Genomic DNA, 144,179 nt, shown 5'->3' with positions numbered 1-144,179 from the left:
AAAGATTTAAACCTTACAAAAGATTTTCTCCAAACAATAACTTTCAAGAACAAACCGGAGAACTTAAGGTTTTGGTTTCAAATGATTTTGCACAAAACAAAAATACAAACATTTGATATTCAATGTGCAAATCAATGCAAGAATTTATTTCTCCAATGTAATATTTACCATGGAAATATATGGAGAAATAACAAAGCAAACTCCCAAAATGATTTTCAAAGTGAAAAGGAAATGAGAGAGTTAATGTCTTGAATGAAAAACAAAATGCCTATAAAAATTGCTCTCTTGTAAAAATGATTTAGAAATAAATGAAAGAGAGTTTTGGAGAGTAAAAGATTTGCCCCAATAAAAGAATTTTGCAATAAAAACGTGTTTTGGGGGAACTTTGATTAGGACTAAATTAGAGAAAAAAATTGGCTAATCAAAGTTGTTAATCTAAGTTATAAAAGGGGTATTTATAGCTTTTCTCAAAAATATGACCGTTGAGGACCTATTGGGAATTTTAGAAAAGTTTAATTAAAGTTTAATCCCAATTACCCTTAATTACCCGCAGTAAAAATGTGGCAACCCGAGAGTTTCGGTCGCCTGGTCCTTAGGGATGGTTGCCCAAACAGAGACAAAGAGAAAAGGTACTTTTTCAAGTTCGGGCACTGGAGGGAAGGTTTGGGTGGCTGGGCCAAGGTGATTTTCCAAATGCTCGAGGTTTGGTTGCCCGGTGAACGGTTCGATCTACCGAACCTCACACTTCGATCGCTCGAGCCTATTGTGAGCTAATAATTCAGTCGCCTAAGGACAGTTAGTTCATTTTAAGTTCGGTCACTCGAGGCATGGTCAACTATTGACCTCTTGCACATTCGGTCACCCGAACCATTTTTAACACTCTAGGTTCGGTCGCCAGAAGCCCTATTTTTGTCCAGTTTGAGACTAGAAATTTTACCCCTGTTTTCATAGATATGACTTGTAAGATAGAGGGGGTTTTCGAAGTGATATGTAAGGACCTAGGGCCGATCTAAGGTCATTGAGCTAACCCAAAAAATCCGGCATCGGTCGACCTATCCCTAAGGTCAATCTATGGTCTTGAGCATTAAGTCATATCATGCAATATGTATGCATTTATTACAGACCAAAGATATATAAAAATTAATGCAATACAATTAAACTCAAATGTCTTCTTCTTCTCCTCTGCTCTTTGACATCATGGAATATGCCAGTTTTGAGCTTTTAAGTCCCATCTTGGCTTCCATATTCTCTTGATCTTATGTATGACCTGAATTACACCTATTCAACACTTAAACACACACATAAGAGACACTTGTGTTTGTTAGTATCAAAACAAAGATCGGACTCAAAAAAACCAACAATCATACATCCCTAACTCAAAACACTCACCCTGTCTATCAGGGTACGAACTCCTCTCTATCTCAGAGTTCTATCTCCTAGTTTGTCACAGTTCCCTGAAATATTTAGATATTTGGGTGAGATACATCTCAGTAAGACAGAATAAATTATTTACAGTGTGTGGCAGTGAGAGTTTCTTTATATCATAATGTACTCATTTCAGTGATAATACCATCTGAGAAAAGTATACCAATTATACTTATAATCATATAGATATAAACATAAGCTTTTATAAGCTTTAATTCAAATTTTCATACTCATTCACATGCAACCCATACTTATCAACAAAAGTTCCGAAGGATAGGGGACATTACACGCCCATACATGTAGCTCCCCTCTGCTCTGATATCGTTTATAACCTTGCTCGAATAACTCGGATGAGGCTGCAACTGATACTTATTAGGGCACTCACCTTACTTAGTAAGCCCTCAGGTGGAGAGTTTAACTTCACCTTAACTATTTATGTTATTAAACTCATGCTCTTTCATTTCTCATTTCTATTTCACATCTAGCTCATGAGTTTTATCGGAAGCCAATCTATGTGTCATCTGTAACTCATGGCTGCCCTGAGGATATTTTTCCACGCCATGCTTCCCCCTATGGTCAAGGTTGTGCGGCCCAAAGGCTGGATCTAAACTGTGATTAGCCTACCCTGTTAGATCAAAATAAGAACTTTACCTGTCCGTCTATAGTACGATTGGCCTACCATAACCTGGTTCAAACCGAAGGGCAATCAACATCTCTCTGAAGGCCCAATCGACTATCACACCATACTTTCCACGAGACCGTGTGGTTGCACTAACACCTCACTAGCAACGGTACCGTGCTCTTTATCAACAACCATCCATCAGGGTTCTCATTTCCACATTTCATCATTCACATTTCGTATTCACGTTTCAATATTCACATTGCAGTATTCTCATTGCAATATTCACATTTCCATATTCACAATTCCAATATTCACATTTCAACATTCACATTGCATTTTTCACATTGTAATATTCACATTTTCATATTCACAATTCAGTATTCTTATATATATATATATACTATTATGAGAATGGAATGTGTATTGAAAAGATGAGAAAGAAACAGAAAAATGATGAGAATATTGAAATATATATATATATATATATATATATCTCATTTCGCAAATTTTCACATTTCTCAATAAAACATATCATCATTTCATATTTCCCATTTATAATAAAAATCATTTCTATATTTAAATTTCATATTCTGTCACTTCCAGTAAAATACACGTTGGTATAACATCATTCATCATTTCATATACTTCAAATCCCAAAACATCACAATTCAGTATGACTCAAATGCCGCACAATTTTATCTGATATTCATATTATAATAATTTCAGACAAAATATCTTATTCTCATTTTCATGTATTAATTCAATCAAAAATTCTCAAAATGACTATTATAATTTATTCCCCTTACCTGACTTACTAAGAGGCCCGATAAAAACCCAAATCCTACGCCCGTGGCGTCCGAAACTCAAAACCAAAATTCACATTTTTCCCAGATCAATCAACTCATCACCCAGAATAATTCCCATTTAACACTTCCTAGGCCCTATATATTCCACATAAATACCTAAATCCTAAACTACCTTACCCTGATTTTGGAGTGGTTCCCAAGAACTCCAAATCAAAATCTACTCTGGCTAAGTTGTAAAGAACCTCCCCACGAACCCCGTGGTAGCTTTTGATCGTTAAAACAAATTTAGACAGAGCAGAAATTGAAGAAAGAGACAGAGTTAGGGTCGTAGGTTAGAGAGAGAAAATGAGAGGAGAGAAGAGATTTTTCTGGAAAATGATGGAAGAGCTTTTTTTAGGCCAGGCTTTGTTGATGAGTTAAAATGATTCGTCGACGAGCCCATGAAGGCACTTCCTCGATGAGGAGGCTGGCTCATTGACGAACCTTAATTTCTCTGAAATTCCTTGAGTCTCGGTATTTCCTGGTCGACGAGACACGTGTACTTCGTCCACGAGACTTAGAAGGATATTCGTTGAAGAAGACTCTGGATTCGTTGACGAACCCCTGTTGATGCTCCTTTTTAAATTTCTTTTCCTTTCTCTTTCCTTTATTATTTTTCATGAACAAATTTTTTGGGTCTCTACGTCTTTAATATGAAAACACTGTCATGCTAATGCTTTGTATTAAACACATTCTATAACTCTATTAAATTTTATCATATCGTATCTCTGTATAAAATATTATCATATCACAACTAATCACGAGGTTGGGCCGACTATACTAATCACAGGACTGGGTCGACCATTCTGTTACAACATTGGGCTAGGTGTACTGATCACGGCACTGGGCTGACTATATTGTTATAATATACTAAACAATATAGTAAATTCTGTAATATTCATAACTGTGAATTTCAGTGTTAACCCAAGAGGGGGTGAATTAGGTATTTTAAAAATTAAGTCCTTCAAGTTCTAATTTTGAAAATTTTCAATTACAAACTTGCAAGCTGCCTACAACTAGCTCAATGTTCTTCAATTAATCAACCTAATGAGTGATTTCGTCAGTCAATCAATTTTACCAAATTACTTTGTAGACCTACAATATAATCAAAACATTCACAATATTCACATAAATAAATGTTACGCGGAAATTAAAAGGAGTTAAAGGTAAGAGAGATGCAAACACGATTTTACGAGGTTCAACCAACCCGGCCTACGCCCTCACCTTAAGCAACCCACTTAAGGATTCCCTAATCCTTGCTCCTTTAACTGGGACGGAGCTTCCCTTAACAGTCCGCTGCTTACAAGAGGTGTAGCTTCCTCCTTAACCCTAGTTCACAACCCGAACCGTGAATACAATATAATGAATACAATTTCTGCAAAACTCAAAATGCTTCTAACCAAACTAGTGAGTACAATAGAATTCCTAATACATAATCATATGATAAAACATGAAGCTCAATATATATGTAAAGATATGATCTTTATATAAAGAATGAGATACTTCACAAATCTACCCTTTAATCAATATCTCCCAAAAAATAATTTTTATAAATAAATGATTTGGAGAACTTAGGGTTTGATTTTACAGTACTTTACGCAATAATATAAAATAAGATCCCTTGTAAAAATAGTCTTGAATAACACGTAGATCTAAGTTCTTGCTATCAAATAATTTATAAAATTAAATCTTTGAATAAAGAATATGTCCTTGAATATTACATAGATTTAAACAATATTTTTCAAGTACCTTTTGCACCAATAATGTAAATCTTTTTGAATAAAAAATATAACTTTAAGTGTCACAAGGATTCAAACTTTAGAATACTATTCCCAAAAGATTTTTCAAATAAATAACTATAGGAAAATAGGTTTCTTGCTCCCAATAAGATATTTAGATTAATAAATAATGAAGAAGTCGACCATTTAATAAAAGATTGAATACTCTGAAAAGTAAGGTATAGTCCCAAGAGGGGGCTGAATTGGATTCTAAAAATTTCTTTTAATTCCTTTTAAAATTCCTTAAACTTCTTTTATTTCTTTTAACCAATTCTTGACTTGTTTGTTTAATTTTTTGATCACATAAGAACTTAGTTTCCTTTATCCAATCGACAACACAATTAAACAACCAATCAATTAAGCACAATTTCCAAACCAAAACAATCAATTTATTTGCCAAGTATGAGTTAACTACAGGACTATTAAATTAATGGAAGATTCAGCACTCTTTGGAATATAAACATAAACCACTCAATATCAAACTTTAAACCATTCAATCACAATATAGCTTATGCTATCAGCCCTGGATATAAAATTGAATTAAGCCCTGTATAAATGGATTTGTCTCTTTAATATGACGTGTAATATAGAATTCAATCAACACAATATCCACACTCTTCCCAATATTCAGAATTGAACTAAACTTTCAGTTAATTTATCTTTGGGATAATAACCAAGTAACGTACTCCGGTATGGTTTCCGCAAGATATGGTATAACCAACGTACTCCCTTTTGGTTTCAGCAACCCAAATCAAAATTAGACTTCAAGTTTACTTGATTTCTAAATTACGTAGTTTGTATGATTTAGATATTTAAAACATCCACGCAATTGTATATGTACTGAAAATAAAGAGTAGGGAAAGAAAGAGTGAGACGGAGATTTTTACGAGGTTCGGCTTATACCCAGCCTACGTCCTCACCTTTGGCAAACCACCAAAGGATTCAATAAACTTGTTCCTTTAATGGGTGGAACAAACCTTTACAACACTCCTTGGTTAATGCTAAAGCCTGCCTTCTCCAAACGATATCCCCTCGTTTGGTCACTCCTTAACTAGGCTAGAGCCCACCTCACTAAGCAATATCTCCTTACTTAACTAACAATCCAAACAATCATTGGAATCGTCAATATACAAGAAATAAATCATATAGATGCGTACAAATAATTTGCTCCTCAAAGAGCTGATTAGTACAACAATTCAAAACTATATACTTCAAAGTAAATAACAATATGGAAATTAACTTGAAGCTCAAGGAAGTGTATCACGAATTAATTCTTTCAATGATTGAAAGATTTAGAATTTGTAGCACAAGATTGGTGAATAAAATCAGCAAGAACTCAGTAAGCTTTGTGCAAGTTGAGAGCAAGGGAGAGCCTTGAGAATTTGAGAGCAATTTGAAAGAGATTTTGAATTTTTTCACAATTTGAATTCTTGGTGCATTTATTTAATGATACTTGAGGCTTATTTATAGACTTTAAAAGGTATGTAACTTGATCCCCAAGTGACTTGGAGTATTCCCCAAGTTTTCACAAACTTTGAGCCCTAAGCAACCTCATTTAAAAATTTGACCATTATGAAAAAAATTCAAAATAGCCGCGTGACAGATAACTGTCCATTTTTGGTAGTCGTCTATCCAGTTAAACCAAAGGGATAGTAAGGTGGCAGTCGGATTTCCAAACACGGACAGATGCCTCAAAGTGCACTGGCAGTTGACTGTCCAGTTCTTGATAGTTGTCTGTCAGGCTATCAGCTTCGAGCACTCTTCAGTATTTTTATTATAACGTTTTCTTTGTAACTCCAAATTTGACATTCTTCATGTCAAATGAAATCTAAGATAAAAGCCTAAAACTTTCATGTTGAACACATTTTAAAATAAATATTTTTTGATGGAGAAAAATGTACATCAATGCGGATGTATAAAAATTGACAGCAATTGAGAAATCCTCTTTTTTGTGCTTTTCATTCCAAAAATAATTCTATCATTTTTGAAACAAATTTTGACCTTATAAAAATATTTTCCAAGTATGGTCAAAGGTATCTAGGTCCAATAAATTTACCTAAGAGTTTCATGCATCCATATTGAAATTCTTTGAAGTATTTACATGAAATTTCCTAGACTCTTTTGAATTTTTTATTCTTGAATTCCTTGAGGTCTTTATGCTTGCTTCATCTTTCTTTGAGCTTTCATCAAGTTCTATTTAATCCACTTGCTCTCATGATCTTCAATATTTATCTTTAAATCCATTTTTGAATCCATGATTTTAGCTTCATATTGAATTCCTTCTTTGAAGTACAAGCTTTCATGAATTCTTTAACGCTCCATCCTTGAGTCCTGAAAATACATCACTTAACATAGCATGTTAAGTTCTACTTGATTGTTAGCATAAAAATAAGATACTAAGCCTTGTAAGGCTAACAATCTCCCCCTTTTTGATGATGACAACAAGAAGCAAAAATTGGAGTGAGCCTTAAAAAGACTCCCCCTTTCAATAAGCATCATCTCAACAATATTTGCAAGATCAATATCAATTTCAAAACCTCTTTTACAATCATGTTCATCACTATCAAATACTTCTCCTTTTGATATATATTATGTTCATGCTCAATTTTTGCAATTTGTTCATGCTCAGTTTTTGCAATTTGCAATATTATGCTCAATTTTTTCTTTAAAACTTCTCCCCCTTTTGACATCAATCAAAAAGAGAAAAAAAATGATTAAGTTCAAGTAAAATCACATGTTGAGCATATCATCAAACATGCATATCAAACATATGAACACACTCAATTTATTATTTTAAATATAGCATGTGTAGTGTGTTATAACATTCAAGTATATGAGTTGTAACTTTATTACTAACAACTTTTTTCCTTTAGACAATATTCAAAATTTCAATTGTTGATTTTATGATACCGATTTAAAATTGAATTCATGATATCTATTTAAAAATCATGATACCAATTGAGAATTGATACCAATTGAAAATTCTCTGAATTGATTAATAGAGAAACAATCATAATATAAGCAATATGACATAACACTCCCCCTGAATTCAATACATTCAGTTTTGTCATCAATTTTGCTTTCATCATCCTATATTTCAAAACATTGATCCACATTATGTATCAAATATCAATATTATGCTCATATCATCAATGTCATACCATGCTCATAGATATAATTATTCTTGTCATGCTTAAAAACCCAATTGATCTTTTAGATTGTGATACCAAATGAGCTTTTTTTTTTAAAAAAAATTGTGATACCAATTAAAATTTTTAAAATGTGATACCAAAAATATTCATGGATACCAAAGACTTTATAGATACCAAAGTCATTATCACATTATACACAGCTCATGGATATTAATATAACCATTATATCTCTCATATCTCATGGATATCAATATAAAAAGCAGTAAGTCTATCAATGTAATTCATCAATAGCATGCATGATCAAGAATTAATCTCATATCAAAATTCATGCTTATACTCAATAATCTCATGCTCAAATTTTCAACATAGTGAGCCATATTTTTTCAATATAAGTCAAGCATATCATGTAGCATGTCATATAGGCATGTAAGCATATAGCATCTCTTATAGACATTCATTCTCAAACTTATCTCAAACTCATCTTTAAGTTTTTCTATTTTAACTAGTTTGTTTGTTGATCATGAATTAAGTTACTTTCTCAATTTTTAAAGGGAATGACTTAATCCATGGAGTTTTTCATTTATGAACTAGTCTACCATCTCAGTACCCATACTTTCTTAGGTCCAGTTGGTTTCATAAAGGATGTTTCTTTAACTCTCCATATTTGTTTAGTTTTCACACCTTTTCTCTTAAATGGACATTCAAACTTTATATGCCCCTTTTTCTTACATTGATAGCATATGGTGTTAGTGTAAGCATTAAAGGATGTGCTTGCATTATCTTTGGAAGCTTTTGAGAAATAACCCATGTAAAGATTCCTTTCCTTTTTATTTTCAATTTCATTAAATCTAATGCCTTCTTTGTTTAGAGAAATTTTTTGGGAGCCTACCATTTTGTCAAAGTTTGTTTTTCCTTTTGTAAAGTTATAAATGATCCTTTCTTTATCTTCAATTTGATTCTCGAGATCATTTATCTCTTTATCTTTCTAGTCATCAACCTTCTTTTGTGATTTCTCTAATTCTAGAGATAATTTTTTGATTTTATCCTCTAATTCAGAAATATATATATCATTCTCATATACCGTAGAGGATAGGGATCGAAGTTCTTCTATCATTTTTTCATTCTTGCATTCTAATTCTTTGATTTTCAAGTCTTTTTCCTTTTTAGCAAGATTTTTGGATTCTAACTCCTTTGTCATAGCTTCATTCTTACTTTCTATTTTCTTGATTCTTGAATCCTTTTCTCTTTCAACATTTCTAAGAGATTCTAGTTCTTTCATCATTCCTTCATTCTTGTTTTTTAATGATATGTTCTTTTTGGTTACTTTAATCAGCATCTTATGTACTTTGAATAGATCATTTTGTAATTCATCATAAGATGGCATACACTCTTCACTGGATTCATCACTACAATAATTATTTGAAGATTTAGATGAGGGGCTTTCCTCATCATCCCAAGCCATAAAGCACATATAAGCAACCTCTTGGTCACTTGATTCATTTTCTAAACTACTTGTACTCATCATGTCCCAAGTAATGGCTTTCATGACCTTTTTCTTTTTCTTCTTAGACTCTTTCTTAAGTAGAGGACATTCCGATTTTAAATGTCTAGCTTTGTTGCAATTATAGCATGTAGGAGTTTTACTTTTAGATTTCTTTTTGCTGATTTCTTCTCCTTTTTCATCTGATTCGGAGTCTTGGATTCTTCTTTTAAATTTGTTACTCCTTCTTAGTATCCTTGCTAGCTTTTTAGATATGAAGGCTTCTTCATCTTCATCCATTTCACTACTTGAGTTTTCTTTTAAGGCTTTAAAGGCTATTTATTCTTGGGCTTTGGTTTTTCCACTCTTTTCATTTATTTCCATTTCGTTTGTGAGGAGAGAACCTATAAGTTCATCTAAGGAAGTGGTTTTCAGATTTCTTCCTTCTGTTATGGCAATGGCTTTTGGTTCCCATATAGTTCGCAGCCCTCTAAGAATTTTCCTTATCATCTCATAAGTAGTGTAAGTTTTTCATAGTGCATTTAGGAAATTTATTATGTGAGTGAACCTAGTAAACATATTAATTATGGATTCATCCAGGTTCATCCTAAAGGCTTCATATTCACTTGTAAGCATATCGATCATATTATCCCTAACATTTATAGTACCTTCGTAGGTGACTTCTAACTTATCCCATATTTCCTTATCTAATTTGCAAGTCATTACTCTATTATATTCATTGACATCTAAAGCACAATATAGAGCATTCATGGCACTAGAGTTTATTTGCAATATTTTCTCATCGATGATTTTTTTTTATCAGTTACAAGGGACACATATTTTCTCGAAGATAGATCTACGGTCTGGGTACCATCAGGTGAAGGTCAGGGCGGAAGATGTTCTGAAGAAAGCATTTAGGACTCGGTATAGCCATTATGAATTTTTGGTTATGCCGTTTGGGTTAAAAAATGCTCCTGTTGTGTTTATGGATCTGATGAACAGGGTCTTCCACCAGTATTTAGACCAGTTTATGATTGTATTTATTGACGACATGCTGGTGTATTCAAAGAGTCTAGAGGAGCATGAGGAACATTTGAGGATAGTGCTTCAGTTTTGGAGAGAAAGAAAGTTATATGCAAAATTCAAGAAGTGCGAGTTCTGGCTAAGGCAAGTTACCTTCCTTGGACATGTGGTATCCAGGGGTGGTATTTCGGTGGATTCGAACAAGATCGAGGTGGTGGCGGACTGGGTAGGACTAAAGAATGTGCAAAAAAATTAGAAGCTTCTTGGGTTTGGTTGAGTACTACCGTAGATTTTTTTATGGTTTCTCTAAAGTGTCAGGTCCTTTGACGAGATTGGCCAGGAAAGGTGTGAAATTCGAGTGGATTGATGAATGTGAACAGAGCTTTCAAGAGTTAATGCAGTGGTTCATCACTACACCGATGTTGACAATTCCTTCAGGAGAAGAAGGTTTTTTAATTTATGGTAATGCATCACATAAAGGGATCGGATGTGTGCTGATGCAGCAAGGGAGAGTTGTAGTATATGCCTTTCGATAGTTGAAAGAAAATGAGAAAAATTACTCTACCCATGATCTAGAGTTAGTAGTGGTGGTTCATGCGCTGAAAATTTGGAGACATTATCTCTATGGGGGTAGGTGTGAAATTTTTATTGATCATATGAGCCTAAAGTACTTCTTCACACAAAAAGAAGTAAACATGCTGCAGAGGAGATGATTGGAGCTAATTAAATATTACGACTGCACCATCAGTCACCACCTAGGAAAGGCTAATGTGTTGATGCTCTGAGCTCGAAATCAGTGGGAACAGCAGTGTCAGTAAGGATGATTCAGCATCCGATTCAAATGGATTTAGAAAGACTTAGGGTGGAACTTGTAGAGGGCGATCATCAGGAATTTATTGTCAATCTGGAATTACAACTGACCCTACAAAAAATAATTAAAGCGGCTTAGAGAAGTGATGTAGAGTTAATAGAGCTTATAGATAAAGTACATGATGGTCAAGAGGCAAATTTCAGTATCTCAAATGATAGAGCCTTAAGGTTTTGTACTAGGCTGTGTGTACCTATCGACCCTAAGATTAAGAAAGTTATTCTAAAGGAAGCACATCGATCCATGTATACTGTACACCCTGGTAGCACTAAAATGTATAGGGATCTTCGGGAATCTTTTTGGTGGAGCAATATGAAAAGAGAGATTGTTGAGTTTGTGAATCAGTGTTTGACATACCAGCAGGTGAAAGCTGAGTATCAGAGGCTGGCAAGATCATTGCAGCCCCTTCACATCCCTGAATGGAAGTGGGAGTATATATCAATGGATTTTGTCACAGGATTACCGCAGGCACTACATGAATAGGACGTGATTTGGGTAGTCATAGACCGGCTGATGAAGACTACCCATTTCCTTCCTACCAGAGTTAACGACTCCTTAAGCAAATTGGCAGAGTTGTACATTCAAGAGATTGTTAGACTCAATGGCATGCCAGCGTCCATAGTATCGGACTAAGACCCACGGTTTACATCTTAGTTTTGGAGTTTGCATAAGGCCATGGGTTCTCAGTTGAGGTTCAGCATAGCATTTCATCCTTAGATAAATGGGTAGATGGAAAGGATGATACAGATGCTGGGGGATATATTGCAAGCTTGTGTGCTGGACTTCAGGGGTAGTTGGATACAGTTCATACCACTAGTCGAGTTTGCTCAAAATAACCACTATCATGACAGCATTGGGATGACACCATATGAGGTGTTATATGGTAGGAGGTGCTGATCCCCGTTATACTGGGATTAGATTTGGAAAAGGCAAACTTTGGGGCCAGAGCTGATGCAGCAGACACATGATAAAGTCAGGCTCATCAGGAAACAGGATCAAAACAACACAGAGTCGGCAGAAGAATAATGCAGATACTCGTCGGCGAGAGTTGTAATTTGATGTAGGAGATTTTGTATTTCTAAAAGTGGCAGCAATGAAAGGAGTTATGAGATTTGGGAGGAAGGGTAAACTGAGTCCTAAGAATATTAGACCATTCGAGATTCTTGAAGTGGGTCTAACCGCCTACAGGTTGGTGTTACCACTAATTTTGTCAAGAATCCACAACGTATTTCACGTTTCCATGTTAAGGAAATACGTTCTAAATCCCTCCCATGTGATCACTTATGAGGCATTGAAGCCTGATGATGCCTTATTTTATGAAGAGATGTCAGTGCAGATTTTAGACTGGAAGGAACAAGAGCTGCACACAAAGAGGATTCCACTGGTAAAAGTGTTATGGCGCAGTCATGCAGTAGAGGAAGCTTCCTAGGAATTGGAGGAACAAATGCGTCGAAGATATCCACACCTGTTCAGTGGGACCCAGGGTTGAAATAGGAAAAAGAAAGTGAATAACAAGGTATGTATTTTGGTTTGTATAGTATAGGAAAGGTAGTGTTTTGGTTTTAATTATGAATGGTTTTGGGGGAGTTTTCTTTTGTTGTACCTAATTGTAATCTCCCAGAACCCTTTTTCTGTAACCACGGTATTCCTTCGCCATAAGTGAAGGTAATTAATAAAATTGGGGTGTTTTCTTTAAAGATGAAAAGGTGATGAATAGAAATTTCAAGAACAAAATTTTATAAGGAGGGGAGAATGTAAAGACCCGAAAAATTTAATTAATGAAAGTAATAAAAGAAAAGAAATAAAAGAGAAGGAAAAAGGAAAAAAAAAAAGGGGATCAGCAGGGGTTCGTCGACGAACCAATGGTCTTTGTTGACGAATGTCCATCTAGGTCTCGTCGACGAAGTACACATGTCTCGTCGATGAGAAAATATCGAGAGTTAGGGAATTTTAGAGAATTTAAGGTTCGTTGGCGAACTTGCCTTCTCGTCGACGAAGTGCCTTCACAGGCTCATCGATGAATCACTTTAAATCGTCGACGAACGCTGGCCTATAAATAGGAAAATTATCATTTTTCAGCATAATTTTCTCTCCTCTCGTTCTCTCTCTCTCTACCTTATGGCTCTCACTCCCTCTCTTTTCAATTTTCGCTCCGTTTAAACCTGTTTTGACGATCAGAAGTTACCACGAGGTTCGTGGGGAGATTCTCTACAACTTAACCAGAGCGGATTGTTGATTTGGAGTTCTTGGGCATCACTCCAAAATCAGAGTAAACAAAGTATTTTAGGTTTTAAGTATTTATTTGGAGTATATTAGGCCTAGGAAGTGTTAAATAAGAATTATTCTAGGAGATGAGTTGATTGATATAGAAAAAATGTGAATTTTAGGGTTTTGAGTTTCGAACGCCGTAGGCGTAAGATTTGGATTTTAACGGGCCTCTCAGCAAGTCAGGTAAGGGGAATAAATTATAACATTTATTTTGAGAAAATACTGGTTGAATTAATACGTGAAAATAAGAATATGATATTTTGCCTGAAATTATTATGATACGAATATTAGATAAAATTGTGTGGCATATGAGTCATATTGAATTGTGATGTTTTGGGATGTGAAAGATAAGAAATGATGAATTATGTTTTATTAAGAAATGTTGAAATGCGCAAAATGAGATGTATACTATTATTAGAATGGAATGTGTATTGAAAAGATGAGAAAGAAACAGAAAATGATGAGAATATTGAAATGTGATATATACCATTATGAGATGAGATATGAATACTGAAATTTGAATATGAAAATGTGAATATTGCAATGTGAATGTTGAAATGTGAATACTGGAATTGTAAATATGAAAATGTGAATATTGCAATGTGAATACTGCAATGTGAATGTTGAAATGTGAATACTGGAACTGTGAATATAGAAATGTGAATATTGCAATGAGAATACTGCAATGTGAGTACTGAAACGTGAATACGAAATGTGAATAATGAAATGTGGAAATGAGAACCCTGAGGGACAGTTATTGATAAAGAGCACAGTAGCGTTGCTAGTGAGGTGTTAGTGCAACCACACGGTCTCGTGAAGAGTGTGGCGTGATAGTTGATTAAGCCAATGAGAAGGGTAGTTTTGCCCCCTGGGTCCGGACTAAGGATATGCAAGCTAATCATACTACAAATAGACATGTAGAGTTCTTATTTTAATCTAATCGGGTAGGCCAACTGTGGTTTAGATCTAGCCTTTGGGCCGCACAACCTTGACCATGGGGGAAAGCATGGCATGGAAAATATCCTCAAGGCAGCCATAAGTTACAAATGACATATGGATTGGTTATCGAGGACACTCATGAGCTAAATGTGAAATGAAAATGAGAAATGAAAAGAGCGTGAGTTTAATAACATAAATAATTAGGGCAAAGTAAAACTCTCCGCCTGAGGGCTTACTGAGTAAGGTAAGTGTCCTGATAAGTATTAGTTGCAGCCTCATCCGAGTTAATCGGGCAAGGTTACAAACGATATCAGAGCAGAGGGAAGCTACATGTATGGGCGTGTAATCTCCCATATCCTTGGGAACTTTCGCTAATAAATATGGGTTGCATGTGAATGAGTTTGAAAAATGGTATTAAAGCTTATAAAAACTTATGTTTTATAACTATACGATTATGAGTATAATTGGTATATTTTTCTCAAAAGGTATTATCACTGAAATAAGTATATTATGACGTAACGAAACTCATACTGCCACACACTGTAAATAATTTATTCCGTCTTATTGAGATGTGTCTCACCCAAATATCTAAATATTTCAGGGAACTGTGACAGACCAAGAGATAGAGTTCCGAGATAGAGGGGAGCTGGTGCCTTGATAGATAAGGTGAGTGTTTTGAGTTAGGGGTGTATGTTTCCCCTAGAGTTTTTAGTTGATTTTTGGGGATGTGTTAGATATGTGTGTATATATATATATATATATGGGTGGTTAGAACTCTAGTTATTTGTATTCTGAATGGTTTATAAATATTGACTTCCGCTGTTAGGGGTGTTTGTATGACTGTTTACCAGACACCCACTTCAGGTTGGGTTATGTTTAAATGGTATCAGAGTTTGTGACGTGGCAGGTGTTGGATTATTATTTATTATTTATTGGAAATCAGGGAGTCACATCCATATCATGCTTACCAATCGTGCATTCTAAATCATGATCCTGTTCACAAACTCAATTACACAGGTCAAATACCAAGTGATTTGTCATTATCAAAATAGAATTGGACTCATAGTATCAATAATCTCTCTCTTTTTTATGATGACAAATACACTAGCAAAAATGGGTTATGCCTAACAAGGCTCCCCCTAAGATAATGCATAAATTAAAATTTAGCAATATAATTTACACACAATGAAGTCCATACACATTGTAGAATATGCAATATTTTTTCTAGTACAACTTCTCCCCCTTTCATTCAAAACTATTTTTTTCTAGTATATACTTATACACTTCTCCCCCTTTTGATATCAACAAAAAGGTATAAATAAAAAATTGTTCTAACATAAATATATCTCATTTTTTAAAAAATTTATTTATATGTCAAAGTTGTACGGCGAGATATATCTCCCCCTATGTTACTCAACTTACTTCTCCCCCTTTCTAAAGAATATCTATATTGTTGAATCAAATTTCAATGTGAACATACGCAACATTTCAATTTACATAGACATGGATAAGCAAATCAGTCCATTAAAGTCCAAAAATTTATGTGAGCATCAACATGTGTCATGTATCCATAGAAAATTTAACATGCAATAACCATTCATCAAGTTTAATTCCAAATGTGAAAAAAAAAAAAAAAACCAAATGTGAAAATTGTAACCAAATGTTACTTTTAATTGAAGTTGCTCACCCTTAATTATGTAGTCTAATATAACTCTAGGCAACTTCCCTGTTGACCCTACGGATCATACCTTGTTTTGATTATGACAAATACTCAGGTATTTAATGTCTACCGAGTTGATATGTAGGTTTACATTGACTATATCATATGATGGCACTCGGAGACCCGAAGGAAAATGAAGACCCTATATGCTTTTAAATGTTGTAATTTTTATTCATTTGGGTTTGTAATAAGTATTTATTCAACGGTCTGTAATAATCATTGCATAGCATTCATGTAGGGATAAGTAAGCTCAAATAACCTTAAGAAGACCCTAGGTCCCAGCACTTACGTGAAAAATAGTACTCAAGATCACATATAATATCATGCGAATAAATTGAATAAAATCAGGTCTTAAAAGTAAAAATCATAAGGCATTTGGGCGACTGAATCTGGCAGTTCGAATTGCCTCGGTCGACCAAACCATGGACAGATCAAAATATTGACCTGAGTTTGGCAAATCGAACCAAAATGAACATATCTTCCTCGGGCGACCGAACCCGTGTCAGAAACTTTCCCACCAACTCGACAACCTGAACCTCACGTTCATTTTACCCTTGGGTGACTGAACTTATGAGTTCAGTATACCAAACTTTATACCGAGTGACCGAATTGCGGTCATTTTGAGGAATTGCCTATTTCAGCAAACCGAACTTATACTCAGGCGACTGAACTTTGAAAATAGCTTTTTTCATTGAGTATGTTCGCGTGACCGAACCATGGTTCAGCCACCCGAAACTCTCGGGTTGTCTTTTATTTTTACCACGGTTAAGATGGTTAAATAGGGTTATTTTTGCTAAACATAATTAAAATAAATTTTAAAATTACCCTTGAGTCCCCAACAATCATAATTTGTCCCTTCTCTATATATATGCTTTCATTTGTAGGTTGAGGTCAGCCCCATGAATTGACCTGGTTGTATTAGGTACCGCTCACCCGTTAAGTGAGTCGTAGTGGAATCCTTCTGTTGGTGAGCCAAGGTGGGGATATAGGCACAGTTGGCCGAACGCCGATAACATGTCGTGTGTGCACTTTACTTTTCAGTAATTTTATTTTTGCACGTATATGTTATTTTATGAATGTTGCGCATGATTTAATTTTCGCATATTATTTGTGCATTTGGGTTTATGTGTATATAGAAAGACCCTAGGTTATGAAATACTATTGTTGGATTAGCTAAACTTAGGACAAAATTTTAAATACCCAATTCACCCCCCTCTTGGGAATACACCAAAGCTAACAATTGGTATCAGAACCTTATTGCACTAGACTTAAACATTTTTGCAAAAGATCGCAATGACTCACATTGGTGTATCCCCATTTGGCGAGGGACGGTCACCTTCTTGCCCTCTCTTGTTTTGTGGTGTTAATTACACCCATTGGAAAATAAGAATGAGCGTATTTATAAAATCGTTGGATTGGAGGGCCTGGCAGGTGATTGATAAAGGAATTTGCATGCATGTAGTTGAAAATGATAATAATGTAATGCAAAATCCCGAGAGAATGAGACCACCACTCAGGAAGTGGTAAATAATAGGGAAATTGCATTAACCGACAACGAGGTGTATGATTCGTATCCTACCTTATTTACTAATTTGTGCAATAATGCATGTGATGATTCTTATGCTGAAGCCTATGATATATCATTTGTTGAATCAATAGTTGCCTCTAATGATTGCTTTAATGGTAATGCATATACTGATGATTTTTGCACTGAATGTCGTATTGTATCATGTGTTGAATCATTTGTTGAATCTTGTAATGATTGTGTTAAATTTTTTTAATGAATCATGTGTTGAAGTTGATGATGGAAGCATGCCTTTGAATGATAAACAAGAAAATGTTTTATGTAAAATGCATAAGCTTCTAGATAGAGTGTCTAAACAAAAAACGATCTTGAAAAATGAAAGTAGAAGGTTGGCTAAACAATTAGAGAAATTAAATGATTATCATGCCACCTTAAAGGAGAAAAAGATGAAGAAAATATTGAAAATAATCTGCCAGAAGGGAGAAATGAGAGATGATAAACCCTCAGGACTTAAAAAGAAAAATATTTTCAAAAAGGGTTCAAAATCATTTAATAAATCTCATACAAATTTTCATGCCTCATCTCTTAAACACAAGATTAGTAAGCATCGCTCTTCACAAAAATTGAAAACTTGCTTTTGTTATAAAATTAAATGGCACACTCTATCCACTTGTCCATCCAGAAGTTCCAAAAGCTTAGGAAAAGAAATAAAATGGATAGTCAGCAAAGCAAAGCTTGTAGGACCTAAGGAAAAATGGATTTAAATTAAAATTATCAAATTAGTTAATTTTCTCCTTCGACCCTAGGATTAGATTTAGGGGTTGATAGTGTTGATTGTAGGCTTGGGAAGTGGTTGGTGCTTAAAATGAAAATTCTTAGTAGATGTATTCACTATACACTATAATGAATACTAAGAATCCTAGATAATTAAGCCAATATGAAAAGTCAAGTAAAATATCCAATCTAATCACTTAATGAAGAAATATCATAATGATTGGATAAAATATGAAAACACTAGCTATAACATAATTGAATGAAATCCACTTCCAAATGGGAAAAGCATTATTTGCTTGATAAATAAGTCAAATTTCTTAACTCACGCTTAAATATGATCATCTAAAGTTAAGCATACTCTTTCCATTGCACAAGTTTGAGTTTTAGGAAATGAAGTTAAAAATCTTGTCCTAAACTCATCTTGAAAGCCTAAAATTCCTAATAAAATGTTTAGTCATTACTTTAGGCTTGAAGCACTATTGGTCATAAATGACTAGTATATATTGAGTGCTCATCATAAGACATCCCTTCTACTCACCAGTTGTATCCTTACTTCATATTTTAATCATACCTAAAGGATACATTCCATTGTCCAAAGAGCTATATTCAAAAATTCATACTCTCCTAGATGCTCTTTGCCCAAGCCTGGACATGATTACTAAGCATGAAAAATTTTGAAAAATGTCCACTCATATTGAATACTCGTCGAACTTAACAGAAATTTTAATCCTTAAAAGTATTTAATCTTCTGCCTCTCACACATATTGAGATTCATAAGAAAAGAGGCAAGGCGAGCTTATGACCTTGAAAAATATTGTTTGTAACTTTTTGGTCTTATAAGTCTAAAGCAATCATAGCCAAGATTAAATCACGAAAAATCTAAAACACTTGGCTAAGTAATTAGATAATGAAAAAGGCATAAAATGGTTTAGCACATAACTTAGAGGGAGCATTTATCTTCTATGGCTATAAATTGAAATGTTCTCTTGATCCAATATCATACTTGTTGGCCTAACCGAGGCTTACGACTCTTGTTTTTTATGATAACTGTTGGCCTTACAAGGCTTAATATCCCTTAATATCCTGTTTTGATGCTAAAAAACAAGTAGAACTTAACATGCTTTGTTTAAGTGATGTATTTTTAGGACTCAATGATGAATGCAAGATTAAAGAATTCATGAAAGCTTATATTTCAAAGAAGGATGATTACATCAAGCTTAAGGCATGGATTAAAGCTTGAAGATCATGATAGCATTGATATTAAAGAAAAAGCTTCAAGAATAAAAGCTTAAGTGATCAACATGGAAAGCGCAAAGATCAATGAAGCTCAAAGTCTGAACTAGTGATGAAAGATCAAGAGAGATAAAGAATTGAAAGCTCACATCAAATTCAGGATCATTGAAAACTCAGCAATAAAGAGAACTCAAAGCAAAGAAGAGTCAAATGAGTCTTTAGGACAAGTTTTGTAAGTACTTCAAATAATTTCAATATGGATGCATGAAGCTCTTAGTTAATTTATTGGACATAGATACCTTTTAACATACTTGTAAAATATTTTTATAAGGTCAAACATTATTTCAAAAAGGTTAGAATCATTTTTGGAATGAAAAGCACCAAAAAGAGGATTTTCCAAATGCTGTTAATTTTTCTACATCCGTATTCAGGTGAATTTTTTCTAATAAAACCTCCTTATTTTAAAAGTGTTCAATATGAAAGTTATAGGATTTTCTCATAGCTTTCTTTTGACACCAAGCACGTCAAATTTGGAGTTACACAGAAAATGTTATGATCAAAATACTGAAGGGTGCTCGAAACTGACAGCAGCCTTGTGTTCCACCAGGCTGGGTGGTCAAGCTAGGCGACTACCTGTGTCCTGGTAGGTGATTGCTACCTTACTGTCTCTTTAATTTAACTAGATAGCCGACTGCCAAAAATGAACAGTCAACTGTCACGGGGCTGTTTTGAAATTTTCATAACGGTCAAATTTTTTAAATAAGGTTGCTTGAGGCTCAAACTTTGGGAAAACTTGGGTAATATTCCAAGTCACTTGGGGAACAAGTTAAATACTTGTCTACATCTATAAATAAGCCTCAAAGATCATTGAATTAATTAACTAAGAACTAAGAATCAAATTCAGCACTCAATACTCACTCAATTGTTCTCATCATTCAAAGGCTCTCAAGCTCACATATTGTGCACGAATTCAACAGAGTTTTTGCTGATCTTCTTCCACCGGAATTGTGCTACAAATTCTAAATCTTTCAATCATTGAAAGAACTAATCGGTGATATACTTCATTGAGCTTCAAGTTAAATTTCATATTATTATTTACTTTGAAGTATATAGTTCTGAATTGTTGTACTAATCAGCTCTTGTAGGAGCAAATTCTTTGTACGCAAAGATTTGATTTTTATCTTGTAGATTGACGAATCCAAGGATTGTTTGGCTTGTTGGCTAAACAAGGGGATATTGCTTAGAGAGGCGGGCTCTAACCTCTTTGAAGGAGTGACGAACAAGGGTACATCGTTTGGAGAGGCGGGCTCTAGCCTACTGAAGGAGTGTGTAAAGGTATTGTTTCGTCCGGTAAAGGAACAGGTTTAGTGAATCCTTTGGTGGTTTGCCAAATGCGAGGACGTAGGCTGTGTATAAGCCAAACCTCGTAAAAATCCTGGTCTCACTCTTGTTTTCCCTTACTCTTTATTTTTCAGCATATATAAATTGCGTGGATGTTTTAAATATCTAAATCATACAAACTACGTAATTTAGAAGTTAAATAAACTTAAGGTTCAATTTTTATTTGGAAATGTCAAAACCGAAAGGGAGTACGTTGGTTGATCAAACTTTTGCAACCTCAAAAGGAAGTACGTTGGTTGGTTAATACCCAAAGAAAAATTAACTAAGAGTTTATTTAAATTCTGAGTTGTTTGAGATTTGAGTTGTTGAAGAAACAATTTCAAATAAACAAGGCTTGATTCAAATTTATATACCCAGGGCTGACAACAAAAGCTGAAAGTTGAAGCTAATATATTGATTAAATTGTGGTTGCATGGTTTAAATTTTGATATTGATTGAAATGTGTTTTTATTCCAAAGAGTGTTGAATCTTGCAAGCTTTCATCAATCTAAATAGTGTTGCAGTTAACTTATACTTGGAAAATCAATTGGTTGTTTGATTGAAACTTGTTTTGGTCATTTGTGTTGTAGTTGTGGATTGAATTTTGTTTTTAAATATTTATTGTGTATTTGATAAAACAACAAGAAAACAAGAATTTATTAAAAAGACTTAAAAGAGGTTAAGGATTCTTGAAGAGAATTAAAAGAAATTTTAAAACCCAATTCACCCCCTCCCCTCTTGGGACTACACCTTGCTTTTCAATTGGTATCAGAGCAGGGTTATAAAAAATCCTAACAAGTAGTTATAGAAAGATCTAAAGGCACATATAGGAGTAGCTCCCTTCGAAGAGGGTCAATCCTCAACCAGGCCGCCAATCTTTTGTGGACACAACTATACCTTTTGGAAAAAGAGAATGCAAATATATCTCCAACACATGGATTGGAAAGCTTGGGAAGTAGTTATGAATGGAGACCTAACTCCCACTAAGATAGTAGATGGAAAACAAATTCCTAAAGAGAAAAAGGATATGACTGATATAGACTATAAGATGCTGCAAGTAAATTCTGGTGCCATGAATGCCTTATATTGTGCTTTAAATGCCAATAAATTTAATAGAGTAATGGCTTGCAAATCAGCTAAGGAAATATGGGACAAGCTAAAAGTCACTTACGAAGGCACTATAGATGTTAGGGATAATAGGATTGATATGAGTACAAGTAGTTCGGAAAATGAATCAAGTGACCAAGAGGTTGCCTATACGTGCTTTATGGTTTGGGACGATAAGGAAAGCTCCTTATCTAAATCTTTAAATAACTCTTGTAGTGATGAATCCAATGATGAGTGTATGTCATCTTATGATGAATTACAAAATGATTTATTCAAAGTTCATAAAATGCTAATTAAAGTAACTAAACAAAACACATCATTGAAAAATAAGAATGAAGGTATAATGAAAGAGTTAGAATCCCTTAGAACTGTTGAAAGAAAAAAGGATTCAAGAATCAAGAAAATAAAAAGTAAGAATGAAAATATGACAAAGGAGTTAGAATATAAAAATCTTACTGAAAAAGAAAAAGACTTGAAAATTTAAGAATTAGAAAGCAAGAATGAAAAATGATAGAAGACCTTTGATCTCTATCCTCTATAGAATATAAGAAAGATATATATATTTTTAAATTAGAGGATAAAGTAAGAAAATTATCTCAAGAATTAGAGATAGAGATATCACTAAAGAAGGTTGACAACAAGAAAGAGATAGAGATAAAAGATCTCAAAAATCAGATTGAAAATCAAGAAAAGATCATTTATAACTTCACAAAAGGAAAGGAAAACTTTGACAAAATGATAGGTTCACAAAAGGTGACCTTAAATAAAGAATGTATTGGATTTAATGGGATTGAAAAAAAAAAAATAGAATCTTTACATGGGTTATTTTTCAAAAGAATCCAAAAATTATGCTAGCACATCTTCTAATGCCTACACCAATACCATATGCTATCAATGTAAGAAAAAGGGGCACATAAAGTTTGAATGTCCATTTAAGAGAAAGGGTGTGAAGACTAAAGATGTTTGAAAAATTAAGGAAGCATACTTTATTAAACCAACCGGATCCAAGAAAGTATAGGTACCAAGATGAAAGACTAGTTCATAAATGAAAAACTTCATGGATTAAGTCATTCCCTTTTCAAAATTGAGAAAGTAATTTAATTCATGATCAATAAACAAACTAGTTGAAATAGAAAAACTTAAAGATAAGTTAAGAGCTTATTATAACAAATTCAAAATGGCATTGTTGGCTAAAATCATAGGATGATTTTTAAAAGGCTTAACTTAAGAAAATATCAAATTGAGCTTATTACATAAGTACCTTGATTAAGAAAAAAATATTTGAAATGAAAGCCTATATGCTACATGCTTACATGCCTATATGATATGCTATATGCTACATGTGTATAATTTATGACTCACTATGTTGAATATTTGAGCATGAGATTATTGAGCATAAGCATAAATTCTGATATAAGTTTAATTCTTGACTATGCATGCTATTGATGAATCACATGGATAAACTTATTGCTCTTTATATTGATATCTATGAGTTATGAGAGATATAATAGTTATATGGGTATCCATGAGCTATGTGATAATGACTTTGGTATCTATAAAGTACTTTGGTATCTATGAATATTTTAATTGATATCAAAATTTTAAAAGCTCACTTGGTATCACAATCTAGAAGTTCAATTTGTTTTTGAGCATGACAAGTACGATTATATCTATAAGCATGGTATGACATTAATGATATTGTCATGATATTGATATTTGATACATGATGTAAATCAATCTTTTGAAACATGGGATGATAAAAGTATAATTGGTAACAAAACTGAATGTATTGAAATCAGGGGGAGTGTTATGACTTATTGCTTATATTATGATTTTCTCCCTATTAATCAATTGGTATCATTAATTAATAAAACTTTAAATTGATATCATGAGATAAATTTTAAATTGGTATCATAAAACCAACAATTGGTATCTTGAATAATGTAAAAAAAAAAAAAGGAAAAAGTTGTTAAAACTCATATACATGACTATTAAAACACACTACACATGATATATTGAAAAATAATAAATTGAGTGTGTACATATGTTTGATATGCATGTTTGATGATATGCTCAAAATGTGATTTCATTTGAACTTAATCAATTTTTTTCTCTTTTTGATTGATGTCAAAAGGGGGAGAAGTTTTAAGCAAAAATTGAGCATGAACATAATATATATCAAAAGGAGCAGAAGTATTTGATATTGTTTCATAAACTTGAACTTGAATGAAGTGATGAGCATGATTGTAAAAGAGTTTTTGAAATTGATATTGATCTTGCAAATATTTTTAATATGATGCTTATTGAAAGGGGGAATCTTTTTAAGGCTCACTCCAATTTTTACTTCTTGTTTATCATCATAAAAAAGGGGGTGATTGTTCGCCTTACGAGGCTTAATATCCCTTAATATCCTATTTTGATAGTAACAAACAAGTAGAACTTAACATGCTTTGTTTAAGTGATGTATTTTCAAGACTCAATGATGAATGCAAGGTTAAAGAATTCATGAAAGCTTATATCTCAAATAAGGATGATTATATCAAAAAGATCATGAGAGCATTGATATTAAAGAAAAAGCTTCAAGAATAAAAGCTCAAGTGATCAACATGGAAAGCTCAAAGATCAATGAAGCTCAAAGTTTGAATTAGTGATGAAAGATCAAGAGTGATAAAGAATTGAAACCTCACATCAAATTCAGGATCATTGAAATCTCAGCAATAAAGAGAACTCAAAGCAAAGAAGAGTCAAATAGGTCTTTAGGACAAGCTTTGTAAGTACTTCAAATAACTTCAATATGGATGCATGAAACTCTTAGGTTAATTTATTGGACATAGATACCTTTTAACATACTTGGAAAATATTTTTATATGGTCAAAAATCATTTCAAAAAGGTTAGAATCATTTTTGGAATGAAAAACACCAAAAAGAGGATTTTCCAAATGCTGTTAATTTTTCTACATCCGCATTGAGGTGTATTTTTCTTTATCAAAACCTCCTTATTTTAAAAGTGTTCGACATGAAAGTTGTAGGATTTTCTCTTACCTTTCTTTTGACACCAAGCACGTCAAATTTGAAGTCACACAGAAAATGTTATGATCAAAATATTGAAGGGTGCTTGAAGCTGACAGTAGCCTTGTGTTCCACCAGTAGACTACCTGAACCATGACAAGCGGTTGGGTGGTCAAGCCAGGTGACTTCCTATGTCCTCGCAGGTGACTGCCACCTTGTTGTCCCTTTAATTTAACTAGACAGCCGACTGCCAAAAATGGATAGTCAACTATCATGCGGCTATTTTGAAACTTTCATAACGGTTAAATTTTTTAAATAAGGTTGCTTAGGGCTCAAACTTTGTCAAAACTTGGGGAATACTCCAAGTCACTTGGGGAACAAGTTAAATACTTGTCTACATCTATAAATAAGTCTCAAAGATCATTGAATTAATTATCTAAGAACCAAGAATCAAATTCAACACTCAATACTCACTCAATTGTTCTCATCATTCAAAGGCTCTCAAGCTTACATATTGTGCACGAATTCAACTGAGTTTTTACTGATCTTCTTCCATCAGAATTATGCTACAAATTCTAATTATTTCAATCATTGAAAGAATTAATCGGTGATATACTTCATTGAGCTTCAAGTTAAATTCCATATTGTTATTTACTTTGAAGTATATAATTCTAAATAGTTGTACTAATCAGCTCTTGTAGGAGAAATTTCTTTGTACACAAATATTTGATTTATATCTTATAGATTGAAGAATCCAAGGATTGTTTGGATCGTTGGCTAAGCAAGGGGATATTGCTTAGAGAGGCGGGCTCTAGCCTATTTGAAGGAGTGACCGAACGAGGGTACATCGTTTGGAGAGGCGGGCTCTAGCCTACTGAAGGAGTGTGTAAAGGTATTGTTACACCCGGTAAAGGAATAGGTTTAGTGAATCCTTTGGTGGTTTTCCAAAGGTGAGGACGTAGGCTGGGTATAAGCCGAACCTCGTAAAAATTCCGGTCTCACTTTCTCTTTCCCTTACTCTTTATTTTTCAGCATATATAAATTGTGTGGATGTTTTAAATATCTAAATCATACAAACTCCGTAATTTAGAAGTTAAATCAACTTAAGGTTCAATTTTTATTTAGGATTGCGGAAACCGAAAGGGAGTACATTGGTTGATCAAACTTTTGCGGAAACCTCAAAAGGAAGTATGTTGGTTGGTTAATATCCAAAGAAAAATTAACTAAGAGTTTATTTAAATTCTGTGTTGTTTGGGATTTGAGTTATGGTTTGCATTGAAGAAACAATTTCGTATAAATAGGGCTTGATTCAAATTTATATACCCAGGGCTGACAACAAAAGTTGATAGTTGAAACTAATATATTGATTAAATTGTGGTTGAATGGTTTAAAGTTTGAAATTGATTGGAATGTATTTATATTCCAAAGAGTGCTGAATCTTGCAAGCTTTCATCAATCTAAATAGTGTTGCAGTTAACTTATACTTGGAAAATCAATTGGTTGTTTGATTGAACCTTGTTTTGGTCATTTGTGTTGTAGTTGTGGATTGAATTTTGTTTTTAAATATTTATTGTGTATTTGATAAAACAACAAGAAAACAAGAATTTATTAAAAAAAACTTAAAAGAGGTTAAGGATTCTTGAAGAGAATTAAAAGAAATTTTAAAACCCAATTCACCCCCCCCCCCTCCGTGGGACTACACATTGCTTTTCAATAACAAAGTAAGGTTATCTAGTGTTCTTCAAAGTTGTGATACTTTAGATATTGAAACAAAGCATACTTCATGAACACAAGTGATCAAATCTGAAAGCTCAAGCGACCAACATGGAAAGACTCGAAGATCACAAGAACATTGAAAGCTCATATCAACTCAAGTGATCAATATTGAAAAATTCAAGAACTCAAAGCCACAACTTGATGAAGTTTTTGAAAAAGAGTTCAAGAAAGGAAGAGAATCTAATAGGACATGTTTGTAAGTACTTCAAGTATTTTCAATTTATGAAATTTCATTTTGAAGCTCATTAGGAATGAAGAGACCTATAGACATTAATTTTAAAATTGGGAACATATTTTTCAAAGACAACAAATTAACATTCCAAGAATAGATAAGAAGAGAGAGAGAGAGAGAGAGAGAGAGAGAGAGAGAGAGAGAGAGAGAGAGAGAATAACAACATTTTAAAAATTAGATTTTTTACTAGATTTTTTACTTAACAGGCGCCTGATTACACATGGTCAGTAGGCTACCGCTTTAAAGGCTTTTAAAATAAACATACAAAAGGTCATCAGGCTACTGCCTGGACCTTGATAGGCGCCTAACGAGGTTTGTTTAAGAAGCCTGTTCAGGTTTCATTAAGTTGTTGTCACCCTTCTACTCGTTTATTAAAACTGAGAAATTTAGTGACAGGCGCCTAACCACTAGGTGACAGGCGACTGCCGCCCTACTGCCTGTGTTATTTTATCAGTGTAATACATTGACAGGCGACTGACTAGAAGTTCTTAGGCTACTACCACGCGGCAAATTTTAAAATTCTTAACGGACATATTTTTGAAAAATCAATTACTTAGGGCTCAAACTTGTTCAAAATTTGGACACTACTCCAAGTAAACCTGGGGATCAAGTTAAATACTTTTCTAACTCTATAAATACACTCAAGATCAATTAATTCAATTACCAAGAATCAATTATAACATTCAATCTCTCTCAATTGCTTTCAAACTCTCGAAGGCTCTCTCACTCTCAACTTGCATGAAAACCACTGAGGCATTACTAATTCTTAATCTCTAGTATTGTCTTACAATTCTAAATTCTTTCATCTATTGAAAAGATCATACGGTGATATACTCTTAGGGCTTCAATCTGAATTTCCTAGTTGATTTGCTTTGAAGTACATAACTCTGAATTTGTACTAATCTGCTCTTTTGAGAGCATCTCTTGTACATATTGTTTCAAATATTGTTTTGTCGATTTATTAACGGTTCAAGTGCTTGGATTGTTGGACCAAACGAGGGAATATCGTTTGGAGAGGCAGGCTCTAGCCTAATTAAGGAGTGGTTGTAACGGTGTTGTTCCGCCCGGCAAAGGAACTAATATAGTGGAATCCTTTAACAGTTTGCCAAAGGTGAGGACATAGGCTGGGGATAAGTCAAACCTCGTAAAAACTTGGTGTTCTTCTGTCTACTTTACACTTTACTTTCTACACAATATTTTTATTTGTTGAATGCATATTGCTGATTGTAGGGCTTAAGTAAAAATTCAGAGAAGACTCTTAATTTTAGAAAGCACGTTTTTAATTAACCTTTTGCGGAAACCCACAAGGGAGTACGTTGGTTAATTTGTAAAAATCTAGGTTAAGAGAGAGCATTACAAATCAAAATCAAAACAAGGCTTGCATATAAACATAAGGCTGCTACCAAAAGCTGAAAGCATCAAGTTCTTGAATGATTGATTGATTTTAATATTGTGGTTGATTGGATTGTTTAAATTTCAATACTTTGTGGTGTGTTTTGGTTGTGAGTGTAAATTGATTGATTTACTTACATTCTTGTTGTTGCACTAAAACAAGGAAGTTAAAAAAGAATTTAAATTTTTTAATTAACCCAATTCACCCCCCTCTTGGGAACACTATTCTAATTTTAATACTATATGCTTATATGCCTTTATGGGAACTGAATTGCACATTGCTATCAATATCATACTGATCAGTTAAATATTTTTTATGGATAGCATATTTTTCTTGAACTATTGATTATACTACCGGATTACATGCTTGTTATTGAAAGCCTCTTGCATGGCGGATGCAGTGATGTGTATTGCATGCTGGTAGTGGATATAGGTTCTCATGTGCCTTATATTAAATTATAAATTTCTTGTTTGAACCTATCAGGTACAAGTTTTATGGGAAAATTTCCAATTTACAGACGGCATTCTGCCGAAATTTCGCCAAGAATTTTCTCAACTTAAAACCATGTACAAAGATGATTATGTTAAAATTAATGTTAAAATCTTTTTGAAAGGATGAGTGAAAATCAATTGAATAATCAAATTTCATCCTAACATAATCATCAAACATTTAGTCCTAGCCTTGCTCCATCCCTATAGAAATAACTTAAAGGATTCATATGCATCAATTCACATTCTTGAATATTGAAGCTCTTCAGAAAACCCCAAACATCATATCCAGTGCTTAAAGGTCTATGAATAGATATGAATTGTTCTAGGTTATGAGTATTAGTTCATACTTTAATATATTCTCTCTGATGCATCCATGGTCTATAGGTGTGATACCCCATGGATGAAAGGCTTAAAAGATTAGATGTTACTATCCATATCAATAAGGTGCACCTTTCTTTTTGGGAGTTTTCCCATAAGAATTCCATGATTAAGCGTGCTTGCCTTGGAGCAATATTGGGATGGGTGACCTCCTGAGAAGTTTTCTTAGGAAGTGTGTGAGTGAGGACAAAACACACTAAAAATGACACATGTTGATCTGTGGGGCCAGTCATTAGTTCGATAAGGCCTGCCCCCCTGCTGTCTGGTCCAGGTGGAGGAGGAGAGATGCAGTGCTCCCTGGCAGACCTAGGTTGGGGCGTTACAAATGGTATCAGAGCCAACACCCAGCCGGAAGTGTGATGAGATTCACATCGCCTGGGTTTAGAAATGTGGGTTCGCAACGAGGACGTTGCATTCTATAAGTGGAGGAGAATGTGATACCCCATGGATGAAAGGGTTAAAATATTAGATGTTACTATCCATATCAATAAGGTGCACCTTTCTTTTCGGAAGTCTTCCCATAAGAACTTCATAGTTAAGCGTGCTTGGCATGGAGCAATCTTGGGATGGGTGACCACCTAGGAAGTTTTCTCAGGAAGTGTGTGAGTGAGGACAAAAATACACTGAAAATTACATGTGTTGGTTTGTGGGGCCAGTCATTAGTCCGATAAGGCCCCCCCTTATTTTCTGGTCTAGGTGGAGGAGGAGAGACGCAGTGCTCCCTAGCAGACCCAGGTTGGGGCGTTACAATAGGGATAACTATACTAATCAAGTGAAAAATGTAATTGACAAATACTCAATATAGTTGATTTTAAAGATTTGGACTAATGGCTTTACTACTAGGCATGATGAAATAATTCTCTATCTAGTATAAGCAGCTTATTGTATCTAAGCATGAATTTAAATCGATAGGGGGAGCATCCAAAATTAAATCCCATTATGTTATGTTCTCCAATATGTTTAGCTTAGATTTTGAATGAATTCATTGTGGCATGTGCTAAAATGTATTGACTTCATTAAAAATATCAAGTTGAAATATGTTATTTTGCCACTTTCATTTGTAGTGCCATATGATCTTGCATGTGATTGATAAATTTTCAGGATCATTATGGTTGTGGTTCGCTGGTTATATTTTAGTATGTGCTTAATTGACAAACTAGAAAATTTGTGCTTGCTTGATCTTTAAAGCTTCTTTTTCAGCAAGCAACCCCCAGTACTTTCTAAAAACAACAAAGGGGGATATATATTTATATATACATATATATTTTTAAATTGCACAACTGGTTCGATAACTTCACATATAAATGCATGTGAACCTATTGGACTGGTTTTATGGTCAAACCTTATATTTTCTTTCATATGTCATGCGCTTTGAACTAAAATCTTTCACGGATCTTATGAAATATTTGAACTGAAATGGTTTGTGGATAATTCTGCCTAACCTTGTTTTCATGTCACTTAAATTAGTTTAATAACCAGTTATATAGTTTTTATGCTTAATTGCTAAACCCGTCATTACTTTATACTCTATGAATTTGTTTGTCCTATGAAATACATGATATTTGCCTATATATACTTAAATGATTTATCTAGACCCTTTTTGTTGTTGCCAAAAAAGGGAGAAGTAGGCAAGTATTTGTCATCATAAAAAAGGGAGAGATTATTGACCCTACTCGTTATACCCTGTTTTGATTATGACAAATATTCAGGTATTTAATGTCTGTCAAGTTTATGTGTAGGTTTACATTGACTATATCATATGCTGGCACTTGGAGGCCCGAAGGAAAATGAAGATCCTATATGCTTTTTAAGTGTTGTAATTTTTATTCATTTGGGTCTGTAATAAGGATTTATTCAATGGTCTATAATAATCATTACATAACATACATGTAGGGATAAGTAAGCTCAAATAACCCTAGAAAGACCCTAGGTCCCAGCACTTACACGTAAAATAGTGCCCAAGATCACATATAATATCAGGGGAATAAATTGAATAAAATCAGGACTTAAAGGTGAAAATTAAAAGTCATTCGGGTGACCGGATCTAGTAGTTTAAATTGCCTCGGTCGACGGAACCATGGACGGGTCAAAATTTTGACCTAAGTTTGGCAAACCAAACCAAACCAAAATGAACGTATCTTCCACAGGCCACCGAACCTGTGTCAGAAACTTTCCCACCAACTCGGCAACCCGAACCTCACGTTCATTTTACCCTCGGGTGACCGAACTTATGAGTTCGGCATACCGAACTTTAGACCGGGCGACCGAATCACTATTTTTTGGGGAATCGCCTGTTTCAGAAAACCGAACTCATACTTAAACGACCAAACTTCGAAAATAGCTTTTTTCTTTGAGTCTTTTCGGGTGACCAAACCATGGTTCAGCCACCCAAAACTCTCGAGTTGTCTTTTATTTTTACCACGGTTAAGATGGTTAAACAGGGTTATTTTTACTAAACATAATTAAAATAAATTTTAAAATTACCCTTGAGTCTCCAACGGTCATAATTTGCCTCTTCTCTATATATATGCTTTCATTTGTCAAAATTAGTGGGGATTAACATTGTGATTAAGGAAAATTCTCTCTCAAATCTCCCAAGCCTATTTTTCACATACTACTTCCATACACTCTCTTACTCCAAATTTCTTCAACAACCAAGCTTTGTGAGAGTGCCTAGAGTGTTTATACTTAATCCAATATTACTCAAACACTCATATTGTATTTCTTGTTGATTGAGTGTTTGGACTAAAGTTCTCCACCGATTTAATTTAATAAATCTAGTGTGTGGAGAACTTTGTGGCTTGTGGGTTTTTGCATCAATATTGCAAGATACCCTAGCCTATAATTTGTGTGTGTGCAAAATTATTATTTTTACAAGTGTACATTCAAACATCTCTTGTGCTAAGTATATTGAGAAAACATTTTTGAGATTGTTTAATTATTCTTGCTTGCATCTTTGAAACCCTAACTTGATATTGAGATTTTCTTTAAAGTTTCAAAGATAGGATTGTTGAACACTCTTGTGCATATTTGAGAATATACATTATACTGAGTGTTGATATCACATATTCACATCACTGAGCTTACTATTCTTATGTTGTTGATTGCATTGATTATACAGGGTTGTATTGTAGTACATACCTGCTTGTGTAAGAAGAATTTCCATGTACGCAAATTTTAATTGATTGTTGTATTCCAGGGGCGGGTGTGAAGAGGGAGACTAGCCTTGTTGAATAGTCCCAAATTGGCTTAGATCCGATTAGGAAAGTTAGGTGCACCATCCTGGTAAGGTGCGGTTGTAGGTTGTGGTCAGCCCCGTGAATTGACCAGGTTGTATTAGGTGCCGCTCCACCCGTTAAGTGAGCCGTAGTGGAATCCTTGTGCTAGTGAGCCAAGGTGGGGATGTGGGGACAGTTGGCCAAACCCCGATAACATATCGTGTGTGCACTTTACTTTTCTATAATTTTATTTCTGCACGTGTATGTTATTTTATGAATGTTGCGCATGATTTAATTTCCACATATTGTCTGCGCATTTGAGTTTATGTGTATATAGAAAGACCCTAGGTTGTGAATACTGTTGTTGGATTAGCTAAACCTAGGACAAAATTTTAATTACCCAATTCACCCCTTATTGGGAATACACCAAAGCTAACATTCTCGACTATGCATAAGACCTAATTCACGTCTAATTTGGATAAACCTCTCCTTTGAAAGTGGTTTCGTGAATATGTTTGCCCATTGTTCATCTGTGCATGCAAACTCAAGTGTTACATCTCCTTTTGCACATGGTCACGAAGGAAATGATGTCTAATTTCTATGTGTTTAATTTTTAAATATGATATAGGATTCTTTAAAATGTTTATTAAATTTGTATTGTCACATCTTATAGGAACCGTGTCATAGTGTAATCGAAAATCCATAAGTTGTTGCTTCATGTATAGCGTTTGAGCACAACAACTTCCAACCGCTATATATTCTGCCTCGGCTATGGAAAGAGCAACTGAATTTTGCTTTTTCAAAAACCAAGATACTAAAGAATGTCCTAAGAAATGACATGTGCTGCTTGTACTTTTTCTATACACTTTACTACCAGCAAAATCTGCATCTAAATAACTAACAATCTCAAAGGAGGTATACTTAGGATACCATAATCCAAGTTCAATGGTTCCAATCAGGTATCTAAGTATTCTTTTGACAGCTAATAAGTGGTACTCTTTAGGTGCAACCTAAATTCTCACGCACAAATATACACTAAACATTATGTCAGGCCTGCTGGCAGTCAAATATAGTAAGCTACCAATCATCCCATGGTAAAGCTTAACATCTACTAGTATGCCTTGCTCGTCTTTGTCTAATTTTACTATAGAGCTCATAGGTGTTCCTAGAATTTTACCATCTTCCATATTAAACCTTTTGAGCAAGTCTCTTATATACTTCGATTAATTTATAAAAATTCCATGTTTTGCTTGTTCGATTTGAAGTCCTAGGAAGAAATTTAGTTCTCCAATCATGCTCATCTCAAATTCGTTTTTGCATACAACTTGCAAACTCATTGCACAACTCTTCATTTGTTGCTCCAAATATAACATCATCTACATATATTTGTACTAAGAGCATGTTATCATTCTTAGATTTTATGAAAAGTGTAGTGTCTATCTTCCCTCTAATTAATCCATTATCTGGTAGAAACCGCTTAACCTTTCATACCAAGCTCTAGGAGCTTGCTTTAAACCATACAAGGCTTTAGTTAGTCTATAAATGTGATTTGGATACTTATGATTTTCAAAGACTGGGGGTTGTTCTACATATACTTCTTCACTTATGTAGCCATTTAAAAATGCATTTTTGACATCCATTTGATACAATTTAAAATTTTTAAAAGCAGCATAAGCTAACAACATTCGAATGGCTTCCATTCTAGCTACAGGTGCGAAGGTTTCCTCAAAGTCTACCCCTTCCTCTTGGTTATATCCTTGAGCTGCAAGTCTTGCCTTATTTCTAAAAACTATTCCATGTTCATCTTTTTTGTTGTTATATATCCATTTTGTTCCAATAACTGTCTTATCCTCAAGTCTAGGAACTAATGTCCAGACTTTATTTCTCTCAAACTGGTTTAATTCTTCTTACATAGACATCACCCAAGATTCATCCTTGATTGTTTCACTCATATTCTTAAGTTCTTCTTAAGATAAGAATGCAAAATGACTAATCATATTTCTAAGTGAGAATCGTGTAGCTACTCCACGTGATGGTTCTCTTATAATTTGATATATAGGATTATTCTTTATGTACTTCCATTCTCTAGGTAGTTGACTGACTTCTTTTTCTCCTTGATTATCTTCAGAAAGTGTTTCCTTAACTTCAGTGTTCTTATCTGAATTATTTTCAACAGAAAATTTTTCAAATTCTTTATTTATCTCAATTTCATCTTCATTAGTATTTTGAGCAAATGGATTGGACTCATCAAATACTATGTGAAGGGATTTAACAATGGTTAATGTTCTTTTATTATATACCTTGTAGGCTTTACTATTTAAGGTAGAAAAATACCTTCATCAGATTTCACATCAAACTTTCCTAAATGTTCATTGTCTCTAAGCACAAAGCATTTGCAGCCAAAAATATGGAAATATGATATTTTTGGTCTATGGCCACTCCATAATTCATAAGGAGTCTTATTTAGAGATGGTCTAATTAGAACTCTATTTAGAACATAATAGATGGTGTTCACTGCCTCAACCTAGAAGTACTTAGGTAGTTTATGTTCGTTAAGCATAGTTCTGGTCATTTCTTGTATAGACCTATTTTTTCTGTTATGAGATAAAATGGTGATGAACTGTGACGTTGCTCTCCGACTTCTGAAGACCTGAAAAGGATGAAAACAAAGTAAGCTTGGAGGACCCAGGGTGTACTCCAAGGGGTCACTCTGATGCCTAAGTAAGGGAATGCTTCCAAGAGGTCAAATGCAACAGTAAGATTGGATTAAGAGTGAGTTACTTTGGCTTGTTTGCATCACCCTTCTTTATAGTGGCGAGGTTTGACCCTTGGGGTGATCCGTCATTATGAAGCAAGGGTGTGGATCGCTCTGGAGGTTTAAAGCATCAGCGTGGATCACCCTAGCCGTTTAAGGGGCCATCATGGATCTCTCCCTTCATTATTGGACTAGAGCTAATTGCTCCTGCAAGAGGATTTGACTTGGGTAGTGATTGCCAGGTTTTGACTTCCTTTTATAAGCTGATATATATAGGGCATATCAGTTCTCCCCCCCTTAGTTTCGAAGTTTTGAACCATGTTCCCAAAGTTCGAAAGTTGTTTCTGTTAGGCTTTTGTGGAGCCTAGTTGTGTTTGATCTGGGTGATGACCCGATCCAAATTAATGATGTGTGGTTTCTTAACGAGAGATTTCTTACTCAAGCTTAGTCCATGGAGCGAAGGTTTGGGCTGATAGGCCTAAGTCGCGGAACTTATGGACTAAGCTGTAATGCTTAAGGACGAGTCTCCTGGGGGTCCGGGGGCAATACCCCTAGGAAAAGTTTTTTTAACACCCTCTTCAGCTGCTTCTTTATCTACGACTTAACGAGCCAAATTTAGGGCGTGCTCGACTTACTTGAGCTGATCTTGCAGTGCTTCTGGCTTTGCCGAGCCAAACTCGAGGGGGAGTCAGCTAGTCTGAGTCAAGGTGGAGGTGTACACGGCTTTGCCGAGCTGATTTTTTGAGCCGAATTTTGTTGTGGCTTGTCGAGCCAATGCTTCTATGTGCAAGTCATGCCAAGCCAGTTTTTTCGGCTCACTTAAGCTGATGATGCTGAGCAGGTCTTCATTGAGCATTTTGTGCTGAGCAGGTCTCTATAAGGCATTTGTGTTTAGCTGCTGAGTTGCTATTGTTGAGTTTCCAAGCTGCTCTTCATGGACTTTCTTGCCGAGTTGCTGAGCTACTCCTCATAGGAATTATGTTGGGCTGCTGATCTGCTCCTCATGGGCCCATTCTTGCTGAGCTGCCGAGCCACTCCTCATGGGAATTCTGTCGAGCTGCCGAGCTGCTCCTCATTGTCATTTTTGCCAAGCTATCAAGCTACTCTTCGTGGGCGTTCTTGCCGAGCTACTCCTTATGGGAATTCTGTCGAGTTGCTTTTCAAGGCAATTCTTGTCAAACTATTTTTACTGAACTGCTCTTCAAGGCAATTCTTGTCAAGTCGTTCTTACTGAACAGATTTTGCCAAACTAATTATGACGAGCTGCTCTTCAGGGCAATTCTTCCCGAACCATTTTTGTCGAGCTGCTCTTCATGGGCATTCTTGGCGAGCTACGGAGTTGTTCTTTCGTGGCATTTCTTGCCGAGCAAATCTTGCTAAACTGATTCTATCGTGCCGCTCTTCAAGGCAATTCTTCTCGAGTCATTCTTGCCAAGCTTATCTTGCCAAACTAATTCTACTAAGCTACCCTTCAGGGCAATTCTTGTCGAGCCATTTTTGCCAAGCTGTCGAGCTGCTCTTCATGGTATTTCTCGCCGAACTGTTTCTGCCGAGCTATTTTTGACGAGCAGCTCTTCGTGGGCTTTTTCTGCCAAGCAATTTTTGCCGAGCAGCTCTTCATGGGCATTTTTTACCGAGCTTATCTTTGTGGCAGTTCTAATGCGTTGTGCTCACTTGTTGGGAAGTCTTCTAGCCTCATGAGTTTTTCTCGTCCATTAGGCTAATTTCACCTAATGAGCTATACTCATTTGTTGGGCAGTTTTCTGGCCTCACAAGGTTTGCTCATCTGTTGGGCCGATTTTGCCTAATAAGCTGTGCTCATTTGTTGGGCAGTCTTCTAGTCTCACTACCATTGCTCATAAGTTGTGTTGATTTTTCCTAATGCGTTGTGCCCATTTTTTGGTAAGTCTTTTGGCCTCATGAGCATTACTCGTCAGTTGGGCCAATTTTGCCTAATGAGTTGTGCTCATTTGTTGGGCAGTCTTCTGGCCTCACATGCGTTGCTCATCAGTTGCACGAATTTTTCCTAATGAGTTGTGCTCATTTGTTGGGTAGTTTTCTAGCCTCACGAGTGTTGCTCGTCAGTTGGGCCGATTTTGCCCAATGAGTTGTGCTCATTTGTTAGGCAGTCTTCTGGCCTCACGAGCGTTGCTTGTAAATTGGGTTGATTTTATTTCACCTAATGAGTTGTGCTTGTATTTTATGCTGATATCGAGTAGCGTGATAGAGAATGCACTTATAGATATGTACGCAAAGTTTGATAATTTAATAGAGGCACACAAAATGTTTGAAGATATGACTAACAAAGGTGCAATTTTATGAAACAATCTCCTTTCTGGGCATGCTAGATTAGGTCAAAGCCCCTTAGGGCATTGGTTCGCGAGACGTTTAGGGGAGTGTAGGACTAGAACTTACTTGTATGTCCTAACCCCCTAAGGCTACTCTACCGCTTGCTACTCTTTTGCTTCTTCCCTATTTTGGAGGCCTCCCCCATATCCCTCGAACTCTTTCTCTTCATATAAGTTCGCTCTCTTCTTGTGTCCATTACCTCTTCTAGATTAATATACCACTGTGCTTTTGCCATCAGCTCCTCCATGTCAGTTGGGGGTCTCTTTCCTAGAGAAGACGGGAAGTTTCTTGGCTGAAAGGTCGTGGTCAGGGCTGCCAACGCCACTCCAATAGGTTGCAGATCTCCACGGTCACGGTGATGAAGTGGTGCATGAACTTTTTCGGCGTCTCCCATTCTCCTTGAACTAAGTTCATCATATGAGCCAAAGTTTTGACGATTCTTCGACTGCTGATGAAATGGCTAGTAAACTGTTGTTCGATCTCAGAGAAGGAGTCGATTGATCCAGGCCGTAGGGTTCGTTTCCAATCCCTAGCACTACCTTTAAGGGTGGCTGCAAAAGTCCGACACATGATGGCCTCAGGTGCACCCTACAATTACATCAACACCTTAAAAGTGTCTAGATGATCGATCGGGTCAGTCAAACCCTCGTACATTTCAAAAGCGGGCATTTTGAACTTGCTGGGTAGTGGGACTTCCATTACTTCTTTATTGAACGGCGGCTCCAAGGATTTTAAGGAGATTTCCTCGAAAGAGGGGTTGGTTCGACCCTCTTTCATCATCTTCTCCATTTGATCTATCTTTTTTATCTTCTCCTCTAATTCATTTGATCTTTGGGGTTGGTTCGACCCTCTTTCATCATCTTCTCCATTTGATCTATCTTTCTTCTCTAATTCATTTGATCTTTGGGGTTGGTTCGACCCTCTTTCATCATCTTCTCCATTTGATCTATCTTTTTTATCTTATCCTCTAACTCATTCGATATTTGCTCATTGACTCCTACGCTTCGCGTCTTCCACCTTCTTAGTGAGGTTTGTTTTTCCTTCACTCTCCTTCAGATTCTTTGCTTTTTTAGGTGAGTCAGGGCTAACTTGTTGTTGTCGTGGAACATGTTCTTCCTTATCCTTTTTCTGCAAAAGTAGGTTGAACATATCCTCCATCTTCATCTGGGAGGCTTCCATTCTCCTTTGGAAGGCGAGAAATTCCTCCCTAGTTACCCCTGAATGATCCCCGAGCGCGGGGTGAAAGGACTGGGGTGATTCTTTACCAACGACAGGACTGGAGCTTGAGTCATGGGTTATCGTCATTATTCGAGAATCAAAGGTCGGAAACAAGATGAGCACCTCTCATAAGCGGTTCCCACAGACGAAGCCAACTGTTGCGGGATAAAATTGTGATAACTTGCGACGTTGCTCTCTGACTTCCGAAGACCTGAAAAGGATGAAAACAAAGCAGGCTTAGAGGACTCGGGGTGTACTCTAGGGGGTCACTCTGATGCCTAAGTAAGGGAATGCTTCCAAGAGATCGAATGCAACAATAAGATTGGGTTAAGAGTGAGTTACCTTGGCTTGTTTGCATTACCCTTCTTTATAGTTGCGAGGTTTAAACCTTGGGGTGATCTGTCATTATAAAGCAAGGGCTTGGATTGCTCTGGAGGTTTAAAGCGCCAGTGTGGATCACTCTAGGCGTTTAAGGTGCTAGCGTGGATCTCTCCCTTCATTATTGGATTAGAGCTAATTGTTCCTACCAGAGGGTTTGACTTGGATAGTGATTTCTGGGTTTTGACTTCCTTTTAAAAGCTGAGATATTTAGGGAATATCACTTTCTTTCAACTACACCATTCTATTGTGGTGTTCTAGGGGCTGAAAAGTTATGAGATATTTCTAATGATTCACAGTATTCTTCCATACCTTGATTTTTAAATTCTCTACCCCTATCACTTCAGATTTTTTTTTTATTATTGTATATCCTTTTTTATTTTGAATTTTCTTGCACAGTTTCATAAATTGTTCACATGCTTCATCTTTGTGACCTAAAAATAGTACCCATGTAAATCTAAAATAATCATCAACAATAACAAATGCGTATGATTTTCCTCCTAAACTATAAATTGGGTTTGAACCAAATAAATCTAAATGTTGCATTTGAAGTGGCCTAGTAGTAAAGATTGCTTTCTTCTTCTTAAAACTAGATCCTACTTGTTTTCCTAGTTGACATGCATCACAGATTTTTTCTTTCACAAATTTTGTATTAGGCAACCCCTTAACTAATTCTCCCTTAACTAGTTTAGATATTAAGTCCATGTTTGCGTGTCTTAATCTCCTATGCCAAATCCAACTAAACTCATTCATAGTAGACAAACATGTCACACGTTGAGAAGTCAAGTTATCAAAGCCAGTGGTGTATACATTTTCATGACGATCAGCAGTAAATAGAATTCTGATATCAGTTTTGTACTCAACAATGCATTTGTCATGTTCAAAGGATACTCTATAACCTTTATCACACAGTTGACTTATACTTAATAAGTTATGTTTTAAACCATCAACCAGTAAAACATCATCTGTAATAAGTGATGGATCATTACCCACTTTACCTACTCCTATGATCCTACCTTTCTTATTGTCCCCAAAAGTGACAAATCCTCCGTCCTTCGATGTGATGGACGCGAATTTAGCTTTATCCCTAGTCATATGTCATGAACATCCTCTGTCCATATACCATCTATCCTTTGAGGAGGATGATCTCAAGCATACCTGCAATAGACATTTAAGTAACTAGTTGTGGTACCCATTTTTTCTTGGGTCCATGGGGGTTAGTGCATGAATCTCCTTTAACTCTCCATACCTTCTTAATTTTAACATCTTTGTTCTTAAAAGGACAATCAAATTTTATGTGACCTATCCTTTACATTTAAAGCATGTAGTGTATTTATAAGAGTCTTTTGATGGAGCATAAGCTTTTGATTCTCTTACAAAATAACCCATGTAGAGATGTCTTTGTTTCAAATTTTATTTTCCATTAAAACCAAGTCCTTCTTTATCTAGGGAATTTCTTTGTGCTCCAAGGAGCCTTTCAAAACTACTCTGGCCCTCTATGAATTTATGAATAATTTTAGAATTGTCTTTTCAATTTTCTTTCCAATTCCTCAATTTTTAAATCCTTTTCTTTTATCACAAATGCATAGGATTCATTATGTTTTTCAATTAGCATTGAGAGTTCCCTTAATTTACATTTCAAAGCAGAAATTTTATTAATTTTCTTCTCAAGCGTATTAAGAGTGTACAAATATTCCTGTTGCAGTTCATTATAAGAAAGCATGCTATTTTCATTTTCATAATCACTGGAATAATAAGAAGATGCTGAGAAATATTATTGTACCTCAAGGTCATCATGTGCCATTAGACACAGAATGGCTACCTAATCATCACTGGACTCAGTGTCTGAACTGGTTGTGTTGTGCATGTCCTAGCCTACTTTTAGAGCCTTATTCTTTTTCTTGGAGGCTTTCTTTTGTTTAGGAAATTCAGGCTTGATGTGTCCAACCTCCCTGCAGTTGTAGCAAGTTGGTGGATCATCCTTCTATTTCTTCTTGCTTGACTCTCTCCTTTCTGATTTCGAGTTCCAGAATTTTCTGTCAAACTTCTTATTCTTCTTCAAGAACTTTCCGAACTTCTTTGTTAACAAGGTCATCTCATCTTTGGTTTCTGAGTCACTTCCTCCACTAGAGCTACTAGACGATGCCTTAAAAGCTGTAACTCTCTTTGTTTTATTCTACTCATGTTTCTTCTCATTTATTTCTAGCTCATACGTGATGAGTGAACCGATCAGTTCATCAACCGGCATTTCTTTCAAATTCCTTCCTTCGGTTATGGTTGTAGCTTTAGCTTCCCAAACAGGTGGTAGTCCTCTAAAGATTTTCTTGATTAACTCATAAGTAGGGTAAGATTTACTAAGTGCATTTAATGAATTTGTGATGTGTGTGAATCTAGTGTACATGGATTGAATAGATTCATCATTAGTCATTTTAAATACCTCGTATTCACTAGTAAGCATATCTATCCTACTGCCTTTTACTTTCTTAGTGCCTTCATATGTACTTCTAATTTTTCCCATATCTCTTTAGTAGTTTTACATGTCATCACCCTATTAAACTCATTTAGATTTAGTGCACAGTATAGAAGGTTTATTGCAATAACATTTATTTGAACAGATTTCCAATCATCATCAGTATACTCATCTTCAATCTTAGATACATTTACTTTATCAACTACTTTCATAGGAACATGACTTCCTTTATAAAATATTCTCCACGCTTTCCAATCAACATTTAAAAGATATATACTCATCCTTCATTTCCAATAGGCGTAATTTACACCGCAAAAAATTGGTGATCTAGTGAACGAGTGTCCCTCACCGAATGGGGTTACACTGATGTGTGCCATTGTGATCTTTTACAAAAATAATGGTTAAGTCTATGTAACCTCACTCTGATACCAAATGTGAATTTCGGTGTTAGCCCAAGAGGGGGGTGAATTGGGTATTTTAAAAATTAATTTCTTTAAGTTCTAATTTTGAAAACTTTCAATTACAAACTTGCAAGCTACCTACAACTAGCTCAATGTTCTTCAATTAATCAACCTAATGAGTGATTTTATCAGTCAATCAATTTTACCAAATTACTTTGTAGACATACTATATAATCAAAACATTCACAATATTCACATAAATAAATGTTACGCGAAAATTAAAAGGAGTTAAGGGTAAGAGAGATGCAAACACGATTTTATGAGGTTCAACCAACCCGGCCTACGTCCTCACCTTGAGCAACCCACTCAAGGATTTCACTAATCCCTGCTCCTTTAACTGGGATGGAGCTTCCCTTAATAATCTGCTGCTTATAAGAGGCGTAGCTTCCTTCTCAACCCCAGTTCACAACACAAACCATGAATACAATATAATGAATACAATTTCTGAAAAACTCAAAATGTTTCTAACCAAACTAGTTAGTACAATAGAATTCCTAGTACATAATCATATGATAAAACATGAAACTCAATATATATGTAAAGATATGATCTTTATATAAAGAATGAGATGCTTCAAAAATCTACCCTTTAATCAATATCTCCCAAAAATAATTTTTATAAATAAATGCTTTGGAGAACTTAGAGTTTGATTTTAGAGTAGTTTACGTAAGAATATAACATAAGATCCCTCGTAAAAATAGTCTTGAATAACATGTAAATCTAAGTTCTTGCTATCAAATAATTTATAAAATTAAATCTTTGAATAAAGAATATGTCCTTGAATATTACAAATATTAAACAATATTTTTCAAGTACCTTTTGCACCAATAATGTAAATCTTTTTGAATAAAAAATATAACTTTAAGTGTCACAAGGATTCAAGCTTTAGAATGCTATTCCCAAAAGATTTTTAAAATAAATAACTATGGGAAAATAGGTTTCTTGCTCCCAATAAGATATTTAGATTAACAAATAATGAAGAAGACGACCGTTTAATAAAATATTGAATATGCAATAAAATATTTTTCCAAACCTCAAGATCAAACAAGTTTTAGCAGAAGTTGTGTGTGTATTCACATGGATCTTGAAGATGAGAATGCCCAAAAAAATATGGATTTTTTGGAGTGCAGGAAAAAGTTCTTAGCCAAGATTCAAAGCTCTCAAAAGTATGCCAAAGATTAATGCAATATGTTCAAGGCTCCCAAGAGAGAGGAAACAAGTGTTCTTCTAGGGTTTGGGGTTAGTGTATATAAGCAATATCAGTAGTTGATCAAATCCTAGACATTGGATCATTTTGAAACAAAAACATTTCGTCTATGTCCATGTTGAGACGCTGTTTTGTGCCGCGACGTTCGTCGACGAGAGCACGCATTCGTCGACAAGAGACCTGTCTGAACTTTTTGTGCTCTCAGTATTTTTTCATCAACAAGAACACATCGTTTGTCACCAAGTGGCCTTCGTGCGTTCATCGACAGGCCTCTAAAATTTACCTCTAAAATTCATTCAACCTAAAACTAATGTAAATGAATCTTTCATGAAATGCATGAGTCCTAAGGTCAATCTAGGGTATATTTGAGTTTCGAATTATATCATATAAAATCTTTAAATACATTCAATTCTAAATACTCATTCCAATTGAAGATCTTGAACTTGAAGCTTGCTTCTTCATCCTTTTACTCTTCTAGTTCCATGGATTGAGCCAAGTGATATGTACTTTAGGTTCCTCATGACTTCTATATCATGCTTACCATTCATGTATTCTAAATCATGATCATGTTCACAAACTCAATTGCACAGGTCAAATACCAAGTGATTTGTCATTATCAAAACAGGATTGGACTTATAGAGTCAACAATAACCTTCTAAAATTGCTATCAAACCATGCTTGTTCTGTGCAATCATAACATAATCCGACATACTTATATACATTGTAAAAATATTTATTCTCATGCCACACAATTTGAATAAGAATTCATAATATAAAATATGTCTGAGATAACTATATTGATAAAAATAATGGTATAATAGACTCCATAGTTTTACTCAATCCCAAGATACCTGTTTCCCACAAATATACTTATAACCATAATAATCTAAAATTTCCATATGCCTAACCATTCAAAAAATCACGTATAACATTTTGATATTTAAAATCTCAATTTTAAACGGTTAACCTACAGAAAATAAGCTGACCTAATTTATTCCCCTTACCTGATTCCTGGAGAAATGCCCGCAGGGACCCTAAAGCAGTTCCTACGGCATTCGCACAAATCCTTGTATTCACACACCCTAGTTTAATCAGCTCAACCTCCGAATAATTGATATCCTAATATCCCTGAGCTCACATACTCCCATTAACCGATTAAAACCTAAAGAAAATGCGGGTATGATTCACTTTCCATATTTAAATTTAATTTCTAACATATTTAAAAACATTAATATGATCAAATCCCTACAATTTAACCTAACAGTTTAATTTAATCCCAAAAATATTTCCAAAAATCTAATAAAATCCAATCCTACAATTTAATTTAATCCTAAGAATATCCCCAAAAATCTAATATAATCAAATACTACAATATAATAAATAAACCGCAATTTTCATACCCATAAAATTACTTAGAAATTCATATACAATATTCCAATAATAATATACCATGATTTAACCGGATGAATTTCTAAAATAACTGACAAAATTTGTACTCTTCACCTTAGCCTTGGAGTGGTGCCTAGGATCCCTAAATCAAAAATCTACTTTGATTAAATTGATGAGGATCGAAGTCGAGACCCTGTGATGGTGTCGAATCGTCAATTTGGATGAATATTGGGGAGAAATTGAAGAGAGAGAATGGGTTTACCATATTTCAGGAGTGGGGCCTACGATACCCTAATCACAAATTTGGATATTTTTCGTTCTTCAATCGGCTAAGAATCAGATAAGAAATTGAAAAGAGAGAGAGAGAGAGAGAGAGAGAGAGAGAGAGAGAGAGAGAGAGATAGCCGCAGCTCTCTATTTCAATCTTATTTATATCTCACAAAGATTTGAGATGTATATATATATATATATATATATATATATATTATAATATTATATTATATTATTTAATAATAATATTTTTTAATTAATTTTAAATTATTATTATTATTACTATTATTATTATTTTATTTTTATTTTTTATTTTGTTGGAACCACTACATTGTCGACGGTTTTCCTACGGGCTGAGTTACTTAAGGGCTAAGTAACATAATTTTTCTTCATAACTCTCATTTGCCCTCTCTCTCTCCTAAGCCTCCCAGATCACCTTCAAGTACTCCTCGATCCTCTCTCCCTCTTCCCGGCACGTAGGTCGTCGATCTTTGGTAGATTGGAGCAGCTAGGTTTCGTGGTTTTGAAGGTTTTAGGCAGTTTCTCTAGGAACAAGTAAGGGGATTAGATTGTGTCAGTTATTTTTGAAATATGAATCGATTAAATTGCAATATATGTTTACAGAAACAGTATAAATGATTTTCTGAACAAATCGAGTGTATGAAAATGGTTGTTTTGAGTTTCATACTTTTTAGGGAAAACTAAAGTGAATGGGTTGAACATCTCCTATTTTCAATCAAGTATATAGTTTGAGTTAAATTAAACCCTGAAGATGCCCATACCTTTATTTTCAACAACTTATATGTTTCCCAAACAGTTGGGTATATTTATGAGTTGTCAGATGAAAATTGTGTGGCATGAAAATGGTTTAAAATGGCATAAATGAACATAATGTTTATATAGTTATGATACAGTATAATATGATGGTTATATGCTGAGAAGTGATATGACGGCTATATACCGAGATGCGATATGATGGTTATATGCCGATATGCGATATGACGGCTATAAGCCGAGATTTTGATATGACGGCTAGATGCCAAGTTTTGATATGCCAGTTTTATACCGAGACAGTATATGACAGATATTCGATTTGTGGGATAGTCGATTTGTGGCCTGGGTACAGTACTACTCCCGATGTAGTTCCGGGGGACCCCTCCCGATGTATTTTTAGGTGACCCTCCTGATGCAGTTCTAGGTATATGGTAGGCACAATCGTACTTACTCCCTTTTTCTGAATTAGCTATAGTTAGCCGCCCATATGCTAAGTCCAGCCTTTGGGCCGCACAGCCCGTCATGGGGGGAAGCATGACGATGCTACTTCAGCAGTACAGGGTTATTTCTTTTATGCATATATGGGCAAATTTACTATTAATGAGCTATACTGAACCGACAGTGCATTAGTCAGAAATTATGTATTTTTGATTATGGATTAGTACAGTTTTAAAATGTCATTTCAGATACAATTAAATAATGGAAATTTTATATTCACAGGAAAACTCATTTTAGCCACACACTGATGATAGTCTAATCTGCCTTACTGAAAAGTGTCTCACCTCATTATCCATCTCATTTTTCAAGTCCTACATGGAACCGTGTCTAGCTAACCTTAGGGCTGGGACTAGATAGTTTGTAGTAGTTGAAAGTAGAATAGTGTTCCCAAGAGGGGGGTGAATTGGGTTAATTAAAAAATTTATGTTCTTTTTCAAACTTTTTATATTTTAATTACAACAGCAAACTTAATTAAGCTAACCAAAAAACAGTCACAATCCAAACACTCAACAAAGAACTTGAAAGATAAACAATCCAATCAATCAACAAAATTGAAATCAATCGATCAAAACACTTTATGCTTTTGGTAACAACCCCATGGTTATATGCAAGCCCTATTTTGATTTTTTGTAATGCACTATCTTAACCAAGATTTCCGCAAATTAATAAATGTACTCCCTTGTGGGTTTCCAAAAAAGATTAATTAACACGTACTTTCTAGAGTTAAGAGTCTTCTCTGAATTCTTACTTAAGCCCTGCAATCAGTAATATTCATTCACAATATATAGTGGAGAAAATAAAAGTGTAAGGTAGAGAGAAGACACCAAGATTTTATGAGGTTCGGCTTATCCCCAACCTATATCCTTGCCTTTGGCAAACCCACCAAAGGATTTACTATGTCAGTTCTTTAACCAGACGAAACAACACCGTTTACAAAACACTCCTTTGATTAGGCTAGAACCCGCCTCTCCAAACAATATACCCTCATCCGGTCCAATGATTCAACACTCGAACCATCATTGAATCTACAAAAGATATTTGAAACAAGAAGTACAAGAATTGCTCCTAAAAGAGCAAATTAGTACAATTCAAACTGTATACTTCAATGTAATTCAAAATATGAAATTCATATTGAAGCTCTAAAAGTATTTTACTGTATGATTCTTTCAATGGATGAAATAATTAGTATTTGCAGCACAATATCAGTGAGTGAGAATTAGCAAAAACTCAGTAAGCTTCGTGCAAGTTGAGAGTAAGAGAGAGCCTTGAGAGTTTGAGAGCAATTGAGAGAAACTTGAATGCTGAATTTAATTCTTGGTAGTTAAATCAATTAAACTTGGGTGTATTTATAGAAATAGAAAAGTATCTAGCTTTTTCCCCAAGTTGACTTGGAGTAAGGTCCAAGTTTTAAATAAGTTTGAGTCCCAAGTAATTGAATTTTTCAAAATATGTCCGTTATGTATTTTAAACTCTGTCGCGTGGCAGTTGACTGTGAGGTTTCTGTCAGTCGCTTGTCAATGCATTACTCATATAAAGTACACAAGCAGTAGGGTGGCAGTCACCTGTCAACATAGGGTGAGGCACCTGTTACTGAGTAACTTATTTTTCAAAGACAAACAAAAGGATGACAGTTGACTAACAAAACTCAGTCAGTCGTCTCAAAATACACTATCAGTCGCCTGTCAATGCCGAGACAATTGACTGACATGTTTCGGTTTGTACATTTTAAAAATTTTAATATTACAATAGACTGTCCATTTGGAGTCAGTCATCTGGCAAGTAAAAAATTTGGTTAAACTTAGTTTTGTTCTCTCTCTCTTTGCCTACTTATTTCTTGGAATATCAATTTGTTTTCTTTTAAAAATATGTTCCAAGATCTAAGGTCTCTAAGTCTCGTTTTCCTAATGAGCTTCAAATGAAAATTCATACTTGAATCATACTTGAAGTACTTACAAAGCTTTTCCTAAAGACTCATTTGACTCCTCTTTGCTTTGAGTTCTCTTTATTGTTGAGCTTCAATGATCCTGAATTTGATGTGAGCTTTCAAGATATGTCATTTTAAGGTCTAAGCTTCATTTGATCCTTGATTTTTGACATGAGCCTTCAGGATTGTCATTTAATCATCTGTAATCCACTTTGCCTCCATTAATTGAAATATCACTACTTTGAAGTATATTAGATAGCCTTACTTTGTTATCATCAAAATCAAGAGTCGTAAGCCTAGCTAGGCCAATAGTAGCAGTTAGAGCTAGTGAGACACCAGCTATTATGTTTTGATATTTTGGGGTTGTAATATATTGACAAGAAGTTTATATGTATATTTGGGGACAGTTAGAACTCTAGTAATATGATTGAGGTGTTTTCTTGCGCTGTATGGTTTTACTTTCAATTATGACAGGACCACTCAATTTTCCCTTGTTAGGGCAGGTGGAGGTATTATGGTATCAGAGTTTATTTTATTTACAAATAATACCCCAGGCCCACTTCCGGGTTTGGGGGCGTTACATTACATAAGCCTTGTTTTTTAATTTCAATCTTTACAAGCCTTATGTTACATCAAAGTTGTGATGGTTTATGGATATTTCTAGTCTCATCGGGCTTAACAACTCTTTTTGAACTTAAATGGCCAGGTATACTATTTTTGTGTACAAAATTGCCAAAATTTTCAAATAGTTATAAGTCTGTCATCTAAGCCCATTTTTGTGTCCAAAAGGGGGAGTAAGGCATAAAGCATAGCATAACATATTCCAAGCACTAGAATTAATTTGCATTAAATAATTATCATTTTCATTTATTGGCACACAATTCCCTTTGACAATCACTTGCCAGGCCCTCCAATCCATTGATTTTATAAAATTGCTCATTCTTAATTTTCAGGAGGTAAAATTTTCACCACAAAATATTGGAGGCTTAGAAAAGGATTGTCCCTCACTGAAAGGGGATACACCAACAAGAGCCATAAGATCTTTAATAAATACGTTTAAGCTTTTTGTCACGAGGCTCTAATACCAATTGTGAGGAATGGTTTATTCCCAAGAGGGAGTGAATTGGGTATTTCAAAATTCTAGATTTTTTAAGCCCTAATTTTAAAACCTCAACTAATATTATGCAAGCCTAGGGTTTTTCTAAGCAATCAAAATACCCACAAATATTTAAGTATGCAAATATTCAACACATGTGCAATAAGCGCAACAAATCAACTGTAAATATACAAGTGCTGAAAAATAAAGAGAGAAGGGAAGAGAAAGTACAAACACAGTATTTTTATGAGGTTCGGTTGTACCCACCTACGTCCTTGCCTCAAGCCAACCCGCTTAAGGATTCCACTATCCTGCTCACTTAACCGGGTGGAGCAAAGTCGTTTACAAATCTCCTTATAGGGTGGAGTCCCCCTCTTTAGGTGATACCACACGCCTAGCACACTCCTTTTAGGATGGAGCTCTCCTCTTATGCGATACCCCACGCCTGGAACATGGTTCACTACCCAAACCGCAAGAATACAAAGATGATAAAAATATTTTGTGTACAAATAAAGTGATTCTTCAATAAACAGAGATGTACAATATAAAATCCTATATGCACTTTCAAATGATATGAAATAAGCTCAGTAAAGTAAGTGTATTTTTCTCAATAATATTTTTTGCAATCTTTGAATAAGATGTATATGATATATACTTCAATGATTCAACCCTAATAAAAATTTCTCCAAAGAATATTTTTCAAAATGAAAGCAAAAGAACCTAGGGCTTGGCAAAAAATAAATGTAGATGATCTTTGGTAAACTGAATACAAGAAAGCTTTTTAAGCAAGGTATATATCAATAAATATATGCTCAAAGCCTTCTTGAATAACTCACAAAATTTCTCCGAAAATGATTTTTAAAATGAAAGAGAGGAGAAATTTGATATATAATATAAAGTCTTTCAAGCAATATATATGAGTTGATATATGCTCAAAACTTTTCAAGAATCTTTTTAAAAGGATTTCTCCAAAAATATTTTCAAAATGAAAGTTTAGGAGAAAAATGAAATTGCTCTCAAAAATATTTTGCAAAGAAGAAAAGGAGAGCTTTGATTTGAACTAAATGCCCAACAAATGAAAGAATATGAATCAATATGTTGAACAACCATTTTAAAAGCATTGGGCAAGGTATTTATAGTGTTTTTCAAAATGTGACCGTTTTCTAACCATTGGGGAGTAAAATAATATTTTATTTTGAAAAAATCCAACCATTGGAGCTCAAAATTGCCTGAACCCAAAAGATCCAACTAACTAGGGCTTACTTCGGTCGACTAGCCCAAGGCGATTTTCAAGTCCTCCAGGTTCATTCAACTGGGGCTGAAGATCCGGTCTACTGGATCATCAGGCCGATCAACTGGGCTTCATATGTTTTAAACAGGTCGGTTGACTAGGCTTTCTTAATTCAAGCCAGGATGGTTTGTTCGGTCGATTGGGGCTTTTAGAAATCTGGCCTAGAGGTCTAACCGATCGACTAAGGCTATTAAGGCATGAAAGGGCCAATCGACTGGGGCTTTTAGAAATATGGCCATTTGGTATTTTCGGTCAACTGGGTTGTAGAGGCTGGTCGACTAGGCTCTTTGAAAAGATGATTTTTGGCCCACTTTTGACGCAAAAACATTTCAAAGACCTTTGTATGATTTTATTTTTTTTATGAAAAAGGTTTTGCATGAAAAAATAGGTTCCCTAAGGTTTTTCTACTGTCGTCATTGAGCTTAGCATCATATCACGTAAAGCATGCATATCACAAATAAATTTAAATGCAATACAATTTAAAAATAAACATTTTTTTTTTCTTTGTTCTTTAATTCTTCATGGAATATGCCAATATGTATATGCTTTAAGTCCTTTCTTGGCATACATTTCTCCTTTACCTTATGTGTGCTGAATTTTAAACCTGTTCAAATACTAAATACACACATAAGATACTTGTGCTTTGTCATTGTCAAAATAGGGATCAGACTCAAAAAGTCAACATCTTCAGTAGCAGATGTCACTATGCTTAAGACATGCAAGTTGGACTCTTTACCACATGTGTATTACGCGCACACGCACACACACACACATCTCTTGGTCCAAACCACCTTGACTCAGATAGTGAACCAAAAAAGTGTGATTAAGTTTAAGGGGTTTCTAAAAGTTCAACGAAGTCGTCACTAACCTATTATTTTTAAGGTGTGGTTACTACATGTGCACACTTGCTTGTGTGTGGGAAGCCATGCGCAGGCACATGGGTCCATGTGCTAAGGTTTTTTTTTTTTAATTTATTTTTTTGGCCATTTTTCGTTTAAATTTTTTCAAATTTTTTTCATTTTTTGGTTGCTTTTTTTTTTTTGTCCTACCCCAAACAAAATGGGGTATCAACAATGTCTTAGTATAAAATGGGAGTACATGACTCCTCAATTAGTTTGATGTTTACTTTTATCAAAGTTAGAATAGCATATAAAACTCTTTAAAGAAACGTGAGTATTCATCAACCATTATAAAACTCACTAACATTTGTAAATGTATCTACCCCACTTACCTCTCTCACTATACACACGTTGCCTGTGTAGGTATTGGTTGTGAGTTATGTTGCTGTCATGTATGCTATGATTCTCACTTGCGTACTTGTAAGGACCTGGTTTGGTACAGGACCAAACCATCGACAGTTTTAGGGAACTCGGGAAAACCATCAACAGTTACAGGTAGGAAATGGTTTGGTATAAGACCAAACCATCGACGGTTTCAGAAATCTCAGCAAAATCGTCGAAGATTTCCCACGAACTGAGCTTACTTAAGTGGGAAGTAAGTTTATGTTTTACATTTTAAAACTCTCTCTCTCTCTCTCTCTCTCTCTCTCTCTCTCTCCCCTTTAGGGTTTTTAGGATCTCTCTCGCTCTCTCTCTCTCCTAAGCCCTCCCAGGTCTCCCTCTTGCTATCTGATCGTCTCTCTCTCCTCTCGACTTGCCGGTTACTCTGTCCTCGGCTAGGGTTAAGGAAGCTAGGGTTGCATCTTCCAAACATTGTAGGCATATTTTCAGGTGCAAGTAAGGAGAATAAATTATGTCAGTTATTTTTTAAATGTGAACCGATTAAACTAAAATATACAGGTACAAAAATATTATATATGATTTTCTGAATGAATCAGGCATATAAAATGAGGTTTTTGGTTATTATACGTATTTCGGGAAAACTAAAGTAAATGGGGTGATCATCTCCTTTTCTTGAAAAACATATGTACTGAGTTAAACTAATCCTAGAGATGATCATAAATTTTATTTTCAGTAAAGAATATTTTCTCAGAGTAGTTTGTTATATTATGATATATCACTCAAATCATGTGACATGAGAATGTTTATTATTTCTGCATAATTAAATTGGATGGTTTTTATGGTATTATATAGTGAAGGATATGGCTTTATACTGATCTCAGAAATTGTTAAGAATAATGTGGATTTATGAAATGACGGTTTTTATACCAAGTTATGATATGACAATTTTTATACCGAGTTATAATATGACAAGTTTTATACAAATTTATGAATATGACGGTTTATACCAAATTGTGAAAATGAGATCATGTTACGGTTTTTACTATGTAAATTGTTATATGGTATATAAACCCTAAGGGACTAGATGTTATGAAAGCTCGGTATCGTAGCTATAGAAAGGAAGTTTTAGTGCAACCACACTGGTGAGAAAGTGTTGGTAAGGGAGAGTCGATTTGGCCAGAGAAGGGTTGTGTACCCTCCTGGAGTCCGAACCAGGTTGAAGTAGGCAAATTTGACTCATAGACAAGATAATTTGATTTACCTTTAGTCGATCAGCCAAGCTAAGTCCAGTCTACGGACTGTACAATCCGTCATAGGGGTAAAACATGTCGATGAGTCCAATAAGGAAGGTTCTTTATGCAAATATGTAAATTATATAAATGGGGCCAAGTATGGGCCGAATTTTATGAATTGAATGAAAAGTATGTATATCTAATTATATAGGCGTGAGTTACAATTTTTAAATGCAATTTCCTTAAAGTTAAATTAATAGTTATATTTTTTGTCCACACTAACTCATGTTAGCCACACACTGATGATAATTTATTCCTGCTTACTAAGAAGTGTCTCACTCCAATAAACATTTCAACTTTTCAGGACCTACAGGAAATCAAGCTTAGAGAGCTTTGGGAAGGGATTAAAAATTATAGTTTAGAGGAAGTGGTTTGTATGGACTAAATTAACTTCGTTTTTATATTTCCTTGGGATGTAATATTATTACTTAGAGATATCTTTATGTTTGTGATGGTTAGTACTCTGGTATAGCATTTGAAGTTTAATTTATTTCCGTGGCTTATTTTGGGACTAAATTATGGAAAGTCTCATCCTCGACCCCATTGGGTTCGAATCATATGACAATTGTGGTATCAGAGATTTTAGTTATTTAAAAGTGACACTCTAGACCCCAATTTCGGGTTCAGAACGTTACATTACTGCTTCCGCTTGCTTTGTATTCGATGGTTGTGAATGCGCTCTTGTTTTGAACCACTATGTACTTTTGGATTGTTAATTAAATAAAAGGGCTTTAACTAGTATTGAACGGCCATCACAAGGTGTGAAGTGTTCTACCCATGACAACTCGGCATATTGACATGTCTCCTACTTTCACATGCTGTGACTTTTATATTTTTCAAATAAAGTAGATTTAAATATGGATGGGTAATTACAAGAAGTTCAATAAACAAAAAATTGCAAAGATCTCTTCATATAAGAAGTTAACCACTCATCTCGTTGTTTTTTAACACTGATTTTTTTTTCCCCATAAAAATGATAAGTTGAGTTTGACTTAACAATTGTTTTATTTAGAATTATTTTTAATTTTTTTAAAATTAATTCCTAAAAGCACAAAACAAATAAAGAGAATTTTCTTACACATGCCCAAGAAAGAGGTATCACAATCCTTGATGAACATAGATCTCATGTCCTGCATTAATCTGCAACAAACAAGAACAAAGAAAAACTGCTTCGGTTGGAAGATGGAAAACTGGTTCTGTATAAACTATAAAGATCAACGTTGCCAGATCCTTTTTTATACACCCAAAACATATCCATGTCAGGCCAGCTATACTATTTACAGTGCAACAGTTCTAAAAGCCGTCACCGAGGCAATGCTAGAGAAAGAGAGAGCGAGTCCGAGAGCTTGTCACCACGATCAGCATCATTATTTGTGTATGACAATGCTGGCCATTTTTCTCGGTTACTTTTCTTGTCCATCATCTGAGAAAAAGAAGGCAAGACTCCCCTTTTCATGGATGTTTCTTCACTCCCCAGTGAAAGCTCGAGATTTAGAGCTGGAGATCCCATCTGGCCCTCATCATCCGCTAGATGGGCTTTCAACTGCGAATGTGCATACTTTTCCCCCCACCCATCATCCAGCAAGCTTCGATCGACAGAAGTTAGAGAGCTACAGCTACTGGTGGTTCTTGAGTTCTGAATAATCTCCACACCGCAAGCTGCATGGTATCTCTGATCCTTAACGGGGGAACTAGGATCAATACTAACCATCCCGGAGGAAAGTCCACCACTCGAGCAAATTATGCCTTCAATGTCATCATGTTCACGTGTTCCATGGAAGCTCTTCATCTTCTTACATTCCCTTCCTACATCAACCACACCACAATCCTTGTCATTGTTGCTACCAGTATGCAGGCACGGTGTGTATCCTCCCTTCCTTGTCACAGGATCCTTAGATGGTTCCTGCAAGAAATATATGGTATATGACACATGCACAATAATATTACCAGACTTACTAAAAATGAGAAGAAAAATGCTCTCCAAAACTACAAAGAAAGGAAGAATCAACTCTCTTCTTTCTGTTCTCTTGATGGTCCTTTAAGAGAATAACAATTCAGAAAGAGCATTGATACTGCCATTGTTGCCAGCACGAGTATACTCCAAAGTGCACCCTCCCCCCTCTCTCTCTCCAAAACACCAAAAAAAAAAAAAAAGGGACACACACAGGCTATCAATACTGCTAATCTGGAATCAATTCAAACACAGCCAAAATTCATCGTCAAATTACTTTGGTGCTTGGCAAGCTCGTTTGAAGCAAAAAGCATTCAGATGATACTTGGAATCCCAAGAAATGTAGACCAATCTAATAAGGTACTCGCCTCATGTCATAAAGGCTGATGCCTGATTTTTAGACCATATAAGCAATGTACACTTGACAACAATCAATTTGTTGCAAGGCAATATCATCAGTAAAGCATTACAACATCCATCACAAGTATCACAAAGAAAAAATCGTCGAAGAAGAAATCAAATTTGTGTGTACGACTAAACATACACACACACACACACACACAGAGAATAATTAGTATTCACCATATCATTTTCAGAATTTCTTGGAAATTGGACTTACCAATTATGTGATTTCTAAGTTACAATAATAGTATTAATTGTTTAATTTTCCTACTTAAAGAACTTAAAAATCAAAAATAGCAGTCGGCATCCTAATGACTAAGCTACTTTGAGAGAACAACTAGTAGATGATTGAGATTAGGCATCAATGCTAGCGCATTTAAACCACCCCCTCCCCCCTAAATGGGTGAATCTGACGACATTGAAATATATTCTTATTCAGATAACTAATTTGGTGCTACCCACAACTCTGGGATCGCACAAATGCAAAGAGGAAATTTCAACAGACAAAATGTAAAATCTAGATGCCCTCTTAACTCATCTAACTATATGGCTTCCACAGATGCTAGGTTTTCCCCTATTATGCAAATGATAAATGTCTATCATTTAAATAGCAATAATTGCTGACTATTTGAGGAAAACGCAACAGCAGCAAAGAAATCATGTCTCATAAATGCTAAAATATAAACGCAAGCATTACCAGGGGTGTGCTTGTGCATTGCATATTCATAAATGATGGGAATGGCTCAGTTCTCACTGCCAGACTTGACAACGAAATAGCATCAACTCTGATTGGTTGCTGACCAAAATTTTTGTGCAAATCTGAAAGCTTCTTATTAGGAGAAAAGACTTTGGGTTCACTTATTGCATCTATTCTTCCGGAAGAAAAAGATGGCAATTCCTGCGAGGCAGCATAACTTGATGCCCCCTGTGCATCATCATCAGTGTTTTTATCCATGAGTGTCCCATCAAAGCCGGAGGCAAATATCATTTTTGGCGAAGAATTTTGTTCTGGGTAATTTGTTCTCCTTGCTTTAAACACACCCCATAAGAAATACAAATTATTCCAACCTGCAAATATATGATATATATCAGCAAAAAAGTATATGCAGACACGTGTAACCTCCAAATCAATGCATCATGTATGCACATGTGCTTGTGCACGCATGCTGGCATGTGTACTTTCACAATGAAACACTTGGACCATGGAAAGATCATCTTACGCTGGGATTTTTCAGGAAGCAGGTTTGATGAGAATATCAGCAGCTCAATCCCATCAACATTTCCTTTGAGAGCTAAATCATTCTTAATCATGCATTCCAACAAGCTCTTATAGTTTCTCCCATAGCTACACAAGAAACACATGGAAAAGTAAACAAACCTTGAAAAGAGGTATCCATTTTAATTATGCAAGCAAAAACAAATATTCCAAAACAAACCTCTCAAAATCTTCCGCAAAGAAGTACAGGGCAATGTTATCTTCTGTAGCACAATTTTCTGAGAACTGGATTGGCCATGTGCTAATGCGAGATACTTCCTCCAGAAGGACCCTGCAAGGAAACTTCTCCACTACTTCAAGCACTTTTGGTGACGCACAAGTTGACAAATGTGCTTGAATCCTGTCACAAAAACCTGGAAGCTTTCCATGCGTCTTCATCTCAAATCCGCCCCTGCAAGATATGACAAATACTTGAGCAAAAGGCACTCCCAAAACACACAGCGTGTATTTAGGTGAAACAGACAATCCTCAATAAACTGAGAAAGGAACTTCAAGAAATGTGAAAAATCATACTGCCATATGTAATCAATCTCTGGAACAGCCATCATAGAAGCAAGTCTAGGAAAGCTTCTGCCATAATGCTCTTCAGAAGAAGGAATCTCAGCATCAAACTTTGCTGCCAAAGGAATATCAGCATTAGACTTCGTTGCTTTGGTAGTAAATGCTGATTCTGTGAAGGCTTCAGCATCAGACTTTGCTGCGAATGGAATATCAGCATTAGACTTCGTTGCTTTGGTAGCAAATACTGATTCTGTGGAGGCCTCAGCATTCCGTCTAACAACATTGACATCTCTACCTTGCTCTTCATTTGTTGCACCAGAAGGACAGCAAATTGTGTTCGAAGAAAATCGATCTTTTGAAGCAATTCTGCCCTTCAAATTGAGGATTGGCATGGATAAACCATCAGTTTGGGTTGGACGGTTCCGCTTTTTGGGCAATTCATTCTTAGAAAGAACTTTTCTTGGCTTCGGTTTGTGAGAAGAATCAAGGCAACTAGTAGAAGGGGGAGCACCAACTGCTTTCAGTGAAAATGAGGACTTGCTCTTCACTCCAGATCCAGCTACCAAACACAAGATAAATTATCAGCATAAAAGAGAGAAAAAAAAGGAATATAAAAATCTGTAAATAAAGCAGAGCAGCAACGTATACAACCATAATTAACAATGAAAATTAAAATCTTACCCATGTCATGTGAAAGCTTTGAACCTCTATGAGGAAGATGAGCAGATAATTTTAATGAATTAGAAGTTCCATGACTAGGAACAGCCTCCCGACCCCGCAAATTGCTTCCAGAAGAAACCAGTGACTTAGTTTCATGATGAGATGCAATTTTCTTGTCTGCCTTTAATGCAGAAGAAACAGAACCAACCATTGCAGAACTTGCAGGAGGATGATCTAGCTTACATGAATTCTTCATCCGAACTGAATTCTTTCCTTTTCCAAGTCTTAATCTCTTCAAATCCTCAAAATTATATGACTTCGGAGAAAGCATCTTAACTTTTGCATCAGTCGCATTTGGACAGCGTGACCTGGCACTGTTAAATGACAAAGATTTACTCATCATTCTAACCAAGCCATCCTCTTTTCTGCCAGTGGTAGACCTGGCACCATTAAATGACAAAGATTTGCTCATCATTCTGACAACGCCCTCCTTTTTCCTGTCAGTGGTAGCACTATCACTGATGATTTTTATCTTTCTAATGTCTTCCTTTGGTAGTTGAACTTTCATTTTTGAATCAAGAACCTTAACTGTATTTGACTTGGAGGGAGCACCTGAAAAGCCAAAAAAAAAAATTTGAAGTTCATAGATTTCAACAATAAACTAGAAAGCAAACCCTAACAAACAACAGAAAGCTTCTTCCTCATGCGTAAAGTAAAATTTACGGATCAAAAATTATGTAACTGGTATTTACCAGGTGATGTCTGAAGCCGTGGTTGAACACTTGGAGAATTATAACCTGAAATAGTAGGGAATTTTCCAAACTACTATAAGAGTCGTTACTTAAAGTGCATATCAGATGGACTTTCTTTATTTCCACTTACCCAATTTTTTTGATGAAAAATCCCTGGACAAGAAACCTTTTCCGCGAGGGCTCAATCTCCTCGGTGTTCTATCAGTTGTTTCAAAAGCTCTTTTTTTTGTCACTGAGGTGGCTTCTAAATTATCCGCAGGTCTCTTGGCAGATAGTTGAGAAATAAAATTAACTTTGTTTTCTATGCTTTTCTCAACATTTGAATCTTTGACATCCACTCTTGTAGAAATCTTAGAATCAGAATTACATGTTTCAATTATGGATGATCCTATGGAAGCTCCTATTACTTTTTCGATTTTATCTGGCTTCTGCTTTTCAGTTTTATACTCAAGCGTGCATTCTTCACAAATCCAATCACCATCAGGAACTTTTTCCATCTTTACACGCATGCAGTAACTGGTTGACAGAAAGCAATATATTAAATATCACTTTCCAAGAAATGTATTCACAAGCTGTCTGTAAAATAAATTTTGGAAAAAAAAAAAACCAAATACAAAAAATGACACAAAGGACTCACATGTGCTCTGCCCCATCATTGCACTTGCTACAGACAGCAAGATATGCTTCCCGACCTACATCCCCACAAATATCACAAACTTTTACCTGTTTACCAATGAAACCAATGTTATTCCACAGGATGATTTAAAAAAGAAACAAAAAACAGAAAAACAGAAAGAACTATATGTGAGAGAATGTAGGTGATCAAATGAGTAAAACATATAGCACAACATCATAAAAGATACATTCTAATGATGCAACAATGACAATATGGCATCACCAAATTATATAGATATGATAAAACAAAACACTTGCCTCTAAAAGTTGCTTGAATTCCATTTTATTTCTCCAAATACACATGATGATGTGGAGATGTACAAAGTGAGATTCATAAATCCATCACCATACAAGAACATGGTTCAAGCCAAAGGCACCCAAAAGGACAAAAGGAATGATTAAAAAACAACTACAAGTTAAGAGAGAGAGGAAAGACATTATAAATAAGATGAGGCCACAAAAATGATGTTGATTGCTGGATTGAAAGTTCATCTCATGCCCAGCTTTCCAGTCAATTTTGGGTCCATACAATATTTGACACTCCAAGAAAAATGCAGCCAAAATATTAAAAATTTCATAAACAAAATTTAAATTTTTCCCCGCACCAATCGCGTTCACTTGTCATCAAACGGAACCCATACTTGAGTAGCAAGTTAGGAGTGGGATGAGTTTCCAATAGAACTGTCGAAATTATTTTCAAAAGAGCTCAACAGGAAAAAAAAAAAAGTATAAAGAATAAAACCACACGCGCACAACCTAGATAGTTCATATGGCAGTAAAGGGATTCAGATTGCAAACCCCAAGTCGTTGAGATTAAGGCTTTGTTAAGTAGTATAAACATGATAGTTTTTAAAATTAAAATAAAGAATAACTAGAGGGATAAGTTGTTAACCAACAGATTTTAAGTTGAAATCCATGGATATTAATGCACAATAATCCTTTAAGTTTTCAAAAACTAAAATAACAAAGAGGACTCAGAAACACATTGCTAATCAAAAGGGTTACCGTTGAAATCCCTGGATTCTCATGCGCAAAAAGTAGACCATTTTAGTAATTACTGAAATCAAAATTGAAGGGAAAAATAAGAACTGTTCAACAAAACAATTCTAAATAATATCAACACATTCAAAATTCAAAAAGTAATTATAAACTGGACTGAAGAAGCTTTTTTCAAACCATAAGATCTAACAGAATATTGCAAACTTCTATGAAACATAAACATACTACTGGAGAGAGTGAAACTTGATCATATAATCTATGAGTTCAAAAGTCCAAAAAAAATTGGGAAACTTTTTTAATTATAAAAATTATTTTAGCCTATACCAAAAGTTATAAAGAAGTATTAAAAAATAAAGGAGGAACTACAATTACAAACATAAGACAATAAAAAAGGAGAAACAAAAGGTGGCAACAGATTTTTCATTTAAGTAAATATGCCCAAATAAAAAAGTGAGCAATGAATTCTAAAATTAAAACATGAAACACATCAAAGCGATTAGAAATTGTATTCAGATATAGCACAGCAAGAAATTTATAATAGCTTTGAGTCTAAAACTAAAGCAGTCCTAAGAATCTCTTTGAATCTTAACTAAAGCAATCCTAAGAATCTCACTTATTGGTAACAAAGACACCCTAACAGATTTCTTGCTTGTACTCTGATATGAAAAGAAAAATATGCTCAATTTTTCTATAGAAGTCGGAAAATATGCTCAATTTTCCATGCAAGTCAATCAACTTATTTTAGGAGAGGGAAAATTTCCCAATTAACAGCAAGTTGGAAATTGCAAGGGAGAGAATTTAAGGTATTATAAATGTAATTGCCCATTTTATTTAACCTACACAGGGGTGTAAGTGAGTCAAGCTTACTAGAGATACTTGGACTTGACTCACTCTCTAACTCAACTTGACTCGATTCTACTTGAGTTTGAGTCGAGTTCGAGTTACTCAAGTATCTTAATGAGTCGACTTTGAGCTTTGTAATATTACTCGCAAGCCTAATTGAGATTTTTAATTTAATTATTTTTTATCATATAAGTCATATAACATATATTTTATACTCTTATTTAATATTAATTTATAACTTAAACAAGTTGAGCTTGAGTTTTAAGAATTTGCATCCGAGTTGAGTTTGAGTTAACAATTTTGAGATAGATTGAGTTCAAGTCAAGTCTCAAGCTTAAAATTTTCGACGTAGTTGAGTTTAAGTATCCCATTGTGTCGACTCAACTCAACGCAAACACACCCTAAACCTATACATAAAAAGGAGATAGAAGAAGAGGAGGAGGAGGAGGTGGAGGAGGAGGAAATGCTTAGGATTGTGCAGCAGCTATGATAGGTACAAACTGCAGTAGCTTCGATAAGGAGAGGCTTGGAAAGGAAGACCTACAGAGAGATTATGAAAGAAACTTAAACAGATGATCTTTTTTCCTATTTTTTGGTTGATGCAGACGGAAAGAAATAGGACGAGCTTTTGAGGGTACTGAACCTGTTGACTAATAGAGTCTAAGATAATAGGATCAAAACTATGTATTTTTCGATCAATGGGCAGAATTTTTTTAATACCAATGTTGCCATTGATTTATTGATTCTATCTCTTTGTATCATTGTTCCTGCACTTGGGTCACCCACCCCTGATGCACTGACGGATTCAATTTCATTTGCCAATGGGGATGGAGAGGAGGAGCAGGAAAATCGTGACTCATTGGAATCATGGTTGTCAACTGTTAGTGCAAGATTCTTTTTCCTTTCCAGGTCTGTTAGTGCAGGATCCTGTATTCTTAATAGTAGTAAATGACGAATACTGACCAGAAAATCTTAATGGGAGTTAGATCCAAAAGAATGCTACAGGATCAAGAATGATAAAATCAGCAACTCAATTTCCATGGTTCGAACTGAAGAACATGAATGTAGGACTCTTAAAAGTTTATTATAGTATAATAAACCAAGATGACATGGATCATGAATAAGAAGTCGAGAATTAAAATAAATAAATAAATCAAAACAACAACAACAACAACAAAATTAATTTTATTTTTAAATTATGTGGCAAGTAATTGAAATCATGATTCAATTTTCCAAATGAAGATAAGAGCAGCACAATATGAATACTCCATAGGCTTTCTATAAAATCATGACAGTATTACACATTAAAAACAACACATGCAACAGCACTATCAAGACCCAATCTACATCTCGCATGGGCATAGAAGGAAACATTTTGTCCTCATCAATACCAAACCCCAATTAATATCTACTACAAGAATAGAAGGAAATATTTTGTCGTTGTTGATCTGATCCTATAATGGACTCCACTTTTAAAACATGACCTTCTGTGAATGTCATAAATTCCAAGCATCCAATGCAACAAAACACATAAAAAATGAATAAATGAATAAATAAAAACTTTTTTAAAAAAATGAGGGAATGCACATACTTCATCCTCCACAATATCCAAACTGACAGGATGGCCAACGAGGTGCGATTGCAATGGGGGATCCTGCACTCTGCATACCTCAATCAAAGAACTTAATTTTTCAAGAGATCCATCTTCATCAGAACATTTCACAGCTTCATGCGTAGGCTCCACAGGTTCAGGCTCATTTTCACAAGCATTATGCTTGTGGCCATCCACACTGTTGGCTTCCAATTTTGCCAATGATGATCCCACTGGTTCCATGGAAGACTCAGAAGGTTCCTGGACACAAACATAAGAATTATCTGTAAAACTCTAGACAACAAGTAGAAAAGAATGCTATTTAGCACCAAGGGAAAATGAGTTAAGGTTCCATACCATTAGTGAGCTAGCAACAGCATAGAGATCCCTTAAGGAAGTAACCTCTGATGGGTCTGATTTGTTGGGAAAAATGGCAGCTGGTTGCAGTGCTTCTACTTTGCAATGACCACTACCCAGTTTTGAAGCAGGGCATCCACTCACTGCTTTTCCAGAAAGTTCTACAGATAAACTGTTAACTGAAGCAGAACCACATGGCAAATTCTTCCGCTGTGTTTCACCATTATGATCAGAAATCATCACATTTCCACCATCAGAAGCACTGATGCATGAGATGCTATCACCATGGCACTCATGACCATGAAAGCTATGTGAATCATGGGATTCCAAAACACCATGATTTTTTGCAACAGGGTTTCCAGTAGTCACATTACTAAGCATCTTCATGTCTTCAGGCATATCCAAATGCCTCACAGTAGCTTTACTTTCTGCGTTTTCAGAGAATGGATCATGACTTGAACACACACTGAGAAGGTTGCTTGTTTCACTACTTGCATGCTGCCTATCATTGCATACACTGCTTTTAGAAGGAGATAATAGGCCAGTATCATGAAAATAGCAGTGACTAGGTGTCTTTCCCTGACAGGCTTCTTTCAGAAACTCGCTAGCCATTGTTCCTATTTGCGATGTCATTTGATTGAGATGCATACAGGATGAGCAAGGGATGGAGTACAGATTGCATGTCCCAGGTTCAGCTCTCACATGAAATTTCTCATTAGAAAAACAGCTACCATGCGTGTGTTCAACTTCAAATGATCCCTAATATGAATATATTGAAAAGACAGAAGGTGTCAATATAAAACACTATAACCCCAATAACAAAAATACAAATATTTGAAGGAAATTTTTTAAATGGAGAAAGCCTAAAATCAACAAAATCAACAGCAACCAAAATTACCCAAACAGATGGTAATTTTGTTACACACACAAGTGCTTGACTAATACACATGCATCCATGCTTGCATGCATATAGATTTAGATATGCATGTGTATGTGTGCATGTATGTATGTATGTATGTATAGATGCATATGACATAGGTATGTGCGTGTGTGCATATAACAACAATAATTACAAATTATTTAGTTGCAGAATCAATTGCAGTATCTGCAAGCCTCTTATTAGTGCATCCATCAGTACAATTTTCAGGTTTCCATTATAGAGTCATATATTCTTTAGCAAGAAAGAGCCTTTATCAATACCATTCAGGAACAGCCATTAAGTCTCTTTCAGCAGACTAAAACCCATAGAAGAATAGTCATAAAAGAAAAATCAGCATGGAACCCCCGAAACAAGAGTCACTTCCATTTAGTAGAACTGAGTGCTGGAATTCCAGAATAGTCTAAAAACTCATAATCAAAAGGATATGAAGTCAACCAGAATCAGATACCAATTATTATAGAAAGACAACTAAAACCAGACATTTTCTCACCATATTTGTCTCAACAGCACAGCATGGCTCATCTTGAGGCCCTTGTATGCGACAACCCCCATGCAAGACTGGTGAAATCTAAAAAACAAGCCATAATCAATACAACTCTTCTCCTAAAATCAAAATAGTATAATATAGATATTACCATTATAAATTTATGACGAATTAGGTATAAAATTCCAAAAGCATAGCAAAAAGCTTTTTTCCATCAAAGAAATTTCCATCTAAATAAATGTGTCCATGATCAAAGGCAGGACACCTTTGATCATCATCAAGTGAATATATAAGCATAATACGCCAAACAGTAAGCCCTAAGCCATTCCATGAGAGGTCTCCAAACCATAAATTGAGTAGAAAGGGCTTAAATTCCCACCATACAGCATCAAACAAAACAGTGCCACAATAATATTTTCTATTTTTTTCCCCGGGGGGGAAGTTTGCTTTAGAACATACTTCCATATAAAATCAGAGCTATATTCTTTCTTTTTCCACATTGAATATAAGAAGAATGGAATTATGGTTACAAAGCATATAGCCATTCCCATCAATTTCAGTTGTAGCACTCACGTGCTTAAATTAGCAAAATTAAAGCATGAAAAACTTCACAATCAAACCCAAGAAGCATTTAAAAAAAACTAATTAAATTATAATAACAAAATTTATCCAAGAAGAGATGTCTAAAAAACAGAAAAATAATAAATCAGCATGATTCTGGCCACCCTTCACAATTTGGTGTCAGCTTGATATTAAAGAAGAAGTTGGGAATGTTATCACAGGATTTAGAGGAACTTTTGTCATTTACTGATATCTTGGCTTCTAATAAATAAACCATTTCATCTTGGATAAAATCTGGAGAGAAAATTAAGAACAGATTTGTATTGATCTCTTTTTATGTATTCGGTTCCTCCTAAAAATTAATGATAAGAGTATTAGTAATTAACATTGTCTTCATTTTCCAGATTTTTTTTTGATAGCTTCATTTTCTGAATTGCTCTCATGGTTCTGTGAGATAGTGTGAGAACTTAGGCCACACCAACAGCACCAGAAATTTTTAGCCAGCATTTATTCCACTTCCAAATTTGGGCCTTCATGAACAAGTCTCATTGTATTTAGTCCTAATAAAAAAACCCCTAGAAATTAAAAAACCAGAAAACTAGGAAATAATTAAGTTTGTTTGTAGAAAACCTTAATTCCTATTAGGATCCCCAACCAAATCAATGTGCAGTTGCCAACAAAACCCAAACTTCGAACAAAATGGTCAATCTTACACGACTGTTTCACCCGAAAGATCAATCTAAGTTTGAAATTTATGACATCGTTTACAAATAAAAAAGTACACAATTCAAAAACCAAAACACAAAAGAACCATATACACAATCAGGAACAAATAGCATACATACACACACACACACACACACACACACACATATATATATATAGAGAGAGAGAGGGGGGGGGGAGGGAGAGGGAGAGACAGGTGGGGGTAGCATTCAATTGAAAATAAGAAATGGTTCGCAAACCCCAATTAATAAAGTATAGAGAAATCAGGAAGACTGAAAGATTGTAGAGATAGAGAGTAAGAGAGGAGTGACAAACAGCTGCGTGCCTCTGGTTCCAAAATCTCACAGTAGTGGTGAAGTCCAGAATGCCCTAAATAGCGTGAGCCATGGGAAAGAAAAGAACAGGAAACTTATAAGATCAGAGAGCTTTAATGGTGTGAAAAGAGCCAGGCAGAAGCCTCATCTTCCGTTTTTTAGAATCTTAAGGGGGCAACGTGTTTTTCGCACTAGCGGCAACATGTTTTTTACACTAGTGGCAACGTGTTCTATGCGCACTTAGTCTGCTTTACCTATCCTCTTTTATCATATTCACACTAGTGGAAGAACATCAATTTCCTTTTCTTAATGTCTTTCCTCTTTTGGACGAGATATTTTATGTGAGGCACCAATTATGCATTCTTAAGTCTCATTATTAAAAGGAAAATGCCAGTTTTATACAAGACCATGCTTTGAACTAGGATTATTAGACTCAAATTTGATATTTAATGTGGTTTTCGGCAACATTAACTTGACACATTAAGTCATAATATCCTCCCCTTTTCCTATCATTAGCATGCGTCGAACAAAGCTGCAGGGCTAGTACTCCTTTAAGTGTTTGCCTATTTACAGCCTGCAATTTCCATATATAAATACATTTATTTATATATACATACATGCATACATACATGACTTGACCCATTACACTAGAAACATAAACTGTTTCCTTTCACAGCCATGGGACGCTTTTGGGGTTTAAAGCCAACTAAGCATACATGCTTAGTTGATTCAAAAAAGCACGAACCTGTATGTTCCCATGGAACCATTAATTTCAATGTAGGACCAATTGTAATTCAAGAAATATATAAATTAAATGAATATCCTACTTCAGTCTCCATAGCTCTGTAAATGCGTAAAATTACCTCTTTACCTAGATTGTGGAATTGACCAATGTCAAACTTGCATGTACCTAATAATTAAATTAATTATTAATTGTATTATATTTGTATTCTTGCAGGAGGTAAAGATTGGTGGTGCTCGCTGGGATTGGTCATAAAGACACGTGGCAGGGTCTCTAGCAATCTTGGTTCTAGCATGCTCTAGAGAGTCTCATCTTGTTGGCTTGAACAGGATACGCTAATGGGACTCTCTACCCCTTAGCCTTTTCTTAAGCTGCTCAAGCGTCCACATGTCATTCATGAGATGTGTTTCCTTTCATTTTCTTCCTTACCATGAGTCATGACTGGTTAAAAATCTATCAATTTTTTGCACTAATTGAGATGTGAGATGTCATTCTATTATTAGGAGGACAACATCTTACACCATTTTCCCTCTCTCCTATAAATACACTACTTATTCTTCAAGGGGAATCTCTAACACTTGAGAAATTAACACCCACCCACCCCCCTTCCTCAACGAATCCTTATGCCATCAAAACACCTTAACCTGCTACAATCCACATTTAACCTTCTTGGGAATTGCTAGTTCTCCACTATGTGCCCTCTCCAAAACATCTATTTGTTTGCAACAAATCTCCCCTCCCCTCTTAATAACCCCCTCCACATGCAACCTAATTTTAGAATTCAAAGCTGCCCACTCTAGCATTGTGATTTAAACATAGGCAAACATCTCCTATTCTCTTTTCACTTCCAAAAGCACCACCCATGTGTGTCAATGCTAAAAGCTTAAAAGACCTTACACACTTAGCGATCATGTAAAGCCTGACCAAGAACTTATCCCTTTTTATCTCTAAAAACTGGATATTAATTTACCTCAAGCTACTACACTAGTCCCCACAACCCCAAACACCCCCCCCCCCCCATAACCCAATTTCACTCTATTTTTTTATTATTATTATTTTTCTTCTTAAATTTAAGGTCAAGCACAAATTTATATTCAACCCTACAATCATTTGGCACGGGTACCTCATCACCCGCACTTGGGGAAAAAATTCACTTGAGCTGAAGTTCTCTTATAAAAAAAGGGCGTCCTCAGGCCATAAGGCTCCCCACTTTTCGAGGATAGGGGGAGTATCGTCCAGTGCAAGCAGCCTTACCCCTGATTTTATGCAAAGAATCTATTTCCTTCGACTCGAAACCGATGACCAACCCATCACAAAGGAGCAACCCTACAGTTGATCCAAGTCCCACCCTCTAGCTGAAATCTCTTTACAACAACAACAACAACAACAAAACCAAGCCTTAGTCCCACTAAGTGGGGTCGGCTATATGAATCCTTTTCCGCCAATTTATGCGATCATGGACCATTTCTTTTGATAGATTCAGAGACATTAAATCCTTACTCACTATCTCCTCTCAAGTTATTTTAGGTCTACCCCTACCCCTTCTACTGCCTCCCACAGTAACTAAGTCACTCTTCCTCACAGGTGCACTATAAGGCCTACGTTGCAAGTGTCCATACCATCTAAGTCGTCCTTCCCTTATCTTATCTTCTATAGAAGCTACACCTAACTTACCACGAATATGTTCATTCCTTAATTTATCTTTTAATGTTATACCACTCATCCATCTAAGCATCCTCATCTCGGCAACTTTTACTTTTTGGATATTATGTTTCTTCGTCGCCCAACATTCTGATCCATATAGCATAGCTGGTCTTATAGCTGTCCTATAAAACTTCCCTTTCAATTTTAAGGGTATTCTACGATCACATAGAACACTTGAAGAACTTCTCCATTTTACCCAACCTGCTTTAACTCTATGCATTACATCATCTTCAATTTCTCCTTCAGCTTGCATAATAGATCCAAGGTATCGAAATCTACAAGTACTATTTATTTCTTCATCATCAAGTTTAACTTTGTCTCCAATATTCCTCCTATCATTACTAAAATAACATTTCATATATTCTGTTTTATTTCTACTTATCTTAAAGCCTCTAGATTCCAAAGCTTCTCTCCATAATTCTAACTCAATGAAATCTCTTTATGTAACATAAATAATTAACCTATCATTTTCATTCTAATCAATGTTTTAAAAGGCGAAGGCATAAGGTGAGGTGTTTTGACCCTTAAGAAGTGAGGTGTAAGCCTTTGAGGCGTTGGGGCATAAGGTTTTTAAAATTTTTATTTTTACATAAAAATATATAAATAAATTACATATATTTTTTTAATTAAAGAAAAAAAATCAAAAATATAATGTAAAATAACTAATATACCTAGAAAACTACTTGTTGGCCATTAAAAAATTGCTAACTTGAATTCATGGCGTGAATCATGGCAAGAAATAGCTATAATATTACAAAGCTCAAATTATTTTCATAATCTCATATACAACTCTCAATTATTTTGGAAAAGTTGAGGTACAAGAGTTTTAGAAATCAAAACATATTATGACATTCCTTTTATATTAACATGTAGATAAGATTTCTAGCCAAGTCTAACATGGGAATCACACCCCCAAAACGCGTAAGCCTCAAATAAAAAGGCGCAAAAGGTGTGCCTTATGTTCAAATGTGCAATCTCAGCTGTAATGTGTTAGCCTTTTTTGGAATTTGGTATTTTAAATTGAGCCTCAAGGCGTTTTAGGCATGCTTTGCCTTGAGGTGAGCCTTGATTGAGCCTTTTTAAACATTGATTCTAAGAACAAAGTTGTTTATCATGGAAATTACATGCATCAAATATAGTCGTCAACTAAAACACATAACAAGTAGTGATTTTTCCAAGTGTTTTCAAGCATGCATTGACATGAGCAAGGCAAGACTATCTTGCGGCACATTAGGAAAAGTTATTGTCCAAAAGATGTGCTCTTTTGCTTGTGAGGCATGTCCATTAGGCCATTAAGCACCAAAGGCATACACCCCATGTGCCTTTTTGATGAGGTGTACACCTCAAAAGAAACCTATTCATTAAGGAGCACAGAGTTTCAATGAGGTTCAATAGCAGAACAAACAACTTATTTACATGTAAAACCATTTTCATAAGATTTTCCTCATAAATAAGAAAATAACCTACTTTTGAATTCAATAAAAATATTTAAGAAATCAGATTGACAAGGAATAAAACATCAGCTCCCCCCTTCCAAGATCAAACTTCAAAATTTTTAAGATTATATGGATATCCCATCACAATGCAAGGACACCCTTGTTGGGCTTTGTGGAGCCTAGTTGTGTTTGATCCAGATGATGACCCGACCCGAAATAATGTTACATGGTTTTTTAATGGGAGATTGGTCTAAGTCGTAGCACTCATGGACTAAGCTGTAGCGCTCATGGACAAGCCTCCTGGGGGTCCGGGGCCAACACCCCCTGGAAAAATTTTTTTGACCTGTTTTGTAGCCCATTGTGAATCCTGTGCGCAGGATATATATAGAAACCGTTGTTTTGGTGATTAGGGCTTTTTTTTTTACGCAGTTTTGAGAGAGGAAAAACTGTACTGTCGCACTCTGTATTTTTTTCTTGATAATAGTAAAATCTCTGCAACTCTATAGACGTAGGCAAAAATTTCCAAACCACGTAAATAATGTCTTATGCATGTGATTATTTTTTCTTTTGGCGTGTCTTTTTCTCTATTTTGTTTCTCACAAGCTTTTGGGAATTTCGTGTTAATTTCCCTACAACCCCCTCAAATCAAGGCTTCAAAAGAATAATTGAAAGAAAACTATTTAAAAATTGAAATATAAGGAAATATTATTTCAAAAAAACTAATTCTTAAAGCCTTCATCGAATTTTGGACAAAACAACATCCCAAACACACAAAACTTTTGAATTTTGTGGACAGTATACTAATTACCAACTTAACCCAACTTGATCCAAGACAATTGTAGACAATAAAAATGGTCATGAAAATAAAATTTTCTTATATAATTATTTTTCATCATTAGTTGGATCTTATCACTTTAATGTTTTATTGTCTTGCACTTCATTCTTGTTCTCCTATTTTTCTTGCTCTTCTCATTATTTTATAGCTTTGGGATTTAGGCCATGAAAACAATATTGTATGGAGTATAGTTATCTCTCAAATTAGAAGAATTATTTTAAGTCTGTAAGCACAAAATTACCCATAAGTAGATAAGAAAGATATTTTATTTTTCATTAATTGTATTTCCAATTACTCTGCTATTTAAAAATATATATAGAAATTTGAAAATAATCAAAATATATGGCATGGCTTATGGCCTCAACACCTTGAGATGCACTCATTAGGAGTTAAAAAAAAAAAAACGGCTTGACTTACACCATCACCTTTTAAAACATTGCATATAGTGAAAGAAATTCTTGTTCTCTCCAACTAGTTATGCAAGAGCACAACTACCAACAAAACTCGTGATGCTTAAATAGCATTATACACCATTATGGATAGAGGCAGAGTGGTGGTCAACAAGCCAACTCCAGGCAGTGACATGTACAAACTAACTGAGAAGAAACTTAAACACGCAACCTAGTGCTCCCACATCCCCAACAACACAATTCAATGAAACAGCTTCTCTACATTAAAGCAAGGGTAAAGCTATGCACACTGTGACAACCCTCCCCCTACACTCACAAAGCAGGAAGCCTTGTGGCTCAAGGACACCCTTTTTATTCAACCTATATGCCCACATAAACACCCGTACAAGATGAAAAGAGCTAATAGAGTAGCGACTCAAGCATTTGAAGAATCCTATTCAACAAAAAACTCTAGCCCTGCATGAGATTTTATATAGGCTTTTGTTTTGAATCTTTAAAGTCACTGATTATGCTACATTGTCTTCTTTTTCATCTTCTGAATTTTCATTCCTCACATTAACCATTTGACATTGTAGTCTTTCAAATAATGATTATATAAGATTCATTTCTTTAATTACACATTACATCTAACAACAGTTTGCATACACCATCACTGACTGGTCTCTTCCAATCTCTGCCCCTCCAAAAAGCAGCAGATATGTCAAAAGAATTGTAAAAATCATTCTACGCAATTGGTTTTCCAATATAATTATCCATGTCACAATTCGGTTGTGTTTGATAAAAAATCAACCACCTTTTGAAGTGGTGGTGGTCGTGGATTGACGATGATGAGATGAGTAAAATGGAATTGTTATCCTAGCTCCCATCAAAGGTGTACGAGTAGTTACCCTATTTTACAAGGGGTGCCCTATGAAATAAGGAGTGAGAGAGAATCATAAAAGTTGTAGAAATCGTAGAATAGGGGACAAAATGGGGAAGGTGAAAGGACTCATATTAAAAGAGAGGCGAAAATAAAGAAGAAGCAAATTAAAGGGAGATGAGAGTGAGGTAACGACACACAGAGAGAGAGAGAGAGAGAGAGGGATAAAACATAAAAGGCACAAGGGTCTATTCTAGCAGTGAACTATTGTACTGACATATTTAATTTGTTTGAATTGTGAGGGTCCTTTACAAATGAAACTAAACACATATTTATGCCATCTCCAATCCAAACTTATTTACAATTGATCCCAAATAGTGCCCAAAACATAGCTATGGTACAAGTTATAGATTCAAAGCATTAAAAGTAAATCACAAATTAGGACAGTTTCTAAGGATTAAAGGTCCAATTATTATAGTTGACTCTCACATGCCACGCTCAATGATTGCTTGCCTTGTCACCTAGTGACTAGGTGACCTCCTAAGCAATTGACCATTGTCGCCTGATGACTGTACAGCCTCTGTAAGATGGGTGGCTACTTTTGATTCCTGGGTCATCTGGGTGATAAGAGATTCGCCTAAACCTCGTAATTTACTGTTGCTTTGATGGGTAAGACAGCATTCACCCAGGAGAATAAAATGTGTGAGTATTACTTGATAAGGAATTGATTGTGGCAATTCCACATTTTAATTCCCTATGCAACTTTTCCCTTTCCTGGGCAATGTTTGTTTTACACCTCATCTAAGTAATCCTCCATTTAGTTGCTAAAACAACTAGGCAACAAGTGATTTGCCTCACCTAGTCAACTTTCCATTCTAATCCCTCGGGTATTTCCTTAACTGGGCGATTATCACCACGCTACAAGGGGGTGCACAAAGATGGCAAAAACAAGTAGTAACAGCAACAATTAGTTACAGAGTAGGATGCCTTTGAAGGAATTACCACCAAATGTTTGTTTCTTGTATTTTGAAAGCTCAAATTTGCATTGCTTCTATTTTTGCACTACTATTTCTCTTGACGAATTTGAAATAAGTTGTTGAGTGTTTTTGCAAGCACTGGGTTTGTCCGATAGAGATTATTACATATCTATTTTATGGGGTGGGAAGAATGGAAATGGTTTGTTTTGTAAACTTGCTGCATCTTTGCAGTTTTTGTATTTGTAAGGAATGCTCCTATTTTCTCCGGGAAGAAGAATTCAGGTTCTTTGCTATGGGAAAAGATTCAGTGTTTAGCTGCTTTATGGTCTTTTGCAGCAGGTTGTTTCGTCAATTAGATGTTGAGTTAGAATTATGGAGAGAAGCTTTGGAATCTAGAGGCTTTAGGATAAGTAGAAATAAATTAGAATATATGAAATGTAATTTTAGTAATAATAGGAGGAATATTGGAGACAAAGTTAAACTTGATGATGAAGAAATAAATAGTACTTGTAGACTTCGATACCTTAGATCTATTATGCAAGCTGATGGAAAAATTGAAAATGATGTAATGCATAGAGTTAAAGCAGGTTGGGTAAAATGGAGAAGTGCTTCAAGTGTGCTATGTGATCGTAGAATACCCTTAAAATTGAAAGGGAAGTTTTATAGGACAGCTATAAGACCAGCTATGCTATATGGATCAAAATGTTGAGCGATGAAAAAACATAATATCCAAAAAGTAAAAGTTGCCGAGATGAGAATGCTTAGATGGATGAGTGGTATAACATTGAAAGATAAATTAAGGAATGAACATATTCGTGGTAAGTTAGGTGTAACTCCTATAAAAGGTAAGATAAGGGAGGGACGACTCAGATGGTATGGACACTTGCAACGTAGGCCATATAGTGCACGTGTGAAGAAGAGTGACTTAGTTACCATGGAGGGTAGTAGAAGGGGTAAGGGTAGACCTAAAATAACTTGGGAGGAGATAGTGAGTAAGGATTTAATATCCTTGAATCTATCAAAAGAAATGGTTCATGATCGCATAAATTGGCGAAAAAGGATTCATATGGCCGACCTCACTTAGTGGGACTAAGGCTTGATTTTTGTTGTTGTTGTTGTTGTTGTTGTTGCAGCAGGCTATTTTAAAGGGACGCTCTTTTCAGATCTTTAGTGAGATTGGAAGGGTGTTTTATTCTAATTGTTTTCTAGTCTTTTCTGGATTTTTTTTCCCCCTTAGGAGGATGTCTTAGTCTACTCCTCCTACATTCTTTCTATCAATAAAATTTTTGATGGTTCATAAATAAGTGGAAAAATAAATGTTGACAATGCAAGCCATCAGATTTTTTCATCAAAACAATAACTGCACACAGACCAATATTCCATTGCAAATATTACATACAAGATGATGACAACATATTGAATATGATATATGCTTTCAAGAAAAGATAAATATTGAATATCTGAATATTTTTCGAAACTCACTTGGACAAATATGACCCTAAAAAATTTGGAAGTTTGAACAAAGTAAACCAAGAGCAAAAGCTCCTATGGATGTCGAATGACCGTGAAAACTGGAACTCATTAGCACTTATATTTGTGTCAGAGAGTAACAATTCATGCAAAAAAAAAAAAAATTGATGTTCAAACTAGACGAATATATATGTTGGAACTTGGAAGTAGGATCCGATTTGGTGAATTTTACTGCTCTCCAGTAGAAGTAATTGTATCTTGAATTTTGCCTCATTAATGAGTACCAAAGGAATCAACAAGCGTCGAAAGGAATTGCAATCCCATCATGGCACCCGAGATATGATCATACGAACAACTGAAAAACCCAATGGAGTTATCTTATCAACATTTCCGATAGCTACTCCTGTCATATGAGCATCCGTGGAGAGAGAGAGAGAGAGAGAGGCGCTGTTCAGTAATCATCAGTATATAAGAATTCCCATTGCTGAAGGTTTCAGAATGAAAATTCTCAAATAAAACCGGAAGCTGAGAACACAGAAGGGTACAATTGCAGCATAAATTCAAAGAAAAATCAAACTTCGAAATACCAAGCTATCATCCAATAACACAGAAGCAATCAATTCAAAACACAATTAAGCAATTCAATTTAATTCAGAACACAATGGCCCAAGTACAATAGAAAGTGTGAGATTTTAAAGAGAGAGGCAAATGGTGACATGCCTTCGGCTCCAAAACCTCATCAGTAGCATCGTAGAGCTCTCTCACAGTCCGTAGCTTGTGATTTCTCATCCTCCAAATCTCCTCCTCTAAGCACACCGTCACCATGCCCGATTGCCCCTATCCATCTCTCCTCAAACCCCCTCAAGAACTTCCATTCCTTCTCAAAAAATTCACACGCACCTGAAACACGCGCACAAACAACACTCCCCAGAAGCCCAAACCCCTCTGCCCTCTCTCTCTCTCTGTCTCTTTCTTTCTCTGCTATTCCTTTCTTCCCGCAACGTCTCTCTCTCTCTAGGCTCTACTCTCTCTCTTTCTCTCTCCTCTTTCAAGAATTGAATTTAAATTTTTATCTCTTTTTTAAATGCGCTGCTTTTTCGGGGCGTAGATTTTTCACTTAGCGCCAATTACGTGTTCGTAACTCTATGGCCGAGAACGACTTGGACCTCTCTCCGCCGTTGGATTGGCGCGCTCCTTGATCTGCGGTTCTGTGATTGATCGGACGGTGCTCGTTCGAGGGGATGGTACGTCGGAAACGGACGCTAGTACGGCTCTTATTTTAAAGCTGCGGATGTAGTAAGCAATGGGCTAAAAGAAAATTTTAAAAAACCAGATCGCGACACGTGCTTCGACGCGTGGATCGGGGGGGATCGGATGCTCCGCGGGATTGCACGACCATTTGTTAGGCACCAACACGTGGCTGAGTAATCGGGGTTCTGCCACGTGTCGAACCACTCGGGGTTGGTTAGAGTGCGTCACGATTGGGACGATGACGGTGTGGCTATCTTGCGCCGTGTACGCATGGGGGCGTTAGTAGGCTGCGAGCCTAGCCAGTAGGAGCTAGACACGTGGGATGAGTTAGCACGAGGTTGGATGAATCTAGAAATAAGAAAAGCCGCAATAAATAAATAAAAATACGTGGAAGAGTGTGATTGATAACTTTAATAAGGCGGTGGCGTAATCACATTTGTTTTTGTCAATAAATTTGAAAAGGGCTTTAAGTAATTAAATTTTTTTACTTAAAAAAGATTTTTATCATCGATTAAGGGTTCAGAAAAGGTTTATTTTCTAGAATTTTTTTTTAAAAAATTATTGAGATTATGGACTCTAATATTATCATATTTGTTTTGAGAACAAAATTAGATATTATAATAAATTTAAAAAAAAATTGCTCAAGCGTGTAAATTTTTTATGAATTAAATAAAAATTTTGTTTACACCCTCATGAAACATACCGTGAGATTTTTTTATGTAAGTCAATTTTATGGGACCAAAATATACTTAACATCTAGCTATTTTTCGAACAAAATGCATCCTTACACAAAAATATTATGAATATTTGTAAATTAGCTCATAAATGAGTTTAATCTAAACTTATTAAATAAGTTCAAACCAATCTTATAATTCCGCAACTCATGAGTCGAGATAAGTTAAAATCATTCATATTTAAGTTTGGTTTGATTATTAAACAAACTGTAAAATTGGATTTCCAAATTTCTCATTTATAATGAATGGGTCTGAACAAACTTTTATCAAACTGAGGTTTCGAGCCGCTTGTGAATGATTTAGCCCTTCCTTTTCTATCAATTAATCCAACTAAGGACACTTTCCTCGCATAATTTTAAAAACTATTAAATCATTACTCACTATCTCATTCCAATATTTTTTTTATCACATTTATTATCTATTATGCATTTCAGTTAATGAGTATTATAATAATTTTACTACATACTCATAAAAGTGTAATTATTTTAGCAAAAGACACTCACCTCTCGTGAGGTTTAATAAAAAGACAAAGACCTCGCCTAAAGTTTCAAAAATATCACGAACATCTCCCTAATATTTTAAAAATGTCATAAACCTTTCCTGAGATTTGTCAAAAAGACACCAACCCTCCCCTCAAAAAGCTTATCTTTTTACAAAGTACAAAGTAAGTTTTGCATTTTCTTGACAAATCTCGGGGTATATCCTTAGAATTCTTAAAACTTCATGGGAAGTTTCTAAAATTTTTGAAATCTTAGGGGAGGTTATTGTCTTTTTGCTGAACCTTGGGAAGATTAGTGTCTTTTGTCCTAAAATTTATTTTATTTTATTTTTTATTTTTATTTTTTTGCTCATGATGAACAACTTTTGTAATATCAATTTTAACCTTTACCTTTTTCATCTTCTTATTTCGTTTCTATCCTTATATGACTTTTTAGCTCATTCCAAAAGTTCTAATTGCCTTTTTTGTTTTCTCCCTTCTTTTCTTCTTTTAACCAAGCTTGGGATCTAGAATCTTAATTTGCATTTGATTAGTTGACCTAGGAAAATAAGTCAGTGACCCATATATATATATATATATATGGGGTGAAACATTAAGTTTCTATGAACCGTAATTCCTATTGTAAGTCAAACAAACTTACCATCTGCATAACAATAGATTTATGCAAATAGGTCATGCGTCTTTGTTAAATTTCATAAGTGTTCTAGCAATCTTGCTAAAGATTACATAGGAGTGGCCCCACTCCACACTTATATGAGTGAATCCATCAAGTGTACACCGCAACTAAACATACCACACATAAGAGCTACAAAATTCATTAAAAGTAAGTACTCAACCTCGCACATTGTAGTTTTATGCTAACCTCATCATAAGAATGGATATTTATAAATTCGATGATGGTATATATAAGGACCATCGATGACTTATTATTACTTATCTATGAACCTACTTCATGAGATCCTCAATCACATAGGTTGGGTTACTATCATCTTTAACCTTCAATTATAGGCATAAGTCTCATTTTCCTTGATAAGTCAAACACCAACTTTTTCTACATAATGGTTTAGTTAGAGGATTTGCTAAATTTATCTCTAATCTCACATAATATATAGAAATGATCTCCTCACTCAAGAGCTACTTTATAGCATCATGTCTTAAGTGTATATGTCTATTTTTCCCATTATAAATTTTATGTTGTCACAAGCTTTTACAATTTGACAATCGTAATACATAGAGACTAATGGTACTAGTTTCATCCATAAAGGGATATTAGTTAAGAAATTTTTAGCCACACAATTTTAGTTCTTGTCATCTCTAAGGTAATAAACTCAGTCTCCATGATAGATCGAGTTATAACAATTTGTTTAGATGATTTCGAAGAAACAATATCTCCTCATAGGGTAAATACATAACTACTAGTGAATTTTTATCTCGTCTGAATCAAATATCTAGTTATTGACATTGTGACCTATTAATAGAGCAAGAAATCCACTACACATGATATACCATAATCCCATAATATCTCTCAAATATCTTAGTAATCTCAGTTAAAATGTTGATTATATGTATGCAACATATAAAATATGCTATATCAAAACGAGTATAATTCATAAAGAGAACTATTTTACAATTATCTTATCATATTCATGTTAGGTATTTATACCGAAAGACATGCATGCTTTATGTAATCGATTTTAGTATTTATTAATAATTTTAGTTATTCCATTTTAATGAGAATTTTTGTGAGCAATGTTTGCCAGACATTATTTATTTAATGATTATGCATGTGTGTCTTTTATTTTATATAGTAAGTAATCTAATGTGTAAAGTACGACTTATACACAAAAGATTAGATCATCAGTTCTTATAAAATATAAGTTTATTGTTCATAGTCTTAAATGAAATTGGACACACCATTGGTAGGACTGTAGCACAAGATTTTAATAGGTCTGTATTAACTATTAAGAATGGTACAGTTCCAACTTGTTGTGTTGGTACACTTTGTGAGTATTGAACATGACCGTCTTGAGGTAATTGTTTTTATACTGACTATATAAAACAATCAATAGCCCATGGTTATTACAAGTGCTTATGCTCTTAATCCTGATATGATTATTAGACATGTGCATATAGTGTTTATTACTTTGATTCATAGAAGAGTGAGATTCGTTATGGGTCAAAACACTCAGTGAGTTGGGTGAGGACATTATGTGTATGGTGAACATTAATTATTGATGGAATCCATGTCCTAATATCAAGATTGATGATACCCCCTTGAGAAAGCTTATAAGTTTTAATTGTGTCAAATCTTGCAGGTGGATTTTGAATCCGGCACATCAAATAAGTTAAGTGGAAGGTCTCAGGACATTAATATGTCATTTAGTTAAATTGTCAGTAATTTAATTTAATAGACGGATATTTGTAATCTTTATGTGAGAAGATAAATAAGCATTTAATAATAGGAGCTCAAAATTTAATTTCAAATGTAATAGGGAGTGCAATTATAATTCTTTAGTAGTATGAATTATAATTAACGTAATTAAGGATGAATTTGGGTTGGATTAGGAATTCTTAATTACGTGGGAAGCCCTAGTCATATTTGCCCAGAGGTCCCTGTTGTAGCCTATACACACGCGCTCTATTCAACAACTAGGGAGACAAAAAAAACTTTCACAGAAGTAAACGTTTTCATGAGAGAAGAAAACCCTAGCAGCTGCTTATGAGCTCACTCTCTCAGGAGCAATGCGTGTTCAAGGAATACAGTAGAAGACTCTGAGTCATCTTCAAGTGCTTGTTTTTGTACTTACAGATTCAGGATCAAACCAGACAGATCTCGCAGGTATAATCCTAATCACGTAATTAGGGATTGCATGATCTTTTTTTTTTTTTGTTATCCATATGCACTACAGCCGGATCTTAAGGCTATTCCTAAAGTCCCTTCAATTGGTATCAGAGCCTCGGTTGATACTGTATATGGATAATAATACCGTGTTCTTCAAAAATCGAATCAACGCATGCTTAGAGTAGAATGTGTGTATGCACTAACTTTTATTTTGTAGCGTTCTGTCTGGAAATTATAGTCATATGAATGTATGTTTTGTGATTGCGATTGTTTATTACAAAATTCATAGCATGTGAACTCTGGTTATGAAGGCATAGGATTTTGTAATCTGATGCAGTTTCATTACACGAATGTATGTTTTGTGATTTTTGGAATTGGTGTATTCTCAAAAGGGTGGTGAATTGGGTATTTTAAAAATTCTTCCTAAGTTTAATCAAACAATTAGTATTTCTCAACCTAGGGTCTGTCTATGCAAATACCAATTACCCAACTATATAAAATTGAGCAGATAAATAAAACAGATACAACAGACTCAGTGATTCCCAATTATTCATGATATTTAAAACATGTGCACATTCATAATAAATTTAAATATAAGCATACTGTTGACTTTTTGAGTTCAATCTCTGTTTTGATGCTGACAAAGCACTAGTATCTTATGTGTGGTTGAGTAAGTGAACAAGTTTAAATTTCAGCAAACATAAGATCAAGGGACTTGGAAGCCAAAAGAAACTCCAGGATCATATGTATCTAGCGCATTCCATGAAGACACACGAGCAAGAAGATTGAAGACATTTAATTTTATTGTAAATGCATTCTTGTTTTTAATTATGATCTGTAATATTTGCATATCATGCATAATAGGTATTTATACTCAAAAGGCCTTAGAATGACCATAAGAACCCTCGCCATTCAAACTTAAATGTCATATGCTTGTTCACACAGGGTTGATGAAGCACAGAGACCAAACATGACTTAAATGCACAATGTTAAGTGGTCTCGGTCAACCAAACCCTTGGAATTGTAAATGCCTCGGTCGACCGAACATGTTAGGGGTCAACAGTTTCACCAGGCCTCAGCCGACCAAACATGATTTTAACACATTCTCCATAGTTGACTGAACCTTAGATGTGGCCATCTCCACCTTCCTCAGCCGACCGAACTGTTTGTTCAAATTGACCTCAGTCGATCGAAGTTCAAGACTCGGCAAACTGAACCTCTCACTGGGTGACCGAAACCACATAGCCTTGGAAAATCGCCTGACTCAGCCGATCGAGTATGTCCACGGTCAACTGAACTTGAAAAGTAACTTTGAATTTGTGTGAGTGCTCGGGCGACCGACCCTAAGCGTCGGGCGACCGAACCTCTCGGGTTGGCAAAATTTTACCTTGAATAAACAGGATTAATTTTAATTAAACCGTATTAATCTTTCTCCAAAAAGACCATTGTATCCCCAACATTTATTTGTTCATGAATATCTATAAATAGTCATTCATTTGTCTTAATTAGCAGAAGATTAGCAAATATCATTAGCAAAAATTCTCTAAATTTTTTATACTCATTTTGCTCATATTCTTTCAAACTTTCAAAGCATATTACTCATTCTCCTTACACTTTGATTTGAAAAACTATTTTTGAAGAGAATCATTTGTTATACTCCTTGGTTGCAAACTAATTGTAACTTAAAAGGGAGTTTGATTTTTGATTGTTGTGCACATTTCATACATCTTCTTGAAGCTTACAACTCTCTTATTTTGCATTATCTGAAATTGATTTTTAGAGAGTAAGTTAAAGTTATTCCCATTGTATTTTATTGATAAATATCATTTGGGAAGAACTCATTCTTGCTTTTGAGTCTTGGCATCCTTATTGCCAGATTCAAGGTCTTGTTTGTGCTATTTGATAAAATATATTTTTGCAAGCTTGATCCTAATCTCTATTTTGCTTAATACTGAAAATATATTTGTTGAGATATTTGATTAGGGTTTCAATGTTCCTTTGATTGTTCATATATTATAATATTATATTGAATTAAAGAACTCACTCTCTCGCACATACATATATACACATAGTATTGAGAGCTGATATATAACTTGACCAATCTCACTTTGAGCATAAATACTTATTATCTGTCAGTGTATCGATTATGCGTATTAGTACATATTTGCTTATTGGAGAAGCACATAAATTGTACACAAAATTTGTATTGTTGATTGTATTCCAGGCGTGGGCCTGAAGAGGGTGTACTCTACCCTGTTAAGGAGTGGATTGTAAAGGTTGGGGTCAGCTCTGTTAATCTGACTTGGAGTTTCCCTTGCCCAGTAAGGAAAGGGAGGTTGTAATCGGTGCCGCTCCATCCGTAAGGGTGCATTTAGTGGAATCCTCTTACTTGTGAGCTTGAGGCGGGGACGTAGGCAGTATTGGCCTAACCCTGATAATATATCTTTATTTTTCCTTTATCTCTTTACTTTCGATATATGTATGCTTGCACTTAAATTATTGTGAATGTTTTATTTGGTTTGAATTTCTGCATGCATATCTACTTGGGAAATATTGAGTTTGCTATAACTGTTATATCTTCTACTCTGTGCTAAATTATTGGGTGATTGGTATTTGCGTAGATAGACCCTAGGTTATGAAATATTGCGTGTGATTAGGATTTAACCTAGGAAGAATTTTAAATTTCCAATTCACCACCCTCTTGGGAATACACCAAAGTCAACACATACATGTGTAGGAATTTAAGTGCGAAAAATTAAAGTGTAAAGAAAAAGATAACGACACTCAATATGATATTGGGGTTCAGCCAACACTGCCTACGTCCCCGCCTCAAGCTAACAAGTAAGAGGATTCCACTAATTGCTCGCTTACGGGTGGAGCGACACCGATTACAATACCCTTTCTTTACCGGGCAAAAGAATACCCTAGGTTAGATTAATAGGGCTGACCCAAACCGTTACAACCGCACCTTAGAAAGGCGCACTTGGTTTTCTTAACCAAGTCTAAACCATCCGGTGTTTTCTTAACTGAGTTTAAGAAATTCGGTGCACATTATAGGTCAGTGCAATCCTCCTCCAACGATCACACGTCAGGAATACAATAGATATAAAAATTTATGTACAAATGAGCGTGCTTCTAAAATAAGCAGATATGTACCAATACAACTAGTGCACTTTAGAATGATAGGAATTTAAGCTCAATGAAGATTATGTGACAACTCTCAAAGATGTGCAAATACAACAAGTAATATGTGAGAGCGTTTGTGAAAATGATCTTTGAATCAAGATGTATATATATATATATCAACGAGTGTAACTTCAAAGATCTTAAAACCCAAACAAATATTTCAAAAGTATTTTTCAAATATCAAGTATAAGAGATATTTGGATTTTATCTTGTTAAAAAAAAGTATTTTTCACAAAAGCACAATACAAGCTCTTGAATCTTGCAACAAGGATGCAAAGATTCACTAGCCAAGGAGAGTCTTCCCAAAAGAAATTTATTGATTAAATAACAAGGGAAGAACTCTAGCTTACCCTCCAAAAATCAATATCAAATATAGATAAACAATGAGAGTGTAGGCAAGAGGTTTAACAATATGCTTGTAAAATATGGGAGTATAAAAGCTTTTTAGCACAATGAAAATTTCAGAGGAAATTTTACTAATCAATTTGCTAATCTCTCTCTACTAAGGGCAAATGAAGAGTATATATAGTTTTCTCAAAATATATAACCGTTACGTACACGTTCGGTATTTTGAAAAAGTTTAATTAAAAATTAACCCTCATTACCGCTGTTAAAAATTGTTGAACCCGAGAGGTTCGGTCAACCCAAGCTTTGGTTGGTAAGCCGAACAAACTCAAAGAGTTTGAATTTATTTTAGGGTTCAATTTGTCATAGGAAGGGCCGGTCGGCCTAGCCAAGACAAAAGACCAAACCTTCATAGGTTCGGTCGCCCGTGAGTATTGGTCGGTTTGCTGAGTGGATTAGTTCGATCGACCAAGGGTATTTTGAACTGATAGTTTGGTCGGCTAGGGAAGGTAAAGAAAGTCAACTTAAAGGTTTGGTCGACCATGGACGATTAGTTCAAATCTAGGTTGGTCGCCCGAGCCAAGTCAAAGAATTTGACTACTAACCGATTCGATCGACCGAGGCGTTTATAACGCCCTAAGATCGGTCGGCCGAAACCCTTTCAAAGTTCAAGTTAAGTCTTGATTTTGATTAGAAGTCACCCATGTTCACATAGGTATAACTTTTGAGTTATATGGGACTTTTCATGTGATGTTTAGGGACCTAAGGTCAGACTATGGCCTTTGAGCATTTAATCCTATCATGCATGAGATGCAGGTATTACATACCATAATTATTATAGACCCAAATATTAAATGCATTAGAATACAACTTGAAAGAATAAACAAAAATCTTCATGCTCTACTCCTTTGCAATTTCATGGATTGCGCCGAATGGTGTGCGCATTTAAGTGCTTCTTGGCTTCTATTTCTCATTTGTCATTCGTGCTTAGAAAAATGAACATGTTCATACACTTAGCACCCAGATGAGATACTGTGGTTTGTCATAATTAAAACAGAGATCAGACTCAAATAGTCAACAATGATTGCAATTGTTTATTACAAGATTCGTAGCATGTGAACTCCAGTTATGGAGGCATAAGATTTTGTAATCTAATGCAGTTTCATCTGAGAAAGAGGAACAATTGCAGCATATGCATAGCAGTGGTGAAAAAAAGGAAAAACCCTACAACAGTGATGCGGTTTTTCGTTCCTTTTTTGAATTTAAATTTACCTAGACCCCTACGACCTGACCGGGTAGGTCGAACCCCGCTAAGGGCACCACCCCCAGGGCCCCATCGAACCCCGGCACTGCGCAATAGCAAACAAGGATTCACGGTGTTATGATGCAAGTTGTTTGACCATAATAGCCAGATATTTTATTATATCATATTTCTTATTTATATATGCTTGCTAGGCGTGTTTGTTGTTCTTGTGTTATGTTATTAGCATGTAAAATTTAAATTTTCAATGTTAGTTTATGCATGTGCAACTAGAGAATAAAATTAATTCCCAAGTTATAATATGATTTTTTTATAAAAAAATATATATTAAGGGAATTTGGAATTTTATTTGTTGTGTGTAATTTAGTTACTAATATTGGAATTTTAAATTTATTTGAATATTAAACACATGTTTGTATCCCTCATGAATTAAATAACTAAGTAGGTGAGGGGATTTATTACATATAAATCTCATGGTCTCCATCACTAGTTTATAGGTGAAGTAATTAATTTTATGTGATGATATTAGTATCTTCCTCCCCATCAAATGGAATTAATTACAAACTCACCTAGTATAAACTCTAGTAATTGTTAGTATTGGGTCACCTCTCCATCTAGGGATTCGTTACAGAACAATAGGTCTAGTATTATGTGATGGTATACACTTAACTATGAATAATAGTATCCTTGGCATTTGAGTCACTACTATTGTTTATAGGACCAAAGCTAAGTCAGCAGTTTAATTTTGCTTAGCATAGTTACTTGCCTAGATAGTAAAATTAATAGGTCCTCACCTGTCTACACAAATGTTGAATAGTAGATGACCTCCTATCGAGGTATACTACTCATGGTGTGCTGGGTTGCTGATAGATTCTTTAAAAGAAAATATTGGTAGAGGGAACCATATTCTTTTAATTGAATTAAAAGTTTATTATTACTTATCATATTTTGTTATAATATGTGATTCTCAAGATTAAAATGGCTTTCAATCCCCTGGTTGTTATTCTCAAAGAAAACAAACTGGTTGGACCTAATTATATTGATTGGAAAAAGAACTTGGATATTGTACTGACTGCAGAGGAGTATAAGTATGTGCTCGTAGAGGTATGTCTATAGAAACCCGGTGAAGGGGCAACAGATGAGGAAACCCGGGCTTACCGGAAGTGGATTAAGGCTGATGAGATGCATGGTGTTACATTTTGGCATCTATGTCAAATGTTTTGCAACATCAGCATTAGTTTATGCCTTCTGCCTATAATATAATGCAGAACCTCAAAGAAATGTTTGGGGATCAAAATTGAGCTACTAGGCAGACTGCTATGAAGGAACTTATGAATACTACTATGGCAGAGGGACCCCAATAAGGGATCATGTTTTGAAGATGATTGGTCTTGTCAATGAGCTAGAGATCCTTGGAGCTGAAATCGATGGGGAAACCCAGGTCGATATCGTTCTCTAGTCGCTGCCTGACTCTTTCAAGCAGTTTTTCCTAAACTACAACATGAATAAGCTCTCTTACTCATTGGCAGAACTACTTAAAGAGCTTCAATCAACTGAAGGCCTGATCAGGAAACCAACTATTGCTCTAGGCCGAAAGGCCGAAAGAAGTAGAAAAAGGTTTATAAACCACAGAGAGCTCCTCAAGTAGTGTGTGGGCCATAGAATGGAGTGAAAAAGCCTAAGGGCAAGTGTTTTCACTACAAGCATCCAGGGCACTAGAAATCAAAATTTCTAATTTATCTCGCCAAAAAGAACAACAAAGGTATATCTCATTCACTAGTAGTTAAAACATGTTTAGCAGTGATATCTACCAGTACCTGGCATGTAGATACGGGAGCCACTAATCATATCTATAATTCTTTGCAGGGGTTCCAGCAAACCTGCTAGCTAAGTGATGGGGAGATTTATGTATTTCTAGGAGATGGCACGAGAGTGTCAGTAGTTGCAGTAGGAGATATTCACATTTCTTTTGGTAGAGATAGGATTTTAATATTAAAAGACTCTCTTTATGTACCTTCCATTAGAAGGAATTTGATCTCAGTTTCCAAGTTGGTTGGTCACGGATATTCCGTTTATTTTAATAACTTAGTTGTTATTAAGTTAAATAAACATTTTATTTGTTCTGGTACATTGGTGGATGGTCTTTATATTATTAAGCATGTTTCTCCTACAGTGCAATTAAATGAATTGAATAACACTGATAAACTATCATGTAAGAGAAAGAAACCTTCTGAATTGAACCAAACTTATCTTTAGCACTTACGCCTAGGTAATATTAATATAAGAAGAATTTCAAGGCTGGTTCAGAATGGACCATTAGGTTCATTAGAAGTGGTGGCACTACCTGTTTTTGAATCCTGTTTAGAAGGTAAGATGACCAAGCAGCCCTTTTCGACCAAACCTATAGAGCAAAAGGAGCATTAGAACTGGTTCACTCTTATTTGTGTGGCCCCTTGAATATCCAGGCTAGAGGTGGCTTTGAGTATTTTGTTACTTTCATTGATGATTACTCAAGGTATGGGTATATTTATTTGATGTGTCGTAAGTCTGAATGCTTTGAGAAATTCAAGGTATTTAAGGTAGAAACTAAGAAACGTCAGGGTAAATGTATCAAGACATTACGATATGATCGTGGTGGTGAATTTATCTTAGGAGAATTTGAGGATTACTTATCAATTGAGGGAATTGAATCCCAGTTGTTTGCACCTGGTATGCCACAATGGAATGGTGTAGTAGAAAGAAGGAATAGGACTCTTATGGATATGGTCAGATCTATGATGGGTTATTCAGATTTGCCTAATTCATTTTGGGGGCACGCAGTAGAAACAACAATCTATATTCTGAACTTGGTCCCATTTAAGTTAGTACTTACTACACCCACATAATTCTGGACTGAGCGCAAACCTAATTTGCGGCATGTTCGGATATGGGGTAGTCTAGCACACGTGCTAAAAGGGAAAAAAGACAAGTTGGAATCAAGGACAGATGTCTGTCTATTTGTTGGCTATCCTAGAGGAATGAAAGGTGGTTTATTTTATTGTCCTAAGGATCAGAAGGTCATTATTAGCACCAATGCTCGATTCTTAGAAGATGACTATGTAATTAACCACAAACCCAAAAGTAGGATTGTTCTAAAAAAGTTTAGAGGAGATATACCAGCTATACCAATAGTGCAAGAAGAACCATCAAAAGATAGAGTTATTGACATCCCATTGCCTTGTTATAGTGGGAAGAATGTTATAACTCGAGTTGAGTCTGACCCATCACATGCAGCTACCATCAATACATCGGTTGTACAACTAGGATAGAATGATGGTGCACAAGGATCAGGATCAACACAGAAAAATGTGCCTCATCGTAGTGGGAGGGTTGTACACCAGCCTGATCGGTACATGCTCTTGAGAGAGTCTTATTACAGGATCCCTAATGAACTAAATACTGAACCCGGCAACTAATGTGAAGCACTTCAAGATAAAGATGTAGAACTCTGGCAGAAGACTATGAAATAAAAAATGGAGTCTATGTGTAACGACCTGCTTATCTTATCATATAATAGAACATATTTAATAATAAAGTCAACCCGAACCCGTGGGTAATGGGGACACTTGTCATACATAGCAGAAACTAGGCAGCAGTAAATGTAAATCATCATTCTCATAACCACAAAATACTTAATACCAGAGTCAACTATAATCCAAAACATTGTGTTTATATACAATCTCCCAAAAATACAAAAATATATACATATCTAAGAACCCACAACATAAATCTCCTATTCATAGATCAAAACTTACCCTCTTAGCGGGGTAGTAACGCACTATCTCAATGGTAGCCTCGATCTGCCGATCTTTTCGGGTTTCCTAAAAATTGTTTAAGTTTGGGGGTGAGACACTTCTCAGTAAGGGAAAATAAACTAAATACAGTTATGTGACAACATGAACATTTAATGCTATTATAGATATACAGTACATTTCATATTCTAGAAAACATTCATCATAACATACTGAATATTCATATACTTTCATAATTTTTAATAATTCATATTGATCATGAAATGTCTGATATAACTGATAATACTATAATTTACCCAGGATGTATAACTAGCTGATGTCATGTATTACCTTCCCGTGACGAGTTGTGCAGCTCGAAGGCAGGACTCGATAATGGCTGGTCAACTAGTGCCGAGTTAAAAAAGTCTGTAAGTATGATGGGCCCGCCACACCCTGGTCCGAACTGCCAGGTGGACGTCTACAACTCTACACTGAAAGCCACATTGACTATTCATCTCCCACCCCCTCTACTTGCAAGGGCGGTTAGCACAAGTATGAACAAAATAATATGATCAGAATATCTACGGTACCGTGCTCCTGAAACTGAACTAAACTATCATCCGGGTTCTGATAACATATAATACATGATAATATACTTGTCTAACATAAATAGATTGATAGCATTTTCTGAAATAACATACATACATATGGCCTTGCGCCAGTTTCTTTCATAACTACGGCCTTGTGCCGAACATTCATAAATACGGCCTTGCGCCGAAATCATACGTAAAACATGGCCTTGCGCCAACTATCAATCACTGGCCTTGCACCGAACATTTCATGCATATCATTCTGAATAAATAATTTGTTTATCATGTATTTTGAAACCATAATGTACTGCAATATTTCATCATTTCTAAAAACATACTTTATTCATAAAATTGTCATAACATAATACTTTTCACGTAAAATAATATTCATGTGACACAATGCTGAATAAAACCATACATTTCATTTTGAAATCATATTTCCTGTATAACAACAGTATTTTGATTTCCTGTATAACAGTAGTATTTTTCCCAAATATGCATTTTCTTAATAATACTCAAATTTAATACATGCTTTCTTGAATATAATTCTATTAATAAATTAATAATAATTTTCATGAAAAAATAACTGTTTTAATTTATTTCCTTACCTGATTACTTGAAAAGAAACCCCCTAAAATTCACTAGTCATGCCCTCGCAGGGTTCCCCGATCAATACCCTGAAAACGACAACTCGCAAAACTAAACTTTAGTATTTCGCTGTGAATAACATTTCCTATAACCATGGGAAGACCAAATTTTGAATAAAAGACCTTACCTTAAACCAGGGATGAATTTCAAACTAAGCCCACCGAAGATCCACTCTAGCAAATATGCAGAGAACTTCCCCAGGAGTGTCATGGTGGCTTCAGATCATCGAACCGGGGTAAATTCGGCCTAGAAACTTAAAGATAAGGGAGGGAAAACGAAGGGAGGAGAGAGAGAGACTCGTCGTGTCGATTTTTAGCCAAAAAAATGAAGTTTGGCCTATTTATACACTAGCCTTCGTCGACGAGCCACGTCACCTCGTCGACGAGGTCAAGAAGGCTACTTGTCGATGAACTCTCCTCCTCATTGACAAAATTCAGAGTCACCCAAATATCCTCTTGGTATCTTCTTGTCAACGAAGCATACCCTCGTCGACGAGCCCACAATGCCACGTCGTCAACAAAGTCTGTTGCCGCCTTCTTTTATATTTCCATTTTTCTCTCTCTTTCTATTATTTAAATACCATTATTCTTGGGGTCATTACATTATAATACTCTAATCAAGTCAAGGATCTTGTAGAGCCACCCAAAACGATAAAACACATCTGATGCAAGTGGATCTATAAGAAGAAGAGAGGAGCAAACGGGAGGGTGGAAACCTTCAAGGCTATGCCTGTTGCGAAAGGGTTTACTTAGAATGAGGGAGTCGACTATGAGGAAACTTTCTTGTCAGTAGCCATACTAAAGTCTATTCAGATTCTCTTATCCATTGCAGCTCATTTCGATTATGAAATTTGGCAAATGGATGTTAAGACAGATTTCCTTAATGGAAGTCTTGATGAGTGCATCTATATGGTGCAACCAGATGGTTTTGCACCAGTAGGCCATCAGCATATGTTGTGCAAGCTTAAGAAGTCCATTTATGGACTTAAGCAAGCATCTAGGTCTTGAAACAACTGTTTTGATCAAGCCATTAAATCTTATGGTTTTTATCAATGCCCTGATGAGTCATGTGTATACAAAAAGCATAACGGAAACGTGGTGGTATTCTTGGTGCTATATATGGATGATATCTTACTCATCGTAAACGATATAGGGGTATTATTTTTTGTTAAGGTATGGTTATCCGGACAATTTGACATGAAGGACTTGGGAGAAGCCGGTCACATCCTTGGGACCAAGATTTTGTGAGATCGCAAGCAAAGGATGTTGGGCTTATCACAAGCTACTTATGTCAATATGATTCTTGCCCATTTTAGCATGCATGATTCCAAGAAAGGGTTACTCCCTTTTAGACATGGAAGCTCTCTATCCAAGGATCAGTTTCCTAAAACATTGATTAAGGTAGAGAACATGAAGGCGGTTCCTTATGCATCAGCAGTAAGAAGCCTCACGTATGTTATGCTTTGCACTAGACCTGACATCTGTTTTGTCGGTGGCATGGTTAGCAAATATCAGTCTAACCTAGGGTGGGAACACTGGACTGCGGTAAAACATATAATTAAGTACCTGAAAAGGACTAGGGATTATATGTTGGTTTATCAGGCAGATAGTCTAGTACCCATTGGGTACACAGACTCAGATTTTTAGTCAGATAAGGATTCCAGAAAATCAACCGCGGGAAATTTCTTTACCCTAGGACGTGGAGCTATTAGTTGGAGGAGTATCAAGCAATCATGTGTTTCTGATTCCACTATGGAGGCCAAATATGTGGCAGCCTTTGAGGCAGCCAAGAAGGCCGTTTGGCCCAAGAACTTTCTATTGGATCTAGGAGTGGTGTCTTCAGTACAATCGCCTATTACACTTTATTGTGATAATAGCAAGGCGGTTGCTAACTCAAAGGAACCTAGGAGCCACAAGAGGGCAAAACACATTGAGCGCAAGTATCATTTGATACGAGATATCGTGCGGAGAGGTGATGTAATGGTGATCAAGATTGCATCGGTAAGCAACCTAGTAGACCCGTTTACAAAGAGCTTACCAGCTAGGACTTTTGATAGTCATGTAAAGGAATGGAAGTGAGATGTATGGTAGCATGAATTCTAGTCTAAGTGTGAGATTGTTAAGGATTTATACTGAAAGACATGCTTTATGTAATCGGTTTAGTATTTATTAATAACTTCAGTTATTCCATTTTAATGAGAATCTTTGTGAGCAATGTTTGCCTGACATTATTTATTTAATAATTATGCATGTATGTCTTTTATTCTATATAGTAGGTGATCTAGTGTGTAGAGTACAACTTATACACAGAAGATTAAATTAACAGTTCTTATAGAATATAAGTTTATTATTTACAGTCTTAAATGAAATTGATCACACCATCGGTAGGAATGTAGCACAAGGTTTTAATAGGTATGTCTTGACTATTGGGAATGGTACAGTTCCAACTCCTTGTGCTAGAACACGCGTTCCATTTAGCAACTAGAGAGACAAAAAAAAACTCTCACAGAGGTAGACGTTTTTCTGAGAGAAGAAAGCCCTAGTAGCTGCTTATGAGCCCACTCTCTCAGGAGCATGGCGTGTTCAGGGAATATAGTAGAAGATTTCTAGTCGTCTTCAAGAGCTCGTTTTCGTACTTGAAGATTTGGGATCAAACTAGACAGATCTCGCAGGTATAATCCTAATCAAGTAATTAGGGATTGCATGATCTGATTTTTTTTTTGGTTATCCGTATAAACTACAGCCGGATCTTAGGGCTATTCCGCAAGTCCCTTCAATTTAGACATCTTCTAATGACATATGTTTCATTTTGTATTTCAATTGCTACTTATAATTATTCCAAGATTCTAGTAATTTTCAATGAGTCACCTAGCTACAAAGGCATTTAGGAATTTTTAGGTCCTCCAACAATTTTCTATAATCATTTATTTGGGACTACGCATGTTATCATTAGTCAATTCATTAAAAAAGAGAAAGATAACTTACATAGTAAAGCTTGAATGGTAACTAATGAAAATAGTTTCAAACCTTGACAAAAAATTTACTCTTTAAATTAAAACATGTCAATACTCGCCCCCCACGGGTGGCTTAGGTGGTAAATTCAAGGTTCTCCTGGTTAAATGACCAGGGTTTGAGTGATATGTGAAACCATCTGCTATGAATTGGAGAGAATAAATCAAAATAAAATTACTTAGGTGAGCAGAAAAAGTCTCAGTCATCAACTTGTGTTATGCATTGCCTAAAGTGTGAGGTGAACTCTTGACCACGAATTGGAGAGAGCACCTCAAACACAAAAGTACCTAGACGAGCAGTAGAAGGCTCGATCTTCAGCCTACACCACACATCATCAACAAGGTTCAACCAAATACCTTGCTAGTAGGAGTGGAAATTTTTGCCTAATTGCAATTGAAGAGGAGGAATTGACTATAGTCATATTCTAAAGAAGGAATAATTCAAAAAGTGGAGAAGTCAACTATAATAATTAGATCCTTAATATGTAGAAACATCCTAAATTTTTTATTGGAATTAATCTTTAGAAATATTATGAATATATTATTTGAGTTATTTGTAGTTGTAGAATTGATTTACGATTGACCTATGATGAGTATATATAGTGTTGATGAATAATGACAATCTTGTCAACTTAACATATCAATACAATTAGGCCAGTGCTAAACGACCCAATGCCATTTTATCCTTATCTCCCCCTCTCTCTTTCTTTTATTATCCTCTAGTTGTGCTCTATTCTCTTCTATCTCCTTTTATCTCTTCTAATCTAAATTTGGTCACTTCCCTGTTTTCGCTCTCCTTTTTACAATTTTTTGTGATATTAATGACTCCAACCCCCTATTCCATATGGATACCACTCCTTGTACAATAGGGTAGTCTTATCCAATCTTTGACAAGGCTAACATAATAATCACATTTCCATACACCCACACCACAATTTAAAAGGTGTTTACACACATTTTACACAAACAGTTAATCAAGTTGAAGTTGAGGAAAGATAAAAATGACACAAGTTTTTTCTATTAGTTTTCTCGAAGGGTGTTAACTTTACGTCTAACTCATATTGCCCAACTAAAAACAAAACATGATAAATAAAAAATAAAATATGGATGTATCAAGTCAAGTATAAGTTTGATAATTTAGATTTAATTTGGGTTGAATCATTTCAATTTGCATTTAAATAATTTTGAAAGGAATTATTCAATGTGGATGGATTATAAGTCATTTTACATTTAACAAATTTGGATCAAGTTCAATAATATCGAAATAGGTTGTGTGTGTTCATAAAATAATAAAGGAAATTATATTCAATAATTTTAGTGTTTATATGAGTGGAGAAAAACATTGAACATTAGAACTAATCAAAGAAATAAACACTTAACTTAAAAAACGATAAATAAAATATAAATGAAAAGTAAATGGTTGACAGGATTGTATACTTACAACAAGAATGATGATTAATATTTAATCTTGAAACCCTTCTAGTTATTAATGATGAATGCTAGGTTTTCCATGCATAATTTACGAAGAGGGTTAGAATAAGAAAGGAGCTATCAATAAGAAAGGAGCTATCGTTTTGATTGATGAGAATATAGCTTGAAGAATAACTCTTTTGTAATTGAAGAGTTAGGCTTAAAAATAGATTGAATTCTATCAATAATAAATATTCTTCTTTTAAAATTTTGGTCTTTTCTTTTTTCCTTTTTCATCAAAGGTCCATTTGACATTATCAAAATTGAATGTGCAAGACTATTGTTTCTTTTGAAAAACAAATTCATACTTTGTTTGACTTTTCTTTATTGAAGTTTGAGAAAACTCATTATGATTGTTTTTTTTTATATATTGATAACCATGTCTTACTATTCCATGATTCAATCTCTTCATTAGCACTTTTTTTGTGCATACTTATATAAGACTAGACTTATTTTGAGACAAAATATGTCAACAAAAGAAATTAAATGATTGATTTTTCTATTCTATTCTAGCTTGCTAAACTAACATATGCATGCTTGAAATCTAAAACTAATTTTATCATAGAAGAATATGGAAGTTTATGGAAATGTTTTAAGTATAGGATCAAAAGAAAATGTATGTGATATATTTTTTGAACTAGAAGTATATCTATATACATTGTTCTCATCTAAACAAGAGTTCGTTTTAGGTACAAACGAAGCAAACAAGCGATTCAGAATTTCAACTAAATAAGAGTTCATTGAAACTTGTTGATTACATTAATGAACAATTGTCAAACTCAATTTTGAAGCCCTTTTAAATAAAAAAATTGAATGTGAACTTAAATGAGCTTAATTGGCTTGTTTAAACTCGTAAAAGGCTTGATTACATGTTTGGCTAGATTCAATTAATTACCTTGGATTAAGCTCATTTATAAGCTTGTTTAGTGAGATTAAATTAAGCTCGATGGACTATAGTGGGTTTAAAAATAGGGGCCGAGTATGCGTTTGTTTAACTCAAATTCCATAACCTGAATTTTGTGCTAGGACTAATATGTGCGTAACCCTAAGAGCCTCTCACATCTCATTGTGAAGGGTTCTAAACCATTTATTAGCATCTCGGTTCTATAAGAGCTCACCATCTTGTTTATTTGCATCCATGTACAAGCTTGAGAAAGTAAATTGAAATTTGGTTTGAACTTGATCACTCGAGTTTGAGTTTAGTTGCAATTTTAATAAATAAGTGTGAGTATGATAAAATGTTGAAATTTGTGTATTCCCAAGAGGGGGGGGGGAATTGGAAATTTGAAACTTCTTCCTAGATTAAACCAGATATTAGCAGTATTTCTCCACGTAGGGTCTTTCTAAAAACAAACTCAATTCCCCAAGCAATTAACTGAGTAAATATTCAAAACATATATGGCAGGTTCAGTAATTCACAATCATACACAATGATAAACCATAAACATTCAAGTGTAGAAATTAAATTGTGAAAATTGAAATTAGGCACAAGAAATGTTATCGGGGTTTGGCCAATATTGCCTACTTCCCCGCCTTAAGCCGCAGTTCAAGGATTCCACTAATCGCTCACTTAACGGGTGGAGCGACACCGATTACAACACCTTACCAAGATGGTGCACCTAGTTCTCCTAACTGCGTATGAACCAGTCCAGTGCTCTCCTAACCGAGTCTGAGAAATTTGGGAATATTCACAGGGCTAGTCTCCCTCTTCTGACCACCCGTCGAGAGTACAACAGATAATCAAATATTTGTGTACAATAAATATTACTTCTTACACTAAGCAGATATGTACCACAATAAGTACAATGCAATCAATGCACTCACAAATGATAAGGAATGAAGTTCAATATGAGTATGGGTATTTTCTCAATGTAATATTTGAGAATGATGTATATGATAATGCACTTCAAATATTTAAACCCTAATACAAATTTTCTCCCCAAAAATTACTTTTTTTTTTCAAAAAAAGTGTAGGAGAACCTAGGGTTTTTGTAACAACCGGATTTTTCATGCCATTTTATTTTTTTTATTTTTATTTTTTTATATATTGTAAAGTTTTACTGCTCTAATACCCTGTAATATAATCCATAACATCATCACGGTCCAAGTGGGGATCGTGGAAGCTGTATATCTATATTCTACCTATGAAGCAGAATACAAAAATGCATATAACCACATTATATACAATACCAGATGTTAGTACTTCCCCAAAATATACATACAAAATCTTACCCAAAATGCCCCACCCGGTCACCTAGGGACCACTCAAAAATGTCTCTCCCAAAATACTCACCCTATAGACTGGGCGGCACAAGATCCCCTCTATCTTTGTGCCCGATCTACTCGTCGACCTGGATCACCTGAAAAGTGATAAATTACTAGGATGAGATAACTCTCAGTAAGACAAAATATGTTATTACTAGTGTGTGGCAGATGAGTTTTTATAACTGTAATATCTGATTAAAAGTACTGTATGTTGTAAATAACTGAGTCTGAGAAAGCATATATAAATAAAACACAGTGTAACTCATACATATGTTGCTTAACATAAACTGTTTTCCTAAATATTCTATTCAAGATACTTTTAATATCTATAGGTATGACTATGGTTTCTGTAAATCTAGATATATAATAATATTTGAGAAAAATTCCCTGGATGGATAACTAAAAGTCATGAATTAACCGCTTATGATAGGGTTGTTCGGCCCGTAGGATGGACTTAACACTGGTTGGTCGATCAGGATAAGTCAACTGAACTCCGATAGTCATATCGGTCACCTTAATCCTAACTGATATGGGGCCTGTCCACAACAAAGGCACGATCGACTGCTAAAAACCACATACTATGTAAGATATGTGGTTGCACTCTGAATTGAAATAGCAACGGTACTGTGCTTCGAAAACTGATCTGATCCATTAGGGTCTGATACTATATATATATATATATATATATATATATATATATATATATATAACTAATATTTTCTATATTACTGTTTAACCATGATTTTATTTAACCGAAATAACCATAACGCTGTAATTAACTGATTTGAATAAACTGAAGTATCTGTATGTTATGGTTCTAAATCTGTATATCATGGTTTACTGGAACTGAATTTCCTATTTCTGTTTAAGCTGTAAAAATCATAAATTTGCATAAATCATAATTCTAGTTAATACCACGTCTCAAGTTTTCTATATAAACTGTATATTCATGGTACTAAGAAAACTGAATATTTTAACTCTGTAAAACTACATAAATCCCGATAACATGAAAGTTGTATAAATTCTGTACTATACTAATAATTTTTCATGCTACACAATTAATTAAATAAAACACATATACTAAAATCTATAAAACTATATAATTTTCTTAATCTGAAAACACGTATAATCATATATCATATTTTACTGATAAGTATTTCTAAATCAGTTCGCATAGCATATTTCCCTTACCTGGCAAACTAAGCTCGTCTGCTAATTCTAATTCACACCCACGGTGTTCATAATTCCAAAATCCTAAAATTATACACATATATATTTCCCCGGCAATCAACTGAAAACCCAAAATAATTTTCATACTTATATTTCCTGAATTACAAACTGTTCATCATCTTACCTGAGTTCCTGGGAACACCCTCTAGGTTCCCAAACTTGCCTGTAATATAAGCTCCAAAACCCTGAATTCACAATACCCAAATTTAATCCTCCTAAACATTAATATAACAACATATAAAACCAAATCTGGGTTTAGAAAAACCTATAAGCCAAATAACCCTTAAATAACCTACTTACCCTGACTTTGGGATGGTGCGAATGTCACGCCTCGAACCCGGCAACGGTACCCATGGTGTGGTGTAGTATCCTAACTTATCCTTATATCATACAAAACACCAACGATACTAAAATGAATGAGGGTTCGACCCCGTGGGGTTCTTGTACACCCTATACACATTCACATACATGACATATACGTAGCAAAAAAGTTCATTCCAAACATACATGGTACCATTCCAGAGTCTATACAGATAGAGTCTAAGCTCCATAATACAAAAACATAACCCAGGGTGCTAGCAAATACCCAAAACAACAACCCTGTTACAATCCAAGTACTTACACTAGTACCCTGCACAGTAAACCGACCACCACGCTCCCCATACAAGGACGCTTGTTCCGGTTACTCGAAGGACCTGAAAACATGTACGTACGATAGGGGTGAGACACCTCTCAGTAAGGAAGAATCAGATTATATTAGTGTGTGGCATATGAGTGTTATCATGACCTATAACATACAAAATTCAATACAGTTCCAGTATTTTCACAAAACAGTTCCACTATAGTTCTCAACACTCATACACACATGATCAGGTAACCTAGTGTTGTCACACCCTTCGGCATGAAGTTGGCCCGCATTTCACGGTGTCCCCAGCACATGGCATAGCCTTAGGCTCTCATGGCATTGTACCGGTACAACTGGTGGATCCACGCCCTTCGGTGATCAGCTGATAAGAGGCGATATTGCACGCCCTCGAATATAGAGTCGAACACTCTTGCCACTGGCAGGTGGTATTTCACACCCTCGGATATAGTGCCGGACACTCTTTCACAACTTGGAACAATTCGGAACTCAAGTTCCTATATCTCATTTTAGAAAATCACAACTCAATGCATGTTCATATAACAGTTCATTTCACACTCATTTGGTAATCTCAAATCATGATTTTCAAAAATACAGTTTCAACAAGTCAAGGCCCAGCCATCTCTATTACACAATATATAACACAATATATCCACGTTTTTCCAACGAAACTAGAGATGCAACCCGATGCCCCCCTTTTCCCAAAACTGTAATATGAAAACCTCGCAATTTTACTTGTTAGATTTCCCCAAATAGGTAGCCAAAACACATATAGGATTGTGAACCATAGTTCTACCGAATCCGATTTCGAAAATAATTGATATAAACAAAATCCCCTTACCTTTCCCCAAAAATCCAACTCGAACTCTACGGCTCCTAAACATTGAACCGAGTTTCCAAAACCTATAAACCACAGTACAATAATTACTTAAAATTCCATTCTCTACAGATCTACCAAAACGGAAATGAAAATTGAGCCTTACATCGATTTTGGGTCAAAACCCAAAAATCCTCGAAACGAAGATCTGTTCCATAGAACACGTAGAGATTTCTTCCTTGATCCTCGCAGTAACGTTAGTTTGTCGATTCTAACAACGAACAGCGAAGAAAACTAGAGAGAGAGTGTGTGGCTTCGAGTTCTTAGAGAGAGAGAAAACTTGATAACTTAGCTTCTAAGCAACGAAATGGATATTTATAACACCTTTGACTTGGCCAACTTCATCGACGAGGCGATGTCTTCGTCAATGAGTCAACAAAGGGAGTTTGTCGACGCAGCAGTGGCCTCATCGACGAGCTTGAGATTTTTGGATTTCCCAAAACCTCTCAATTTCTCCTCATCGACGAGCCTCTGCATTTCATTGCCGAACAACAGAAGGGCCTTCGTCGATGAAACCACTCAAATTATTATTTTACCCTTTCCTTATTTATTTATTCCATATATCATGGGTCAGGTTCTTACAACCTCCCCTCCTTACAAAAATTTCATCCTCGAAATTTGTAATCTCTTATTTACGAACTCATCCACACAACCAAATACACATACCTAACTCTAGAAAGAATCGGCAGCTACTACAACGCAACCCCGTCACAATATATACATAGCCTCACTTATGGTGGAGGAATACCGTGGTTGCATACATAAACTGTCTCAGGAGTTCACAATGACACACACTCTCAAAGACTAACCACCTATCACAATACAATAGTAGAGTAATACACACATACTCATTGATTTTACTACCAAAACCAAAACTTAGAACAACTGTGGATACTTCCGGTGTATCTCCGCTTCCAATTCCCAAGAAGCTACCTCAACCTCGTGATTCCACCACAATACCTTTACTAATGGTATATCCTTAGTACATAACTTCTGAACTTTATGGTCCAGAATCTGAATGGGTACCTCCTCGTATGCTAAAGTATCCCCAATTTCCAAGTTCTCGTAACTAATAACATGTAATGGATCTGGCACGTACCTCCTCAACATGGATATGTGAAACACATCGTGAATCCTCAAGAGCGCTGGGGGTAGTGCAATCCTGTAGGCTATCAGACCCACTCGCTCAAGAACTTCAAATGGTCCGATATAGCTCGGGCTTAGCTTGCCCTTCTTCCCAAATCTCATCACCCCTTTCATCGGAGCTATTCTCAGGAATATCTTACCCCCCCCCCCCCCCACATGGAATTCCAACTCACGGTAGTGAACATCCGTGTAACTCTTCTGCCCACTCTGAGCCGATTTAATCCTATTCCGGATCAAACCCACCTTCTCAGACTCTTGCTGCACGAGTTTAGGTCCTAAAACCTGATGGTCACCAACTTTATCCCAATATAGAGGAGTCCGACACCTCCAACCATACAGAGCCTCGAACGATGCCATCCCGATACTGGCCAGGAAGCTATTGTTATAGGCAAACTCTACTAGTGGCAGAAATTGCATCTAACCACCATCGAAGTCTAACACGCACGCCCGTAACATATCCTCCAAGATCTGTATTGTTCTCTCCGACTGTCCATCAGTATGGGGGTGGAACGTTGTACTGAAAGTAAGTTTCGTCCCCAGTGCTTCCTGCAAGCTCTTCCAGAAACGAAAGATAAACCTCGGGTCTCAATCTAACACAATGGACACTAGTACCCCGTGCATTATGACTATCTTATCCACGTACAGGTCTGCTAGCATACTCAAGGAGTAGTTAACCTTCATCAGTACGAAGTGAGTAGATTTTGTCAACCTATCCACGATCACCCAAATGGCATTTCGCCCGCAAAACGCTGGCGGCAATCTGGTCACAAAGTCCATGGAAATATGCTCCCATTTCCACTCTAGAATAGCTAAGGGCTATAACGGCTCTGCCAGCCTCTGATGTTCAGCTTTCACCTGCTGACACGTCAGACACTGCTCCACGAACTGAGCAATCCCCCTTTTCATACCACTCAACCAGAAGGTCTCGCGCAAATCCTGATACATCTTCGTGCTACCAGAATGTACCGTAGACAAAGAACGATGAGCTTCTTCCAGAATCGTCCTTCTGATCTCATCGTCGTTTGGAACACATAACTTGATTCCAAACCTTAACACACATTCCTCAGAGATGTTAAAATTCATAGCCAACCCCTGCTGCACTTTCTCCACAGTCTCAACCAACTCTGTATCACTAGCTTGTGCGGTTTTTATCCGCTCAAACAAAGTCGGCTGGATCACCAAACTAGCAATGAAAGCCTGGTGATCACCGATAACCAAATCTATACCAAGGCTTTCCAGATCCCATTTGATATGATGCTGAGCCACAACTGCAGATACTGCCGCATGCTCCGACTTCCAACTTAATGCATCTACTACCACGTTAGCTTTCCCTAGGTGATAACTGATAGTGCAATCGTAGTCTTTGATCAGCTCAAGTCATCGTCTCTGCCTCATGTTTTACTCCTTTTGCGTGAAAAAGTACCTGAGGTTTTTATGGTCAGTGAAAATCTCACACTGAACACTATACAGGTAGTGTTGCCATATCTTCATTGTATAAACTACGACGGCTAATTCCAGATCATGCGTAGGGTAATTCTTCTTGTATTCCTTAAGTTGCCATGAAGCATAAGCTATTACCTTACCCTGTTGCATAAGCACACATCCCAAACCCTTTAGAGACGCGTCGCTATAAATCACAAAACCGCCATCCCCAGAAGGAATGGTCAAGACCGGAGCAGTAACCAATCACTGTTTCAACTCTTGAAAACACCGCTCGCAATCTTCGATCCAATCAAACTTCACCCCCTTTTTGGTCAATCATGTTAGAGGCCCAGACAAATTAGAGAATCCCTCTACGAACTGACGATAATAACCTGCCAGTCCTAGGAAACTCCAAACCTCTTGCACACTCTTTGGTCTCACCCAGTCGACCACGACTTCAATCTTGCTAGGATCAAGTGAGATACCGCCCTTAGACACCACATGGCCAAAAAATGAGACCTGATTCAACCAGAACTCACATTTCTTCAGCTTAGCATACAACTTCCTCTCTCACGAAATATGTAGCACCAACCTCAAATGGTTTGTGTGCTCTTCCGGACTCCTTGAGTATACTAGAATATCGTCTATAAACACCACTACAAACTGGTCCAGGTACTCATGGAAAACCCTGTTCATCAGATCCATGAATACTACCGGAGCATTCATCAACCCAAAAGGCATGACTAAGAACTCATAGTGGTCGTATCTGGTTTGGAAACCAGTCTTTACAACATCCTCAGATCTAACCCTCACCTAATGATACCCTGACCGTAGGTCGATATTCGAAAAGATCTATGTCCCCTGTAGTTGGTCAAAGCGATCATTGATGTGAGGCAATAGGTAACGATTCTTCACAGTCACCTTGTTGATGTCACGATAATCAATGCACATGCGCATCGACCCATCCTTCTTTTTCACAAACAAAACTAGAGCTCCCTAGGAGAAACACTAGGTTGGATAAAGCCCTTGTCTAATAATTCTTGCAACTGCTCCTTCAACTCCTGAAGTTCTGCTGGAGCCATCCGATACAGAGCTTTAGAGATCGGTGCCTTGCCAGGCAGCAACTCTATCACAAACTTCACCTCACGATATGGAGGTAAACCGGGTAAGTCTTCTGGAAGCACATCCGGGAACTCTTTAACCACTCAAATATCCTCGAGCCTCAACTCATCCCGCGGTGGTTCCTTCATGCTAGCTAGGTACCCCTGACATCCATCCAAGAGTAACCTCCTCACCTGCAATGCCGATAGAATTTATGGCATCAAACACACACACAATCTTAAAAACTCATACTCTTGCTCCCCGGGAGGTCTGAACACTACCCCCTTTCCTCGACAATCGATCACAGTATAACTGGAGGATAACCAATTCATCCCTAGTATGATGTCAAAACCAGACATATTGTATACCACAAGATTCGCCGGTAGTAGCCTTCCCTGAATTTCCACTGGTTAATCTCCCAACATCCTCCTATAGAACGTTACACCCCCAGACGGTGTAGTTACAGATAGCTCTTCACTCATTACTTAGGTCTTAACCCCACACAGTTTTACAAAATTAGCAGATATAAAGGAGTGGGTCGCACCCGAATCAAATAAAACAACAGCCCTATTTGAAAGAAATAATAAGGTACCTGTCACTACGTTTCCCGCACGATCAACATCCGCTGGAGTAAGAGAAAATGCCCTCATCGGAGTTGTGTTTGCCTGGATGGTTCCCCGAGGTATCTAATTGCTACCCCGGTTCACACTAGATGTAGGCGTGTCTCTTTTCGGTGCGCAACAGTCATGAGCCATGTAGCCTGGCTTGCCACAACTGTAACAGTTACTCCTAAATGACTTGAACTCACCTTCATGCCATGTGACTAATCCACCTGAGAACCCTGATGCTTGGTATTTTAGTGGTAACCCGAGCCATGGTTCCTCTTCTTCCATGATCATTGACAAGAACCAATTGGCACTGGCCTCTTCTTTGATTCCTGATCCACCTCATCCTCCCAGATGTCGGTCTTGATCACAGTGGCCTTATCCACCAAAACTGAAAACTCATGGATCTGCAGCATACCCACTAATCTGTGGATGTCTTTCCTCAGGCCCTTCTCAAATCTCCGAGTTTTCTCATACTCGTTCAAGATCAAGCACGGTGCAAAACGGGAGAGCTCTATATACCGAGTAGTATACCCCTGTATTGTCATATCTCCCCGTGTCAGAACAGAGAACTCATCCGCCTTAGCATCGTGTGTGGAGGCCGAGAAGTATCTCTCAAAGAACACTTCCTTGAAGCGGCTCCTTGTCATCTTTATAGGACTGGTTCTCTGCTTCTCCAACAGACTCACTGCAGTCCACCATCGCCCCACCTCTCCAAATGGCTGGAAGGTGGTGTAAAGGACTCTTTGCTTATCTATACAGTGTAGAACCTCCAGAATCCTTTTAGTCTTCTCGACCCAGTTCTTCGCTATCATTAGATCGCGTCCTCCTAAAAACATTGGAGGGTGCATACGTGTGAACCTCTCGATGGTACACCCCACAGCAGTAGGAGAACATTCATGTCTCCTAACACTCCGCCCGATTTCTTACATAACCTGCCTCGTCAACCCTCAAGGCACAGAAGGAGACTCACTGCTCGCAGTCTCCTCGGAGCCACTATCCAAGTTGTTATCCTTGGGCTCCATTTTGAAAATCAATAGGAATCTATTAGCACTCCTACGCCACGTACAGTTAACACAATCATTTACAACTAATCATGTTAAATACCATCTCACGGGTCTAGGTCCATCCTATCACACCGACACGAAACCAAGAATGGTTTGCCGTGATTTTACTAAAATCATCATTCTAGGAAAAACACAGAACACCACAAACGAGTCCCTGTCTAGCAACAAAACAACCCTCAACCTACTCTACCCATTTCCTACATCTTATGCTTTGGTATGTACACATAGTTACGCCTAACCAATTCTACAAGACCTAACAACCTAGTTAACTCTGATACCAAACTGTCACGCTTCGAACCCGGCAACGGGACCCAGAGTGTGGTGTAGTAACCTAACCTGTACCTGTACCATACAAAACACCAATGTTACTAAAATGAATGAGGGTCCGACCTTGTGGGTTTCCCGTACACCCTATACACATTCACATACACGACATATACACAGCGAAAAAGTTCATTCCAAACATACATGGTACCATACCAGAGTCTATACAGATAGAGTCTAAGCTTCATAATACAAAAGCATAACCCAGGGTGCCAAAAAATACCCAAAACGACAACCCTGTTACAATCCAAGTACTTACACTAGTATCTTGCACAGTAAACCAACCACCACGCTCCCCACACAAGGACGCTAGTTCTAGTTACTCAAAGGACCTGAAAACATGTACGTATGATAGGGGTAAGACACCTCTCAGTAAGGAAGAATCAGATTATATCGGTGTGTGGCATATGAGTGTTATCATAACATATAACATACCTAGTTCAATACAGTTCCAGTATTTTACAAAACAGCTCCAGTATAGTTCTCAACACTCACACACACATGATCAGGTAACCCAGTGTCGTCACACCCTTCGACACGAAGCCGGCTCACATTTCACGACATTTCCGGCACATGGCATAGCCCTAGGCTCCCATGGCATCATACCGATACAACTGGTGGATCCACACCCTTCGGTGATCAGTCGGTAAGAGGTGATATTTCATGCCCTCGGATATAGAGCTTGACACTCTTGCCATTGGCAGGTGGTATTTCAAGCCCTCGGATATAGAGCCGGACACTCTTTCACGACCTAGAACAATTCGAAACTCCCATTCCTATATCTCATTTCAGCAAATCACGACTCAATGCATGTTCATATAAAAGTTCATTCCACACTCATTTGGTAATCTCAAATCATGATTTTCAAAAATACAGTTTAAATAAGTCAAGGCATGGTCATCTCTATAACACAATATATCCATGGTTTTCCAACGAAACTAGAGATGCAACCCGATGGCCTCTTTTTCCCAAAACTATAATATGAAAACACCGTAATTTTACCCGTTAGATTTCCCCAAATAAGTAGTCAAAACACACACAGGATTGTGAACCACAGTTCTACCGAATCTGATTTTGAAAATAACCGATATAAACAGAATCCCCTTACCTTTCCTCGAAAATCCAACCCGAACTCTATAGCTCTTAAACAGCGAACCGAGTTCTCAAAACCTATAAACCACAGTACAATAATTACTTACAATTCCATTCTCTATAGATCTACCTACCAAAACAGAAATGAAAACCGAGCCTTACCTCGATTTTGGGTCAGAACCCAAAAATCCTCGAAACGAAGATCCGTTCCACACAACACATAGAGATTTCTTCCTTGATCCCCGCAGTAAAGTTAGTTTGTCGATTCTAACAATGAATGACGAAGAAAACTAGAGAGAGAGAGTGTGACTTCGAGTTCTTAGAGAGAGAGAAAACTTGATAACTTAGCTTCTAAGCAAAGAAATGGATATTTATAGCACCTTTGACTCGGCCAACTTCGTCGACGAGGCGGCGTCTTCGTCGACGAGTCAACAAAGGGAGTTAGTCGACGTAGTGGTGGCCTCGTCGACGAGCCTGAGATTTACAGATTTCCCAAAACCTCTCGGCTTCTCCTCGCTGATGAGCCTCTACATTTCATCGCCAAACAACAGAAGTGTAACACCCTGAACCCTTAAACCCGGGTCCGGTGCGTTATACTTGATAAAACCCTGATAATCCATCAATCAATATATATGCAGTGGAAAATATAAACATAATCTCCATATAACATAATACCAGAGTTTACTAATTCTAACTATAATCCATAATAAATCATTCATCACCTGCATTTCCATAAATCTACATAACTCCCAAAACATTTTAGTATTTTCACAATCATTCCTTACTCAACAATCTTAAAACATAAAGACATAAAATATAAATATTTACGTTCCCAAAAATTAACATAGAAATATACCATTTTCTTTTTCTATTTCCCAATAATGTTATAAAAACCTCGAGCTCTCAAAGCTCGATCTCGAGGAAATCTTGAAAAAGAAAAATTCATATTCGGGTGAGACACATCTCAGTAAGGGAAATAATATATTAAAACAGCGTATGGCTAACATGAGGTAGTAGATATCATTTTAAAAACATTTTCAAATTATTAACATAACACTAAAATCATTCTTTGAACCTAATCAATCACATGCAAAGATTTAACCCATGAGATTACCCAAGAATAGGGGTGATTACCCGCCTATACAAGTAGCACCCCTCTGCTATGATATTTAGGTAACCCTAAGGTCACTACTAAAGCATACCAGCGCACTCACCTTACTCAGTAAGCCCTCAAGTGTTGATTGATCTCATACTCACACCGTTCAACAATAGCTTACCGGCAAAGGCCCTAAGGATAGGGAAATCTACCTGCCCATACAAGTAGGTTTCCTCTGCCCTAGTACGTTATGTAGCTACTGCCACATCTGAAGCTACTAGTGCACTCGCCTTTCTCAACAAGCCCTCAAGCAAAAAGTATGCCCCGCCCAATCACATCATGTTCTACATACATAGGTACTTCTAATATCATAATACTTTATTCTTTTCCGTCATTATTCAATCATATACATATGTTCATGTTCATAACTTAAGCATTGCATTTCATTCCACTTTAAGTGGCTCTTTCTTATTTTACATTGTTCACATTTCACATTTCATTTCCATTTCATTCATTTCCATTTTCATTTCTTTTCATTTCATACCCAGCATCTTTCAGCTATTTTACCCAGCATCTTTCAGTAGTTTTACCCAGTATTTTTCAGCTGTCATACATTTACCCAACATCTTTCAATTGTTTTACCCAGCATCTTTCAACTGTTTTACCTAACATATTTCAGCTGTTTACATGGTTGACACACACAAGCAACATAGTTCATATCATATTTTATTTTCAATGCATTACTTACTTAACCTACATCTCATACCTTTAACATATATTTGCACAGAATCTCATGCCACACAATTTAACAGTAAAATTCATACATATTCCTGTAAAATAGGCCAACCCACATTTAGCATTTATATGCTGAAAATACAATTTCCATTTTCTTTACATAATTATCCAGAAAATTCCTTTCACTTTCTTCAATTCATTTGCACAAATACATAACTAAATAAGTGGTCTTAGGCTCAGAAATCATAGTTTTACATGGTCGATATTTTAATAATTCACACCAAAACATACATATAATATAACGTAAATTATTAGCTTTAATTTCATAAATTCTGATTTAATATATAATTTCCTCTTACCTGATTTCTTGAACTACGCCAACAGGGATCTTAAAAAATACCTGCAGCGCTCACTCGGACCCTGAATCAAAAATCCTAGTTCCATGTAATTAATCCTGAATGAAATATTATTTTAATATTTCCTAAACCCATAAATTCTAAATAAATAAATATACCCTTAAATATAGTCAAATTACCAAATTTCTCAAATCCCACTCTCGCTTTGGAGTGGGGTTTAGAAAACCCCAATTGAAAAATTACCTACGTCAAAATGATGATGATCATGACTAGGACCACATGGTGGTGCCTGATCGTTGATTTAACAGCAAATTTAACAAGAAATTGAGAAATTAAGGAAAAGCTGTCTTACCTCAGGAATGGTGCCTACACCGCTCCCACGAAAAATCTTCTAAACTAGAAATGTCAGTGGCGGAGTTAGGAATCCAACGACACCTTCTGTTTCCCGATTGGTTGAATATTCGTCGAAAAATGAGGGCAGAGAGAGAGGCGGAGACGGAGAGGCGCGGGGACATGAAAGAATTACAGAGAGAGAGAGATTGACGTTGAAGAAGAAGAAGATGATGATGATGGAATTGGATTTCAAATTGAAATCCAATCCATCTTATTACATTTAATATATATTATTTTAATATTATATAATAACCTTATATATATATTTATTTATATATCTTTATTTCATTTTTTTTACTAAAATTTTTTTAAAATTTTTTTTTAAATTTTTTTTCGGGTTATTACAAGAAGGGTCTTCGTCGACAAAACTCTGGCTTCGTCGACGAAGCCTACTCAAATTACTGTTTTACCTTTTCCTTATTTATTTATTCCATATATCACGAGTCGGGTTCTTACAGCCCAAGCTTCTAAAATCAAAATTCTGCTACGGCTAAGTTATAGAGAATCTCCCAAAGATCACCGTGGTAGCTTGTGATTGTCGAACCAGGGAGAAACAGAGCTGGAAATCTAGAGAGAAGTAAGAGTAGCCGAATTCTGGAGAGAGAGAGAATGAAGAGGAATTGATATTTTTGTCCAAAACTTGACTTTTGCATATTTATAAGTGGCTGATCATGTGGCTTCATCGATGAGACACGTGGCCTCATCGACGAAGCGAAGAAGGGAGTTCGTTGATGAAGATAAGGATCTCGTCGATGAACCAATGGGTCTAAAATACCCCCTCTCAGTTTCTCTTCGTCGACGAACACTAAAATTCATCCACGAATCCTTCAGAGAGTTTGTTGAAGAAACCAGGGCATTCGTCGACGAACCCTGTTTGACCCCTTTAAATTTCCTTCTTCTCTTTTATTTAATTATTATAATTTCCAGCTCTTTACAGTTTTTCTTTCAAACGATTTATGCCCAAATATATGTATATGATCTTTGATTTAAAAATAGAGTATGCAATAAATATGTTCAAAGATCTTGAACCCTTAAAAATCTTCCCAACAATGATATTCAAATAATATAACTCAAGGAAAACAAGGGTTAAGTTCAATAAGATTTTTGCAGTAAAACAAATATGTTCTTTTGAAGTTCACTAGCTAGAAATAAGTCTCCTCCAAAAATATTTATCAATGAATCTAAATGGAGAAACTTTAGATTTTACTCTCAAAAATATGATTTAAAAACAATGAATAACAATAAGAGTAAATGACTTTTGGAATGAAAGATATGCCCAAAATAAATGCTCTCCAAAATAAATTTGTCAAAAATTAAGTGTAGGAGAGTGTAAGAATGAAAAGGATCAAAAATATTTTTAGGAGGATTTTCTCTCTAATCGCATTCTTAATTTTGAGTAATGAAGGGGTATATAGAGTTGGGTAAAAAAATAACCGTTGGGGACATGGAGGTCATTTTGGAAAAAAGATTAATGATGTTTAATTAAAAATAACCTTGTTTACTTGTGGTAAAAAAATTGACCAACCCGAGAGGTTCGGTCGACAAAGGACAAGGTTCAGTCAACTGAGGCAAATTTGAACTACAAGTTTGGTCGACCATATCAGGGTGTTTCTGAACCTTTCGTGGGTTCGGTCGACCAAGGCAAAGGTTGGTTGACCATTCATATAGATTCGGTCGACCAAGGCCAATTTGAACTACAAGGTTTGGTCAACCAAGTAGTTGGAGTGTCAGAGGTTAATGATTCGGTCGACCGAGGATGGTGCATTCAATTCAGTATAGTCAACCGAGTGAAGTCAACATGTTGACTTCTGACCTATTTGTTCGACCGAGCCAGTTTCTGCATGATGGGGTCGGTCAACCAAGCTAACCAACTTAGAATTTTGGTCCTCTTTGGTCCCCTGTGCTTTAACAACCTTATGTGAACAAGCATATGTCTTTTAAGTTCAAGAGTATTGGTCGACTAAGGCTTTTTAATTAAACCTAAAAATCCAACGTCGGTCGACCGAAGTCTTTCTATAGTCTTTAGATTTTCCTATGGTCGGACTATGGCTTTTGAGCATAAACCTATCATGCATGAAATGCAGCTATTATAGACCATAATATTACAGACCCAAAATATAAAAGAAAATGCATTTACAATATAGAACCAATGTCTTCTCCTTCTTATTTAGTTCCTTTGATTCGTCATGGAATACGCTGGATGGTATGGTCTTTATGTTCCTCCTAACTTCCATCTCTTCCTTATGTGTGCACTAAAATATTAAGTCCGCTCAAGCACTGAATACACACATTAGTAACTTGCAGTTTGTCATTATCAAAACCAGGGATCAAACTCAAAAAGTCAACATATAATTTGGTGCATTGATTCATTTTTATGATTTGATTTTGTTGTGCAAATTAATGTGCAGCGGAAACAAATGATCTTACAACGTAGTAACCAACAGTGAAATATATAGAAAACGCAATCACACATATTATATAAAAGCAATAAAACAATGATATGAAGAATTATGTGGTTCGGCAATGCCTACATCCACGGGAGCAAACGATAGTGATTTTTCATTATCTTCTGTCAAAAGACATATGGATTACAACATACAACCTATATATATAACCCTCACAAAAGGTTTTCCCACAAAAACCCAACCTTTACAACTTCCCAATTCAAAATTTGAAAACCAGTGCCGAGTAACTGAGCAAAACCGTCAACAGTTTTAGACATACCTGTTGGCTTTACAAGGCTTAAAATCTTATTATCTCGTTTTGATGCTAACAAACAAGTGGAATTTAACGTATTTATGTGAGTAATGTTATTTCAGGGCTTATATATGAGAAAGCAAGGTCAAAGTGCTCACAAGGATCAAATGAAGTTTAAAAGAGTCAAAGCATGAATTTAAAGATGATATATTAAACCTTGAAGAATATGAGAACATGAATGAGTTGTTGAAAGCCAAGGAATATTAAAGTCAAAAGAGCCAAAGAAAGGCAAAGTGAGAAAGCTCAAAGAATATAAAAGCTTGAAGAAAATATGGACTCAATCCAAGGACAAAGCATGAAGACTCAAGAACCTAGAATGAGAAAAGTTTTAAAAGTCTTTATGTAAGTACTTTAATGTTTAAATATCGTTTAAAATATTATGAAGCTCTTAGGTTAACTTCTTGGACTTAGATACCTTTTAAAATACTTAGAAAATATTTTTATAAGGTCAAAAATTATTTTAAAAAAGTTAGAATCATTTTTGGAATGAAAAGCACCAAAAAGGGTTTTTCTAAATGCTGTCAAACTTCAAAAGCAAAAAGAATGAGAATGATTTCAAGCATGGCATATAAAGTTTTTTAGGAAATCCATTGTAAGTATTTCAAAGTTAAATATCGATTGAAATATGTTTTGAAGTTTTTCCAGGAGATTATGAGGACTTAAAAACCTATTTAGGATTATTAAAACAAGTTTTGATTAAGAGAGCAAATCATTTTTTTATGGAAAATGTTTTCAGTAGCTTTTTGTCTGTTTAGATGGCCGAACTCTTTGTTCAGATGATTGAAGTTGTAACTTCAGATGACTGAACTTCATGTTCAGATGTCTGAGGAATTACTTCTGACATCTGAAGAATAAGCTCAGATGTCTGAAGATTTTCTGGGAAGAAACAGAAACAGGCAGTAGCTGTTCAGATGACTGAACCTGGACTTCGGTCATCTGAACTCGACTCTTCGGTCGTATGAACCCTATGTTTGGTCATCTAACCCTGTGTCCAGTTTATTTTTTAAACGGTCTCAGGAACTTCAGATGATTAAACTCGACTCTTCAGTCATCTGAACACTGTTAACGGACATATTTTTCAAAAGTTTTTAAATTCAAACTTATATTACTTGGGCTCCAAACTTTTTAAAACTTGGGAAATTATCTAAGGAAACTTTAGCAACAAAGAAACAAGTTTGAAAGCCTATAAATACATGGTTTTGCAAATCAAAACATAACCGTGAATTGAAAAATATGTTTTAGAAGCTGAAAGCACTCTTGTTCTTCCAAAGCTCTCTTATTCACTCATTGCAAATCTCTTTTGCTGAGATATTATAAAGTGCTAATCCTTCTTCTTTGAATTCCTACTGCTAATCCTCATCTAAGAAGGATATTCTTAGGCTTTATTCTATTTCATATTGATATTTTACATTGAAGTATATAGTGCTGAACTTGTACTAACCTGCTCTTTGTGAGAGTATATTTGTACGCATATTATATCTCGTTTCTTGTAGTTCTTTGATGTTCCATGGATTGTTTGGATTGTTGGATAAGCAAGGGGATATTGCTTAGAGATACGGGCTCTAGCCTAAAGGAGTGACCGAACGAGGGGACATCATTTGGAGAGGCAGGCTCTAGCCTAGTGAAGGAGTGTTTGAGCGTGGGGTATCGCTTGTAAAGGTTTTGTTCCACCCGTCAATGGAACAAGTTTAGTGAATCCTTTGGTGGTTTGCCAAAGGCGAGGACGTAGGCTGGGTATAAGCCGAATCTCGTAAAAATCTTCGTCTCACTCTTTCTTTCCTTATTCTTTATTTTCAGTACTTATTTAAATTGCGTAAAGGATTTGAATTTGAAAATCATATAAACTACTTATATTCTGAAATCAAGTAAACCTTAAAGTTTGATTTTGATTTGGGTTGCAGAAACAGAAAGGGAGTACGTTGGTTGAACCATTCTTTACGGAAACCATACGGGAGTACGTTACTTAGCTAAACACCCCAAAGATAAATTAACTTAAGAGTTTATTTGAATTCTGAAGTTTGGAAAGAGTAATTGGATTTTATATTGAAGAAGAAATTTCATGTATACAAGGCTTTGTTCAAACTCATATTTACTACAGGGCTGAACACAACATAAAAGAAAGTTACATATACTAATCTTGAATGCTTCCATCAATCTTATAGTGCTGAAGTAAATTTATATTTGGCAATCAAATTGGTTGTGTTGGTTTGGAAATTGTGATTAATTTTTTGATTGTTTTTACTTTCAAAGTGTGATTGAAGATTGAATGTTTAATTGTGTTTAATTGTGTTGTTGATTGATTGTTCTTGTTTGATTGACAAAATAAATAAACAAGTCAAAGAATTGGTTTATTCACAAAAGAAGGTAAGGATTTTAAAAGAACTAAAGAGAAAGTTTTAAAAAGCCAATTCATCTCCCCTCTTGGGAAGCTATTCCTAATTTCAATACCATCAACGATTTGAAGCCGAGACCAAACAGTCGATGTAACACTACATAAGAGTCGATTGTTTCTTTAGAACCTAAAAAACTGTTGATGGCTTAGTCTTGCAGCCCAACTTCTCTGTTTTCAACCATGTTTTCTCTTTGTACATGTGTTCCACTCAATATATGAGCCACATATTACAACAATCTCCACCTTGGCGAATATACATCCCTTAGGAGAAAACTGAAAACATAACCTGCTGCTCCACCTGGGATAATAGGTTGGGACCGCCTCCTGTCTAGCAACTAGAGACATTAAGCAAGTCTAAGCAATGCTTGAACTTATCCATTGTAACATGCTTTGTCAATACATCTGTAGCATTTTCAGAAGAGTGAGCTTTCCTAAGCACAAGTTCACCTGAAGAAACCAACTTCCGGATCCTATGGAACCTCACATCTATATGCTTGGTTCTCACATGATACACTTGATTTTTTGCCAAATAAATGACACTCTGATTGTCACAATTCAGTTGAACTCCACTTTGTTGTATACCTAACTCCTTGACTAAACCTGCAAGCCACAACAATTCCTTAGTAGCTTCGATAACTGACATATCTCTGATTCAGTTGTTGATAATGCAACCAGAGTTGTACCATTGACCTCCAACAAATAGGCCTTCCCACAACTGACAGATCATTCTATTGTCCACTGATCATGATTCTAGAGTGAGAAGTACCCCGTAAGTATATGAAAATCCACTTGACAGTCGGCATCCCAATATTGTCTACTTAGATTTGAAAGAAACTTACTTACCACACTGACAGCTTGTGCCAGGTCCGGCCTTGTACATACCATAGCATACATTAAACACCCCACTCACTAGCATAGGGGACCTTTGATATGTCACAGAAATCATCATTCATCCTTGGGAACTGAGCAGTAAACAATTTAAAATGATTCGCTAATGGTGTACTTACCAATTTTGCATTCACCATGCTAAACCTCTCCAACACCTTCTTCACGCATAACCACCTTGAGATAACCACAATCCCCTTACAGTTTTATTCCTGTGAATCTCTAAACCAAGAATTTTCTTGGTCGCACCCAAAACCTTTATGTCAAATTATTTTCTCAATTGAGTTTCCAACTGATTAACCTCATTCAAAGTCTTCCCAATAACTAACATGTTATTCACATAAAGCAATAGAGAAATCACCCACTTGCATCCTTCGCCCTCTTCCCTTATGGAAGCTCCACCAATTCTCACATTTGATTCTTATGCAATGACTCCGTTTCCCCCACCATAACACCCATCCATCTATTTTTACCTTGACTGTGCACCACCTCTTGAAAATAAGTAGGAACCTTGCTACTCATAATAAATGCTTAAGACACCAGATTATCAAATTCATACCTGGGTGGTGGCCTGGTAGTACATCTAGTCTCTTGAGCTAGAACTCTCTGCATTATAAACAGTGTCATCTCTGCCCTAAGTTTGTAACTCCACCTGCATCACAATCTCATTTCTACTGCATTTTATACTGTGATATTGTTGGTCTTCCGAGATAGAACTCCCTACATTATGAACAATGTCATCTCTGCTTTGAGTTTCCAACTCCAACTACATCACATGCTTATTGCTGCTGCAGTTTTTTGGCACCTGTTTCTCTTCATCTACCTGAGTATGCTGCACCATGAATTTCTCATCAAAAACCATGTCTCCACTGATCACCACCTTGTTTGTCATTGGATCCCACAACTTGAACCCACCTTTATGATACCCAAGAAAGATGTACCGTCTAGACTTTGCATCAATCTTAGATCTCACCTCACTATAAATGTGTATGGTTGGACATCCAAACACTCTCAATTGAGAATAGTTTATCGCATTACCTATCCACACCTCCCCTATAACTTTTCCATATAGTGATACCCTTTGCGATCGGTTAATCGAGAAATATTTCATACTCACTGACTTTACTAAGAAGTTCTTTTAAAGCCCTGCATACAACCTGAGACACCAAGCCACACCATTCTGTTGTGGTGTCCTGTGTACTATGAAGTGTATCCCTATGTCATGTTGCTTACAAAACTTCTTGAACACCAACATACTTAGTTCTATTGTCTGACATGAGGATCTTTATTCTAGTCTGGTCTTCCACCTCAACCACAAGTTAAACCTGGTAAACATCTCTAACTTGTGCCGCATGAAGTACACCCAGACCTTCCATAAGTAATCATCGTTAAAACTCATAAAGTACACATATCTGCCTCGTGATGCTACTCTCACTAGCCCCCAAGCATCCTAATGAATGTAGTCAAGAATACCCTCTGTCATGTGAGTGGTTGTTTTGAACTACACCATGTTCTGTTTCCCAATAACACAATACTTGCAAAATATCTCACTCTCACCCATATGCCCTAACCGCATATGCCTCAAGACAACATTATTTGACTCAGAATCTATACCTGCAACTCCACCTACAACTATAGTACCTAGCAGTGCATAGATATTTCCCGTTAATTTTTGTCCCTTCATCACCAGCAAGATGCCTTTACACACCTTCATTATCCTACTTTTAGAATTATAATTATATTCGTTACAATTGAAAGTGTTCAATGAAATCACATTCTTCCGTAAATCTGGTAAATGCCTCACATCACATAATCTTCTTACAACACTATCATACATTTTAATTCTGTTATTCCTTATTCCAATAATTTTGCACGAAGCATCATTTCCCATTAGAACAGAACCAAAATTAACTGACCTGTAGATGTTGAACTAATCTTTATTTAATCTAAGATCCAAGAATCCGTGAGGCGATCTGAACCCGATGAAACAGAAAGCATATCACCATCACTACTACCCGAGTCTCCTTCTTCCACTACATTCACTGATTTTGACGAACATTCTTGATTTTTTGCATTCCCTTTCTTCCACTCCAAACACTCTGATTTTATGTGCCCAATTTTTCCAAATTTAAAACACCGTATCTCCTTCTTCTTCTTGGACTGCAACCAAGACTTATTACTACTCGATCCGCTCCAAAACTTGTTTCTCCTACATTTCTAGTCACCTTTCACCACAAGCCCTTTATCCTATTAAATCTCCTTGTTGTCCTTCTTTCTTTAATGAAAACTCAACAGAGTGCTTATTAACTCTTCCAAATTTAGAGTTTCTTTGCCCCATGTTAAAGTCGTAACCAAATTTTCATATGTACGAGACGCTAGTAAGGAATTCAATAGCATTAATGTCTTGTCTTCTTCCTCGAACTTCACATCAACCCGCATCAAATCAATTATAATTTGATTGAATGCATTGGTGTGTTGGTTCAAATTCAAACCTTCTGCCATCTTAAGGCAATACAACTTTTGCTTAAGATACAACTTGTTCATTAAAGACTTAGACATATACCAACTTTCAAGTTTTTTCCAAATAGCCACAGGGGATTTCTCATCCATGACGTGATACAACGCATCATCGGCCAGACAAAGCCTGATAGTCACCAAAGCCTTCGCTTCCAACTTCTTCCAACTTGTTTCATCCATGCTTTCCCGTAAACCTCCGTATAATGCCTTCACCATACCTTACCGCACTAACAGCCTCCTCTGCCATAGTATGAAGTTTTCCATTCCATTGAACTCAACAACATCAAACTTTGCAGAAGAAATTCCAAAAGTCATTATAACCAATTGCTCTAATACCAATTTTTGTGCAAATTAATGTGCAGTGGAAACAAATGATCTTATAATGCAGCAACCAAAAGTGAATTATATAGAAAACACAATCATGCAGATTATATGAAAGCAATAAAACAATGACACGAATAATTGTGTGGTTTGATAATGTCTACATCCATGGGAGCAAACGACGGTACTATCTTATGTTAAAAGACATATGAACTACAACATACAACATTTTTATATAACCCTCCCGGAGGTTTTCCCCCCGAAACCCAACCTATATAACTGTCCAATTCAAAATTTGAAATCTAGCAGTGAGCAACTGTTAGCTTTGGCACAATCCTAAGAGGGGGGTGAATTGGAGATTTAAAAATTTATCCCAAGTTTGTCTAATCCAACAATCAGTATTACGCAATCTAAGGGCAGTCTAAGCAATTTCAATCTCAAACAAATATTTAATCAATAAGCATAAACATACAGGTGCAGAAAATAAAGTGTGAAAAATAAACTGACACTAGATATGTTATCGGGGTTTAGCCAAAGTGCCTACGTCCCCGCCTTGGCTCACTGGCATAAGGATTCCACTACGGCTCACTTAACACAGCACCGTTTACAATCACGTCAATTAGCGGGGCTAACTTCAACCTACATCTTATTAGGATGGTGCACCTAACTTTCCTAACCGGGTCTAAGCCAATCCAGGACTATTCCATAGGGTTAGTCTCCCTCTTCAGGCCCACGCCTAAAATAAAACAAATGTATATGAAATTTTCTGTACACGAAAATATGCTTCTTCACAAGCAAACATGTACCACAATATAGCTCAAATGATAATGCAAGCACGAATGATATAAAATATGCTCAGTGCTTAATGATGTGTGCTAAACACTCAATCAAGTATGGATAAGCAATCAGGATCTAGAATGTATATTTAAGCAAGCTTTGAAACACAGTATTGAATATCATAATATTAGTTTAGGGTTTCAAAAGATGCTAGCAAGATGATTCAAACAACCTCAACAATATGTTCTCAACAAACTAAGTACAAGAGATGTTTGAATGCAAACTTGAAGATAAATTTTGCACACAAAAATACGAGCTAAGGTAACTTGCAATGACAATGCAAGAACCACAAGCCTCTAAGTCTTCCCACACAAGATCTATTAAATAAAATCATGGGAGAACTTTAAGCTTTACTTTCAATAATAAAATCAAACAATAAGAACAACAAATGAGAGTATTAAGCTAATGAGAATGAAACACAAAACTCTAAGCACACTCACAACTCTTGGATAATCAAGAAAAATGAAGCTTTTGAGTGTATGGGAGTAGTATAAGTTAAAATAGAATTTTAGGATTTTGATAGAATTTGACCTTAATGATTTTTGCTAATCCTTACAAATTTTTGCAAATGAACTAGTATATATAGGCAAGGGGCAAATTATGACCGTTGGGAACCTATAGGGTATTATTAATTTTGTTTGAAAACCAATTAACAAAATTAACCCTATTTACCCCTTTTTAATCTCTGTAAAAATAAATCCAACCCGAGAGTTTTGGGTGCCCGAGCCTAAGTTCGGGTGCCCGAAGAGACACAACAAGAAAAAGCAAATTTGAAGTTTGGGTGCCTGAAAATAAGTTTGGTTTGTTGAACTGAGGCGATTTTCTGAAAGATTGCATTTCGGGTGCCCGGTTTGAAATTCGGTTGCCCGAGGGTAAAATAAACGTAATGTTTGAGCACCCGAGTTCGTGAAAAAGTGACTTTACACAGGTTCGGTCGACCATGAAAAATGTGTACATTTTGGTTCGGTTTGCCGAACACATGTCAACATGTTGACGGGTCCACAGTTCAGTCAACTGAGGCAATTTGAACTAGCAAGTTCAGTTGCTCGACCACTCACAAAGTTTGCCTATTTAGTCCAATTTATTTTGTGATAATTCCCATGATATATTATGTGATATTAGGGACTTGGAGCACTATGTGTAGGAACCTAAAATCCAACTAGGGTTGTTTTGAGCATACCTACCTATCATGCATGATGCAACTTATTACAAGCCATATTGAAGTACAGTCCATAAATAAATTACATCCTAGAATGAAGAAAATGAAAATAACTACAACCACAACGCAATTTTCTTCAATCTTCTGCTTGATCACTGTACGTTATCATGATATGACTTTTAGTTCCAATACACGCGTAAGGTGAACCTGTATACAAGCCTCAGTACGAACATTAGTACCAAATGTATTTGTTATTATCAAAACTGGGATATGACTAACTAGATCAACAATCTTCCTCTTTTTGATGATGACAAATACTTTATGTAAAAGTTGGTACAGCCAAGAAAGGCTCCCCCTAACTATATGCATAAAGAGAATTAAAGCACAATGTACTCAATTTAAAATTTTTATGTACCCAATTTTGCCTCTTCTCCCCCTTTTGGCATTAGCAAAAAGGGTTAAGAAATGTAGCATGAATGCAAAAATAACCATTTTGATACAAAAGATAAATTGGGAAGATTTTTGAAAAATTTGGCAGCATGCCGTTTGAAAATAGAGCATTCCCAAAACAACTTTGTACCTAAGTGACCTATTTTGAGTTTCAACAAATAATATATAGCAAATTTCATTCAGTCAACTCAAACAGTACATAAGTCAAAGAGCTAATATTATCATGCAGGACAAAAGACTTAGGACATCAACTAATACCAATTATGAGTTGTTACCACTTTGTTTAATTGCCTTTTCTCCCCTATGATGATTATGTAAGGATGAAGATTAATTTTCATTTAACTTTCACTCATCTTTTGAAAAATATTTTAATATTTAATCTATCATAATCATCTTTGATATTCGCTTGTCAGCAATATGTATTCCCACAAGATATAAAATTATAGTACTAAATACATTTCATTTTCTCAGAGCCGTATTGTTTTAAAGTGAAGTGGCTCCCCCTATGATTGTGCATTTTCTTTAAACTTATACTTTGAACACAATACAAGTATGTTATTCTAGAAGCACAACTTAAGTTTTTAAAATATTCAGCATTTATAAAAGATATAGGATATATGCAGTGATTTTGAAAAATTTCGACAGCATTTTGTCTAAAAATATGATTTATCCCATAAAAACTACCAATTTCAAAACATTTAAATATGTACGCACAAGCAGCTCCAGATGATTCAAATTAAAATGAGCTAAGTGCAGATATTTTAAAATCTAAAAACACATTTTTCATATACATCCATTTTCATTTTAGAAAACATTTCAATATTTTTGAAAAAATATCTACCAAAAATCCGGCAGCATGCCGTCTGTAAATAAGACATTTCCTATATTAAACCTACACAAAAAGATTCTCAACCAGACAATATATCACAAGTTTTGAGCATGCAAGAACCTAACATATCTACCAGCAGGCAATTTCACATCAACTGCATCCGCCATGCAGGAGGCTTTTAATCAGATAAGTATATATATATATATATATCAAAGCATGCAAGCCAATAAACTATCAGATATATATAAATATAATCAAAATGACAATCACCACAAGATAATATCTGGATGTATTTGTCTATGTGTGTGGTGAGTGTGTACAACAAAAAAACAAAATAAAAAGCTATTTTAAATATTACAAACCCCAAATATAAATGTATGTAAATAAAGCATAAGATAGATCAAATGTAAAACAACTGAACTCATAGGACTCCTCTAAGCCTCACCATCATCGTGATCGTCATCCTCATCACCACTCAGCTCCATCTAGTCCTCGCCGATGTCCTCATCATTCATCTCTCTTAGGCGCTCTCCAAGGATATAGAAGTTCGCCCGCACATCGGTCTGGAACTCAGAGAACTTGCCATAGAAAGCATCAAGTTTGGCCAAGGAGGAGGACGTCTGCTTTGTCATGGAGGTCTTAAACTCCTGAAATCATGTTATGAGATTGGTGATGGCCGCCATGATCTCGATGTTTGATGGCACATGGGGCTGCTTTTGTGGAATCTCCTAAGCCCCTGGACCTCTCTTAGGAACAGTAGGTAACCACATGTTACTTGTGAGCTCATACCCTATCAATTTCAGAGTGGTGGAGGAGAAGACGTCGGTTCTCTTTATCTTCTTTAATATTGCATATGGAGTCCTTGTGACTCTCTCTCTAACAAACATCCTAGATAGGATGCCTCCATATGGTAGTATGATCCTCTTTCCTACAGTCTTCACAAACATCCACCTGAGGATCAGTTTAGGAAGATCCAGCTTCTTCCTTGTGAATAAACATCACATGACAAAGTAGTCTAGGTATGAGACATGATCCCTGGACCCCGACTTCGGCAAGATATTATACGAAATCAAATGGTGTACCACCTTTGCCTCCAGAGTCAATGATCTATAACTAGGGGTGTGTGCGAGATCTACCACGGGATGAGACATCACAAGATTCAAGAAAGTGCTCACGGTGAAGTCCTGCTCATTTATCCAGGTTGAGGTGGAGCTAGGATAGTTGAAGTCATCTCACTGGATATCAAACACCTCTACCGGGTATGCATCATTGAATCGGATGTCTGTTTCAAACACCCTCAAGTAGCAACCTTGGTTATCTTGCCCAATGTTGGCGTAGAACAACCTAACGAGTATGGGGTAGATCCCCCTGGGTTGGAAACTTATGAACTCATACCATCTCTGGTATCTAAACATGTCTAATACATTATTAAAATACGTTTGCATAAATTGAATGTCCAGTACCTTACCGAGGATGGGATCCTTGAGGCAAAACACGTTATCATACTTAATCCGTCTCTTAGGTGTATGGAACCATTGATCAAGCGCAATGCCTGCCTCAGAACGTCTTTGATCTCTAGACATGGTGGGAAGAAGTTTTTATAAAAGGCACTAGGCTGGGAATGAGAAATGGAGTGTCTGGAAGTGAGGAAAACTGGAGGATCTCTCAAGAGTGGAGTGAAAATAAAGCCTTTTCCGCGGGTGAAAATATTTATATAGAACGGTTCGGGTGCCCGAACAGGAATTCGTTTGCACGAACTGCAGTGATTATCCCAAGAGCTGAGTCTGTTTAGCTAACCGAACAAGGATTCGGTTGGCTGAATTTCAAACGTCTTTTTAGTTTTTCAATGCTTGGTAGCCCGAACTCATTTTGTTCATCAAAGTTCAGTTGGCAGAAATACTGATTCGATTACCTAAATATATGTTCAGCTACCCGAACCATGTTCGGTTTCTTGAATGATTTTGAGCTGAAAATTTTAGTAGCCTGAGTAAGGTTAACACGCTGGTCAACATTCTAAGTTTGGTCACCCGATGAGAATGAGCTGAAATGGTTCAGCCGACCGAACTATGTTGATTTTTCTTCCTTTGACCTTTTCCTAATATATAAAACCCCCTTATGATTTAGATATAAGACCTAAGGTTTATGGAGTCTTCTTATTATATTCAACTGGCACTTGGGACAACATCGGGTCAAGAGGGGATGGAATCAGATTTTTCTTTTACTCTCCACACTTGTTTCATTTTAACCCTTTTCCTTTTTGAACGCACAATCAAACTTGGTATGTCCCTTCTTTTTACACAACGCATAGTAGATATGGGTATAAGGACCGGAGGAGGTACTAGCATAACAATCAGATTCTTTCACAAAGTACCCCATATACAGATTTTTCTTATTTCTATTTCTAATTCCATTGTACCCTATACCTTCCCTATCTAAGGTCATCTTCTGTGATCCTAGCAACTTATCAAAGTTTTCCTTCCCTCTAGTGAATGTGTGGATGATCTTACACTGGTCTTCTATTTTCTTTTCTAGCTCTTGCATTTTTAAATTTTTAAGACCCTTGCAAACATATTGTAATTTAATGAACTCTATAGTCATATTGTTTGCTTTTTGTTCAAGTTCTGCAATCATAAGATCTTTATTATCATCATTAGAGATTTTGGATTTCAAGATAGACATTTCCTTTTCTAATGATTCATTCTTGTTCACTAATCTTTTGATTTTCAGGTCATTTTCTCTTTCAGCAAGAACTTTAGATTCACATTCTTTCATGCATGCCTCATACTTGTTCTCCAAAACAATATATTTCTTATTAGATTTAACAAGTAACTTATGAATTCTAACATATTCAATTTGCAATTCTTCATAAGTAGGCATGCTTTCACTATCACTACTATCACATGATTCAAAATCAGATAAATCATTCAAATCATCACATGAATCATTTCCAGATTTTTCTAATAAAATGGAAGGAGTTGAGGTTACCTCATCATTGATCAAAGCAACAAAGCACGGGTTACCTCCTTCAAGATCCGTAGAACTTGAGTCACAAGGAGTGATCACTTGATTTTGCATGTATGCTCCATATCTCCTTTCAAGTTCATCCCAGATCTCTTTAGCACTACTGCATGCCATAACCTCACATAAAATATTAGAATCTAAAGCATGTAGTAAGGTATTCATAGCATCAAAATTCACTTGCACTAAGTTCCTATTTAAAGCTTTCACACATATAGTGATTCTAAATTTCCATACAGCATAATTTTCACCACAAAATACTGGAGGGTACGTAACTAACCTTCCCTCACATGAAAGGGATGCACTAACACGAGCCATCATGATCTTTTACTAAGTAACGTTTAAGTCTAAGTGACGAGATTCTGATTCCAAATGTTAGCTTTGGTGCAATCCCAAGAGGGGGGTTAATTAGAGATTTAAAATTTTATCCTAGGTTTGTCTAATCCAACAATTAGTATTACGCAACATATGGGTAGTCTAAGCAATTTCAATCTCAAACAGATATTTAATCAATAAGCATAACATACAGGTGCAGAAAATAAACTGACACCAGATATGTTATCAAGAATCTGCCAAAGTGCCTACGTCCCTGCCTTGGATCACCAGTACAAGGATTCCACTACGACTTACTTAACGGGTGGAGCGACACCATTTACAACCACGTCAATTAGCAGGACAGACCTTAACCTAAACCTTACCAATATGGTGTACCTAACTTTCCTAACCGGGTCTATGCCAATCCGGGACTATTCCACAGGACTAGTCTCCTTCTTTAGGCCCACGCCTGGAATACAACAAATGTATATGAAATTTTGTGTACACGGAAATATGCTTCTTCATAAGCAGATATGTACCACTGTATAGCTCATATAATAACGCAAGCACGAATGATAGATAATATGCTCAGTGCTTAATGATGTGTGCTAAACACTTAATCAAGTATGGATAAGCAATCAGGATCTAGAGTGTATATCTAAGCAAGCTTTGAAACACATTATTGAATATCACAATATCAGTTTAGGGTTTCAAAAGATGCTAGGAAGATGATTCAAACAACCTCAACAATATGTTTTCAACAAACTAAGCACAAGAGATGTTTGAATGTAAACTTGAAAATAATTTTTGCAATCAAAAATACGGGTTAGGGTAACTTGAATTGACAATGTAAGAACCACAAGCCTCCAAGTCTTCCCATACAAGATCTATTAAATAAAATCAGTGGGAGAACTTTAAGCTTTACTCTCAATAATAAAATCAAACAATAAGCACAACAAATGAGAGTATTAAGCTTATGAGAATGAAACACAAAACTCTAAGCACACTCACAACTCTTGGATAATCAAGAAAAATGAAGCTTTTGAGTGTATGGAAGTATATAGGAGTAGTATAGGCTAAAATAGAATTTTAGAATTTTGAGAGAATTTGGCCTTAATGATTTTTGCTAACCCTTGCTAATTTTTGCAAATAAACTAGTATATATAGGCAAGAGGCAAATTATGACTGTTGGGGACCTATAAGGTATTATTAATTTTGTTTGAAAACCAATTAAGAAAATTAACCCTATTTACCCCTTTTTAATCTCGGTAAAAATAAATCTAACCCAAGAGTTTCGGGTGCTCGAGCCTAAGTTCAGGTGCCCGAAGAGACACAACAAGAAAAAGAAAATTTGAAATTCGGGTGCCTGAAAATTGAACCAAGGCGATTTTTCAAAAGACTGCGTTTCGGGTGCTCGATCTGAAGTTCGGTATGCCGAACTTATAAGTTTGGTTGCCCGAGGGTAAAATGAACGTAATGTTCGGGCACCCGGGTTGGTGAAAAAGTGACATGACACAAGTTCGGTTGACCATGGAAGATGTGTACATTTTAGTTCGGTCTGCTGAACATAGGTCAACATGTTGACCGGTTTATGGTTCGGTCGACCGAGACAATTTAAACTGCCAGTTTCGGTCGCCCGACCACTCACAAAGTTTGCCTATTTAGTCCAATTTATTTTGAGATAATTTCCCTGATATATTATGTGATATTGGGGACTTAGTGCATTGTGTGTAGGAACTTAAAGTCCAACTAGGGTTGTTTTGAGTATACATACCTATCATGCATGATACAACTTATTATAAGTCATATTGAGGTACATTGCATACATCATCATGATATGACTTTCAGTTCCAGTACACGCGTAAGGTGAACCTGCATGCAATTCTCAGTACAAACATTAGTACCAAATGTATTTGTCATTATCAAAACTGGGATATGACCAACTAGGTCAATAGTAACCGAGCAAAACCGCTGATGGGTTTAGACATACCGTCGACGGTTTGAAGCCGAGACCAAATAGTTGATGTAAAATTGCATAACAGTGGACTGTTTCTTCGGAGCCTGACAAAACTGTCGACGATTTAGTCTTGCAACCCAGCTTCTCGGTTTTCAACCATGTTTTCTCCTTGTACATATGTTCCACTCAACATATGAGTCATATATTACAAAAATTTCAAAACTTGCTATTTACATAACCTTTTTTTTGTATGCTTCACCAAATTTGGAAAAGAAAGTAGGGTATATTTAGTTGTGAAAATTAATTTTTGTTTTCCATTTTTGGACTTTCAAATGATTTTAAAAATGACACGCTATTTTTTATTTTCTCAACATTTATATAGAAAATCTAGAAAACATGATAAAAAAAATATTTACTAACTTCTCGATCCACTTGAATTTTAATAAACAAAAATAAGATGATATTTTTAAAATTATTGAAAAATTAAAAATAAAAGAAATATTTTTCACCAGTAAATAAGCCTTGAAAGTATAGAGTTTTTAATGGCTTGTGTTGTGAATGTTCAGAGAATAAAGAATTTTTTATGTAGTACGTTAAAATCAAATAGTTTTTGAAACTAATGGAGGAAAACATGTTCAATGAATTCATTCCTTGTTTGACTTTTTAAAGTAGTCCTTAGAATTAGGGCTAGGGTCATAGCTCAAATTCCAAAAAAAAAAAAAAAAATTGTTCAAACTAATTCAAATAAAAAAGTAGTTTTATTTTTTCAAACAATTTGAATCATATTTTAGAATACAATGTACTTACAGTTGTAAAACTATATTTCAAGCTTGTTTTGAAGTTACATAATTAATAAGAAAAAAAATTCAAGGTATCAAGAACTTGAATTAAGAAGTTGGCTCGATTATTAATTATTGATTTATATCAAATTTTTTTTTTAAAAAAAAACAGTATTAGAGAAAATGTTAAACATACACATAGAAGTTATATTAATTTTTAAACAATATTAGGCAAAATGTTATACATATTTAATATATACAAATAGTTCAAGAGGGTCAAATTGTTGGCACAAGGAGTTCATGGGTGAGCACCAACTTGATTCAAAAGTTTAAGCCTATTAGATTTTGGGTCCAACCATGTATATAAGCACCCGTCATCCACTCCATTTTTTTAATGTGAGACAAATTAACAAGTAAAATTTTCAACACAAATTCAGGTCAATCTTACCTAATTAGTTCAAATTCAATCCAAACTCAAATTTGTATTTTTATTTTTTTGTATGGATAAAAAGATGTCACAAAATAATGTATTTATATAATGCAAGAATGTACTTTCTTCTAAAACTTTAGTCCTTGGATTTTTCATAAGCTTCCTAACTCTATTTAATCCAAATTTCACAATATATTGTTCACAGGAATTGAGGCACCTTTTTTGTGTGTGTGTGGGAATAATCATTATGGGGAACAGGTCCAAACCTATCATGTGTAGGCTCCCAGCCCACTCCAACAAGTTGAACTTTTAGCATGTGGGGGAACAGGTCCTACCTTACATGTATGTCAATTGTAGAGGCTTCTTGAATGTTTAATTTCATATTGCTATAACCTTAAAAAAAAAAAAAAAAAAAAAAACCCCATTTTTGTTAATTTTATTAATCATCATATGCACCCATGCTTTTTTTTTTTAATGCTCACACATACTCTTTCTTAGGATGCGTTTGTTTTATAGTTTAGTTAGGTTATTTTATGTTTGATGCAAATAGGTATAATATAGAATTGATCAGAATGCCTTAATACAAGTATAAAATTGACTAATTCCTTCACTAATTAATAGCAGCTAAGACATCTCATTAGTCAAAAGCATCAAACCATCCTTCTCTTATTTCTATTGTTTTAATTATATTATTTTTTATGATAAAAGATATTATCCTCCTTTTAAGTTCGTAAAAAAACTGAGAAAAATATGCAAATTCTCACGAGACTATGAGATTTTCAAAATATTTTACAGACATTTTTTGAAATTTAATTTTTGTGACACTTAGATGAGTCACGCTTGAATTAAATCAAATTAGACTCTTCTCTCTTTGAGTTCTGCACATATTAAAAGATTTTAGTTGTCCTGAACTAGATAAGTATGTAGAGATTTTTGTGGGACTATGGAGAGACTTTCAATCGATCTTTTCTAGGATTCTTACCTTTTAAAAGCTTTTCTATTTTGTCAAATATAAAAAAAATTTAATATTTTGATTGACAAATCTTAGGGAAGGTTTCTGAATTATTATTATTATTATTATTATTATTATTATTATTGTGAATAATCATTATGGGGGAACAGTCCGGACCTATCATGTGTAGGCTCCTAGCCCACTCCAACAAGTTGAACTTTTAGCATGTGGGGAACAGGTCCCATCTTACATGTCAATTGTAGAGGCTCCTTGCAAAACTTTCCTCTTTCAAATGTTTAATTTCATATTGCTATAACAAAAAAAATTACAAAAAGAAAAAAACTATTTTTGTTCATTTTATTTATCATCTCATGCACCCCATGTTTTTTTTTTTTTTCATTAACAGTGCCCACACCTACTCTTTTGTAGGATGCCTTTGTTTTACTGCTTAGTTAGGTTAGTTTATGTTTGATGCAAATAGGTGTGATGTAGAATTGATCAAGAAGGAATGCCTTAATACATTTATATAGTATAAAATTGGCTAATTTCCTTCACTTGTTAATAGTAGTTAAGACATGTCATTAGTCAAAAGCATCAAACCGTCCTTTTCTTATTTTTATTATGTTATTTTTTATGACAAAAGATATTAGTCTCCTTTTAAGTTTGTCAAAAAATAGAAAAAAAAAAAAAAAACATGAATTCCCATGGGACTTTGAATTTTCAAACATTTTATTGACCTTTCTTGAAATTTAATTTTTGTCACACTTAGGTGAGTCATGCCTGAATTAAACCGGACAAGACTCTTCTTAGTTTGAGTTGTTTCCATGCATGCAGATAAGAAGATCTCAGTTGCCATGGACTAGACAAGTATGTAGAGATCTTTGTGGGACCATGGAGGGACTTTCAATCTATCTTTTCAAAGATTCTTACTGTTGTTTTTAGTGTAATCCTTAGAGGAGGGTGAATTGGAGATTTTAAAATTCTAAGTCAGATATTTCGGCAAGAAGTATTTCACAGACTTAGAGTCAATCTAAAACTCGTATAAAATAAATAGATAGATGAATTCACAAATAATATGCTCTAAATAAATTTAATCAAGCATGCATAAGAAAGTAAAGCAGATAAAGTAAAGATGACATCAGATGTGTTATCAAGATTCGACAACTATGCTTACGTCCCCGCCTTTAGGTCGCAAGCCCGAGAATTCCACTAAATCTCACTTGTAGGTGGAGCGACACCAATTACAAAGTCTCTCCTTCCTGGGCGAGGAATACCTCAGGTCAAATTTACAGGGCTGACCCCAACCTTTACAGCCTCTCCTTAAAAGGGCGGAGAAGACCCACCTCAGGCCACGCTTGAATTACAAAAGATAATCAAATGATTTGTACAATATCAGTGCTTCTCCAATAAGCAAATATGTACCAATACAATTAATGCACTCACAGATGATAAGATTTTATGCTCAAGTGAGATATGTATAAGCAATATTTCAACTCTCAACTAATGGGAATATTTTTGTATATACGTGAGAGTGATTACCTTTGATTCAAAATAATATAATCAGTAAATATGCAATCAAATGAACTTTGAAACTATAAGTGAATATCTCAATAAAATATTTTTCAAGTATTAAGCACAACTGAGATTAGAGTTCAATCTTGCAAAAACGTATTTGTTAAATAGTACAAGCAGGCTTTCTAATCTGGAAATGAGAATGCATAGGCTCAGAAGCTATTATGAGTTCTTCCCAAATAATATTTATCAATTAAATATAGTGGGAATGACTCTAGATTACTCTCAGGAAAAATCCGACAATGCAAGAATGTTAGAGTAATAAACTTTCAAAATAATATATGTAAGCACACAACACTAAAAATCACACTCCCTTCAACTTGCAATTAATTTGCAAATGAAGAGCACAATTAAATAGTACTCTTTGTTTTTGAAAAGATTTTTGCTACCAAGAGTATGAGAGAGTATCAAATATGGCTTGAAAATGTGAAGTATGTGAAGTGGTAGCTCGAGAAAATTTAGAGAGAATTTTTGCTAATTGTAATGCTAATTATTTTCTAATCTGGACAAATAAGGGGTATATATAGAATTCCCTTAATTCTAGACCGTCAGGGACACAGAGGGAATTTTTGGAAATATTAATTAATATTAACTCCTATTTAACGCGATAAAAAATGTGCCAACCCGAGAGGTTCGGTCAACCTAAGCTCGGGTCGGTCGACCATCCAAGCTAAAAATAATATTTTCAGGTTAAGCTCAGTTGACTCAGACAAAGGGGGGGTCAGCCACACAAAAGGTTCGGTCAACTAGGACGTTTTTGAACTGATTGGCCGATCGACCTAGCACGCTAGAAGAGGTCAAGTTTATTGGTTTGTTGACCTAGAAAGGTGTGTGTATTTTTGATCAGTCGGCCAAGCAATTAAAAATGTTTAAAAATAGGGATGGTCGGCCAAGAAAATTTAAGCCTTCAAGGGTCGGTCGACCAGGGCTCTTTAAAAATAATCATTTTGCCCTTAAACCTGTTCAACCATGTGTTAATAAGTTATGACAATATTAATTGAAGGGTTGTGGAACCTAATGGCCAATCTATGGTCTTCTTGAGCATTAAATCTAATCATGCATAAGATGCAATTATTATAGACCATAATATTATAGACCAAAAATTGAATTGCAATTACAATACAAAAAATTTGTCTTCATCCCCCTTTTGCTCTTCAAGTGCCAATCATGTGATATATTCTTTGTGGTCCTTATGACATCCTTGCATCCTTACCAACCATGCGTGCTAAGAATTAACCTTACTCATAAGCTTAGTGGACAGGAAAGAGATAACGTGATTTGTCATTATCAAAACGGGATCAGACTCATAGAGTCAACATTCTCTCCCTTTTTTATGATGACAAATACAATGAGCAAAAATGGGTAAGTATGAAAAGATTCCCCCTGAGAATATGCATTCAAATAAAATTTAACGTTTAGATTTCAAACATATTCATAATAGCAGACATCTTGTTGGCCTAACAAGGTCTTTCAATTGATTTTGGTGATAACAAACAAAGGATGATTTAACTTGAAAAAGGTTGAGTTTTGATGTTTCAAGAAATATGGATCAAGTGTGGTTCAAAGCAAAGCTCAAATTTAGATCAAGTATGGTTTAAGAGAAGAATAAGTATAAGTCAAGTATGAAGATATCGTCTCAAAGATTCATAGAGGGTCTGATATATTTGAACCTCAAGAAAATTGTTCAAAACATCTCAAGAGCTGAGAGAACTCAAGCTTGAAGGCCTAGGAAACATATTTGTAAGTATTTTAAAAGGCAAAATATCTTTGAAATATATTTTGAAGCTTTTTCTAAGAGATTATCAAGGTTTAAAGACTTATTTAATTAAGTATTTATTAAATTCATGAGAGAGCAAAAGACTTTTAAAGAAAGTTTTTTTTTTTTATAAAACAGAATTTAGTAAAGATCAGTTGACTGAACTTTTCAATTCAGATGACTGAAGTAGAGACTTCAGTTGACTGAACATTAAGTTCAGACATGTAAAGAATAAGTTCAGCTGACTAAAGAATTTCTAGAACAGGCAAAGAGTTGCAGCAGTGAGTTCAGTCGACTAAACTTGTGACTTCAGTCAACTGAACCTACGACATCAGACATCTGAACCCTGACTTCAGATGATTGACCCTGTATCTAGTTTTATTTTTTTAAGAGTGTAAGAAACTTCAGACGACTGAACTTGTGACTTCAGTCAACTGAACTTGTGACTTCAGTCAACTGAACTTGCGACATCAGTCATCTGAACTCTAACTTCAGTTGACTGACCCTGTATCCAGTTCAATTTTTTAAAGGGTTTAAGGAACTTCTGTTGACTGACCACGACACTCTAGTCAATTGAACACTTGTAACGACCTGCCTAGTTATCTGATTTTTTTTTTATATATATCAACACTGTAATAATTATCATACTCTGATACCATAACATTATCCTAAGCAGCGAGAAGCATAATACAAATAAACATTTCCATACATAATGATATACCATACTGTACAATACCAGAGTGCTATCATGTTACCCAAAAGAATATATACATGAGTTACTAAATTCCCAAAATTGCCCTCAGCTAGTTAGGGAAAATACAAAAAAACCCTCCACTGTACTCACTTTACTGTCAGGGCACTACAGACGCCCCTCTACCTGCGAGCCTGATCAGCTCGCCTACCTGGATCACCTGAAAAATGTTAAATCAACTGGGATAAACCAACGCTCAGTAAGGCGATATATGCTATTACTAGTGTGTGGCAAGTGAGTCATCATATCATAAAAATCCATTTCCATATAATCATGTACATCTGGATCTATAAATACAGTATAAATCGTGTTATTTATTACCAATTTCATGTCATTTAACACATCTGTATTTAAGTTAATATTCAAAATACTTCTAACATACATAAGTAATTCCCTTGTCTCTATAAATCATAATATACATAATAATAACTGTAAAACTTTCCCTGTGGATATCTGTATGTCATGATTTAACCCCTTATGACAGGGTTGTGCGACCCGTAGGCAGGATCTACACTGGCTGGCCGACCAGGTAAATCACTATACTCCCTCGGTCGATCTGCCCACCTCTACCTATATCTAATGGGGAGCCTGTCCACGTTAAGGGCACTATACGATCGACCTACAGCCTATTATCTGAATAGGCGGTTGCACTCTGTAAACTGTATACTGCATGTAGCTACGGTACCGTGCTCTGTAAACTGTATGGTCCAACAGGGTCTGATACTATATACATAATCCTACATACTCTTTCACTGTTTTCATCATGTTTTCAAAATTACCATAACGCTTTCTTTCTGTACTGTAGATACTGTAACTATAGCATCTCGATGCTACCTCTGTATAATTGTCTATATATATACTCTGTAAATGCTCTGTCTGTATACTCTGTATGTTATGGTAACAGAAAACATGACATGATTTAAATTCTGTAAATCATAGTACTGGAATTACATAATCATAATACTGTATCCGTAATTCGTATAATCATGATAATAAAATCCGTAAAATCATGGTACTGTAATTCACATAATCATAGCACTGAAATACATAAAATCATGAAACTACAGTTCATAAAACATACTCCCTTATTACATACATATACTCAAGCCACAACATATTGTAATACATAATTTTCGTAAATAAATACACTGTATAATTTTTAGAAATTTTCTAGCATAGCATATATCCCTTACTTTATCACTGAAAAGCCCCTACTGTACTCTAGCCCAATACCCACAGGGTCTCCTACAAAACACCCTGAAACCAATATTTACCAGAACTAAATATCAGTATTTTTTCGTCTGTAACATTTTCTCTAACTGCCACAAGGCCAAAAGGAGACTAAAAGGTCTTACCCTGAATTTTGGATGATTTCCAACTCTAATTTCCTAACGATCTGCTCCGGTAGATGCATAGAGAACTCCGCCATGAGCGTCGTGGTAGCTTCGGATCGTCGATCCGGCGACTGGTGGGGCCAAAAATGAAGAGAGAAGGGAAAGAGAGTCATAGGAGAGAGAGAGGAGAGAGAGAGCGGCGACAGAATGAATAAAAATCTTGTCTTTCCACTATTTATACAACCTGGCTCATCGACGAGACACGTCACCTCGTCGACGAGTTCTTCATTAAATTCGTCAACGAAGCCCTGTGTTCGTCGACGAAATTCAAGCTATCCCAAAATCCCTCTTGGTACTTTCTCGTTGACGAAACACTGTGTTCGTCAATGAAATTCTAAAGGCCTTCGTCGACGAAACCCTATGTTCGTCGACAAAGCTTGGCAATTTCCTGTATTTTTTATTATTTAATATTATCTCCAAAATGCAATATTGTCGACGAAGTCTACGACCTCCTTCTGTTCCAATATCTATTTTTTCTCCCTCTTATTATTATTAACATGCTATTATTCGGGTCACTACAACACTGTTCAACGAGCAAAAATTTTAAAATTCTTATTTTTAAATTATAGCCGTTTGAAACCCAAATTTTCTAATAACTTGGGAAACTCTTACAACAAGGGAACCTACTTGAAAGCTTATAAATATATGGTTCTTGTGAATCAAAATTGATTATCCAAGCATTGAAATCCTCTCAAAGCTGTCTTGCTCTAAAATCTCTTGCAAAGCTGAAAGTATTGTTGTTCTGATATTTTGTTCATCAAATCCTAAAGAATTACTGATTTCTCATCTGGAGAAAAGGATTTTGGTGAATTCTTTGAAAAAACTTCAAAAGTTTATTTCATTCTTGATATTTTATCTTTTAAAGTACATAGTTCTTATCTGTACTAATCTGCTCTTTGAGTGAGCTTCTCTTGTACATCAGGTTTTGATATTTCTCTTGTAGATTTTGAACGTTTCCAGGTTGTTGGAACGTTGACCAAACAAGGGCATATTGTTTGGAAAAGGCGAGCTCTAGCCTTGACCAAAGAAGTGATTGTAAACAGGCGTTGTTCCACCCGGTAACGGAACTGCTATAGTGGAAACCTTTGGTATTTTGCCAAGGGCGAGGACGTAGGCTGTGTTGAAGCCGAACCTTGTAAAAATATTGTGTCTTTCTCTCTATTTTATATACTTTATTTGCTGTGTTGTATGATTTCAAAGTGCAGGTAACAAGTTTCAAAGAGAAAGAAATAAAGATTCTTGGTATTTAGAAAGTACGTTTCGATTAACCGTTTGCGGAAACCAAAAAGGGAGTACGTTGGTTAATCTGCGGAAATCTTAATCAAGAGAGGCACATATTGAAAGTTAATTCAAAGCAGGTGATACATATTCACAGGGAAATCAACAAAAGAAATATTATCCTTGATTGAGTGATTAAATTGTCTTAGCTTTATTGATTATCTTGTTTGTTTAAATTACAAGTATTCTAAGGAGTGTTTATTTATTATCTATTGTGCTCTATTCAGTATCTAAAAAAAAATAAAAATTAAAAATCATCAAAATATAAAAAGATTCCAATTCACCTCCCTCCTCTTGGGAAGCTATTCCTAATTTCACATCTTTAAATAAAATTGCATTCAAATTTTGACACAAATATGCTCACATACAAGTACCCAATTTTGCATACTTCTCCCCCTTTGGGCATTAGCAAAAGGGTTAAAGCCTTTAAAATACATAACTTTGGGAAGAATTTAATGAAATTTCGGCAACATGCCATTTAAAAGTAGAGCATTTCCTAAAAAAAGAAAAAATGTGCATCAAAAACCTAACTTATTTGAGTAGGCAATATTCGGTATAGCATATTATTCAAATCAAGCGTGCATACGATCCAATATAGTCCAAGGCACTCCATGCAATAAAGATAGTACATCCAATATTCATAAACAAGTATAAACATGCAATTCATTATGGATAACAAATACCTTTCTCACAAAAAGAATGTGAGAAATCTAAGTTTTCAGAGCCGTAATATTTTAAGTTAAGTTGCTCCCCCTCAGTTTATGCACTCAATTATCTCTAGACAGCTTCTCTGCCATGCATTGGACCTAATTCACGTCTAATTTGTATAAATCTGTCCTCTTAAAGAGGTTTTGTGAAAATTTCGGCCCATTGTTCATTAGTTCACTCGAATTCAAGTGCCATATCCCCCTTTTGCACATGGTCACAAATAAATTGATATCTAATTTCTATGTGTTTGGTTCGTGAATGTGAGATTGGATTTTTTGAGATATTACTTGCACTAGTATTATCACATTTGATTGGAACCGTCACATAGTGCGATCCAAAATCCATAAGTTGTTGCTTCATATAAAGTGTTTGAGCAAAACAACTTCTAGCCGCTATATATTCAACTTCGGCTGTGGATAATGCAACTGAGTTATGTTTCTTGGAGAACCAAGAAACCAAAGAATGTCCTAAAAAGTTACAAGAGCCACTAGAATTCTGCCTGTAACGACCCAAAAATAATAATAATAATAAAATAAAAAATTGTTAATTCAAAAAATTATTAATAATAATTAATTAATTATTATTAAGAAAATTAATTAAATTAAGAAATTTGAGGATTGTGGATATATATATATATATATACGTATATTTAATTATATATATAATTATATATATATATATATAATTATATATGTAAGTAATATATATAAGTATATATATATAAGTATATGATAAGGTTAAAGAAAGGATAAAGGAAAGAAAAAAAAAACTCAGTGTTTAAGTTTTCTGCTTGAACAAAACAGAGGGAAAGAAGAATAAAAAATAAAATTTCACACGTTGCAGCAGGAAAGAAAGAGAGAGAAAGGAAAAAAAAATTAAATATATTCTCTCACGCTCTCTACTCCTCTTCTTCTACAATTTCGCGGCCGATTCTTGCTCAATTGGAAATCCGAAGATACCACCGAACTCCATTCTTCGCCACCGACATATCTACCAAAGTGGATTTGTCATAGGAGCAGCGTCGGCATATCTCGTGGGGTAAGTCAAATTCTCATTCTTATCTCAATTTTTCCTAAATTTTAAGCCAAATGGGCGATCGGACACCACCACGAGAATCTAGGGATAATTCTCTACAAATCTAACGGAGTGAAATTCTCGTGGGGTTATTGTAGAAATAGTCCAAAATTAGGATAAATGTGTTATTTAGAAATTAATTATTATTTAATTATTATAAATTAGGAAGGGTTAAAATAATATTTTTTTGGGGCTGATATGATTGAATCAGGGTTTGGGTAAGCGCCGCGGGTATAAATTTGAGAGCCCTGCAGGCGTGATTCAGGGAATCTAGTAAGGGGGAATAAAATTATATCAGTATTTTATTAAGGTGAACCGGTTATTTATAAGTGTATGAAATTTATTATTTATCTATATGATTATCAGAATAACCTGATTACTAGGAAAATGATGATTTTGGTATTGGATTATATTTGGGATAATTGTTTATGAAATTAAATTCGTGTGACATAAGAGTAATTTTTCCTAATAAATTGAATATGAATTTCTATGGTATTTGGGTTTACATGAGGGGTTGTTTGGAATGATGATGACATGATGAATGAATTGTTATGTTTGACTCATATGTGGAAATGTATTGATTTGTTGGGATACTGTGTGGGAAATGAATTGATCTATTGGATTCCTGTGTGAAAATGTATTGTTGCGTCTGTGTGAACTAACTGGTGTGGTTATTCGTATGCATCTCAATATAACGTTGGCATGAGGAGGTTGTTATATTGCCTAGATATAAATCATGATGTGACGTTGGCAGGTCGAGGAGCTCGTCGTATTGTCATTTATATGGGGTAGGACATTGGCAAGTCGAGGAGCTTGTTCTACTGATGTATGACGGGTAAGTCATGGGGAGTGGATACTGGTGAATAATGGCGCCTATGTGGGCCATGTTATATACCATGTGTGGGTAGTGGTGTCTGTGTGGGCCACGTTATATCCTGTGTGGATAATGGCGCCTGTGTGGGCCATGTTATATACCCTATGTGGGTAGTAGTGCCTGTGTGGGCCACGTTATATCCTATGTGGATAATGGAGCCTGTGTGGGCCATGTTATGTACTCTGTGTTGGTAGTGGTGCCTGTGTGGGCCAAGTGTAGATAAGAAGTACGTAGGTGCCTGTGTCGGCCACGTACTGACATGTACACATTTGTTCTGTGTAGGCTACGTACTGAGGACATTGGAAGATGAAGTATGAGATACATGATTCCTGTGTGGATGTGTTGTGTGCATGTGAATTTAATTATAACATAAAAATAATGGTATAGCATATTGTGAATGCATGTGTGTGCATGCGGCGAAGTAAACATACCATCGGGGGTTTGCTGAGAAAGGCGAGTGCTCTGTTAGGTAGTTTCTTGGTATCAGTGCAAAGGGATGCTACTTGTATGGGCGGGTAGACATCCCGATCCTCGAAAACCTTCGCCTTTAAAATAATAAAGATGTGTGTACTGGCGGCGAGGTAATACTTCACCTAAGGGCTTACTGAGTAATGTGAGTGCTCTGGTTGGTAGTTTTTAGTACCAGACCAGAGGGAAGCTACTTGTATGGGCGGGTAATCTTCCCTATCCTTGGGGACTTTCGCCTCCATAAAAATTATGTACTTGTGCATATTGGATGTGTGTGATATTAGATGTTGTAGATGTTATTAATGGTACATTTTCTCAGTTGTTATTGATATTATATGAGAAGCAGTTTATTTTGAGATATAAATATTAAAACTCATTTGTCACACACTGTTATAATTTATTCCACCCTTACTAAGAAGTGTCTCACCCTAGTGGATTAACAATTTTTCAGGTTCTTCTGGAGACCGGGTTTGAAGGCCTAGGCAGGGATTGTCTTTGTGGTAGTTTCTTTTTTTGGGGTATTGTGAGATATTGATATATGTATAGATATCTAAATGTTGTAGTATTTGTTTTTGGGTTACTATATAGAACTCTGATATTTATTTGAGGTTATTTATTTATGTTCCACTATGTGCATGATAATTATGGTATCAGATGTAGGTGATTGGAACACGTGGCACTCGGGCCCCACTTGGCGGGTTTCGGGGCGTCACACTTTCTATCCACTTTACTATTGGCAAAGTCAGCATTTGAGTAACTGACAATCTTAAATGGGGCGAGCTTAGGGTACCATAATCCTAATTCAACAGTTCCAACAATGTCACGCCCCGAACCCACAGATGGGCGCCAAGGTGTGATTTAGTAACCTAACCTGACTCTGTATCATTTAAAACATACATGAGAATGAGGGTTCATTCCCGTGGGGTAAACATAAACCCTATACACATTCACATACACATCACATACACAGCGAAAATTTTCTTTCTAAATACATACAATGTACCATACCAGAGTTTATGCTCCAAAATATAGTAGGTACCCCGGGTGTCTACAAAACCCAACAATGACAACTCGGTTACAAAATCAGTACTTACACAAGTACTATACGAGACAAACCAATAACCATGCTCTTGAATGCTAGGACGCTAGTTTCGGCTACTCGAAGCACCTGAAACACATTTGTATAATCAGGGTGAGACACCTCTTAGTAAGGAAGAAACATGTTATATCAGTGTGTGGCACATAAGTGTTATTTCGACATAAAACATAACACAATACAGTTCTAGTATTTTCACAACGTAGTTCCAGTATACATCTCACCAAACATATGGTCAGTGTCGTCACACTCTTTGGCCTAAGTCGGGCCGCATTACACGGAGCACTGCATAACCTGGCACTAGCCGAAGCCCCACAGCGATATCGTTGTTAATACGGTGTCAAAACATCCATCGATGACCAACCGGTATACGAGTGGTAATTTACACCCTCGGATATAAAGTCAGACACTCTTACCCACGGTATTTAGTTTAGACGTGGCATTTGCCTACGGTATTTAGACGAGACATGGCAATTTCACAAAACCTAGAACATTTTGGAACTCATGTTCCTATACCTCTCAGTTTACGGTAATTAGCCGTCATGGATGTTTCCAAAACTTGGAACATTTTACATACAACAGTTCATTCCACACTTATTTGGGTATACAACAAATCATATTGTTTTCAATTCGAGAGTATAGTTTAATACAAATACAGGTAGGGTCATCTCGATACCACAGTTTATATAAACATACGTTTTCAAACAGAAACGAAGATGATACCTGAAACCCCCAATTTTCCCAAAACTGTAACCCAAAAATCCTGTATTTTCACCCGATAGATTTTCCCAAATAAGTAGCCAAAACATATGTAGAATTGTAAATTACAGTTTTACCGATTCAGATTTCAAAAATAACTGATATAAACAAAATCTCCTTACCTTTCCCCGAATACCAAAACTCGAACTCTACGACTCCAAAACTATGAACCGAGTTCCCAAAACCTAAACATCAAAGAACTATACTTCACTATAATTATCACTACTACATATATACCAAAACGAAAACGAAATCAGACCCTTACCTTGATTTTGGGTCAAAATCCAAAAATCCTAAAAACGAAGATCCGATCCACTATCCTCAAAAATCCTAAAAACGAAGATCTGATCTCTCTCTCTCTCTCTCTCTCTCTCTCTCTCTCTCTCTCTCCTCTCTCTCTCTCTCTCTAAGATTTCGGGCCGTTCGTTACTCGAATCAACGATTCGACGTTGTTACGTGGATCAGGAAGAGAATCTCTACGTTTATAGTGGAACAAAATTTCGTTTCGAGGATTTTCGGGTTTTGACCCAAAATTAAGGGAAGGGTCTGATCTCATTTTTGTTTCAGTATATATGTAATAGTGAGAATAACAGTGAAGTATAGTACTTTGATATTTAGGTTTTGGGAACTTGGTTTGTAGTTTTGGAGCCGTAGAGTTCGGGTTTTGGTATTTGGGGAAAGGTAAGGTGATTCTATTTATATAAATTATTTTTGAAATCGGAATCGATAAACCTGTAGTTTACAATTGTATGTATGTTTTGGCTACTTATTTGGGAAAATCTATTGGGTGAAAATACAGGATTTTCAGGTTACAGTTTTCAGGGAAAATTAGGGGTCTAGGGTATCATCTCTATTTCTGCTAAAAAATTGTATATTTGTATAAACTGTGGTATTGAGATGACCGTACCTATATTTGTATTAAAATGTATTCTTAAATTGAAAATGATATGATTTGTTGTATACCCAAATAAGTGTGGAATGAACTGTTGTATGTAAACTATTTCAGGTTTGTGAAAACAATCGTGATGATTAATTACCGTAAGATGAGAGGTATAGGAACATGAGTACCAAAATGTTCCAAGTTTTGTGAAATTGTCACGTCTCTGCTAATTACCGTGGGTAAACGCCATATCTTGGCTAAATGCAGTGGGCAAGAGTGTCTGACTCTATATCCGAGGGTGTGAAATATCACCTGTTTGTTCTAGTTGGTCATCGATGGGGGTGAGTGGACACTGTATTAGCAACGATATCACTGTGGGGCTTTGTCTAATGCCAGGGTATCAGTTGCTCTGTGTAATGCGGCCGGTTTTGGCCAAAGAGTGTGACGATACTGACCGTATGATTTGTATTGTATGTACTGGAGCTTGATTGTGAAAATACTGGAACTGTATTATGTTATGTTTTATGTCGAAACAACACTTATGTGCCACACACTAATATAACCTATTTCTTCCTTACTGAGAGGTGTCTCACCCTAAATATATAAATGTGTTTCAGGTCCTTCGAGTAGTCAAAACTAGCGTCCTAGCGTTCAGGATCGTGGTTGTCGGTTAGTTGCGTATAGTACTTGAGTAAGTACTAATTTTTGTAACTGGGTGGTCATTGTTGGGTTTTGTAGACACCCGGGGTATGTATTGTATTTTGGAATGTAGACTTTGGTATGGTACGTTGTATGTATTAGAAAGAACATTTCCACTGCGTATGTGATGTGTATGTATGTGTATGCGAATGTGTATAGGTTATACGTGTACCTCACTGGGTCAGACCCTCATTCAGTGTAGTATCACGTATGTTTTAATTGATACAAAGACAGATTAGGTTACTAAGTTCACACCTGGGGCCCATCCATAGGTTCAGGGCATGACAGCTCGGTATCAAAGTTAACTAGGTTGTTATGTTTTGTAGACTTGGTTAGGCGTAGTTATGTGACATATTAGAGTATAAGATGTAGGAAATGGGTAGAGTGGGTCGAGGGTTGTCTTTTAGCTATACGAGAACTCGTTGATGGTGTTCTGTGTTTTTCCTAGAATGACGATTTCTGTAAAATCACGGCAAACCATTAATGGTTTCGTGTCGCTGTGGTAAGATAGACCTGGACCCGTGAGAGTTGTAGTTAACATGATTAGCTTTAAATGATTGTGTTAACTATGCATGATATAGGAATTCCAACCAATTCCTATCTTACTTTCAGAACGGAGCCCAAGGATAACAACTTGGATAGTGGTTCCGAGGGGACTGCAAGTGACGAGTCTCCTTCTATGCCTTGGGGTTTGACGAGGTAGATTATACGGGAGTTTGGGCGAAGGGTTAGGAGACGTGAGCATTCTCCTACTTCTATGGGTTGTACCATAGAGAGGTTCACCTGCATGCACTCCCTGACATTTACTGGAGCACCCGATACGATAGTAGTAGAAAATTGGCAGAAAACCAAGAAGATATTGGAAGTGCTGCACCGCACTGACCAGCAGATAGTTCTCTATTCTACTTTTCAGCTAGCAGGAGAAGTTGAAAGATGGTGGATGACTATGATTTTGTTTGAGAAGTAGAGAGCTGGTCCATTTAGTATGACTTGGAGCTACTTCAAGGAGGTATTTTTCAAGAGATACTTCCTGATTTCAACTTATGATGTAAAGGCCGATGAATTCTTGAGTCTGACTCAGGGAATCCTGACGGTGTAGAGATATGCTGCCAGATATATTGAGCTATCTCATTTTGTACCGTGTTTGATCTTGAACAAGTATAAGAAGACTCGGAGGTTCGATAAGGGTCTGAGGAAGCACATCCGTAGGCTTGTGGGTATGCTGCAGATTCGAGAGTTCTCTGTTTTGGTGGATAAAGCCACCATAGTTGAGGTCGACTCCAGGGGGACGAGGTGGTACAAGAACAGAAGAAGAGGTCAGTATCTTCTAGTTCTAAGACTGGTTCTCGGCATTGACCATGGAAGAAGAAGAGCTATGGTTTGGGTTATTGCTAGAATACTGAACGACAGGGTCCTCAGAGGGATCCATCTCTTGCACAATGCACCAGGTGTCGTAAATGGCATGATGCTGAATGCCAGCCATTCTGGGGTAACTACTACAACTGTGGCAAACTGGGCCACATATCCCGAAACTGTTAGGCATAGAGGAGTGATATGGCTGCATTGATCCATAACCGTGGAAGTAATCAGATGCCTCAGGGAAACTATCAGGCAAACACACCTCCGACAAGGGTTTACTCTCTTACTCCAACAGATGCGGAACATGCTGGAAATGTGGTGACGGGTGCCATGTTATTTCTTTCGAATAGAGTTGTTGTCTTATTTGATTCGGGAGCAACCCATTCTTTTATATTTGCAAGTTTTGTGAAACAATATGGGGTTGAAACCCAACTGCTAAATGAGTGGTTGTTTGTGGCTACATCGACTAGGAGTGTAACGATCTGTAGTAAGATGTTAGGAAACCGTTCAGTGGTTATTCAGGGAAGGCTGCCATTGGTGAACCTAGTAGTGTACGACATGTGTGGATTTGACATCATACTGGGGATGGATTGGTTATTCTCTAGTTATGAGGCGATTGATTGTCGTAGGAAGGTAGTAGTGTTCAGACCTCCTGGGGAGCAAGAGTATAAGTTCATAGGATCTTGTGTGCATTCGATGCCACAGATTCTATCGGCTATATAGGTGAGAAGATTACTTTTGGATGGATGTCAAGGGTATCTAGCTTGCATGAAGGAACCATCTTGGGATAATCTGAAGCTTGAAGATATCCGAGTGGTTAATGAATTTCTGGATGTATTCTCGGAAGACTTACCTATTTTACCTCCTAATCATGAGGTGGAGTTCGTTATTGAATTACTATCAGGCAAGGAACCAATTTCTTAAGCTCTATACCGGATGGCTCCAATTGAACTTAGAGAATTGAAGGAGCAGTTGTAGGAACTACTGGATAAGGGCTTTATCAAACCTAATGTTCCACCCTGGGGAGCTATAGTATTGTTCGTGAAGAAGAAGGACGGGTCGATGCAAATGTGCTTTGATTACCGCAAGATCAACAAGGTAACAGTGAAGAACCTATACATGTTGCCTCATATAGATGATCTGTTTCACCAGCTACAGGAAATGCAGGTCTTTTCAAAGATCGATCTATAATCAAGGTATCATCATGTGAATGTTAAGTCCGAGGACGTTGCAAGGACTGC

The 144,179-nt window shown here is 35.8% G+C and overlaps 1 protein-coding gene across 4 annotated transcripts; it reads right to left on the bottom strand.

Moving 5' to 3' along the window:
- Positions 1-54,330: 54,330 nt before the first annotated feature.
- On the bottom strand, positions 54,331-75,773 carry LOC131164501 (uncharacterized). 4 transcript variants are annotated; one of them, XM_058121749.1, is made up of 13 exons: positions 75,435-75,773; positions 64,687-64,764; positions 63,257-64,015; positions 62,900-63,160; positions 59,429-59,514; positions 58,922-59,307; positions 58,792-58,836; positions 58,061-58,651; positions 57,392-57,938; positions 57,039-57,269; positions 56,823-56,947; positions 56,300-56,670; positions 54,331-55,152 (listed from the first exon to the last, which is right to left on the bottom strand). In XM_058121749.1, exons 1-13 carry the CDS (start codon positions 75,537-75,539, stop codon positions 54,553-54,555), a joined length of 4,185 nt encoding a protein of 1,394 aa, XP_057977732.1. In that variant the 5' UTR covers positions 75,540-75,773; the 3' UTR covers positions 54,331-54,552. The 4 variants fall into 4 exon arrangements, with proteins under 4 accessions (XP_057977732.1, XP_057977733.1, XP_057977734.1 ...); XM_058121750.1 differs by lacking the exon at positions 75,435-75,773 and adding an exon at positions 66,283-66,407; XM_058121751.1 differs by lacking the exon at positions 75,435-75,773 and adding an exon at positions 66,293-66,405.
- Between the last annotated feature and the right edge of the window lie 68,406 nt (positions 75,774-144,179).

This window comes from Malania oleifera, chromosome 9 (genome assembly GCF_029873635.1).
Source record: "Malania oleifera isolate guangnan ecotype guangnan chromosome 9, ASM2987363v1, whole genome shotgun sequence".
NCBI lineage: Eukaryota > Viridiplantae > Streptophyta > Magnoliopsida > Santalales > Ximeniaceae > Malania > Malania oleifera.
Note: the sequence above shows the minus strand (reverse complement) of the source record. Positions and strands in the feature narration are given on the sequence as shown.

Excerpts from the sequence above, each read along its gene's own strand:
- LOC131164501 (XM_058121749.1), bottom strand. The coding sequence starts at position 75,539 with ATGGTGACGGTGTGCTTAGAGGAGGAGATTTGGAGGATGAGAAATCAC. Across the intron at positions 59,308-59,428 it reads AATGATGGGGCAGAGCACAT|TTACTGCATGCGTGTAAAGA; the intron begins GTGAGTCCTTTG and ends TCTGTCAACCAG. Across the intron at positions 57,939-58,060 it reads AAAGCTTTCACATGACATGG|CTGGATCTGGAGTGAAGAGC; the intron begins GTAAGATTTTAA and ends TGTGTTTGGTAG.